This window comes from Vigna unguiculata, chromosome 9 (assembly GCF_037176805.1).
Source record: "Vigna unguiculata cultivar grain cowpea cultivar isolate G323 ecotype 2 chromosome 9, ASM3717680v1, whole genome shotgun sequence".
Taxonomy (NCBI): domain Eukaryota; kingdom Viridiplantae; phylum Streptophyta; class Magnoliopsida; order Fabales; family Fabaceae; genus Vigna; species Vigna unguiculata.
Genome location: NC_140800.1, coordinates 40743483 through 40855289, shown reverse-complemented (window position 1 = coordinate 40855289; position 111807 = coordinate 40743483). Strand labels below are relative to the sequence as shown.

The 111807-nt window shown below is 32.6% G+C and overlaps 10 protein-coding genes and 1 long non-coding RNA gene across 27 annotated transcripts; 5 read left to right on the top strand and 6 right to left on the bottom strand.

Moving 5' to 3' along the window:
* The first annotated feature begins 3131 nt into the window (after positions 1-3131).
* LOC114163749 (uncharacterized) lies at positions 3132-8163 on the top strand. 5 transcript variants are annotated; one of them, XM_028048045.2, is made up of 9 exons: positions 3132-3292; positions 3444-3715; positions 4236-4896; positions 5233-5432; positions 5532-5776; positions 6081-7231; positions 7337-7415; positions 7513-7709; positions 7831-8163. In XM_028048045.2, exons 2-6 carry the CDS (start codon positions 3444-3446, stop codon positions 6773-6775), a joined length of 2073 nt encoding a protein of 690 aa, XP_027903846.1. In that variant the 5' UTR covers positions 3132-3292; the 3' UTR covers positions 6776-7231; positions 7337-7415; positions 7513-7709; positions 7831-8163. The 5 variants fall into 5 exon arrangements, with proteins under 5 accessions (XP_027903846.1, XP_027903845.1, XP_027903847.1 ...); XM_028048044.2 differs by having other exon boundaries at positions 7325-7415; XM_028048046.2 differs by lacking the exon at positions 7337-7415.
* A 3381-nt stretch (positions 8164-11544) lies between these two features.
* Positions 11545-18417, top strand: LOC114196012 (CHY-type/CTCHY-type/RING-type Zinc finger protein). 5 transcript variants are annotated; one of them, XM_028086494.2, is made up of 13 exons: positions 11558-11925; positions 12697-12742; positions 13580-14312; positions 14397-14484; positions 14902-14961; positions 15074-15106; positions 16125-16202; positions 16465-16508; positions 16825-16865; positions 16974-17056; positions 17156-17247; positions 17345-17456; positions 17924-18417. In XM_028086494.2, exons 3-13 carry the CDS (start codon positions 14122-14124, stop codon positions 18032-18034), a joined length of 933 nt encoding a protein of 310 aa, XP_027942295.1. In that variant the 5' UTR covers positions 11558-11925; positions 12697-12742; positions 13580-14121; the 3' UTR covers positions 18035-18417. The 5 variants fall into 5 exon arrangements, with proteins under 5 accessions (XP_027942299.1, XP_027942300.1, XP_027942295.1 ...); XM_028086498.2 differs by lacking the exon at positions 12697-12742 and having other exon boundaries at positions 11545-11702; positions 14061-14312; XM_028086499.2 differs by lacking the exon at positions 12697-12742 and having other exon boundaries at positions 11551-11702; positions 14110-14312.
* A 623-nt stretch (positions 18418-19040) lies between these two features.
* LOC146883975 (uncharacterized) lies at positions 19041-23644 on the top strand. Of its 2 annotated transcripts, none has more exons than XR_014984599.1 (2): positions 19041-20350; positions 21144-23644. It is a non-coding gene; the product is annotated as an uncharacterized LOC146883975 (long non-coding RNA). The 2 variants fall into 2 exon arrangements; XR_014984600.1 differs by lacking the exon at positions 19041-20350 and adding an exon at positions 20357-20978.
* Positions 20987-23835, bottom strand: LOC114196011 (FCS-Like Zinc finger 10-like). Of its 2 annotated transcripts, XM_028086490.2 has the most exons (3): positions 23363-23830; positions 21807-22928; positions 20987-21547 (listed from the first exon to the last, which is right to left on the bottom strand). In XM_028086490.2, the coding sequence occupies exons 2-3, from the start codon at positions 22913-22915 to the stop codon at positions 21391-21393; spliced, it is 1266 nt and encodes a 421-aa protein (XP_027942291.1). In that variant the 5' UTR covers positions 22916-22928; positions 23363-23830; the 3' UTR covers positions 20987-21390. The 2 variants fall into 2 exon arrangements, with proteins under 2 accessions (XP_027942291.1, XP_085522681.1); XM_085666555.1 differs by having other exon boundaries at positions 21807-23835.
* A 9804-nt stretch (positions 23836-33639) lies between these two features.
* Positions 33640-36150, top strand: LOC114163020 (polyamine-modulated factor 1-binding protein). Its single transcript, XM_028047065.2, has 4 exons — positions 33640-33769; positions 33972-34023; positions 34179-34336; positions 35438-36150. Exons 1-3 carry the CDS (start codon positions 33703-33705, stop codon positions 34324-34326), a joined length of 267 nt encoding a protein of 88 aa, XP_027902866.1. The 5' UTR covers positions 33640-33702; the 3' UTR covers positions 34327-34336; positions 35438-36150.
* KAT3 (potassium channel protein) lies at positions 34299-40258 on the bottom strand. Its single transcript, XM_085666834.1, has 13 exons — positions 39654-40258; positions 39337-39555; positions 39076-39237; positions 38072-38129; positions 37662-37979; positions 37119-37364; positions 36921-37019; positions 36814-36846; positions 36411-36596; positions 36182-36253; positions 35377-35440; positions 34862-35014; positions 34299-34572 (listed from the first exon to the last, which is right to left on the bottom strand). The coding sequence occupies exons 1-13, from the start codon at positions 39806-39808 to the stop codon at positions 34469-34471; spliced, it is 1869 nt and encodes a 622-aa protein (XP_085522960.1). The 5' UTR covers positions 39809-40258; the 3' UTR covers positions 34299-34468.
* Positions 40259-40393: 135 nt separating this feature from the next.
* Positions 40394-76947, bottom strand: LOC114163864 (zinc finger FYVE domain protein). Of its 5 annotated transcripts, none has more exons than XM_028048228.2 (36): positions 76026-76947; positions 75066-75210; positions 73836-74114; positions 73534-73701; positions 73220-73435; positions 72833-72927; positions 65819-65993; positions 64802-65226; positions 63947-64070; positions 61476-61550; positions 61296-61367; positions 60212-60349; positions 59217-59370; positions 58614-58981; positions 57477-57940; positions 56483-56821; positions 55876-56100; positions 54784-54874; positions 54210-54287; positions 53681-53971; positions 53367-53564; positions 51117-51605; positions 50736-50897; positions 50230-50553; positions 50049-50131; positions 49794-49898; positions 49124-49352; positions 47654-48016; positions 46884-46985; positions 45898-46041; positions 45500-45588; positions 44913-44995; positions 44691-44806; positions 43491-43576; positions 42668-42767; positions 40394-41110 (listed from the first exon to the last, which is right to left on the bottom strand). In XM_028048228.2, the coding sequence occupies exons 1-36, from the start codon at positions 76778-76780 to the stop codon at positions 41045-41047; spliced, it is 7416 nt and encodes a 2471-aa protein (XP_027904029.1). In that variant the 5' UTR covers positions 76781-76947; the 3' UTR covers positions 40394-41044. The 5 variants fall into 5 exon arrangements, with proteins under 5 accessions (XP_027904029.1, XP_027904030.1, XP_027904031.1 ...); XM_028048229.2 differs by having other exon boundaries at positions 63974-64070; XM_028048230.1 differs by having other exon boundaries at positions 75066-75205; positions 76026-76373.
* A 5312-nt stretch (positions 76948-82259) lies between these two features.
* On the top strand, positions 82260-87030 carry LOC114162767 (DDT domain-containing protein DDR4). Of its 2 annotated transcripts, none has more exons than XM_028046742.2 (11): positions 82260-82626; positions 82796-82906; positions 83565-83651; positions 83731-83768; positions 83860-83941; positions 84154-84260; positions 84349-84505; positions 84592-84684; positions 84801-84924; positions 86065-86107; positions 86423-87030. In XM_028046742.2, the coding sequence occupies exons 1-11, from the start codon at positions 82507-82509 to the stop codon at positions 86847-86849; spliced, it is 1389 nt and encodes a 462-aa protein (XP_027902543.1). In that variant the 5' UTR covers positions 82260-82506; the 3' UTR covers positions 86850-87030. The 2 variants fall into 2 exon arrangements, with proteins under 2 accessions (XP_027902543.1, XP_027902542.1); XM_028046741.2 differs by having other exon boundaries at positions 82349-82626; positions 83544-83651.
* Positions 87031-90019: 2989 nt separating this feature from the next.
* On the bottom strand, positions 90020-91624 carry NAGK (N-acetyl-l-glutamate kinase). The gene has a single exon (XM_028049323.2). The coding sequence runs from the start codon at positions 91500-91502 to the stop codon at positions 90459-90461; it is 1044 nt and encodes a 347-aa protein (XP_027905124.1). The 5' UTR covers positions 91503-91624; the 3' UTR covers positions 90020-90458.
* An 884-nt stretch (positions 91625-92508) lies between these two features.
* Positions 92509-102119, bottom strand: DCAF1 (DDB1-CUL4 associated factor 1). Of its 2 annotated transcripts, XM_028047280.2 has the most exons (14): positions 101690-102119; positions 101340-101421; positions 101117-101233; positions 100839-101020; positions 99798-100659; positions 99569-99666; positions 99046-99469; positions 98284-98880; positions 98027-98209; positions 97317-97883; positions 96997-97107; positions 95471-95589; positions 93767-95345; positions 92509-93469 (listed from the first exon to the last, which is right to left on the bottom strand). In XM_028047280.2, exons 1-14 carry the CDS (start codon positions 101869-101871, stop codon positions 92765-92767), a joined length of 5808 nt encoding a protein of 1935 aa, XP_027903081.1. In that variant the 5' UTR covers positions 101872-102119; the 3' UTR covers positions 92509-92764. The 2 variants fall into 2 exon arrangements, with proteins under 2 accessions (XP_027903081.1, XP_085522284.1); XM_085666158.1 differs by lacking the exons at positions 101340-101421; positions 101690-102119 and having other exon boundaries at positions 100839-101001.
* A 2456-nt stretch (positions 102120-104575) lies between these two features.
* On the bottom strand, positions 104576-108270 carry LOC114196159 (glucan endo-1,3-beta-glucosidase 5-like). Its single transcript, XM_028086709.2, has 2 exons — positions 107631-108270; positions 104576-105799 (listed from the first exon to the last, which is right to left on the bottom strand). The coding sequence occupies exons 1-2, from the start codon at positions 107981-107983 to the stop codon at positions 104683-104685; spliced, it is 1470 nt and encodes a 489-aa protein (XP_027942510.1). The 5' UTR covers positions 107984-108270; the 3' UTR covers positions 104576-104682.
* Positions 108271-111807: the final 3537 nt, after the last annotated feature.

Here is a 111807-nt window from a genome sequence, read left to right as displayed (position 1 = left end):
GTATATCAGAGAAAAATACACAGTCGCCCAGCGACTGTGCGACGCATCAGAATACAAGAAATGACGTCAAACATCACAGTTTCATGAATATTTGAACCCCTAACTCAGAAATATACCAAAACTAACGTTTTCCAATCATTTAAGCATGAAACAGAAACCAAAACAAACCACATATTTCAAAAACGCGAAAAAGAACCTAGCTTCCCTTACCTGGAAAAAGAAGGCTAAAGGAAACGATAGCCCTAACAGAAGCTCACCACAGCTCAACAACAGCTTAGGAAACTGAAATAAGAGACATAAAAGTACGAAAATAACTTAGACTTATAGAGATTGATGTGAGACTAGAGCTTAGGAACTGAAAACGAAAGGAACCAAGAGGAGGGATCAACTTACGTGGTAGAAGGAGAGTTCAACTTTTGAAATCGTTCGTTCAAGTCCTAGCAGAGCTTTCAGCACAGGAGACACAGGAGGGAACTGTTTATGTGAAATGAGGTAGAATAGAGAAGTGAGTGACTGAAAGCGGTCTTGAGGTGCCAAAGTGGGCTGAACTTGGGCCCTCGAAAAGGTCAGGCCCAACCCTTTTTACAGAATAGGAGTGTAAAAGAGAAAGGGGTCTCACATTATATTTAATATTTACTTTAGTATATGTATTTCTTTTTATTTAATTAAGTTTTAATATGTTTTAAATAAACCTAATTTGATTCTTTTCAGTAAATTTACGTTAAAATTATAAATTATATGGGATGTAATGATAGAAAAATAAGTCGAGGGATAAAAAAGTTTTAAAATATTTTAAAAATTAATTAAGAAAAAATAAAATATAAATACATATTATATTTTCTTAAAACTTTAAATGAAAATGTTATAATTTACTAATTATTCAATTTGAACAAGTAATTTATTTCACGTTTCATAATTTTCATCCCACATCCATACAATATGGGAATTTCTTGTATCATTTTCTCTATCCCTGCATGCGCTTTCAAACTTTTATTCCAGATACTTTAATTTATTGTAACACCTGATACTTAGACTATTAAGTATATTTCAAAATAAATTTCAAAATTAAATATATATCATATTGTATTTCAAAATAAGTTTATTATGTTTCAAAATTAAATATATATCATATTACAGGACATCTATTATAATTAAAATTAAACATGTTTTGAATTATTTGTATTCTTAAACTCGATATAGTGCATATAAATATGTTTACAGATAAATTATTTATAATATAACAAATGAGCATGCTTATGTATTAGTTAATGCGTAACAAACAAGAAAAGTTAAGAGTCAATAAAACATATCCATATTTAAAAAAAAAAAAAAACTATTTAAAGAATAACACAAAAAAACAACAACTGTGAACTAGTTGATAGTTGGGAATGATATTAAATCTGATATGCATTTGCATAAAAAATTAAAATATATTGTGATAACTTTTACACTTTTTTTTTACATCCATTGTACCACCCTTATTATTATGCAGATGAAAATAACATATTTTAAAAAGTCTCACATCGTTTAAAATAATTGAAGAAGTGAATATTATTAACTATATAATGGATTCTAAGTTCATGATATTTTTTGTCCCAAGTCTAAGACTAAGTCACTTTGAGTTAATATTTGACTTTTCCTATCCTTTCTTGTAAAGTATTGTAAGATGTAATTAAATTTTTCTTGGGAGAGAGTGTACTTAAAGTCAAAGGATTGAGAATGTTTTATCTGTATATAAATTTACACATAATAATTATTTTTTGAGTTAATAATTTTTCTCCAATTTTAGAATTTTCACGTTGTTATATTTTTGTGTTACTTGTTTTTTATCTTATTTTTCTATTTAATAGTAAGAAGCCAACCTGGCGATGGGTCACAGGAGCATTGTTTTTTCTGCCCATAATTTGCCCAACAACGCAAATTTGAAAACCTTATTACTTTATACACACCCACAAATACTAATTGCATTTACCCACAAATAGAAAAAGTTTAAACTACCTTTTACCATTGTACCACACCATCATTGCGTTGTTGCTTCTTCCATCATCGTCGTTGTTATAATTGTGAAATATATAATTCGAAAGTCACTTTTCTGAAAGATAAAATTGTGATTTTGAAATTTTTGGATATATAAATTGTGGTAATGCTCAAGGAAAGTCCAGGAGTGCAAAAGTAGAGGCCATTTCAAAACTTTACATCTTTTCTCTCAAATGACATTGGAGTACATGGTTTCTAGTTTGGAGGTTTTCATAATTGTATATTCTCCTCAATTGAGATCGTTGAATTTTACGATATGAAAGTTGGAAAAAGTCTTTCATATTACACAAATTTGAAAGTAAACTTTTAACACTAAATTGTGTGATTCAGAATATATATATATATATATATATATATATATATATATATATATGGATTTAACTTTTATATTTCATATTTTAGAAAAATGTAGTATTATATTTTTCCTTAGTTCACACTTAAGTACAATTAATTATAATACAATATCAAAGTGTTACATTCATTTGTAATCACGTTTATGACTCTTTAACTGCCGATTATTTTCTACGTAAATAAAATTTAAATTATAGAGTAAAATAGTATGTAAAGTTGATATATCACCTACGGCATTTGAAGCAATAATTTGGTCGAGGAGATTTTATTGAAGTTTTTACAATAAATAAGTGAAATATATTATTATTTGTGAAAAAGTAATAACAAGATATTTTACAACGAGATGTATAAGGCATTCCTCGTCAACACATTTAATAAAAACCTTCAATATTGAATAATTCAATTAAAAAAAGCTAGATTGTACAGTCTAAAAGTTTTATTTTATATGAATATAATTTTCAAATCATAATTTTTAAAATATATATGTTTTTTAAATTACATAATTTATTAACTTTTTTAATGTAAATAAGCACTTTCGGATCCCAAAATTTGGAATACATCTTTCACGGATTCTGCATTTCCAGAGTCACTTCTTATCCTCGAAGTTTTATACGAATTGCATAAACCATAAGTGTTTTTCATACTAAAAACAAAAATGGTTTTTGAACCCTACATTTCAAAATTTCATATTACACAATTTTATCTTTAACGTACACATGGGTGCAAAAAGCAATTATCGCCATGCAAACGGAATTAGAAGGCCCATTTCAACTAGAATCATAGTTTCGTTTGTGCTTGATCTTTGTTGTCTCTATTCGATCGAAGACTTCTCTCACTCGCTGAATTCTACTTCTCGTTGATCCCAAAACATTGCATCCACTTCGTTGACGCGAATGCGACCAAGGTAAACCGAATTTTCCCGTCAAGAATTTTTACTATTAATGTTACAAGAATTCTTTCGGTTTAATTGTGGAGAATGGGGATGATATGATTCATTAATTGGAATTGGAAATGGGTGATATTTTGAGTTGTTGATTTTGTTTGGGGAATGTTAGATGCCGAGAATGGAGGACATTCTGAACCTTCCTGTGCAAGATCCTCTTTGTACAGAGTTTTCTGCTGCTCACATAAATTGGGTTAGATTGGAAGGTGGTCGCCAAGGTGGTGATGATATTGCTCTCATACCTTTTGCCAGAGTTGATGATTTTGTCAAAGGGGAATCTTCCAATCCCGAATGCCCTGCGAGTTTTCGCATAGAATCAAGAAGGAAGCGACCTGAAGGAAGCATTGCCAAACCAAGGGTTGATGGTTACCTTGAATACACTCTGTAAGATTAGTTTTCTTTCAATTCAAACTTACAGTTACGAAAATATACTTAACTATTTTCTAGTTTAATTTCAATGTATGGTTGGTGTAGAGGTAAAATTGGGTTTAATTTTTCAACAGATATGGATTTTAAGATAGATATTATAGAGATCAACAAACTTATCATAGAGGCCACATGAGATTGAATGACAATATGGGTCTGTTCGGAGAAAGTTCTCTATAAACACTTATTGGTTTGTTTATTAAGCTAAAATCCGTAAGGCAATTTGTAGAAGCTATCTCATATAGTTTCTCTTTTTTTAACTTGTGCATTAGCTAATTTTTGCTTATGGAAAAACTTATTTTATTTTTGCTCTTGGAAGTTCTTATAAAAATACTCTCTCTATATAAACTATTTATTCATTTCTCCTTCAAATTGTGGATCTTTTTGTTTTTATGGTTTTGTGATTCAAGCCTCAGTTGACTTAAAATATGAACAGATTTGGCTAATAGGCAATGTGAAACTATGCATTGATATTTAGATACTGGTGTTCTTATGGTCCCGAAGACTACAGAGACACTGACTCAGGCGTAGGGGATGGTATGAGCTCCAAGCCTGCTTCAGGGAAGGGGAGCAGGCCCGGGCGGCGTCACATGATGAGAGGGTGCCTTTGCCATTTCACTATTAAAAGACTGTACACCAGACCTCTCCTTGCACTTATCATATATAACCAAAAAAGGCACGTAGATAAATCAGGGTCACCATGTCATGGATTGCTTGACAGGGATGCGGTGGGGACGAGAGCTATGTATGCTCCACGAATTTCAGATGAGTTACGCCAGAAAGTGATGTCTTTGCTTTATGTTGGAATATCTTTGGATAAGATAGTACAGCACCATTCAGAGGAGATGCAGAAGCTAGGTGGGCCCCAAAACCGTGATGATTTTCTCACTCGAAATGATGTGCGTAATATGGAAAGGACTATTCGTAATTCTTCACATGAGCTACACGAAAATGATGAACGCAGTGTAAAGATATGGGTTCAGAGGCATCAGAAGCATGTTTTCTATTTTCAAGATAAGTCAGTTTCAGAACCATTTGTGTTGGGTATACAGACAGATTGGCAGCTGGAACAAATGCTCCGTTATGGAAATAATAGTTTAATTTCGCTTCATTCAGGTTTTGGCTTGAAAAAGCTCAAGGTATTGCACAATGCTCTTGTGTTTACCTTTTCGACCGAGAACTTACATTTTATTACTTAGTTATGCATGAAGTCAGGACTGGGTAAAGGCTATGATTTTTAGTTTGTTTAGATGGGAAAAGGGCATGTTTAGAAGAAACGTATATAGTACATCCTGAATCTGCCTTGGCCATTAGTAGTTAGTAGTTAGTAATCAATTTCATCAATATAATCATGAATAATACACATGCACACACACCCAGGCCTTCTTTTGTTACGAGGAAAAATTAGTTACGTCAGCAGAATATTGCAGGACTTTAGAATGTCTCATACGTTTTTTCTTTATTGTCATTGACAGTATCCTCTATGTTCTTTACTTGTTTTCAATTCATCCCAAAATGCAATTCCGGTTGCCTGGATCATCACCTCTTCTTTTGTTGGTAAATCTATTCATAAGTGGATTGTATCGCTATCTGAAAGATTACGATCAAAGGATCCCAGATGGAGGCCGAATGCTATTTTGTTGGATGATCCATCTTTGCAATTTTCTATCATAAGGTAAAGAGACTAGTGTGGTTCTTTAGTTTCGTTAAACTTTTTTGTATTTGTAAGAGACCCACCTGAATAGCAAATGGAGTGTGATCTTGCTCGTTGCAGAGAGGCTTTCCAGTGTCGCATCCTGTTATGTGCCTGGCATGTTCGCCGTGCTTTGGTTAAAAAACTCCTCAAAAAATGCTGCAACTTTGAGGTGCAACGCGAGATGTTTATGCATTTGGAATGGATTCTGTACTGTACAAAATGTGGGCCAAATGCTATGGATTCTCTTGAAGAGTTTATGCAAATTTTTGTTGACCAGTGTGCCTTTATGGACTATTTCAAGAACCATTGGCAATCTAGAATAGGTATTGGTCAATTGATGATTAATTTTGTATTCATTGAAGAAATATCTGCTTTTTGCTGCTGTAGCCACACATCATAATTAGTTTTGATCTGAAACACTCTGATTCAGATTTTATATCCAAATTCATTTCATTCTCAGTCTCACCTCCAGATTGCTGCCTTAAGTTTTGTTGGGCAATAGTTGCGTTAGTGTTTCCACAACTGACTGATTATTTTCATTATAATTAGTGGAGTATCCAGTCGTTTGAGTATTTTTAGAATTAATACTGGTTCTTGAATATCGTTGCTCTGTGCTTTCTCATGCAGATATGTGGATTGATGCCATAAAATCATTCCCGGTGACAAACCCTGAGCCCCATGCTGCAATAGAATCCTATCATCTAACATTAAAATCTATGCTTCTGAAGGAGGATTATGGTAATTTCTGGCTAAGAGTTGACTGGTTAATCCATGCTTTAACTACTGAATTTCACTCGTCATACTGGTTGACTCAGTACAGTTTAGAGACAGGATATTTTGAGAATCTAAGGGACAATTCTTTCTCCTCTAATGCTTGGAATCATGCTCTTCGTATTCCTGATGTTGATGTGATGCTGGATGAGCAAAATCTCCATCTTGCCAAAGTTTTATCCCAGACTGACAGAAGTTTGGTATATACAGTTTGGAATCCTGGTTCAGAATTTTCACTTTGTGATTGTTCCTGGTCTAGGTTGGGAAACCTCTGTAAACATGTCATCAAAGTGGCAAATTTCTGTAGACATCGGCAGGTTGCAAAACCATCATTGTCTGCTCATGTTTATAAACAGACTTTGCTCACCCTTCTCCAAAATCCTCCTGATGATCCTTTAGTTCTGGACCATACTGTACTACATGTGGCCCGTTTGCAACAAGACATTAAGGCCTTGAAAGACTTGTCCAACAGTGGATTGCTCCAGCCTATATCTGTTGATTTAAGTTCTCAAATGGCTGAAAATCCTCTGCTTTTTCAACGCATCCAGTGACTGGCCCGTTTTGAAAATAGATTGACTATGTTGGGGTTGAAGCTCATTTTCATGCTTATCCACTTGAGGCTATGTCATGGCTTGTTATCCTTAGGCAATGAATTTGCAAGGATAAAAAAATGATGTAATATTGCTTGTAAGGAGGTGCCCATTCCAGAACTGTTCAGTTTACGAAACCAGAAGAATTTTTGCAAAAAGATTCTTGACCTTCCAAATACAGCGTAGAGTGGAGTTCGTGCCATGGTTGTTGGAAGTTTGAGGAAGCTTCTCCAATGCATATTTAAGGCTGTTATCTGGCAGGCTCAATATTTGTCAGATGTTTTTCCCTATTTTGGGGAGGATGACCTCCAGAGTGCCAAAAGAAATGAAAAGGAACGAACAAAACAGTCAGGGTCTTGTTGAGGTTGTTAACATGCATTCAGACGTCAATGCAGATCAAACCATCATGCCGTCAGTGTAAGCAATCAAATCTAATATAACAAAACTATATTAATGTTTTGTTTTATATTCACTATACATTGTTTGTGTGTGTACAATAATGACAAGAAGGTTTGAATTTAGACCCTCATTCATACTACCTAAACCCCTACTGCCAGACTGAGCATAATGGGTTATGATCTCTATAATCCTATATCACTTGGTAAATATTCCTTTCTGGTGTTCCTTTTAACTAACCGGAATGTTCTTGGTCTTCTGACTGCTGTAATTGGCAATTTGATCCATTGTTTTTGTATCAGCGTGCCCTGAAGGTAGCTACAGACAAGAATTCAAGTTCATGCTACAGAATAGAGAAAGAAGTTATTCATGCTTGATGATGGGGCTTTGTAGATATTCCGTGACTAGATGCATTTCTTTCTGAGCTTTAAGTTGCTTTGAAATCTACTACTGTGCTACAATCGCCACCAATTCTGTGGTGGTTGCCTGGCACCTACATGTATGGAGCCATTCAACTTGTCCACTAGTGGAATAGACATTTTCATTAAATTTCATTTTTTATTCTCACCATACAATGTTTATGGATTTGATATGTCTCAATTGATTCCGATGATTTTCAGGGCGTGATTGTTGAAGTAGATTTTCACGTGGTTCCCAGGCTCCCCGCGACTTCGGTTATGGTCTCTTGGTGGAGGATACACAGGTGACAAATCATTAAACGTCACATAACAAAAGGTGGAAAGAAATGTATAGAAAAAGACATATCCATCCTACTTAAGTTCAACAATAGCATCATTGAAAGAGAAATTGCTATATCAAAAACGAAACTAGAATTCTATGGTTGAGGCATCAACCATTTGTACAGTTTCATCATATCTGTTGAAATTTCTAGTCACTGTTTTTCTCTCTATCCAAGGGGAAACGCTCATTTGGGAGCGTTTTGACTTGTTTAAGCCTTTTCTTAGAATTTATCTAAAAAGTGTAAAAAAAAGGTCGATTATTTCGGTATCTTAAATTTGTATCCTAAATGAATCAATAAAAAAAACAATAATCTGTTCGTTATTAAACTAACATGGAGAATAATCAAGTGTGAATGGAATGAACAAAGAAGTATTTCTATGGATTATTTATTAGTAAGGGTAAAAGTTAATATCCTAACAATAAAATATTATCATTTTCATTTGACCTGTGAATATCTCTAATGCATCTCGTACCTACATGTATAGACAATAAGTATGATTGAATGTACTACCAAAACTATAAAGTTTATTAAATTTCCGTAAGTTACACAATCTTGATACAGAAAAAACTAAAGTTAGACGAAATCGTAATAACTATTACGCAAAACCAAAACTAAGACATATTTCTTGTGTCGCTATAACGTGTGGTAAACAATTTCCATTAACAAACCCTGGTTTGATTTCACGCATCTGCATAAAACTGTGTGTATAAGTTAGTCCAGACTTTTAGAGTTAAAATAATGTTTCTCGTACATTTCGTAAACCTTATCAACAATCAAAAACCCTAATCTGTGTTTACGAAAGTCCTTTTCAGCTTTCACCGATTTTTCAGATAAATATCACAATGATTGACACTCGCAAAAGCTATCTTTGTCACGAAACGCATTATTGAGAATATAATAAACCAAACCTTTCCACTTGGCACCGAGACATAGGTACACACTTCCTCTTTCGGCATCGTCAATCTTGACTTCAGAGGTTAACATATGAAAGCAACAACGTTTATTTGAAGCACTCGAACCAATCAGGTTTTGCTTCGACTCAATTAAAGTAATAGTTTACTTACGGATTAGGTAATTATGCAATAACCTAAACGCATATTTTTCATTGCCACGTACCTCTCTTACGTGCACATGATAAAATTCCGTGCATCTTCTCTTGTTGAGGGTTGTTTCTTAGGAGATTGACATTAGAATATAATGAATGTTCAGAAAGCAAAAGATAATATTCTTTGCTGAGATTTATGTAAACACACTAAGCCGATCTTTAAAAAAATTCTTATTTGGAAATTCCGAGATAGTGAACAGAAAGGATGAAAAGTTTATGGAGTTCGTGTTTAATTTAATGGTATATTAAATATGAAGTAGAAGAAAACATTAATAAAAATATTTTGAGTTGAAGAAAAACATTCTTTTTCTATTTTTACAAGAAAGAAAAGTGTTACTTTAACTACATTTGAAGGAATCAAGTTTTATTTTATTTTATTAGATTTTGTAGGATTGCTCAGCATGAATTTTAGTTTAGTTGTTAAAGATAAAAGAGATGTTGATTTGTATAAGAGTATGTGATGTTGAAGTTTGTAAGAACTTTCGGTAAATGATATAAAGAATAATTAAGTGTTGAGTGAAATTTTTATTTGATATTGATATATATTTATAGACTTTTATATCACTAATAATAAGGCTAAATAACAAAAAGTATATTTAATTATTAAATAAGTACTTGAATTTTGATTTTTAATTCAATTCCATACTGTTTGAGTCAGGAGTATTAAACAATTGTATTCAACTCCGTTTTATATTAAATACAATCATTCTATATATTAATTCAAGTATCTTGAAAGTGAGTACATTTATAAGTCTTCTGAAAACTTGATATCCAAGTAATTATTTAATTAAACAGGTAAATAATGAATTCTTCATTTAAAAAATAATAAAAATGAACGAGTTTAATGTGTCCACTTATTATTACACCTAAAGAAAACAAAACTCTATTAATAAGATCTAATTTTATCATACTAATATGTATATGAGCAATATTTCAAGTGAACTAAAAAGTCTCTCCTTATTTAATAGATGTCAAAAGTTATTTATATACACTTTATCTCTTTACTAATAAATGATTTAATATCAACATAGATTTTAAATTATATTATTTATAAATATTATTAGTATACATAAATTTGGGAGAAAATAATTGAAGATAAAACCAGTCCAGTTTAACTATCTCAAGTACGAAAAAATTACTATTTATAAAATTTCATAATTTATTTAACGAGAATAAATGATGTGTTGGATATGACTAATTTGAAAAGTTAAAAAATATATGAAGAAGATCTATCAAAATAAAAGGTTACGCGAAATATCTTTAATAAAAAAAAAGAGAAAGTTAAATAGATAAAGTTTAATATAAAATTTTGAATTTTTTCCTGAAGACATTTAAATTACTAATTTATTATACAAGTATAGATTAAAATTATGTGTAAATTGTAATTTTTTTTAAATATTTACATTTATTGCGATTAATTTTGAATTCATTTCTAATTTCATAATTAATTATCATAATATTTCACCCATTAATCTATTGTATATACAATAACCAAAGAAGCATTATGATTTCAGTTTTCAATCATATGTTATTATTGAAAGTATATAAGTATTATATACCATACCTTTCGTACAGTTTACTTTTTTACTTCTTCTTCTTTTTATCGAGGGTCGATAAAAACTTATATTATATAAAATAATCTTGGCCTAGAGAACAGCGAAGGTAAAACATTAAAAAATGTAATTAAATCGGTGTCATGTCAACGATCATCTTCATGTGCAATTTTAAAGGCTATTTAAGGATATCGTTGGAAACCATGGGCGAGGATACTCGCAAACCGACCATGTCAGATATTCGCGGTGCGGTTGTCGTGTTGTGTCATCGATAGCGGTGTCACTTGTAATCACACATAACAAGGTGTTCAACACACGTGCCCTCTCTAAATATCTACGTGCCTTCTTTCAAATTTATACGTGTCCTCTCCCCCTTCGCTTCAAAGATATTTCACATATGTTAATTAAAATTAGTTATCATGAAATCTTCAAAAGAATTTATATCTTAATTAACATAATCCAAAAGTAATATAATTTATAATTTCTTTCTAATTACTTCTAATTACTAAACAACTTATATTCAATCCAAAACAAAAGATATGTGATCATTTAAATTATGAGTATATTCATATGTCTCTTAAATTTCCATATTAAGGAGATCATTTGGATAGATTCATAAGGTTTAAGTGTCTTTCAACTTGTTTCTATAACAATGTTAAAATGGGATAAAAGTCATGACACACATTTTACATAAACAGATAAATAATCTATAGAGAGTTTTTAACAATTCAAAATTTTATAATTTTGAAATTAAAATTTAATTATTTCCATTAGAAAAATAGTGTTGAATATAGATTAAGTTAAGCATGGGAAAACCAATCTTATCTTATATGAAGAGTTGAGATGTAAAATGCAGAATGCAAAAGGGTATTCTTGGAAATTTGAGAAGAGTCTGGAAGAACTTACGTATCCCAGACCTATAAATTGAGATGTGATTTTCAATTACTTTCTCCCTGTGTGTTCCTCCTCCACATCCTTTTGTGCTGGGTCAGGGGAGAGATACCAATCGCAACTTTCGATTTGGGACACCACGACACCACCGTCGTATCTATATCTTGAATTGGATCGCCTACCATTCTCTCTGGTTCTAAAGTTCGTAGTACTGTCGCAAAATTTTCACCATTTCTTCTTCTTTCTTTGCTACCTTTGTCTGCTATTGTGCTTATTTTATTATTCTCTTTAAATTTGTGTGTGCCTTGTTTCTAGAAATGCAGCATCATTTCAAGTATCGGCAAAGCTTGGTTGAATTGATGCTGTCAATTGACAAAATGTGTGGGATTGCGTTTCTTTGTGGTGTTTGATGATTTTATGGACGGTTAGTTTTGGACTTGAATTGTGTGTTATTAAATGATTTGAGAAGCATTGATTGCGTTTATGTTATGTTGTTGTTGTGTTTATAGTTCTTCAGGTTGTAAGGCGATGTGTATGTGCACAAATGAAAATTCAGTGTCTGATAGCGTTTTCTGCTTTTGCTATTTCCTCCATTGTTCTCGTTAGTGTATTCTGCATTCAAACGCAGAATCACAAACAGCTATTTACAGTGGTGTATTGAGTGTTATACCTTTAGGAGGTAGATTCTGCTGCTCCGACTACTGTAATCGTATTTTCTGTTTGTGGAGTCGCATTACGGTGACAATTGGACTACCTAGTATTATGTAAGCGTTTTCGTACTAATCTTATGGAGATGCTCTATTGTGGAGAATCTCTATAACTCTTCTTTGCCAGTCGAATAATATAGAGGATCTGTGACTGCAAATGTTTTGAGGTAGAAGGGTGATGCTGGTGATGTCGGTAGCGTGCATTTTGAGTTGAAATATTTTGCAGGGTATTGTAATTTCAGAGGATGCCCTTTATCAAACATTATCCCTTTATTTAAGAAGGGTAGAGTTTCCCAAAAAGCACATCTTTGTTACCGTATCCTTACCTTTTGTCTGCAATTCCTTTTTTTTTAGTTTGTCTTTAATACCTTTTATTAGCGGCGAAAAAAGATATATGATAGTAATTTGGTCTGGTTGAAGCATTTATGGACTTTCCTTTTGCATAATTCATTACGATTATGCATCTGCTTCTTTGCCTATATGAACAGTGAAAGGGTTGGCTTGATGCTTCGGCTGTTCAAAAAACACTTTCTGGTGAGTTCCACTTATTTTCTCTTCGATTCAGAAATTAAACCACTAAAAATTATGATTTCTAATAAATTCTAACCAAGTCTTGGGAAGAGAGTGTCAGAGACTATTAGCATTATATGACTATACCGATCTTGTTCTTTTTTCTTCCGTCCCGCCTTTTATCTACGGCCTAGTGAAGTTTCTATAAGAGACAAACCTATTTGGAATATGGACAAGGAAATCATGATTTTGAATCTTTAATATGAATTTGTCCTTGGAGTAGTGTGAACCTTCCTTTTGCAAAGGGGTCACGACATTGAACGAATACGTTGTCAAATAAACTAACTGAAATAAGAAGGAGAAAAAAAAAATTAACCAAAAGGGATCTATCAAGGTGCAGATTGAATGAAATTTTAATAAAAGGTTAAACTTTTGGTCCTTTAGTTTCATTGAATTTTCAAATAGGCGGCAAAAAGTCCTGCATAGACTTTAAACAAACATCAATGGGGTCTAAATGGCGTTAGCCAATATAGCCTATATGAAAACATATATGTGAGTGTTTGAAGGGGTTTATTTGGTCTTGTGACTTTGGAAGTTTTTTCAGCTGAAAAGGTTTTATGAGCAAATTTTTCAAAATAAGTTTTTTGGCCTAAATTTGCGGTTATGTTTTGTATAACTAAGCTGCCATTTAATAAACATGTTAGAAACTTGATTAAATTGTTCTTCCAAATGTATCCTGATAGTTAGTAAAATATACCATGGTAAATTTCAGTTTTTGGAGGACTCACGCAGAAAAGTTTAGCAAGTTAGGGACCAATTGAAAAAATAACCTTTTAAGTATTTGCTTTTGGTAAGTTTCAGTTCTTGGAGGAGTCGTGCAGAACCGCCAAGTAAGGAAGGCTCGGTCCTCCATGGAGAATAAAATTAAGACATATTACTCCATCTTCATATTTGGAAGGCATTTTTGGTCGAGTGATTTATTGCTCTAAACATAGTTGGGTTGTCTATTGCTTGGCTCCAGTATACTGGGACTTGATTCAAGAAGTTCTTCGACTTGATTCCAGAAGTTCTTCAAGAAATCAAGTGATCATTGTGTTGGTTGCAATCTATTGGTTTATGTAGAATTATTGTGTATGCTCTTGTTTTGGTGTGTTCCCTCTTGGAGTATTACTGATTGAAGCTGGCCAACCTGAATTCAATTTTGTTGTTGCTGCTTTCAATTGATCTTCAGCAGTGTAGAAGAGAGCAACAGTGCATTCAGTGTTTACCTGGTTTGATGGGGGCGACAACATATGACTTGTAGAAGTTTTGGGCTTATTTCTAAATACTTTCTTGCATGCAGATCATCAAGCTTACTTCTGCTTCTTGATAGCTTTTAATCTTATCTGAAGATAGCTAGCATCATGGGAGTGGTGGCAGTATTGCACACTGAGTCTCTGCAGCTTGACTGCAAGGACACGAAGCATGTGACTGAGAAAGACGTGTATAATCATCTACCATCAAACGAAGAGCGCATACTTGGAGAAGAATCAAGTCAATCAACAGATCACCAAAAGATCAATAATTTGCGTGAGAGAGGATATATGGAATATGGGTAAATTCTATGTTCCCACACTATTTCTATCTACATTTTTGCGTTCCCTTTTCTTTTCGTAAAAGACACTGGTTTCTTCTGCAGATGTCAACATTACCGGAGAAGATGCCGTATTAGGGCCCCCTGTTGCAATGAGATTTTTAGCTGCCGCCATTGTCACAATGAAGCAAAAGTGAGTTAATTTCCCATCCTAGTATTATCCTAGTATTTCGCTATGGTTGTTTTCATTCAAATACTTTATCTACGCTTGTTGTCCTTTTGACATAAATTATAGTTTCCATCCTATTTCAGAATTAGGAAACCTTTCTCTCTTTTTCTTTTGTTTTCTTGTAATTAAGGCAATATGCATAGAACCACACGAATACTGATTTCAATTTTTCTAGCCCATTTATTTTGGGGCCATTTTGTGGCCCTGCCTACGAGAAAAGGTTCTGTAAACTTGAACAGCAAATGTCAGTAAATTCAACTTACTTTTTTAATGTGTGATCCTTTCGTATAAACTATTTGCAAGGTGACTCCAGTTCTGTATCAAAACATAACCTTTATGTTTAGCATTCCTTTTAATTTTTGGTGCTGTGTTATTTTCTAGAATAATATCGACATTGATCAGAAGCACAGACACGATATTCCCCGGCATCAAGTTAAACAGGTATCCTTATTTATTTTAACATAACTTATTTGGATATCCGCTATTCCGTGCTCCATTTCCCTTTGTTGTTTCACTCTTGAAGCATTGCTAATTAGTAACTCGACAAATGCAGGTCATATGTTCACTTTGTGAGACCGAACAAGAGGTGAGTTTAGATTTTCTTGTTATCTTTCAGTGTAATCTTCCACAATGTAATGTTAATGGTAATGCAAGATTTAACACTTGATTAGCCGATTAAATAAGTTTTATCAAATAATAGAGTAATGATGACCTATGAAGCACCTCCTGTTGTGACAGGCACCTGGACATAACTAATATCTAAAATATAAGATATAGTGACACCATGGTATATAATCCTTCCAGTCCTTGGTATAAGTCACTTCTATCATAATCACATTGACCAATAAAAATAATTAATTCAGTTATCAACGTACCAAATTTACCTTCACTATTAAAAGAATACACATATTCATTCATAATATTTAATAAGAACAAATAAGGAAAAGAAATTTAATGTTTGTAGAAATTATGAAATCATCTGTACAATAGGAACACCGATTTCTGCTAAAGTATCCTTCATATTAAGGACTATGGGTAGTATATAATTAACACGACAAAAATCATAACATAACATATTTATTAATAGTTAAAATAACTAGTTTAGTCGTACAAATATTAAGCTATTCTTTTAATTTCTTCTTATTTAATTTTAGTGATAGCAGTATCTAGAGAGTATTTAACCAAGAATAGGTGTTTGTTTATTTCTTTATTCCTCTTCTGTATAAGAGGTTTCCGGGGGCCAGGGTATTAGTAAGATGTGTTGGTACTTCCTGGGAGATAATCTCTGCAGGATCTGCATGTGAGTACGCAAGAGCGCTCACATGCCTAGAAAGAAACAGAACGACACATTCTTGAGAGGAATTTTATAGCTTTTTACTTTATGAAATATCTTTTAGATGGTGTAGGCAAAGTGTAAACAGTTACTAGTTTTGTTACAATCTTCTAGATATGACCGGGTAATGTGCCCTTAAAGTTGAAACTACTGAATTATTCATGCATTGTTTGTCAAACCGTCCATAAGATCACTATGAATATTGATATTGCATTATTAAGAATATGCCATGAAAGTATTTTTTCCTTGTGTCGATATATGTTACTTCCAGGTTCAGCAAAACTGTATTAACTGTGGTGTTTGTATGGGCAAGTACTTCTGTGGGACGTGTAAGCTCTTTGATGATGATGTGAGTGCTTAGTCCATGAACTTTTTTTTAATTTGTTTTATGTATAGCTGTCTATTTATTCTATCTGCGAAATAGCCAGATTCTATTCTCTCTACTGAGGTAAGTGGTTTAGTGATGGATTTGAACTGATTATAAGAACTGTTAAGCATCCAGATTTCCATTATGTTGCATGTTCTTCGGTAATGCTGACAGTCTTTTCACATATATGTTAGACAGAATGTGTTACATTATTAAACTGTGTTGTTCATTTTATCTGCTGCAGGTATCTAAGAAGCAATATCATTGCAGTGGCTGTGGAATTTGCAGGTATGAAGTGAGTTAAGGGTCTATTTGGACGAATTCTACCTGTATTTTTAGGAGAGAAAAATATGAACTAAAACGAAAGTTAGTTTTTGCATAAATTTCTTATTTCTTATAGAAGTTTTTGTGAGAATGAAGTTAGAATTATCTAAAATATTGAAACCCCCCACCCCACCCACCCAGCTATATCTTAAGGGTTAAAACTGCATCTTGTGCGTGTTCTTTACATATCGATTGACTCATCAGTGTACTTTGCACTGTGAGATTGATTTTATTTAGTATCAAGACTCAGACTGATTGATTTGGATATGTTTTGATACAGAACTGGAGGATGTGAAAATGTCTTCCACTGCTACAGATGTGGTAAGTAATATGTTCGTTTCCCATGTTGTTTTAATTAACACTAAATGTCAACACTATGGTGTCAAAATGATTTACATACTGATAATGCTTTCATGATTCTATGCACAGGTTGTTGCTATCCAACTCAGATGAAAAACAGTCACCCTTGTGTGGAAGGAGCAATGCATCACGATTGCCCCATTTGTTTCGAGGTAACATTTTAAAAATCTTTTATTTCAGTATTCCGTGACTATTCCCAATTTGTTGAGTTGCTGAAATTGACAAAAGTACAACAAATTTGGTGATTACAGTATTTGTTTGAATCTGTGAATGATGTCCTTGTTTTGCCCTGCGGACATACAATACATAAGAGCTGCCTGAACGAAATGAGGGAACATTTCCAGTGAGTATCACAGCCTTTTCTCCTCTCTTGTGCACTTCTATGTGCTTGAAGTCCTATTGCAGTATATGAGCTGATTTTTTGTTTGATTCTGCATCAGGTATGCATGCCCTCTCTGCTCGAAGTCAGTTTGTGACATGTCAATGATTTGGGAGAAGTTTGACATGGAGATTGCTGCTACACCAATGCCTGAAGCATATCGGAACAAAATGGTCAGTATCTTTATTTTTATTTTTGCTTTCGTGTAATAAGAACAAATTATACGAAAATATATATAGTCCTTGATTTATTGATGCTGAATGATAGAGGGCAGTGGCAGACTTACCTATACACCTGGGTGTGCAGGTGTCTTTGTTGTTTTTAAAATTATTACTAAGTATTTGAAAAAAAAAATTATTTACTCTCCTAGTTTTATATATTTGAATTTATTGGCAACGGTATAGTTGAGAGTGTACAAATACACCTCACCGTTTGACTTGTCCTCGTTAACATTTGACTTGTCCTCAGTTAACTTAGGATCTTAGATCCGGGTCTTAATTTTAATCTGATCAGTAGAGGGTAAAGGTTGTATAATGAATCAGTAGTTAAACTTTTAGAAATTTGTTGTGAATTGAATACTACAGATAAGTTACCTGACCTTTTGATTTGTGAAGAACTAAAGGTGATATTCTCTCTACAGATTTGGATCCTTTGCAATGATTGTACTAAAACTTCTCACGTCCAATACCATCTTGTTGCCCATAAGTGCTTAAACTGCAAATCCTACAACACACGACAAATAAGAGGCTGAGGAAATGTCCTTACATGTGGGACTTTTTATTTCAACTACGGGCAACCCAAACCACATGTAAGAAAAAAAATGGTTTATCATGTGGCTCAGCAGTTATCATGTTCAGGTTGGGGGCAAACTAGTTTTTAGTTTTAGTGTTCCAGTCTTCTTCACTGTGTAACTTGTTTGTTTGGGATGATGCCAACTGTCAAATTAGCTGTTACTTTATATATATGTTCCTATAGGTACTTATGAACATGGTACCAATCTTAAGAGTTGAGCTATGTTCAATTTTATCCTAATTTTCTCAACATCTGTGGTAGTTTATTTGAGTTCTTTGTAGTAAAGAAATGTGTTTTGTGTTCCTTGTATTTGTATTTCAATGATATTGTTTTTTTAAAGAATTTAAGTAGTTTATAATTTTATAGATTCTAATTTAGATTTAGTTAGAGAACATAATAAATTTTTTTATTATTATAATGTCGGAGAAATATCTTGTTATTTTTAAGCTGCAGCTACGTGTAAAAGATTTAAAAAAAGATAAATAAATAGCTTCAAATGTCATAAGAATGTTTTAGCAACTTCCCTTCCACTCTTAAGAAACAGTTTCAAGAAAATTATTATATGGGCAGTAAAAACTACACACACAAAATGAGGGCAGTTTCTTGCACCTTAACAATTTTTTTTCTACACCCATTATTCTGGATTTTACTTTTTGGAATGCACTAAATTAATTTCGAAAATAATTTTCTGGAAGACACTCACCACTCTTAGATGGGTTGCAACAATAAATTTGGTAAGCTGCAGAATGAAATTGCCAAAAATGAGATATTGTTACGTAATTCAAAATGTATTTTTTAATGTGAATACTAAGAAAGAGGGAAGAAAGAAAGGAAACGAAGAAAATGGTGGAAGAGGAAGAAGATGGAGGAAGAAGAAAAAGACATATTGGTCATTTCACAACTCTACGGAATGCATGTTGAAATGTACCGGAGGTGCAAGAAGAAGTTTTATTAACATGGTCAGTATTTACTTTCTTCTTTTCTCATTATCTGTAGTCACTGTGGTGGGTTTGTTAATAGTAATTTTGCATAAAAGTTATTTTGATTCATAATAGTTATAGAGATTTTCAGGCTTTGTTTAGATTAAAAGAAGGTTGGACGTCAGAAAAAACAACTATAAAAAGTGAGTTATTTAAATAGAATGAAAGTGGGTGGATTTTTTTTAATAAATTTTATTAATGTAAAAAAATTTACTTGCATACTTACATGTTTAGAAAATAACTTATAAAATATTTTTTTGAATAATTTAATATAAAGGTCATTTGAATAGAGAGAAAGTGGCTGAATTTTTTTTAATTGATATGATTGAGGAAATAAAAAAAAATTATATGTTTAAATTAAAATTATACTGAATTTTAAATTAAAAAAATTACTATAACTTTTAAATACATCAAAATATATTTTAAAATAATAGTATAATAAAATAAATTATTTTACATAATAATAAAATTTAAATTAATTAATTTTATTTATTCACAAAATATCATTATTAGTAATATTAATGCATATATTTTGATTTCAGATAATAGAGATAACATTAATCATCGCAATACTAATACTTAAGATATTATCTGCTTTGAATTATATATATATATATATATATATATATATATATATATATATATATATATATATATATATATATATATATATATATATATAATTTGTAATATTAATATTGACTTTTTTAAATGATGTATCAAAACAAGTCCTTAATCAAGGACCAAGAAAACGAGGTTAGTCTTTGGATTCCTGGTGAGTGTTTTTCAGTTAAAAAATGTCATTTGCTTTAATTCATTCTTAAGCTACCAAAAAACTTTACTATATTCATGAAACAAGTTCGTATTTTCCCCTCATATCATATTTGGTAAAAAAATGTCCAAGTTTTATGCGGCGGATTGTAATCTGGATAAGAGAATAATCTTTTGCATGATATTGGTGGTGCTGTTAATAAAGGTTTCTATGCAGATTCTTCAACTTTTACATTATACAATTTTTTATTCTATGTTTCTAGTCCAGTGATTCTAGTTCCTCAATTTTATCACGTGTGAAAATTTAGTTCCTTTATTATTATCCTCACATCTAAATACTAATGAAATTTATTTATATGAATACTATAAATTTTATGCAGAAGAGAGGGGTATTGTGGACTTTCAACACCCCTAAAGAATTGGGGGATAAAATCATGGGGTGGCAGAAAGAAGAAGCCGCATTTCCAATGCCACTTTAACACTTTATACTCCTTCAAATCTCGTTTCTCATTTGTTTACTTTGGGTACTATTATTTTCACTACTTTTGACAAACTTATTTTTTATAAAAGATCTCCAAAAGCTAAAGTTTATTTTTTAACACGTACTAAACTTTTTTCTTTTCTTTCAAAGTCATTCTAAATATTTTTTTCATATTTTTTCATTTCACCACAATGTTAAAAAATATTTTTCCTACTTCTACAGAATAATTTTACACACATTTTACTTCTATTATTTACTCTTTTTTTAAATGACCAAAATATCATTGTCAAGTACAAGTTGTGTCGAAAAAATATTTCCTTTTGCCTGGATGCTTCAGTTTTAAAAATATTTGATGTGTAATATTAATTCTAAAAGAAGGTTAGTTTAGAAGATATGCCCATACTCTCACCCTTTTGCTTGAGACCTATAAATGCATTATTATTTTGGTTTTTGACCAGTAAAATGTAATTTTGAACGTGAGATACATCCACTTCTGACATTTGAGGAAAATGAGAATAATGGAAAGAAATTACACATTATGTAAAATGTATTTCTCTAAACTCTGGCAACTTTTTTACCAAAATAGGAGTCACATGAACCATCTAAATGAAGCATAACCAAATACACTCAGGTTCAGCTTTCCGATTTTCAGTTCAAAAGCTCAGGAAAAGGTAAAATGTTGTGTAAACTAGGACAATAGCATATATCATTGAAGTTTATAAAAAAAACTTTTTTTTTTGGGTTGTATACATTGACACAATATAGAGATAATGCAAGAAAAGTTCAAAAGGGTATAAAGCCAGAAAAATAGACCTCAACCCTTTGATTTTCTGCAGGCTATCAATGGTTTGATAACATATAATATCTCTATTTATATGGAAAACAAAACTAACTTATTGAGAGCCACAATTCACCAAAGACCATGCCAAAGCTGAAACACCAATTCCAGCTTAGACACAATGATGTACAAAACGATCATCCATGGCTGCTAACAGATGCACATAAAACAGCTCCTTCTGAACAGATGATCAGGTGCGTGTGTCATTCTCATGAAGCAAATGGTGCATGTGGCAGATAATTCTTCTATGAACCTGTGACAATGCTTGTTTCAAAAAGTAGCTCACCGAGTTTTGGCTTTGCAGAGTTTTCACAAGGAGGGTCGGTGTTGGATTTCTCCAGTTCCTCATCAATCATCATCTCCATGGCACGACAAGTTAAACTGCAGAATGCCTTTTCACCCCTGCAACATATCAAACCATGCCAACCTCAAAATCAGATTAAGGAGCATCAGCATAATTTGGAATGTCTACTGGTTTTTCTATGTTTTTCTATTCTGCTTTCAAAATACACTAATTTTTAAAGTGCCAGTATCAGTACCAAAAAAACTCAGTAGGGTATAACACACACTGATAGCATACTATAAGCTTTTTAAAATTACATCACAATGTGAACATGGTGTGAGTCACAATATAAAGGATGTTGTAAAACAACTAACTCACCCATAAATATAAATGTCCTTTCCCTCTTCTAGTTTCTTGTTGCAATGGTGGCAGAAACTCAAGAAGTCGCTTGAGGGGTATGGGTTTGGACTCCCTGACCAGTTAGCAACAGTGTTCACTAACTTCTCCTTCTCTTCATTCTTAGAATGGATTTTGAATGCATTGGAATGAGTCTCCAGAATGCAATCCCCAAAAATGTGAGTTGTTTTGGGATTAGGGCCGTAGGAAATCACACATGTGTAGTCCTCAGAGAGTTCAATCTCAGTAGCAGACAGAGACTTGATAAATTCATTGGAGGAGCTAACAGAAAGAGGGTTTGTGTTCAACTTTGTAGGTGGGAAGGTATTTGAGTTCTGGCTTCCCCCAATAAAATGAGGGGGAGAGCTCCATTGAATGTTCACATCTTTCACAGCAAAATTATCAGTGTCTGAATCAGAGAAGGAAGTGTTCAAGCCAGAAAGGCCTTTCAGTGGACTGCAAGAGTCCAATGAACAAGACCTGGTTCTGGTTCTGGTTCTCCCAAACAGTTCATGCTCAAGGTCACTTTCTCCAATTTCAAAAAGAACAGTGGACTCAGATTCACCCTTGTGGGTAACAGAGTCATTTTTAGGGGCCTTGCAAAAATCTTTGGGCAAAGACTTGGATCCCTCAAGAAAATCCCTATGGTTTTGGCAATTTGGGGCTTTGATCATCACTTGGGGACTGAGACTAACCCTCTTGCTCTCTGGTGACTGCAGAATTTTCCCAGAAAACCTAGAACAGTCTTCCAAAGACTCCACAATGCCTAGACCTACTTTGCAACAATCCCAACTCCTTGGGTGCCCTTCATGAGGTGAAGATCTTGGCCTCCTAACAGGGTTTCCTAGATTTGAAAGAACTCTAGCATCAAGTGGAGAAGTGGGGCTCCTAACTGAATCAGAATCCAACAACCCTTTCGGACCTAGACCCACAAACAGACAAGGAACATTGAAAATTGGGTGTCCCTTGATGTTGTTGCGCCCCAAACCATGATGAGTCTGCGAATAGTGCTCTGAATTGGCTTCACACTGTGTCAGATTACTCATGTGGTGTTGTTCCTTCTGCACGGACCTGTTCCTCTTCCTCAGCATTATCTCAAAACACCTGCACACGACACCAATACGACCAATTTCAAATCGCAGACAATGCTACAGAAGTAACCAAACCGCACCCCAGAAAATAAAAATCACAACTTTGAAACCATGTCACTAATTGCAAGATTCCCTCAAAACTCAGAAGAGAAACAAACAAAAAAATGGAAGTAAAGAAGCCAAACACAATCTTTAGCCATTTTTCGTGACAATTTCACCCCATGAACTCCAATCACGAAAAAGTGAATTAAAAACCCCGAAAGAACAAAACTTTTTTTATGTGATTGAAAGATCAGTGAGCTTCCCAACTACAAACAAAACCCCAACAGCCAAAGGGTACAATACAATACAATCAGTGAGCGACATGGGGCAAGAAAACCAGAGAATGAAAAAGAAGAACAAAAACAAGAACAAGGCAAAGGAAAAGAAAACCACTAATTTACCCACCCGGTTCTCTCTCTCTGCTATGGAAACTTGACAGAGATGAGGGTGTGTGAAGAAGAGTGTTGAGTCCCGAATGCAGTAAAAAAAGATAGCAGATGTGTGAAACTTGTGCAGTACGAATCCTCTCTCTTCTTGCATGCCTCAAAATCAGCGAAGCAGTGAGCTTCTGAAATACTCCTCTCTCTCTCTCTCCCCCTCTCACAGACACACACTCTCTCTCTCTAAATAAATGTACTATACAATAATACTGTATCTATCTGCCCACAGAATTGTTTTCCGTTTGTACTTTCCCCATTTTTGCTCAATGCTTCATTGCGAAGCGGTGCTTCTTTTTTTGCTAAATTAGCAATGAAATTGAACTCAGCAAACTAATTCATGGAAGCGGTGAAGGGTTATGGTCTTAATTAAATTAACTACCGATTAAATTAATGTTTAAGACAACTGTTTGCACTTTCTGTGGACAACAACAGATTTTTTCCTTTGCCCAATTTACTCTTCAGTGTCTCTGAATCACCCATAAATTTCTATGCAGAAATATGCACACGCATAATTGATGCCTTCCATTTACATATCTTGAAAATTTAATGTTGATGCTGCTGCAGTATTCACAATGAATTTTATTTCCATAATATCTGTTGTAGTACATAAATCAAAATTACATTGTGTGGCCCTTCTGTTTTTTTCAGTTTTACTTTGATTATTTACATTCTACAGTTAGTTTAACGTTAATTTGGGATTCTGTGTTTAATAAAAATGTTGAATTACTTAATTAATATCATAATTGATGTTTTTGTTTTTAATCATATTAAGAAATGGAATGAAAGGGAAAAGCTAGCCGAAACAGAATGACAATTGTTGCTGGTTCGAAAACACTTTAACTGAAACCAACAAAAACGAGAAACACTTTAACTGTGTGATTTCTCTAAACTTAGTAGTTATCAGTGTTTTATAAGCAAAATGTAAATATTAATGGAAGTTTTTCTAAACAATTTTTAATTTTGTATTGGCAGTAAGTAGGAGGAAACATGATCCAATGTATGGGGATAAACTTGTTCTTACTTTTGTTTTGTTTGAAAAATATAATCTTGATTTTAAATAAGTATTTGGCTAACAATTTTTTTAATGTTGTTGTTATTTCTAGTTTAACAGTTCTTAAGAAAATATTTCTTAAAATTATCATTGAAAAAATACAAGAAGTTAAACTACCATGATGAAAGGTAACATAAAATGATAACCATGATTAAGGTTATTTTTTACAAAAAAAAAAAAAAAGTATTGGAAATGATAATCATGATTAAGATTTTTTTTTTCGACAAAAAGTAACTGATAAATTAACAAGTACTTATGAATAGTTTTCATCTAAAGTGTAATGAAATTTTGTTACTTTAATATATAATTTAAGTTTTTCCAGCTGGAATTGCATGAAAAACAATAAATATAAAAATAGCATAATAACTAATAATAAATGAATAGAAATTTATAACAATATATTAACCAATATCATATTTAATAAAGGTGGTAGGTAATGTTCAGTGTTTAATTCTGAAATAAATGCTTAACAGAAATAATATGTTAAACTAGTATTTAATGTTATTCAATGAAATTAATGAAACGAACATCACGAAAAAAGAAAACACCTAATTAAAGAAAAAATGATCCTACAAAGTTGAAGATTGATATATTAAAAGGGTGAGTTTGGTATGATTAATTAGTGTGTGAAAATTGTAGTTGTTGTTTGTGTGAAGAAAAATGATGAAACATTTGGAAGCAGAAAAGGAAAAAAAGAAAAAAAGTTAGTAACAGAGAGAAAGAGATTAGAGAGTGAGTGATGAGAAAACGACAAAAGAGGGTTTGTGATGATTGAATTAGAACTGACAATGCGTCACGGTCTTGGTCAGTTGACTGGGCAAGCTGGGCCCACAAAACCATCACACATTACAAAGAAGAGCAAAAGATGCTAAAACAAAACTGCACCGTTTTTAATTTTCTACCCTACGCAAACCCAATCCCCAAAACTTCAATTTCAATTCAATGTTTCCTTTCTCTCTCTCACAAATTAAATCCTATCTCTATTTTCATCATTCCTATTAAAGGTTACTCTTTCTACGCAATAATAATATACTCGATATTTTTAATATATAGTGAGATTCATTGTTTATAGAACATTTTTTATGTATAAAATTTAATCAAACCTTGAAAAACATTGTTTAATTTTCTCTACAATATTCTTAAGATACAGAGATTCAATTCTCAGATATTTTTCGATACATAAATTTTAATTAACCTTGAGAAATATTTATCCGTTGAGCTTTTCATTTGATGGAAATATTAGCATATTTAGATTTCTCTTAATTATACCACGAGAATATATTATACATTCTTTACAGTGCTTTTTTATTAATTTAAATTGATTAAAATCCATAAAATTGTTAAAGACATTCATGTAGTAAGACCGCTGATTTAAAAACTTAGTAATTTATGTAAATTTTTAAGTAATAAAAATATATACGTAAATTTACCTTAAATATTATATTATCTAATACTTCTAATATATATCAATAAAAGCTTATGGTTTACAAATATAATATGTATCGGATATGATACGTATGATAATACACTAATTTTAAAAATAATATATATATATATGTGAATTTAAATTAAAATTAAATGTAATAACTATTTTTAATATAAAAAATTATAAATTATTGTCCTTATAAAAATATTATTGATTTATATTTTACATATTTAATTGATAAGTATCGATAAAGTATTTGAAAGAATCGAGTACAGAGTACAGGTACAAAATACATGTCAGATACGGATACATGACACAAATTGAAGTATTAGTGGTATAAACACAATGTGTATTTGTGTCGATCATTTTTATTCTAATAGAAATTTATTAAACTATAAAATAACTTTTATTATGTTTACATTTTTTGAAAATTAAAAGGAACAAAATTATTTTTGTTATTTTTATAATTGTAGCTTTTATTTATTTTATAGGCAGATTTTTAATTAAGAAAATGGTTAGGGTTTAAAAATCTGTCAATAGGTCATAATTTGTTGGTCAATTTGATAACTATGAAATTGGGTTGAATTGAGTTAAAATTTCTTACAAATTTTAATATGGATTAATTTTTTATTCGACCACCAAAAATCTAACTGATTCAAATTGAACTTGTAGTCAACTTACAAATCCACCTAGAGATAAACGATCATACAATTTTTAGACATGGAAATTATAGTAAAATTTGTCCATTTAGATGAATGGAGTAGAAGGAAAAATGATGGAAGATAATAAATTGGTTAACAAGCATCTTAGATACTGTACATGCTCAGATTTGCTCTCTTTCTTCAGAATAAAACGAGGTTCTTTAGGACTTTATTTCTTTCTTCTTCTTCCACGCACTATGTTGAAACCTTAAATTATCATGTTAAACATTTATATTGTGGAGACATATATTACTTTCTACTCTTTTCACATGTGTTGCTCTGTTTCCACAACTATATATCCTAACATTGGTAAAAAAAAGTTATTTTTTTTTTTCAAATTATTATAAAATATTATATATATTTTAAATCAAATCATAAAATATTTTATCTATACATTCTTATAAAAATTATAGAAAACATTAGTTTCAACGTAATTATTATTAGGGTAGGAACTTCACACGAATAAATTTAACTAACGCTTTCGTAATTATTTATTAATATAGGCCGAAATATAAACTAGCAACATATTTTTCTAGTGATATATTTCAAAATACTTCATCGTTGATTGAAATTTCTCGCAAAAGAAAAAAAAAAAACTATGTAGGTTTTATAATTTTTATCTAATGAGTTTAACTCATAATTTACAAATCTTAACAAGTTATAGGTAATAATAATAATAAAGTACACATTAGATTAATGGTCATTGGTCTTATTATTAATACCTACCCACGGAAGATAAACAATCACTGAGTTAATATCCTGATAACTTATTTCAACACATGTCTTGAAAAAAAAATTAAAAAAAAATTAATTTATAACTATTAAGATTAAGGGTTAAATGTGATTTTGATCCTCAACTTAATCATTTTATCTTTAAAAATAGTAGATTTAATACTTCTTACCAAATTTTATTAAGTTTATTTGATATTTTAAATGTATTTTATGATAATATTTGAGTTAATATTAAAACGAAAATATGTCAAATAGTGTAAATAATTTGAATATTATCATGAAATGCGGTTAAAACGTCGTATAAATAAAAAATTTAGTTGGAAGGACTAAATTTATGTATTTTTAAAATAAATGAATAAATGAATAAAAAATAAATAAATTTTACTGAAAACTAAACTATTAACCAAGATGATTATTTTTAAAATTAATACAAATTTTTAGTAATGCGAAGGTAAAAAATGGGTGATCGGAGAGGATAATTATTGATTTCACCGTATACGGAGCGGTGATAACTGGGTGTGGTGGTGAGTGGTGAGAGAAAAAAGTGAGGTGAGTGAAGAAATAAAGTGGCATAGTGTATTTTATGGTCCTTGCTTCTTGTCGTTTTCCCTGACTCTACTTTTCATGATTTAGTACTCACTGTGTCTAAGAAAGAGAGTGAACAGTTAGCAGGCACGTGTGTGCCTCTTCGCTTATCTCCATATAATCCAACCGTCCTCATTGCAAGATTCTTCCACAATCATTTTTTTTTATCTTTCATTCTGCTGCTTTCTTCTGCACCACACGCGCACGTGTTCTAATATCACTCGCCTCTTCCTTAACACTTTTTTTTTTCTTTTTTCTTTTTTTTTCTCTTTTTCCTTTTCGCTTCACTTCGTCAATTACTTCTTTTCCATCTTTCTCACTCCCTCGAAATAACAAATACCACTATATTTTATTTTAAATATATAATAAATTATATCTAAAAGAGTGTCTAGAATAATCAAGGGCATATTTTTTCGTGTTATTTATTTTCACTTATAAAAGAATAGCTGAAAGAGGTTTTTCTTCTTCCTTTTTTTTTTCTGTATCAAAACGATAAACCTTTCTCAGCTTCTTTTCAATTTTGTCTTCGTATACATTTTCTTTTATTTCTCTGAACTCTATTTTATTCGAATAAACTATTAGTATTTTCTTTTTATTTTCCTGTTTAGATCACAAATCTTTTTTTTTTCTAGTACTCGTTTGAGTGGGGATGTAAAATAAAAAATAGCTAATAAAAACACAATTTAAAAGGAGTGAATAATTTGAAATGTGTTAAAATATTCATATAATTTTTTGTTTAGAATTGATAACAATGGTAGACCTTTATAGTTCACTGGTTAATGAGTATTGATGATGATAAACAAAAGTAAAACTCAATAAATATTTTTATAGAGATTCGACTCTACTTGAATTAAGTCAGTTGATCCAAAAAATCTGAGTTAACATTTTCATTGAAATGTTCAATTAAAAAAAATATCTATATAAAATAGGATATATACAAACTACTTCTTGAAACACTTAAAAAATATTTATAAACGTTGAGTTATCCTATAACGTAACTTTATTGATAAACATTGAACACTTCTTTTTTCAAAAAAAATTAATATGTAAAAGTATTACTCATAAGGATTAAGAAATCAAGCCTCTTGAAAATTGTGAAGTTATATCTATGAATGTGGAAGAACTTTCTTCTTAAATAATTTTCATGTAATTGAATTGAATTATCATTGTTTTTAAAACTAATTGATTATTGTATTCATTCATCAATTGTAAAAATACTTCCAGATAATTATAATCAATTATTTCTGAAATATTAATTTTTTAAAAATTATTTATTTATATAACATGTGACTACCAAATTTAACAAAAGAAATACTTAAAGATTGATTTATATTTTATAGTTTAATCAAATTAAAACGATACAAAAGAAATCAACACAGAATAATACAAACATCACCAACTCATTACATCATGCTTTGCCGCGTGCGCTTTAGTAACAATAAAGAAAAAAATGGTATAATCTCTCCAGTTTCAGTAAAATTTGAAATCGGTTTTTTTTTAAAAATTTTGATCAATTTTAATTTTTAATTTTTAAAAGTATGTGAAATTAGTTATTTTAAATATTTTTTTTAAAGTTAATTTAACATTTCAAACACGTTTTATAATAATATTTAAGTTAACATTGAAATAAAAATATGTTAAATGATATAAACAATTCAAATACTATCATGAAATGCATTTGAAATATTAAATAAACTTAACAAAATTTCGTTAAATGTACGCATGTCTAAAAATAAAAGACTAAATTAATTAAAAAATTCAAAAAAAAAACTAATTTTAAATTTTACTAAAAGAATAAAAATATATTTAACATAAAAAAGAACTCTGGAAAAATAAAAGACCTTATTCAAAATTTATTTTAAAGCATTTACTTTCGTTTTACTTCAACTAAATAACAAAATACATAATTTATTTTCTTTCTCTTATATATGTTGTTTAGGTCGTTTAAAAGCGAAATAGAAAAAAGAAAAGTACAAAGAACAAACAAAGTAAAAGAGAAAGAAAGTAAAAATGTATTTATTGATTTAAATATAAATGAAAGATAAATATCTGAACTTCATTTATTCCATGATTTTTTAATATCGATAAAAATTTTATTCCTTCTGTATTTTATTTTCTTTTTGTGACTAATATATGGTTATATATATATATATATATATATATATTAAATGGGTGTATTTATGATGACAGCAGCATTTAATGGTGCGGTGTGGGGAACTTGATCCAAGAAGATGCATGGATGATGATGATGCATTGCACATGAACATGCACGCATGCGGTCAATCGATTGACCAATCAAAGTTGCGAAAGAAGTAGCTATAAGCCTAGCCATGCCATTGCTACTAATAATACTGAAAAAGGGTCCTATCTCGCGTCTTCCAAGCTAATGCACAAAATTTATGTACCTCTGTACTCTAATTTTTCAAGCTTAATCCATATTTTTATCACGTATTCCGTATATTCTGTCTCCAACAACACTCTCGTACAACAACCATTGACCACGCACGCCACAAAACAAAACACAAAACAACGAACCCTCACCATGCTCCACTTTGCTCACTTAACCTAACCTACTTCGTATTTCTAGTACAACGTCACACAATGTTTAAAACATATATAATATTAAAACAAAATGTGAATATGTACATTTTCATATTTATATTCATTTTTTCTTTCGATTATACCTTTTCATGTTTCATAGTTGTATATTTGCACACAGGTCTACCGGAGTTAAGAATATTACAGATGAGTTACTTATTGTGTGAAGTCTGAAATGAATAATGAGTTATCGTGAAGCAGATAATCATAAATTAAAGGGCATTTATTTGATGGATCAAATCGTAATGTACAACATTTAATTCGAACGCATCGTTTTAATTAAGAGCCTGACACACAATATTTTCTCTCAATTTTGAAGATAGGGTATCAATTGAAACCCCACTTACCCTATTTCCGCCGGCCTATTTCTGAATGGGTGAAAAACAAGTCATCTTCCAACGCTTCAATTATAGCTCTATAGCTTCAGCTGACACCCTTTACAACCCATCAATTTATTGCATTCATTTGCTTCACAGATATATTTATTCATATACTTACATTTTTAAATATCAAATTTAACTCAATTATTCTAAACATTTCATTCTAATTATTATAAACACACATGCCTTTATTTATACATAACATTAGTAATATTAAATATAACATCTTATTTGTCAAAATACTATGTATGATTATAGTAGCATAGCATTCACAGACTCTTTCAGCTCATATAATGTTACAACCTGTGTATATCTTATTCTCTAAGTTATTCGAGTTTATATAATTCAAGATTTCTTAAACTTTATTATTTATACACGTTTTTTTAAAGAAAAAAAAATGTAATAGATTTCATTGTACATAGACATGCATCACAGACATGTAGATTTAATTAGGGTTGGGTTTAGGTGCTGAAATTTCAAAATATTGTGGTTAAACTTAGTCTATGAAATATATATTTGTAAAATTATATAACATATATCCATTAAACATAAATATATATTTGACGAATTAGATAGACGTGACCAATATATTTTATTCTTTGCACATTGTATATAACCATATTGGTTAAACGACTTGTATTGTATTTCTAATTTTCTCTTGTACATTCTATTGAATACTTGCCAAAAAAATTGTGAGTCAAGTGATAAAGAAGAATGCGAGATTTAGAAAATGAGAATTTCATAAATGAAAAAGTAAAAAATAAAAAATGAGAGAATTTAAAAAACAAGAGAAGTACGAGAAAATAAAAAATATAACAAAATTGATAATTAAGAAAACAGGAAAATACACTTAAGTGAGAATAGATTATATATATATATATATATATATATATATATATATATATATATATATATATATATATATGTGTGTGTATGTATATTTGTTTTTAAAAAAATGGACTTTAAAATATTATAATTTTCTGACAATTAGCAAATTAACAACTATACTTTACATAATAGTAAATATGACAATTCTACTACTATCATATTATTAATGTAAAAAACAAATTTAAAGCTGTCCCGTGTACATGATTAGATTTAACAATTTTTTTTTTGTAACAAGAGACTTGTATTAAAAAAAATGATTTATTAAAAAAAGAATATTAGAAAGATGTTGACTAGGCCAACTTCTGTCTAAAAAGGCTAATTCGAAAAGCCAATTGCGTTGAAAGAGTTCTTTATCATATTCTTACAATGCGTGAGACATTTAAAAAGTATTGAATGATTTTTAGTGTCCAATGTGTTAAATATATACATCAATTAATCATGTCTATTTAATAGAATTACTTTATATTTTAAAACAAAAGCTATCAATTTCTTAAGATAATGATGAACAAAAGCGGAACAAAAGGTCTCCTTCATTATTTCGATAATAAACAAACATAAACATGTTGGAGCTTTATCCGACAGATTCGATAAATGACACGAAATAAACACTAATCTATTAGCCACCATTTGATGAAATTTAAAAAGAAAAACTATTTTTTGCCGTCATCATCATGTATAGTATGAGGTTATAGTTAGTTAATTATTTGGCACCACCATTTTTTTCTAACGTCTAGTGAGGCTTCCTATGTTCCCAAGTACCCAAAAATTCTTGCGGGGAATTATGAAGTACTATTCTAAGCCAATTTGTATTGTTTCGTGGGCACTGCATTTGGTTAAGTTACGAATACACGTGAACATGGAAGGGTACCACTCAAGTAATCTTTCTGCTTAATACTAATTTATTAGATTTGTTCCAGATGCCACAGATTTGTCTGCCACAAATATAATTTTGTTTTTGGCAAAGTCTCCAATTAAACTATTTGGCGGAAAGTAGAGTATTTTTTTTCCGTCTTCGGTTAAGGACAAAAAGTCTGATAGGTGGGAAGGTTGAAATACCTTATTTGTTAAGCAAAAGCAGGAAAAAAAAAACCTTTTTAAATTATGTTCTAAGAACTTTGTATAACCTTCGCAGAAATAATAATTTTATCTCAATAATAATATCTTATTAGAATGGTACATTATCAAACTATATTTAAATTCAATATTATATTATAGTTTTAAAATTAGTTTATTTCAAAACTTTAGATTAATTTAGTTTTTTATTTTTTAAAATACGTGAATTTAGTCATTTTAATCAAATTTGTTAAATTTATTTGACATTTCAAATACGTTTCATAATAGTATTTGACTTAACATTAGAGCGAAAATGTGTCAAACAGTATAAACAACTCAAATACAATCTTGAAATGCGTACGAAATATCAAATAAACCTAACAAAATTTGATTAAAATGATTAAATTCACGTATTTTGGAAGATGAAAGACTAAATTGGTCAAAAGTTTTGAAATAGACTAATTTCAAGATTAGTTAGGGAAGCAAAAATATATTTAACCCTTTAATTTTTGATATTTTAATTAATGAAATAGTTTTTATGATTCATTAAATGATATGATACTCATGATTATGTGTAGAATTCAGTTCAATTAAAATAAAAATTATAAAACACATTAAAAATTAAGGATTAAACTAAAATCTTTATCTTGCAATGAGAAAAACTAAATTCTGTGACGGGCCGAAAGAACACTGTGAAAACAACTTGCTCAACAAGCTGGGCCTGACGAAAATAAAGCCCGCCATGGATAAAAAGGTAAAAGGCTTATGTTAAATAAATTAATTTCCTTTTTTAACCCGTATGTATATATAGACACACACATGTTATAATTTGAAAATAAATTCAAAGCGCGGGTATAGTTTGCCATTTCGCTCGAAGCAAGGTTCACGTCGATGGCGTCCTCAGAGCTAATAACTACAGAAGTAGAATCCGAAAATCCCCTTTCTTCTCTCATCTACGGTGAGTCGTAACTGCTCCTTCCAGCTTTCATTGTAATAATTCATCCACATTCATGAAATTCGAGGGTTAATAATCTCTGCAAATGCAAGTATTAAACCTAATTGTTAATTCAAACCACGCGTGACGCGATGCGATTTTTCGCTTGTTATGAACTATAATCATTTCGTGTGTTTAATCGTTTTCTGTTTGTTCCGCTGTGCAGAGGTATCTAATGAAGCCCAAGAGATCATGGAGAACATATTTAAGACGATCACGTCAGTTACCTAATCATCGTTGCTTCTTCAATATCAATATTATATCCGTTTTTTTTTTTTTCATTACAGTTACTATTTATTCATTACGATTCGGTCAAAACCTGTGATTATTTTATGGTGTTTAATTTAAACGGAGATTTGTTTCTTCTGTGCAGTGAAATCAATCATAGTTCTGCAGTTATAGAAGAGGAGATAGAGAAATGCAAAGGTTCTGCTCTTGAGAGGAAAAGAGCCTTAAACGAAGACAGAGATAACTTTCAAAAAGCTGCTTATGCTGTTCTGGACATGCTCAACAGAGAGTAAAGCGCTCTAGGTATTGTTCTACATTTTTCATTTTTATACATTTTATTCCCATATATCTTGTTTGATTAAGTAGATCGCCACCTGAAACGGAAACGTACCGAAATGAGCAGAGCACATTGTTAATCTCTCTTTAGTTTGATCATTAGAGAATATACAACTCATCATTCTCCCTTATCGCGTTTAATTCTTCTACTTCTGTGCCGTCAGCCATGAGAATTTTGCTTCCTCTTTTTCCGAATTTTCTCTCTGCGTACGCAAGGCTTCAATCAACTTAGTTATCCTATTGAATTTGTGTTACCTCAGTATGTTCAGTTCTATGAATACAAGTGCGAAATCATGATAATTTTTTTGTCCAATATATTTCTGTTGCTGAACGTAAAGGCTTTAAATAATGAGCGCTGTCTGTGTGGAATGCGGGCAAATGAGGGATTTCAGATTATTTTGTGATTAGGTTATTTTCTGTAATTGATGTCATTTAATCATGAAACACTGAGAATCTTTTGTAGGCATGCATGCATGTTAAATGCAATCATACCTGCAGCTCTGAAAATATCTTCTATCGAATTTGGGAGAAGTATGAGCTTTGGCGTTGTTCCATTTCCCATTTTGTTTTCATTGGGATGGTGTCCGTGGATTGTAACTCTAACGGGGACTGGTCTTCTCAGTGGTTTGAAATTTCCTATTTTTCCTGCAATTAGTAAGTAGCATGAGCCTATGCCGTTACTTTAGGTAAGCAGGTAAGTTGATGAATTCCATAGCATGTTCATTTTTTGGACACTGATAAAGCAATGAAAACAAATAAAGCAACCTAGGCTACATTTCGAAATGAAACAAATAAAGGAATGTAAAGATAATGTTACACTGTTTGGGATGTCATCAAATCAGCATCCATATCCACAGACAGAAATGAACATGAAGTTTCTTGGGTTGTCATTTACAGAACCCCCTAGTGTCTGATGATTCTTTTTCTTAATTCTACCGTGTCTAACTACTATAGATTAGACTATTAAAATTTCGTATTGCTGTAACTAGATACTGGATTAAGGCTACCTTCTTTATATGGATCTTGATATCTTGAAACTTCATGGAGTGTGCCCTCATTTTGTTTCAGATGCTGCAAAAACCAGTGCTCATCATATATGAAGCGATTCACATATGTACATTTGGATTACTAGTAGTACATATAGTCTAAAAACCATTGTTCACTCAAAAATAATGTGTTCGGAAAGGCAATTAAAGAGTATGCTGTTGCCATATGTGGCCAAAATTATCATTGATTAATTTGTCATAAATTTTACTTGATGGAGTGTAAATTATATATTTAGGAATTCTTTATTCATTTGCCGGTCTATGATATCTAATGCTTGAGATGTAATATAAAACTATTCTTGTGCTTTTACCCTAAGCTTTCGGGGAGCTGTTGACTTAGTTCCACACGCATGATATAATCAAATCTTCTTTGAGATGTTAACGTGTATCTCAACGGTACATACGGTTCAATTCAAAGAAAGCGATTATCCACGCATCATCAGGTAACTTTAAGGTCCCTTTAGGGAAAAACGACGAAGGGAAGTTTTCTATTTTTATGGGCTTTTCTTCTGTTCTTAATTTATCCAATATATCCTTTCTCAGAAACATGGTTTAAAGAAGGATATTGAAGAGCTTTGGGACTTCCTTGCAGAATTCTGTACTTTGGCAGTCATTGCTCTGTCATATACTAATTGCATATAAGTTTGCCTAAAGTTTTAGCTCTGCCAATGCAACGTTTACCATCCAAGGAGTTTTGTGCATCCTTTTCTTATATTCTATATTTGCGCATTAATTAAATGTATATGCTTCAAAATTAAAGAAATACCTCAAGGTCACCCAGCAATTCCGTTACATAAGATATTTCTTCTAGCACCTTGCCTTTGAGGCCGTTCAAATGCTGAGAATAGAAGAACCAACATCAGCTGGGAAATGTACGAGCATGTTGACGTGTGAATTGAGATACCGATACAAATTTTGGATATAATGAATTGACAATGATATTTGGTTAGTGTTAAAGTGTGCAAATTAATTATTCGGTTGATGAACTTTCAAACCCGAATAAAGTTGTACATGATAGCCTTCCCATCGTCACTAAATGGTTGCACCATCTGCTTGAAGTGATGATGATTGATTCGTATGACCTGGGAGAGCCCTCTACTTCTTACTGTAAAAGGTTGTGGAATATTAAACATCACGCCTATTTCTCCTGCCATGTCTCCAGACTCAAGTTCGAATAAAAACTGAAAAACTTTCACGAGCTCAGTCAAGCAATGCGTGAATTGTTATCTGTGTAGAAACATAGATACTTCTTTTAAATCATTACTATTTATCCTCATTGTAGTAGTTTATGCACTACTCCTTCCATTGACTAGGTATCTAGGAGTTATTACCTCTTTACTTTCTTTTGAATATGTTACATATAGCCTTAAATTAATCACTTGGGAGATCTCATCTTACCTGTTCTGACCCATTATTGTATTTCAACACATCCTGCGGAATAGTTCAGTTAGTTAGCAGTTAAACCTTGTTCAGAGGGTAGGATTTGATATGCAATAGATGTTTACCAGTGACCCAGATACCAAGATGTACAAATATTTTGGCATCTCATTTTGCAAGATAATGTCAACCTTAGATGGGTAGTATTCTGCCTTCGTTTCTGACACCTGTTTAGTGTCATGATTTCGAATTTAGTTACTGTTGAGATGTTCAGAATATCGCTACCTAGAAGAAAAAAAGAAGAGAACTGGAACAAAAAGTTTTACCAGCTGGGTGATAAAATAATCAGAAACTCCTTTGAATAAATATGCTGTTTCAACTATGTTTCTGAAAAGGTGGTGAGCAATACAGGATCTTATAGTTTTAGGCAGGTCTTCTAACAGTTCTTGCTGCAACTCTGCAGTCTTAAACTTCAATTGCATGTGTGCCAATATTTGCTCCTTTAGTCGTCCCGGGAGTCTATTTTTGTTTGCATACTGTAATATTTTGTTGAAGACATCCCTCTGTGAAGCCTGGAGGTGAAATGTATTAGTTTTTGGCCGGAAAATTATCATTTAACACCAACTTTTATATTTGGCTACCACTTTTTGATTATAAAAAAAATATATAAAAATTCAAAAGAAAATAATAATAATAATATATATAGTTGTTATATGATGGTGTAAAAAGAGGGAGATTGTCAAGCTATCATGATGTTTTGGTATATAACCATTCAGATAAGCCTTTTAGAAGCATGATTACTGCGTTAAGGGTTATATGAAAAGTAAAGCTAAGAGTTAAACGATCATGGAAGTCGTCGTAAGACTTACTACGGCAAAGGTTCCGACAGAGCTATGAACCAACAGAGTTGTCATGTTTCCAATAATATATGCACCGAGGCCGATGTTAAAGAGCATGTAAAAAATGCAGAAAAGCATCTCCGTTAAATTTACTGCATAAAAATCTCCATATCCAACGCTGGTAAGGGTTGAAACAGACCAGTACACAGAATAAGTGTAACCCAACCCGACTCCCAATTCATGAAAGTCCTGTGTTTTGTTCCCTAACCACGTGTGTTTCGGTGTCTTGTGCTCGACAGCCAACCAAAAAAACATGCAGCCTGCGAAGTGTGCTGCAAATAGTGTAACCTGTGACAAAAACAAAATGAACCAACTTACATTAATAAAAATATTGCTAAATGAAGATACGCTCAAAACAGAAGATTTAGAAATTTCCTTACACATATAAGTTTGCAAAATCTTGTCGCAGAATAATTGATTCGTATGTCTTTCTCTAGCCTGGGAAACAGTTTGCAGTTTCAGTTACAAATAGGAAATCCTGATCATTCCTTTTTCTGCTTAATGGATGATTGATAGTACTTGTATAATCTGCAAAACATCTATTTCACATTCCTTATTCTTCTTTATATTTCTTTTTGTCACCTTATCACAACCATATGATCTTCCACACTTTATATTGTCAACCTTATTTATTTACCGGGAGACTTGTAATTAAAAGAAAACATAATAGTTAAAAGATTTAGTATTCTTTTTAAATTTTTTTTTTAAGTTTTATAACTTTGGACATTTAATTATAATGTTTTGATATTACATACTTATTTGTTTACTTAAAGACTGAGATCCTTTGACGTACATAAAATTTAGGTTTATTAATTATTTAGACATAGGGTTATAGGCCCATTTGAAGTCTTAGTATAATTCACTTGTAAATAATCTTTAGAAAAATATCATGAAGATATTTTTTAAGGTAGTTATAGGCGTTACTTTCTATTTTAGTTTTATTTGGTTTTGATCTTTGTTTTTTTGACGTGTGAACGGGTTAGAAAATTTTAAGTACTTTTCTATTTATATATTTTTTACTGTTAATAAAAAAACGAAGGGGGTTTTTTTATGTTAAAAAAGTACGAAATAAATGAACTAATAGCTTTTATAAGCAATAACTGAATATTATATCTAAACTTATGAGGCCTTTTTAAATTTCACAATTTCAAAATTAGGTGGCACACTTATAGTGAAGTTGCCTGAATGGGATTGATATTTACCAAGTATATAATCAACTAACACACTCCTATAGTCCAATTATATCTTTGCAATTCACTCCCTGAACAAGGAAGAGGTAAATGTATTTCCCACAAAAAAATGAAGAGGTATAAATTTGACTGTTTTTTTATTGTCGTTAGTTGCTTTTTCTTTCGTTCTAACTTCACTTTGTTTGTGAATGTACCTTGCGAAGAGTTCGCTAACACGCCTCAATCTCCAGAGTCTTAGCATAATTAGGAAACCAAATAACTCGCTTCTGCTTGGCTTGCCCGTCAGAATTTGATATATCTGCTCAATTGGCAGAGTGGAGGCTAGATCCATGGTGAAGTGCAACTTTTTGACGTACCTGTTGAAATCAAAATTAAAAAAATTTCCATAAAGAGGACAAAAAATATGGGCCTTTAAAACTGTAAAATGCTAGAACTTCTCCACATGCATGTGAAACCTGAGAGCAATCTTGTTATGATCATGGACGAGGAGATAAGTTGATGTATCGAAGTAAGCCACAAAGAAAGTAAGGATTATGTCAACTGCAAAGAAGGCATCAACAAGGAGATCGACAACGGTCAACAATGACCCAGCTAACAGTTTTCTGAAAGCTAGCTCGAATGGAGATGCCCATGCAGAGTACACTACCAAAGCCACTACCAACGTTTGCCACAATCTACATGTAAATTGCAATTCCATTCCACAATTAATGCATGTATAATATATAATAAACTGAATAACTAATTGTGTGAAGGAAATTAATTAAACACGTACTGATATCTACGGTCATAGGGAGAAATGACGTATTTTCTTAGGTTGGAATAAGGTTCTACATGAAAGATGGGGGTGCCAAATGCTGGAAAGATGGTACTTGAAACAGAGGCCATTTCGTTGCTTGAGCATCTTCTCTCTCGAGACGACATCGACATTCTTTGAGCCAACGTCTGACAAAATGGTTTTCTGATGACAGAGAGATAGAGAGTGATCAACACTTTTCTTGTTATCGACGTTGTTACAGATATGCACAAGGCAAGACCTTGGCTTCTTGTTGAGACTTCAGACTCTCAAAATTATATGTAGTACAACTTAATGACATAATTTAGCACAAAGAGAGCTTTGTATATGGAGCGAGGAGATGCTGTACGGGTGAACCAAGGATGTGTCAACGTGCAGAACATGACAAGACAAAACCTTTTGCTTTTGTAGAGAACTAGAAGAATTACCCATGATTTAAGAATGTTCGTAAAACCAAACACAATGTCAACGGAGTTTTTTCCTATATAAATCTAAACTCCGTCACATATATTTCATATGATTTAATAATGAAATTATCTTAATAATTACGTGATGAACTATTATATTATATTATATACTTTGATAAAATGGTACATAACGGGCATTTCATGACGTAATATCATGGACGTAGCAGACCTCTTTATTGTTCAATTTTTTTAGAAAAAAATCAGTGAAGAGATGGTACCCCAATTAATGGACGTTATTCTAATAGATACTGATTAAAAAAAATGTAAAAGCTGTTTATATATGCTTAAAAAATTGGGAATAGATGCTACCCCAATCACTGACTGTCGTAGAATCAAATTAATGACATCTTTACAACTAACTTTGATACAATGAGAAAAGCTCAAAATTCATGTACAAATATTCTATTCTAAAAGATCCAAATTGTACTGAAAATTTTAGACTTATCTTTCTTAATGTCGTATTAAAAGAGTAACTTTTCTTGGCTGAACGAGAGTCATATTCATTGAGCGTGTAAAAACTTGATGTATCGTTACTCACATTCAGATGGTCTCAAATTCAGTGATTGTTTGAGATTCAAGGATAAAATAGGACCAATTTCTGCGTAGGGCATGTGATGATTTATTTCCCACCAATCTTTCAAACCTGGCAACGATAGCAATACCAGGCAGATGCTGGACGAACTTGGATGTTGTATGTACCTCAAGATCAATAAACCAACTTCAACTGTGAAATCAATGACACAAAAGGAGATATTTTTTATTTTTTCAATAATCACGGGTAAACAATTGCTTTGGTTAATTCCACTTCTCCCGATAAATGGCTATGATCTAACTCCAGCTTTCTCTGTTGAATAAATAAACCAAAAGATGCGCTTTGGACACTCAGATTCTTCTAGCAATAGGTTACATGTATTGAGCCAACCATTGCTTACACATATCAAGCACGGGAAGTGCATTTGCATGCAGTGCCTGCACGAAGAATGATAGCAAGTTAAGAGAAATAGAACGTTTTATTTTCAGAAATACATGTCTACAGGCCATTAAAATACTATGTCAAGTTCACCCATGATGAAAAGAAAATTCTTGATAAGTAATGTGCAGGTGGTATTGATAACCCAGGGCAAGTACTAGCCTACCAAATAAAAGGAGCTGTAGGATCCATCAAGTCAAAGAAATGTATTTTTCTCAATTTTTCAGTTCATTGGATGCATTATAGGAAGTTGAGAGAAAAAAAAAAGATGACAAGAACAAGTCCCTAGACATTGAATGTAGCATCAGGTTCTTTCCAATGAGATTCGAGGGACTTCCTCCTTTATCACTGAGAATTTTCCTCAAGTGATTGCCGATTAGAAGTCAGATGCATAACAAATTGTTAATTTTTTAAAAGTTAATATATGAAATCTTAGTAGAAAGACACGGCAATGGAAGAGAAGGATATACGGTATACAATGATACACAATAACATGACCATTTTATTGATAAGTTTGGTATAGTATATAACAGAAGAAATAAATAAGGGTGGTGTGCCCAGCAGTTTTTGGGAAGGAAAAGTTTAGAAGAATTGTAGGGAGTGAGGTTCTCGCGAACAACCTCAGTGGGAGAATACTTTGTTAACATTGGTAGGAGCGGAATTGGAGTAAAGCAATAAAACATTACAAGAGAGTCTTGTATTTCCAATTCTTAATACGCAGTTCTATCAACTAGAGCATCGGTCTTGGTACTGTGGTGATTGTGTGGGGGGTTATGGTCAATACCAGGATGGAATCCAGATTGGACGCATTAGAAAGCATGTTCCAAGAAGTTCTTCGACAAAGAGAAAGCGGAAAATGAACAACATGAGTGGTTTCAGAGGTTGGAAAATCTAATCAGTGGTCTTACAGTGGTGGTTGAAAAAATGTCGTGCAGTTTGAAATCCATGGCAGATCATAAAATAATAACAACACGAACGGATGAAGGGAAGAAGAAGAAGCGTTACAACCACAAAGTCATAATAATCCATCCTAATTGTCAGTCAATCATTATTTTCCAGTTCATAATTTAAGAAATGAAAAAGCACAATTTCTATTAACTGGGTGGTACAGTTAGAAAACGCTATGAATAATGCGAATCCAAACTTGGAAGTGGCTTGTAACATGCCGGAGTCAAAGATAGAAAACAGTACCAATGTTAGATAATCCATGTGAAACTAGTAGAATGAATCAACCTTGACGCAACAGATGAGGTTAATCAGAATATCCGACCACTCAATCAGAATACCAGATTTATTATTAATTGAAAGACATGTAATTCCGAAGTTCGAATATGAAAATTTAGAATACACACACATATGTAGGGTATTCAATCCAAGCTAATATGTATTTGAAGGTTAGGATTCAGTGTAGATGTTAGGTTAATCCCCATAACTAACTACAAATGGGGATTATCTAACAGTAAACCTCAATTGGCTAGCTGATTAGTTAAGTTTCCATTTGGAAAGTTACTAAAAAAGAAATCAAAGGATGAGGATAAAATAGATAGATAGTTTACCTGATGCGCAACATATTGAACATCAGCCACACTACCACTCCTTGAAGCAATTTGAAATGCACTTTTTAATCGACCACAAACAACACAAGCAAGAACCTTCCTGCATGACCAATTCAAAAATAAAGCAAAACATGTTACAGCGGTGAATTTGATGGACACTCAGTTCAGGGCAGTTGTGAAAGTTGTGTAGAAAATAAATTAGAAAACAGTTCTGCATTAGAAATTCTAGAATTATGTGTACACAATAACTGGGTACAGTTACTTCTATGTTTTATTATATTAGAAATTGAAGGATGACATAGTTATAGAAAATAACAGCTAGTAGTTATGTAATAGGAATAGCTGATGGAATGCTGTGTAATCGGGGAGTGTGAAGTCTATTGTTTGTAGTTTGTAGACAGAGAACACTCTTTGTAGGAGACTTTGTCTCTGGGACAGCAGGGTATTGCTGCACTGTATGTGACAGGAGACTTTAGTTTCTGAACTATCAGTGTATCGCTGTATTGTGTGATCAGTGTTCTATATTATATATTTTTTTACTTTATCAATTGGTGTTCTATCAGAATAAATACAAAGAAAAGCCTATGGAGAAGGCACCTGGCATCATGTATTGAGAGCATTATAGTTAGAAACTGTTTGTCTAGTTCTCTTTCGAAAAATGGCAGTAGATATAAGACTTTCAAAATTTTGCCATTAAATCTTCTAGGGAATGAAGATAGATTATAAAAATATCAAAGATTTTCTATATAAAAGTCCCCCGCCCCCCCCCCCCCCCCCAAAAAATATAGGAGGTGCATGAAGAAAAATAGATAAAAGCCCTCACCTGTGGCTGCTAGTTAACATGTCTATCAGACGGTCTGGACGCTCTTTATGCTTATTAGCATATACATTTATTGCGGCACCTAACACCTGCATCATTGAAAACGTTCAAAATATTTCTTTAAGATAAGTTCCCTTGTTACAATAGATAGAATTCCCTCTTGTAACAGGACCAAGAATCACTAATAATAAACCATAAGCTCAAGTGATTAGAAAAAGCAAATTTTAGCCTCCTAACCTGTTTTGACAGTATAAAGCTCATGTCTATATAGGACTCTACGAACCTACTTTTCACAGTCAAGTTTCATCATTAACAGAACAATAATCTAAAACAATTTTAATAAAGAGGGTGGTAGACGGATCATTGACAAGAAACAGAAAGATAACCCTATCTGTAGAAAAGGACTGTTGGATATGAGAGGACAAAAAAGAGAACAAGGTCAGAAATAGGATTTTTTTTTTTTAATATTGTTTTAAGAGGTGATATGTAATGTGGAGGCAGTTATTAAACTTTTAGTTCGCGTGCTCTATATATGGAGCAAAAGTGTAATACAATTCAAATATTAACATATCCTAATCTTAAAATCAAACTGAAAAGGTCCTAAAATCTAAATGTTAAGAATATTATTTTGTAAACAATTCCTAAATTTCGAAACAACAAAATTTCCTACAACCAAATTATTTAAATCCAAATTACGTAAATTTAGGCATATACTTTCAACAGGATGAAAGGGACTGAAGGAATGGAGAATTTGGTTGGGTCAGAAAAATGACTAACAGTATGGAAAGTTGGAAAGACAGAATTGGAGAATCATGGGCAGAATAACAAGAGGAATGATATTGGAGAGGAGCTGAAATATGAGGAAATCATCAAAGAATTTGGGAAGGAGGAAGCCTTTGGCCTGGAGGAGTGGCACTATGTCTGGTGTCCAATCTTATTTTCCATGTTCTTTTTTGTTTCCGCTTTCCCCAGTATGCCATGCTGTATGTTTTGGGATTGTTTGTTACAGAACCTTTCTAGTGTAAGGAGCTGAGCTCCATTTTTAGAAGTGGAATTTTGAATATTTAGGTCTATAAATCTGGTAGAATCAAACACATGCTATAAGATTTATAGTCATTGAACTTTTGAGACACATTATTAAATCATTAAACTAAAATAAAAAAAAAAATTTAAGAGTACTAGAAAAAAAAAAATTAGGATTACCTGATCCCAGTCATCGTCATCTATTGTACCCTTGATGTTTCTAAAGAATTCTGTCAATTGGCTGCCTCTTTTTCTCTCAGCAAGAGATGCAGCAACGCCAGCATATATATCAACAGCTGCACGATACAATGAAAAAACCTAGATAAGTATGCTGAAAAACTTTGTGGAGCTAAAAAACAAGAAAACAGAGCCAGATTGTAAAGAAAGAAAAATCAATGTAACCAGGAAGATTGAATTCATAGATCAATTGGAATGCCAAATCAAAATTCTTCTCGACAAGAACCTCTGCAATTTTACATCTTCGTCTGAAATTTCAAAAAGATCACGAGCATTTGTAATAATTGTCATTATGTGAATAGCAATACTACATATCACAACAGAAACATGTAAAAGCATGTAGTATAGACAGTGGAAAGATCCATATAGCATTCTACAGTTAACTTAAGCAGTCTTTAAGAACACTATAATCACAGTTGACCCTATCATTATCAAATGACTTCAAAATACTTGAGAAGAAAGATAAAAACTATATCTTGTCATCTAAACACTTTTGTGTTTTAACCAAACAGTATAGCTTCTAGGATAGATGCTTTATAAAATGGTATCGAATCACGTAGTTATTAGTTTAACCCCCATTCTTCTATATAATAAGTTAATTTCAGCAAATGTTGTCCATGCTAACTATTTCACAAACATTCATGTGCTATCACCCACACTTTTTTACAGTGAACTTTAAAAAAATTGAACTAACCCCATTAAAGAGGAATGGATAGTCGAAGTTGCTAAATAAAACTTAAAATTGAACAAACCTAAAAGTTTCTGGATCATTTGGATTCCCAAAAAGTGAATGCTTCCACTGTGGTCCTTCCGAGTCATTAAAGGATTTAACAACTTCAACCTACAAAATACAACAAATCTGCATAACCATAGGCTTTCACAATCCATTCTTCATCAAAATATATTGAAGAGCAGAAAAATTAAAACTAAAACGAATTATTTGAGAACTCTAATTCAAAGAAGAAAACATACCATGAAATTTCTATTAATAAGAAATAATGCCTTGAATCAAAGCTTACCAAAAAAAATAGTCGACAACTAAGCAGCCACATATATTTACATGTCCATTACCGTATAGCCACATTTACTCTTAGAAGTTGATAGTTAAACCATTTAGAATTCAGTATTGGATTTGGGCATATCTGATTACCTGGATTGATACCCGAGCAGAAAATTTTACAAGACCTTCTTCTGTAAGCTTTTCAGATGCACTTTTTCCTCTAACACCTTTTGTTACAAGCTTAGTAGATTCCCCACCTTTATGCCTTGCAGACAATCCTTCGTCAAAGTGCATCTATATCAATAACCAGAGAAACAAAGAGTTATTAACAAATAATAACATAAGTTAAACAAGATTATTATAATTGCTATAATTAAATGTCTTTTTATGATTTGTTGCATTATTTTCTAGGTAAATTTATAAGAATTTACAAGTAAAAGGATCAGAGGACAGAAGTTGAAGGCTTCTTTTGACTTTGTAAGTCGAATAAGAAGGTTGTCTGCACAAGAAAGAATGCTTGCCCTTTCGTCTATAACTCCCAAACTCCTCTTCTTGTCCGTTGTTCAGTTTATGACATCTCATGTAATCCAGGAGCATCATTAACCATTTAATAACTATCTTTGTGACTAAAAAATGCTTTAACTTAAGTTCTGCATCTACTAACAGGATATACCTCGAAAGATCTCATCCTTCTTTCCAAAAAAAAAAATCTATTTAAGGGTGAATCTATATTGGTACTTCAAAAAAATCAACCTCCATATGTTAGCAACAAATAGTAATATCTAGCTGGATAAGTTAACTGTAACTTCTCCTTGAATTAGTCTTCAATGAACCAAGCACAATTCCAGATTATGTCCCATAATGATGTCCTTTTGCCTTCTTTAAATGTAATGTTCTTCCTTGTAACAAGGTGCTCAAAACAAAGCATGTAGAATGTACTTGAAGAAAAAAAGAAGGTACTTAGAAAAGTAAGCCAATTATTACTTATAAATTTAACAAAATAAGCATTGTTAAAGATTTCACATTGATTAGACATATGACCTAAAATACACTTCCTAAAAACCATAAATGTATTGCGCATGCTGAAAAGTCAGTATGCTATCTTTGCCTTTTATTTTATCAAATTATGGACATACCTTGGCATGTTCCAAATGTCTAATGGCTTCCTCTAGTGAAGAAGAATTCACAAACAACTGAATGCAACACAGTCCAGCAGCAACATGGTCCATTTTGATTACCTGAGTATTGTACATCATTAGAAACTAAAAAGATCCCCATAAAAAAAAATTTAAAAAGTCACAACACGTATGAAAGCCTGTTATTGTGGTGATGAAATATTTTGTTCCATGCAGATAATATAAGTTACACAAACAATGTAGTTTTGCTCCATGCACGAAACTGCGTTCTAGTTGACAACCTCTTTCCTTGCTTGCATAAGATTGTGTATAAAGGAGGTCATGTGTTTATGCATTTTTTTATGAATTGCTGTGGATATTAGGTCTGAGATTTACGGATATATCTCAAGAAGTCTCTTATCTTTGCGGGCATTGGCACTGACTTGCAGTCAAACTGAAAAACATGTATAGGTTCTCATGTTGTCCAAGAAAGTATTTCTAAAGATGTTTTACACTCTTGGGCCAAACATTGGTTAACCATTGCGTTTTGAATTATAGGACAGAATAAGAACTTAATGATCACTGACAAGAACCATACTAAATGGAAACTAAAAAAGTAAAGGAAACTTGTTACAGGACCCAAGAGAATTTTGGAAAAAAGAGCAAAGAATCCGAGCATATAACTCTAAATGATCTTTTGTGTTCCAAATGAAAAATGCAGACACTATGCTCTCCAAAGATAAAGGGCAGACACAGTAAAATTTTATAATGACTCATTACTTGATAATTACCTGAAACCTGTATAAATAATTGAAATGCTTGTGAGTTTCACAATAGAGGCAAATCCGGGCAAGGGCTGTCATTGTATACTGATTCACCGCTGCATCCTGAGATTCAGTTGATGACATTCTAGTTGAAAGGACTTCCTCCAAAATAGGCATAGCACCATAACCAATGCACAATTCACACAGATCATCAATTGTTCCATAATCAGTTGCCAAAGAATCTAGTCGTTGGGGGGATGAAGAAGACACTCCACTTGTTATTGATGGTTGTGGTGGTGGGGGAACTTCATCAGGGGGAAAGAACAAGAAGCAAGCATCATGGTAGTGACCATGCCTAAACATAAAGCCAAGCAAATGCTGGCGTGCATACTGCAAAATTTGAAACAACCATCAGGGAATCCAAAAGTTGCAAGCAAATTATAAAGAACACAAGTCCCATATGGCTTAGAGACTGCCAAAATAGAGAATATAAGTGGGAACAATTTTCATCTTATAAGCTGGTTTTGTATGGTTAAGTTAAATTCACTGTGTAATATGGTATCAAAATCATTCAAGGAGTCACTTAACATGTCATCCTCATATTAAGCTCAATACTGCTAGACATAATGGATGATGCAATAGGATAAATCCAAGTGGAGACAATTCTCGTTTTACAAGTTGATTTTATAAGGTTGAATTAGGCCTAAACTACTTTAGTCCCAATAATATATATATATATATATATATATATATATATATATATATATATATATATATAAGCATGTTTTTATCACCTATAAGATGAACTTATTTTTGGTTTGGTCTGTAAAATATTTTTCTTTGGCTTTTAATCCCTCCAATCTAAAGTAACTATTTGTGGTTTCTAAAGTTCTTTTTAAGGTTGATGGATAACATTTAGTTTAGGCATCCAGAAATTTTTTTAACATATTGCATGTTGGCATGGACCACAGCTCTATCAAGTGTTACTTATGAACAGTTACCTGACCTTCCACTAAACACAAATATTGGATGACATTAGGGACCAAAAGCAAATTTCAAGCTTTATAGGGATGAAAACCGAAAAAAAAAAATTTTACTAGGATGAAATCAAAGCAAATTTTACAGGACCTAAATACATATTTAAGCCATATATATACAAGATTATCAATGGAGGCATAAGGCCAAATTTTGGCATATAAACACAACTGAAAACCCTAAGGCACCACCACAGCGAGCCTTGGGTCACAAATTGTCACACAATACCATTATGGTGGAGTAACACAAATATATTAAAAGCATGGATTAGTCAAACTTTTTAAATTTTAGTTTAACAATAAAAAAAGGTAGAATAAAGACTTCCTACACAAGCCCAAAATCTACATACATTTTTAAAAATAATGTGTAGCTATTATAATTTGACAAAATATTAAGCAAACTGTGACGTTATGAGAGCATTTGTGATCCATTTATTGAGATACAAGGGAGAGTTATTCTCACCTCTTTTAAGTAATTAACACATTCAGCATATCTAGCATTATCCAGGTTACTCCGAGGACCATCTTCAAAGTCTCGACTATACACAGAATTACTATTTGCAGACAGTTGTGAACGCCTTGACCTCTCAGAACGGGGGAATGTTGATGGCATGTATAAGATGTTGAGATATGAATCAGCAGAAAGAGAATCATCCAAGATTGTGGGTGCACTTTTAGCCAGGTGTTCATACCTGAAGCAAAAACGTAGTCAGATTTTACTTATGTGCAGTGTAAAGGATCCAGAGGAGCCATTTTTAACCATTACTCCTTCCTTTTCCCAGCAAGCAATAATCACAATCAATACTTTTAAAAAACTGACCAGCTTTACCAGTCAGAAGTGAAAGCATAAACATGTTTAGGATTTTACTTGAGTACAACAAAACATGTACCAAGACATCAGATAACTTTTTTTGTAAAATTAGCAGCAAAAACCCAGATATCCAAACATCTAGTTATCTAATTATCTGAACAACACCTTTAACCAAAAAGATAAAATAAATTTGAATAGGGAACACAATGCAAATATATGATACAAATATAGAGACATTCTTGACTCTTGACTATGATATACCAATAAAAGCTCGAGCACATTGCAGCAAAAAGAAATATAACATGAATGCATAACATCTTACATAGAACGAACAGCTGAAACATCAACTGGGGGGCCACCTTCAATTGTATTAATAATGTCTAGAATAACTGGTCCAGGGTCACCCTTGTGCAACTGAAGAGCTTGCCTGAAATGAGATAAATATATAATTTGTATATCCCCTTGTCCTAAATACATATGTAATATTTATCTGTGTTTGAGTCCTGACACTAAAATTGATTCAAAGCTTTAACGATGAACTAGCAAAGGCAAAATCACCAGAAAAAGGTTAACATACTTAAATTTCACACGAGCATGTCCATAGCGCTCCATCCGAATTAATGCATGACCCCATGCATTCCACACTGGGAAGACATCAATCTAAAGGGCAATATTCTTTCTTTAAAACCCATAATAACATAAATCAAGCACTTCTAGTACATTAAAGAGTAAGACTGGTAGGCAGGAGATTTGTTTACCTTACACTTTTTGCAAGTATAAACAGCCATGCTGTACCGTTCCTCTGCAACCAATCTGTCACGAAGACGGGCAGATGAGTCTCCATCAGCTATGTCATCAAGAGAAGCTGCAATCCCTGATCCCAAAAGGCTTTGGAGCAGCTCTGCGCGACCCAGCCAGATATCTGCCTGTGACAAGATTTCAGAAAGCTCATCTGTGGATTGACTACCCACACTGGAGCTACCAGCATCAGATGATGTGTCATCGGTATTTCTTTCCCAATTACTTGCCAATTCACTACCACCTGCAAGTTTTCTTAGCAATGATTTGGCATAAAGTAGACCCTGTAAATTTAACATTAGATTAATTACATTTTTATTACAAGAAAATGATAATGATGGACATTCACAGCAATTCCGACAACTTACTGTGCAAGTAAAGCATTTACATATGTTACCTAAGACCCATCGTTATTAACCACAGATAAAACCTAAAATCAATAAATTACTCTATTCCCATTAAATACCTGGACAAATGTTTCTGTGGCATGATATGCTCGCCCAATTGTTTCCATAGATGCATTCTCAGGCAACTGCTGAGAATTCAAGACATTCTTCATTTGATTAATGCACAAGTCAAGGGCAATTTTGGCGGACACTAATTCATCAGAGCAAAGAGCAAGCAGTGCCTATGGAGTGGAAACCCAAGGAGTCAGCAGAAACGAAATGAGACATATTGTATGAAGACACTAAGCAACTACAATCGCTTCAATTATCACTATCAGCAGTCCCAAGTAGGATGGTTTCAATTATATCAGAGCTTAGAAATGCAGAAATATTCTTTGAAGTAAACAACAGCAGTAAATTCTAATATGATATCCTAATGGAAGATCATCTCATTGCTATACCTTGAACAATGTGATGTCAGGGGCACTTTCATATCTGTGAGAAGAACGAATGCTTTCATCTTTTGATGGGTCACCTGTAAGCATCCATTCCTCAGTAATTGAAACGGAAGGAAGCCGCTCTTGCCCATCTGTTGAAAAAGATGAAACACGGTCCTCTTGTATTCCAGTCATTGCTTCCCAAGCAACTCTATCAGAGGGAGACAATCCAGAGCTTTTTCTTTTCCTATAAACATCTTTTGGAGCGTTTTTGTCCACAGTATTTTTTGGAGCCCATGAAAAAGCTCTACGAGCCTCTTTTTGTAAATTACTTAGACTGCTTGTAAAGGATGATCTTTGTGGGGCACCTGATCTTGTCTTCTGTTTTGGTCTGGATCCTGTAACAGATATGCGATGTTCCCTAGGAGGCAAGCTGATACTGACAGCAATAGCCTTAGTAGCATATGTAGTAATCACATGATTGTCTCGTAAAGAAGGAAATTCCTTTAATATCTACAGAAATGGAGGAAAACATTACATTGAATTAGAGATAAGTAATTTAGACGAGTAAACAAAATGTTGCATAAAAATTACAAACATAAACTTGTCATACATAAGGCAGGGGTATCCCAAATGTTTCACTATCGTAGTTCTAAAAATCACACACTTGCCCATAGGATGGCCCAACTCTATGCTTTCATGAGGATGAGTCCCATTTCTACACAAGATTGAGGGCTGGTGGGATATTTAGGGAAGATTGTGACGATGATGGAATAACCAATCTTCACAAGCTGCTGTAACTTTAAAGAGTTGAACAGAAGAACCATGACCTAAGTGGTTTTGATCAAACTATCCTTGTCTCTCTCAATTGCCTATCAGTTTGTCATGGTTCATTGCTCTTCATCTGTCTCCACTCTTAAAGATCCCTCTAGACATTATCAATCTTGCAAACCAGCAACCTAGCACTATGTTCTTTGCTGCTCTCAATAACAGCATGAGTGGTTCTTTGTTCCCAACATAACCACTCACACCCACAATCTATGCTTACGTTCCTTGCCACCCTCTTTTGCAGGGTTAGTGGTTCAGTATGCTAGACATCTGCAAGCTACATCTATTTTCTTCACCAACATCTAGTATAGGACGAAGGGTTCAATTTTAGTAAGTGAAAGTGTCTTTAACGCTAAATTGTTCTCTCAAATACGCATGTCATCTTTTTTAGAGGGTTACAATTTTATTATGCATAAGACCGTCATTATCCAGAAGCCACTTTGGGCCATCATAGAATTTGGATTTATGTCTAGCAATTATGGCATGTCTACACACTACTTATATACACTACTTTGGCGTAATCACTAGCCAACATAGGACTAGAATTTTTTTTTTCAATACACGCCCGTGTCCACTATTGGGCTTGGTTCGTGGATAATATGGTAGCTGACATGTTAATAGATTTAGGTTAGACTCTACTATTTTAAGATTTGAGTTTACGTCAGGCAATTATGGCATGTCTTGTTAAAAATATTACGTTGTTTCTATTAGGATATTAAGCTTTTGAATTGAGTGATAACTTACTGTACGGAGTAATATAAAATCTTTATATATAATTGTTATTTGTGATTTGTTGGTCTCTAAAGGGACAAGAGAAAAAGGTGAGGGTACCAAAATAAGAATGTTACAACATATTGTGACAGCAAAAAAAGGACAAAAATTTAGCTTGAGCGAGTGAAATTTTCAGCATTCCCTAATCAAAAACAAAACCAAAATACCAAATATAATGTAATTGCCCTAATTAGTATACAAAATGATTGTATAGGAGGAGGTATTTGGAGGCATCAATGCAAAAAGTAGATAATAACAAACTGAACCAATAGAATACTACGTAAATAACATCCCTAGGAATTTAGCTGTGAAGATGGGGAAACGGAGAGCACAAAGGACATTATAACAAATTGCTAAGAGGGAATACTACGTAAATAATATCCCTAGGAATTTGGCTATCAATTAAACCAATGGAATAGTACAGTAAGTGTAGCCAACCTCACTTAGTAACTTAAGGATTTTGTTGTCGTTGTTGCTGTGAGTTGTCATTTAAAGTTTCTTTTTGTTATTTTATGTCTATACAAATTTAAACACAACTTTGTATTTTAGGAACGATTTTAAAATCCATGTTTCATGTATTTCAAGATCTTTATTTTGACAACCTTACTATCAATACTCCAAAATAAATTAGTAGATGGAAAAGAATTTTTGCTAATTGAAGTAAATTTGCGTTACCAATGTGGCAGATTGCAATTGTTTTCTCATCAGTAGCACTTCCATAATCAGATGAGGATGCTCATGCAGGGAAGAACACCTTTGTTGCCATGGTAAGGGCAAGACAGCCAGCACACGAAGCCCTAAAGCCCATGAATTAAGCCGGGAAATCTCAACATCTGACAGATTCCCTTCTCTTCGCTTCAGGAAGAAATGAACCTTCAAATATACAGAAATGGTCATTTGAGAGATTGAGTTTCAAAACTTCAAAGAACAGTTTAAAATAATTTACAGATTGAACAAGGTAAAAATATGCTAAATAAATGCTTGATTACAAGAAGTTGCTTTGACCGCAAATTGGGTAAAAGCTGCATTGCACCCATAGCAACTGGCAAAGCATCATCTGTGTCCCTTAATGAAGAAAGAAAGCGTGAGGCTTCAGCTGGTCCTCCTCCATTAAGGGGGTCAGCAGTCAGAAGCTTCACAAGCTGCCGCCCCTGCAATTCTCTCCGTAAATCAATTGATAATCCTGCACTTTCTGCCACTTTAAGTGCAGCAGAAACAGCTCCTTTTCCAGCTAACCTAAGTGCCAGACCCTCTGGATCTTCCTTGCAATCTGCTTCAACCTGAAATACAAAGATATTTTAAGGAGGGAATATGAGCGACCACAGAAAACAGGAAATTGAAAAGGAAAAATATGTTACCTAAAATCTAATATATTATTGGCTTTGGCATTTAATTACACGTAGTTCTAATTCAAGCTATCATGTACAGAGATGATATAGAAACCTCTGGAGAAAAAGAATAAAACTGGCATAGAATTTCTACATCAGACATGTAACAGTTCAAATGAAAGAATAGAACCTCTTGCCAGCTTGTATAATGATCATCTGCACTCAATATGTGGCTGTACCTCTGCAAAGCTTGTTTCATTTGCAAAACCTAAGCATCACAACACGATAAATAATGTGAATTAAGACTAAAAAGAATGGATGAGATATCGGGGAAAAATTAAAACCAGAGTACAGGTATGGGAGAAAGAGTATATTGTATAGTATATAAAAACAAAGAAACAACAAAGTCATTAAATCATAAAATACATGTAGTAATGTGAAATTACAAGAGGGTGCAAGATTTAAAGGAATGATGTCTCTGCTTTTTTCATTTAGAGAAAAAAAAAAGTATCTTTTACATGGCTGGCATGTATTTGAGTGCTGTTAAAGTCATTGTAATGCTTGACCAAGATGTTGGCATTTAATGCAAGAGAAATCAATACCATTTATCTTTCATTTACTAGCAAAAATGTACCTTGCACCCAACAGCCTACATTAGGTATGTACTTTGTTCACACAGTAACCATTTAAGAGTATCCAGGCATCACACCATGGTAGTAATATTGATATAACAATAGAGTATCAAAATAAAAGTATAACTTCACCTCCTTCCTTATGGAAACGTTTTCAGGAAGATGGCAGCTGCACATTGTAAGAACATCCAAAGCAGCATCTAATTCCCATGAGTGCACATACCTGTGACAATTTTGAAATTTAAAATTGACATCACAGGCTGAGAAAAATAATTATAAACATGCTACAAATAAATAGAAACCATTAGAATGCCTTTTATATCTCCAACATGGCCCACTCATGCACAAACCCACTTTACCAAGTGTTGAAATTTAATTACTTATGAAAAATGAGGCAGAATGGACTGAAATCTTGACCATTTGGTCATAGCTACTATGATCCCATGTAAAGAATTAAATCACCTAAAAACTTAAGCTGTCAGGTGAAGGAGGCTTATGAATGGTTTGATACGAATAGAATAAACCCTACTCATGTATTTATATACTAACTGTTTGTGATTTCATGGAAAGTCAAGCAACGGAAAGGGCTATCTACAGGTCAGATTAAGTTGAAAAATAAATATTAATAGGTGAGTGAAACCATGAAAGGGAAAAGTATACCATTGACCCAGTGTCAATGAAGTGGAAGTCATTGTGGACATTGGTTGTTCACAGGAGTGACAATGCTAGGACCCCACAGAGTAGAATAAATTAATAGATTTGGTACTTAAGCCTCAATACTTTCTTACTTAATGGACAAATCTTTGGATCTTTGTGCTCAAGTCCTAACAGGCTTCTTGTCTCTATCGGAAAAAAAAATGCCAATCACAGGAGAAGACCCTTGAAGAATGCAAAATCACACACTCTTTACAACATACCACTATCAGTAAATGTAAAATAAGTCCCAGCAAAAACTTTAAGCCAACTACTCTTTTGGGATCCACATAAAATTCACCCAATAATAGTTTGTCGAAAAGAGTATTTAAAATAGTTGGTTACTAGCATTTCCTATAAATCCTTCATCAGATATATTTAAGGCTACTTTCTTTTTAGTGAGATCCACATGAAATTGACCCAAGAATAATTTGTTGGAAAAAGTTCACCGCTAGCACTTCCTAGAAACCCTCCACCAGATATATAAACTTGCATCCCACAAAACCATGAAAAAGGAAATTATTTACAAACCTTAGGGCTAATCTAGCAGCCAGCTGTTTGTCTTTCAACCTTAGGCAGTATTGCCAACTATTGCTCCAAATATTTCGCCCCCCAAATCCTTGATGTTGTGCAGAATTTGAATGGACTTCTTCTGTTCGTTCAATGACTAACTGAAGAAGCTGATCAGAAGCCCCATTCCGTAGAAAGCGATCAGATAGTGCAAGAGCATCCATTAACTTTCCTTCATCAATCAGTCTAAAAGGAAAGCACAAAGGACAATCAGTAACATGTAAATTGCTAAGAAAGGCAAGTTGCAATTATTAAATGTCTCAAATATATTCAAGAATATTCAGAATATTGGTAAAAACACTGATCGTGGTACAAAACGTATGCTTGTTCTCTGTTCCATCTCATAAAAAGGTTTAATGGCTTTTCACTTTAAAGTCAATGCAAAGTTCTGATCACCATGAATGAAGCAAAATTGCAATTACAATAGCATCACTAATCACTAACATGAAACAACGTTGAGTAAATAGTGGATGTGTATATCCTGTTTGCATTGATTATACTAAACTGGCAACATTCTAGTTTAAGTGTAATGGATCGTGAAAAAATACTACAATTTGAACTATAATACCGTTCTACAGCCCTTTCATATGGTTGCTCATTATCCCAATCAAAGGAAAGGAAAACTGTCGTGTCAAGTTGAGAGCCTTCAGATTTTGAGGAATCCAGCCAGAAATCTGTGGCTTCAATCCCATGGCTACTTAGGTCAGACAGAGCTCCAGGGATTGTACTACTACTCACAATGTCATCAGCATCTGACTCTGTCTCAGTGTCAAGTTCACGAACTCTCTTAACAGAAGTTCTTGCTTCAAGATTGCTGTCATCAGCTGTTTGATTTGCAGTTACAGCAAATTCTGACACACGATGGAGGTTAGTTTGCATCTGTATCCACCTGTTCAGAGTTGGGAACCTGCACACCAGGAGAAAAGGTTGAACTAATTATTCAATAAAATTTCCAAAGAGACAGAGAATCAGCTGCCCCCCACCCCTTAAAAAAAAATAATAATAAAGAGAGCATAAAACCAGACACTAAAATAAGATGTGAACAAAATGTACAAGGAAAAAATATCAAGCATTATGTTTGTCTATAAGCACCAAAACACAAAAGAAAAATTATGAAAGGATGTTAAATATTTTCTTCTACCAAACCCATTGCTCCTTACAAATTCCAATTCCTTTCTACCTTACATCTTAAAATAAAATACTTTTAATCTTATCTTTATAAAATTTATGAAAGGCTTTTCTTCAAGAAAAAGTAAGAACTAGCATGACCTACTAAAATAATTTTAATTGACATACCCTAACTCATACATTCATAGTATAAATGTAAGTTACAAAAGGGTGGATGTGTAATGTTATTTATATCTTGGAAAAGGGGGGGACTATATGTTCATTTGCGAACAAGAATACTTCATAGAAAATCTAATAAAGTCAATAATATTAAAATGAAGAAGACTTTTAATATTTTACATTAATGATTAAGTATCTAAGAACTTTAAGATTAGGTAAATATATTGTATATATAAAACTGTCATGCCAACCAATTCACACAATAAAACAACTACCTTTCAGATTGATCAAGAGCAAACTCGTAAAACAAGCGATCAGCATCAGGAGCCTGAAGTAATCCATCACTCAAAGAGCTTGAAATTGATGAGCTACTGCTGTTGTACAGTATACTACTCCCAAATACACATGCTAAAACAGCCCTCACTGGGGATATTTTTGCCAAATGTTTCACCAAATCCAGCTGGAGAGGGTACAAAGCAACTCCAGGTGTTGCTGAAGAACGGCAATAGCAATTAGGTTTTGCATCTTTAGATGAGGGAGACAGCACTTTGTTTTCAGAGCTACTCTTAGGAAATGTAGGAACAACAGGAATGCATGCCCACCCATTTCCAGATCGTGGAGGATAAACTGGAGGCACACATGCAGAAATCACCTCATGTACAAAATCCGCGTACATAATTTCTGCTACCTTCCCAGCAGCATCAGTACTGCCTCTTTCAAACACAAGACGGGTCAAAAGCTGCAAGACATTAACAGTAAAACATAGGCAATCAAAAGAACGCCACATATGCTTAACGCATAAAATATGAAAATTTCTAAAATGGCAAAATAAAAGGAGATTAAGCACATGAGGTTCCATCATTGCAAGGTTTAGAATCAAATGTCTTCAGCCTTATCTCCGGGAGCAGAAAGGGTATTCTATAGAATACCTGACCACCTAGTCATAAGGCACCAACCTTACCAACATCAAGGCCCAACCTCCACATAAAAAACCCAAACAAGACTTTATAAGTAAAAGCATATTTTATTTCTAATTATATGTGAAAGTGCCACGATGGCTGTAGATGTAAATACAAATATATAGTCAATGTTGAACACGTGCAGTAATAGAACAGTTTTTTTCTAAAATAACAAGTATGTTGTCAACAATAAACATAAGTAATGATAAAACATGTTTTTACTTTAGTAAAAAAGAGATAGGTACTTTTTTCAAAATTTTGCAAATCCCCGTGTGTAGCAACAATTGCAATACAAAGGGGTAAGAGATATAAGAATAACTTCTGGTTATGAAAACAAATCTGCCCTCATGTGCAACAGAAACTTGCTTATGATATTCATAACAACAGTAGTTCTCATCTCTAAACTCTAAAATAAAGCACTGTCAAATTATTTAAATATTTTGAGAACCTTACATCTTTAGGCCATTCATACACGACGGAGAAAAAGTTAAAATCATGTGTAGTATCAGTCCCATCAACTATGTCACCAATTGCAGCAACATGAAGAATGAATTGTGAGAGATATGTCATGGGTTTTCCACTCAAGGGAACAAATATTCTCTTCCCAGCATCTTTAATGTCATAACCAGCAGACTGCAGGCTAGATTCTCCGCCACTTGAACTTAAAGGTATTTGTTTAACAACTCTTAACCCAAGCCCAAGTACAATGTCCTTGTCACTGTTGGAAGTAACACCCTGATCAGCATACAATCCTTCAGCTCTAGTAGTACTTGACTCAGTTTCTTCATCAGCAACAGCTCTTGCAAGGTTATGAAGCTTACCTGATTTAAGTATAAATATATACTATAACCATATAAGAAAGAGAACTAAAATGCCTCCACGCATGCACCCACCCACCCACACATGTGTATATATATATATATATATATATATATATATATATATATATATATATATATATATATATATATATATATACATACCTGTGTGGATACAAATTTTTTTCTAAATAACAACATTGTTAACATCATGCTTAAAGGAAAAAGAAAGACATACCACTCAAAAACTGTCGCTTGCCCATGTGCGCATCTTCAATCATCAGATGTAGTAAAGCAAGAGCACGCTCCCTCTGCTCTTGCCGGTGGAACTCTTTAGATGATGTGAAAACAATTTCCCCAGATAGGATTGCCTGAAGTGCTGGAGGGTTGTCCTGGAGAAGCAGATGATATAAAAGTCATTACCAAGATCACAGCATTTGCATGTGCCAACTTTTTTGGGATGGAGTTTAGATGTGCTCTTAAAAGGATAGAGGCATGAAAGTATAGGTGGAACTTTGGCACAATCTCTGATACAACAGAAGCCCCAACAAGTATATACCAAACCAAACCATAAATAACTGAATTTGACAACTATCAGTAACAAAATCTGAATAGCAAGGACAGGATACAATGGCAGTCACTTTAAAGCCGTACATGCAGCACCAAATTCTGATGTGTACAAATTCACTCGGCATATCCTGACTTACCAAAGTAAATCGTGGGAAAGGACCAAATGACAAGTACTTATGCTAAGTGAAGCTTACGATAAGAAGCGTTGCAGAAGGAGGGAAGTCTTTTAAAAAAAAATATTGAATAATTAATGAACCAAGCTGACCCAACATACCCCCAAAAACTTTAAACTATGACCACTTCCTATCATTCAAAAGCCCATTAGGTTTTACTTTTGCAGAGCATCTTGTGCAAAAAATTGCATTGCTAAGTGAGAGAAGGATATTCAACTCTAAATTAATTACTTGGAAAACCTACGGTACCATGTCAAACAATTGCATACCTTCAAAACTAAAACAGCTAGCCAAGGAAAAAGAAAGTGTTTTGTATCTGTGTATACAATTCAATGGAAATAACAAAAGCTGACATGGGCAATATAGTTGGCTGAGGCCTCTAAAATAAAAAAATTTAAAAAATATTATAGCTTGCGAGTTGCAAGGGACATTCTAGTTTTCTTGAAATTGGTTCCTACTACACCACTAAATAATATATTCAAGTCCTCACCTGCTCCAAGAACTTATGTAAGCGCTTCAGAAGACGCCCTGCCACAGAGATAACTCCTATCTCGAGGATCTGGTCCCAATAAGTGGAGCCATCTTTGGGAGATCCTCCTGGATATATATCGGACAACATATTTTCGGCCTGCACATTGTATAATAAAGCAAACATCCGATCAACAGGACAAAAGCTTGTAAGAGTAAAGAACAAAAAGAGGACTAGATATCAACATTATCCAAAGCATATCATGAAAGTAAAATATGCCAACTGGGTGACAGTCAATGGGAAAATTACCAAATAGAATAATGAATATGTCTAGAATGGTTAGTTCCTCACCAATATAAAAAAGAATTTACAACTTCTTTACTCTAAAAATCTCTCCCTTGTCTAGAACTTCTAAGTTCTTCAATAGAAGAAGGATTAAAACTGATGAAAAGAATTGGTTTTACCCTATTTGTTATTGTACGTTGAGATCACATCTATAGATTTGACAAAAGAAGAGTTTACGAAGGCTTGGACAATCCGCATCTAATAAGTTAGCTTTTGAGGTTATTATGTCTAACCAAAACAAAAGATGGTAATAGAGCTTACCATAGATTCGATATTGACCACCCTCCACTATCCAAAAAATATACCTGGCCCTCTGGTTTTCCCAATGCAATATTAAAAAAAAAAAAAAGTCCTACAGTCTTCTCACTAAAGATCCTCAATCCCATGGATCACAGGCTTTCCCAATGAAACATAAAAAACAAAAAGCAGACCTAAATCAGCGCACTCAAGATATTCAATCTTAGGTATGAGAGGCTTGTTGAAATCTCACATCAACTATAGATATAGCTAAAGTAGAGCTCTTAAAGGCTTGGACAACCCAAAGAGAAAACCCAATCTACAATTAGAAACAAACTTCCCTAAACCAAAAATTTGTAAACTTCATTGTCTGTCTATTCCTTAATTAAGTGTGTCGTGAAAATTTCTTCTGCTGCTGCTTGATTTCATCTTCCCATTCTCCCTTCCATCTAGGTAATTAGTTTTGTATGACAACGGGAAAAGATTAACCTGAGTGAAATCTATTGAAAAAAGATAGAAGCACCTGTTTAAGTAATTGCTGAGACATCTTTGCCGACTTCGCAGAAGTTGCAGCAACATCAATACAAAGAAGAATCTGGCAAGAAGTGTACATTCTCAGAACTGATGATACACCAAGCATTTTTTTCCTTTTCATTTGAAATAATAAATTCTAAATTGCTCTCTTATTATTTTAGGCACTTACTGTAGCCAAGGGACCCAACTGGGAACATAAAGACGAAAAATCTAAATCCTGTACACGAGACACCACGTCATCAACCTGCAAACATGCAACAAAAGTATGTGAAATAGCAATTAGAAACCATTAAGAATGTACTAAAAAGAAAGCCATACAAAAGATTGCAACCCTGACTAGTCAAATGAGTAAGTAATACTGAATAAAAAGTATATTTCATAATTTGAATTGCTGTTGCGAAAAAGAGTGGGGTAAGAGACAAATCATACAGGTCATGATTTGAGAGGGGCTATGCTGCCTATCAACCTTTCAACTTATGACCAGTGTAGTAACCCAAAGAAAAAAGCATGCCTCACACTGCTCTTCCTACACAACATAGTACTTATACCGTGCAGTCATTGCATGATCACTGCACATAAGCATTTTTGGTTGGTTAATTATAAGTGTCTTGGCAGAATTAGAAAAGGAACCAGAATTCTGGCAATGAACAGTGCCTCTATTTTGTGGTGCATTTGACTGGAGCACAACATGCATGGGGTGTCCCCTAAATATGCTTTTGAAATGTGATTCAGGTTTTTAGTTTCTGTTTGATGTCTGCCCATGGATGTTTTCAGTGGAAAGATTCAGCTTAGGGATGTCAATAGGGCGGGTAGGGTACGGGTAGTAGCTTCCCCCTACCCTACCTGGATAAATATTTGTCCCGTACCCGTATTTATATCCGTCCGGTATCCGTTATGCAGGTACCCGCCTATTTTTTTCATATCCGCAGGTATCCACGGTTACTTGAATGTATTTGCAAAATTATTTAAAAAACAAATATTTAAACATAAATTCAAATAAAATACATTTGTCATAAATTTTAAATAGATTTCAAATAAACTCAAGTTGATACAACTCCAAATAATAAATAATTGTAAAAGTAAATATAAAATGATGTTCAACACAATGAAAATTCATTAATTAGTGTTTTGATCAACAAACTCACTTTCTTCGATTGATTCCTGAAAAATAAACAAAATAAACAAATAATAAACCTCAATTGCCACGTGCCAAATATTCTTATTTTGATTCCATCATTTGACAACAAACATACCATAAACGTCATTGTCTATATAAGGTTTGATGTATATGTCTAATTTCAAAGAAAGGAAAGAGAAGAATGTCAAGGGGTGTAAGTTTAGCAGGTACGAGTAGATACTATGATACCCGTACCCGCCCCGTTAACATGCGGATATCAAAAATATTCATACCTGCGGGTAGCGGATATCCATTTTTAATATTCGTTTTCTACCCGTTGCGGATTTTATTCACGGATATCCGCGGGTATGGATTTTTTTGACATCCCTAGTTCAGTCTTGTGTGATATGTGGTATACCACTTCCAAAACCTTTTCCACAATCATATGCCTTCCTGAGACTAAACCAGATATCAAGCATTTAAAACAGTGTCAATTCTCTCCCGAATACCAAACTTTACTTTTGTTGAAAAGTAGCACTTTGAAGCATGTAAACTCCGGAACAACTTCCCATGCATATTTCAATTGTCCAAATGCTACTTTCTAATGGACTAATATGATTGGAGCACTTGGAAAATACCCAATTCCATTGGCCAAGTAAGAGTTTCTCATAAGGCATTCACAGGTTTCAACAAGAATGGGAAGGCAAAAACTCTATACTAGTGTGCAATTTACATGGTTATTTATGCATTACTAGGTTGGAAGAAACTCACATTTATAAGGTTGTCTTTTTGAACTTACAAGTGATAAGGATACCTAATTGCTCCTCTACCATGGTATTTATTTTAAGAAGTTTCTTTTTTGTTAGAAGTCTCTCATTGACTAGAAATAAGGTCAATTTACAGTATAGAAGTGGGTGTAAATCTCACCTTATAAGTTGATTTTGTGGATTGAGTTAGATTTAAAATTCACTTCTTGACATGATATCAAAGCCATGGGTTAGAATTTATTCTAGCAAGTTTGTTGTTTGTTGGTGTCTATTGTTTCATTACTAGACCACTCATTAATATCTAGTTCGACAATCGAGATGTATATATCTCGGCATGAAGAGTTGTGTTAGAAGTCTAAAATTAACCAAAGATAAAGCTAATGTACAATTTATAAGTGGGTGTAAACCTCACCTTACAAACCGGTTTTATGGGGTTGAAATAGGCTTAAAGTCCACTAATTAACACTTTCATTATTTTTCTTACCTGCTAAAAATAATTTCCGCACCTACCCCGCTTTATTCTCTTTTCTCTCATGGAGTTTCAGCTTTTGCCATAAAAAGAATTGCAATTTACAAGAAAATCACTTCCAGAAATGTAAATGGCATCTGGTAAAGGAAAATACAAGATAAATATTTTCAAAATCAATAACTAGATCCTGCTTAAATGTTCCAATAACACATTGGTAAGGCAAAACAAGTTGACCAAACCCACAAGTTCAACCGTTATAGGAAATCTAAAGGCAATAAAGAACATACAGATTTTGTTCTAAAGGCACTATCTACCCATTCAGCTAACTCGAGAGTAGCTTTATCTTCAGCAGATAATGAAAACCGATGAACTGCTTCTTCTCCAATATCAAACTTTGCCTTCTGCATGCAACTGCAAAAGAAAAAATGATATAAAATTCTTAGAGACAGAGAAGATCAATTAAAACAAAAACTACATTGAAGGACAACAGATTTCCCAAATAGATAAATAAACAAAAGAAAGAAAACCGGTAAAAGCAAATTGACAGAATCCCTTGATTTATGCTATAGTTAATATTTTTTTGTACAGTTTTAATTACATAATTAGGAGATTTAATTACATTTCATAATTAAGAGGATTAATAGGCTGATAGTATAAATTTTTTTAAAGAAAAGTCTCATGTTAGGCATCACTATGATCCTAAATTTAGTCACTAGCCTTAAAATTTCCTATATTTACATATTTGGTTCCATAACTGTCCTTAATATCAATGAGATATACTATTATTGATTTTTTTTTAAAAAAAAACATTGACTCTAATTTTTTAATCTCTCTCCTCATTCATATATTTATTGCTTTAATTTTTATTGGATGTGAATGTGAAGGGACAAAGTAAGGTTTTCAAAGAAATGATTTGAACTCAGAAATGATTCATAAGGATATTTTGGAAAAAAATAATTAATGGAGATTGGTTCTTACAAAAAGGACCAGAGACAGTATTGAATATTCTTATTAACAACAAAAAAAAAGGATAATCAGTGTTATTGTGACTATACCCCTTCCATGTGTAACTCGATATACAAAAACAAAAATGAAGTTGCACATTTGTTGAATTTCATGCATTAGAAATAGGTAAAACTCACAGGTTGAGTAGCTTGGAAGGAGCTGCACGTAACACTGTCAGTGCCTCTTTCCATCTCCATTGGCGTTCAGATAATGGTAGGAGATGCTGCAAAATTGACAAACGCCATTCCCACTCTTCAATGAAACTCTTTGAGATTAAGATTCTCCACTCGAGAGCCTGTCTGCTGGTTGTGCTTATACTATCATCTAGTGAGTTCTCTAATTCAATCATAGAGGATGGAATATTATGGCGCAATATATCAAGTAGCACACTAGTAAAGGATATAACCATTTTATTGCCCCCTTCACTTCTAGTTGAATAACTATCTTCTGAAGACCAAGCAGTTGATAGTTTGAAACTGCTTCCCGGTAATCCACAATGCATCAAGTTAACAGAGGTATTATCCATATGCAGTAGTGAAATGATGACATTCACCATCAAAATCTACATCATCAAAAGATTATTCGTACACTATAATAATAACCAGAAAAGGAAGTCACCACAGCTCTGGACAATTGATATCAACACTTCAAATATTAAATGTAATAAATGTCAAAGATCATGAAAAATGCAAAAGAATGTCAGATAGGCCCTTTTTCTTAGATGTATCATACCACATAGATACAACTTGATAATTTTTACAACTGGTCTCAGATACATAGTAAGTTACATCCGACAGAAACTTTTCCCCCATGTCTTTTTTAGTGAAAAAAAATCAATTAAGGATACAAAATAGAACATATTTTTATATTTTAAGTCAACTGAAGTAATATCATAAAGAGTAAAAAAAATTAACAACATGTCCTAATACAGCACCGAACACTTGCCACCATGAGATACTTCATCTAAGTCAGAAGGGACAAAAATGATTGAAAAGAAAAATAAAAATAAAAATACATGTGTGGACTGAGGAGAATAAGATTATTCGAAAATCTTGCATATAAAACTACATAAAGAAAGTTGCTAATATATTACAATATTATCATTTGGAGAACAGAGTATTTAGTCCAAAAAAAAAAAATGAAAAGTGACTTACCTTGCGTGGAAGATTACTAATTGCATCCAAATGGTTCTGCAAGTCCTTTAAATGAAATAATGGCACATCTTGGTGGATTTCTATTTCGCCAGACATACTCCTTTCCATTGCTCCTAAAGCAAGAACAGTTGATTCTAAAGCATAACGCATATGCATGAGTTCTATATCTTGTTTCCTATGCCAAAAGAAGGAAATTCAGAAGAGCAAATAAAGCACAAAGAACAAAATAAATCGTAATCATAAGAGATTACTTATAAGAAAGCATAATGTCAAGGAAGTCAAACCACCCAAGTACAGATTTCCCCCAGTACAGGGCCATCAGGTTACATGGGAATGAAAAAAGAGATAATACAACTGAGTCAAATCTAAAGCCAAACCAAGCGGCATAGAAAAGAAAGGTCTAGGCCTGGCATTACTCTTTAAGTTTAATGTATGAACAGAACCCACTGCAAGTTGGTTAATAAAATGCTCATCATACACAAACAGTAGTCAAAATTATCATTAATCCCATCTTAAACAAATAAAAAATAATCAATTATCACATTTTAACTGCAGACAAGAATAACAAGATAATTAAACTGATGAAAGGACACTAATAGATTGCAGAAATAAAATAGTCGATGTAGGAAAACTATAATTTTATTCTATAATAAACACATGTGAGAAGTTGTTGGCAGTCTTGTGGCATTCATGAAGCATTCATCTTCTGTTTGCTTTTTATAATGCTTTTGGTACATACCCATTGGTTAGTTATACTACAAATCTTATGGCATTTTTCAATTGCTCTTTTAATTACCGCCAATGTACTCCTTATAATGCTCACATAATAATAAGTCAGTTTTGTAAGACTGAATATAACATGTTAACATACTACTGTAGAATTCTCAGAGCCTGCTCTCATTCTCTTCGCTCATCTCTTTCTATATACTCAATTAAAGTCTGACTCATAAACACGAAATTGAGTTAGTTACCCTTGGCCTTGCACTTTTCCTGGTTATCCTTGCCTTCGGAACTGCAGCCACCTGTCCTTTCTCTTTTTCCCCCAATTTACATTCCAATTTGGCATTGCCTTGATTGTACTTGTGTCATTATCCTCCCCTTTAAAATCAACTTTCTCCTCAAGGTTGAAATTAGGATAGTCATGTTCAAAGGAGTGAACATCTTCCAAATAGCATTAGATATGTCCAAATCTTCCCATTTAATTAAACAAATGAGACACCAATCAGTTGCCTTTAACGAGGGCACATGCTTAGTTTCTAAAATAAAAACCTATTCATTGGAAGGCAAAGGTAATGGAGTATTTGATGCTCCACTATGCTCAACACCAATTTCACAAACATTTGCCAATATCGTGTTGGAAATCGACTTCTAAAGTGATATTCGCACTCACTTATATCCTATAATTTTATCATACTTTTAGTCTATGGGATCTCTAAGACGCCCACTCATGCGGAGGACTAAAATCTTGGGGCTAGATGCTTGTGGGTGGTTCAATAGCACATGGTATAATAAGCCAAATAAACCTCACTAGGATATACTTTGATATCATCTTAAAAAGTAAACTTTAATTCTTACTCAACATTTCAAAATTAGCTTATAAAGTGATATTTGCATCCACTTATATAATATAATTTGATCATATCTCTAGTCAACAAGGATCTTCAATAACTCAAATCAAGGACTGGACATCTCAAATATGGAACTAGATATTTGTGGGTAGTTCAATAACAAACCGATAGCAAGTAATATGATAGATCCAACAAACTAACATAGGCTCTAATACTACCTTAAAAGGTGGACTTTAAATTTAACTCAACCTCCCAAATTATATACTATCATTTGATCATATCTCTAGTCAACAAGGATCTTCAATAACTCAAATCAAGGACTGGACATCTCAAATATGGAAGTAGATATTTGTGGGTAGTTTAATAACAAACTGATAGCAAGTGATGTGATAAACCCAACAAACTAAAATAGGCTCGGATACTACCTTCAAAGATAGACTTTAAGTTTAACTCAACCTCATAAGACTAGTTTGTAAGGTAATGTTTGCACTCACTTATATACTATAATTTGGTTGTCTTTCTACTCGATGTGTGATCTCAAACATATTCATTAAAAACACAAACATGAAGATTTAATGAAAAAGAAGCACTGAAGCATCATCATGCTCTAAAAAAGTGCATAAGAATTCTAAACAGAGAGTTATACATTTGTACCAATGTCACCAAAAAGTAATTGAATTTGTAGTCTAAAATTCAAGTCTCACTAAATCAATTAAGAAATTATCTATCCAACGTTTTCAAAAGGTGGAACTTAATCCAATAACGTTTGGCTAATATGTGAACGAATTGAAACACAAAACACCAATCTTGCAAAATTATGATAAAAGATTAAGCCTTCAGTTCTCATTAATTGCCCGCTCTTCTTTAATCACAGTCACCAAAAAGTGATTAATTATAGTCAACGTAGTGTTATCAATATCGGATAACGGAAAATAGCGGTGACCCCCAAAAACCTTTATAAAGTTATAACGGAACCATAACGGGTTATGGCGGAAATATTGTAGTAAACAAAATATAATACCACCACATATAATTTTAATGAAAAAGTAATGATATTATGTCTCTTTTCAATTTTTTGGAATCTTGAATTGATACTAAAATCTTTTGAATGACATTGGTCACTTGTGAGCCGATATAACTAAAACAACTCTTCAAAGAATTTCAATTTGAAGAAAGTTCCCAAATGCATGTGAATTGTAATTTCATAGCAAAACTGGAATCTAGATATATCAGTGCTAGATTTGTCAAATTGGATGACAATGTTTCCAATCCGGTCACTTCTATGAGATGTTTTTGAAGTATCATGATCATTGCCCATTATTATTGCTGGAAAATAAGTATATTTTCTTCAAAATAATTATAGTCATAGAGAAGTAGAAAAAAAAAATAAAAAAGACTTAGGAGACGGCCGACGGTGGCTTACGGCGACAATTAAGGCCGGAGGTGGCGGCCGGAGGTGGCAGCAACTAGCGGCAGTAGTGAGTAGCAGTGCAGTTGTCGTAGTACCATGGTGAAGGAAGGAGTGATGTTTTATTTCTAAAGAGAAGGAAAGAAAACTTTATGGGGGTTGCAATAACAGAAGTAAATTAAGTAAAAGAAAAAAAGAAGGTAAAAGAATGATAATGGTTAGAAATATTCGTAGGCTTGTTTAAATAAAAAATTTAGTGGGCCAGGTCCAATTTGCTGAAGACTAAAAGGCAAAGATCAAATTAGGGTTTTTGGTCATCTTCTATTTCTCACCATGCCACCGCTGCAAACCACCATCATTTTGGGCGTTTATTCTCTTCTTCTCTTCTGTTCAAGATTTGGGATTTTGATTTTTGGTCCGCTTTTTTCGCTAAAACCGCTACGTCACCATCATCCGTCATGCCAAAGCGGCCACCATGAAAACCCGATTCGCCTCCGCCTTGTTATGGCGGCAGGCCGAAAAACCGATACCGATTTCCGCCATGGCCAAAATTCGTCATGCTCTAAGCATTTTATGCTAGTTGAAATAAATCTATTATTTACATCTCTAATATAGAGCATGTGAATTTCATAGAGCTTGTTGATCATGTCTTCATGAATGTTCCCTCCACTAGGCACACAAATTGAAATACAATCTTGCATTTGTAGATTTTTTAACTCTCGTTGACACGGCTATGAGTGTCAGGAAATAGCATCGATCAAGAAGATAGTATTGATCCTCATCACATAAATACTTGAAATATTGTGCAAAATTGTGTCTAGTTTTCATGGTGGCCGCTTTTGGCATGACGGATGATGGTGACGTAGCAGTTTTAGCGAAAAAAGCGGACCACAAATCCAAATCCCAAATCTTGAAGAGAAGAGAAGAGAAGAAACGCCCAAAATGATGGTGGTTTGCAGCAACGGCATGGTGAGAAAAAGAAGATGACCAAAAACCCTAATTTGATCTTTGCCTTTTAGTCTTCAGCAAATTGGACCTGGCCCACTAAATTTTTTATTTAAACAAGCCTACGCATATTTCTAACCATTATCATTCTTTTACCCTCTTTTTTTCTTTTACTTAATTTACTTCCGTTACTGCAGTAAAGTTTTCTTTACCCCTATAAAGTTTTCTTTCCTTCTCTTTAGAAATAAAACATCACTCCTTCCTTCACCATGGTACTACAGCAACTGCACTGCTACTCACTACTGCCGCCAGTTGCTGCCACCGCCAGTTGCTGCCACAGCCAGTCCCCACCGCTGGCTGCCACCTCCGGCCTTCACCATCCCCGGTCACTTTTATTTCTTTTTTCTACTTCTCTATGACTATAATTATTTTGAAGAAAATATGCTTATTTTCCAGCAATAATAATGGTCAATGATCATGATACTTTAAGAACATCTCATAGAAGTGACCGGGTTGGAAACATTGTCATCCAATTTGACAAATCTAGCACTGATATATCTAGATTCCAGTTTTGCTATGAAATTACAATTCACATGCATTTGGGAACTTTCTTCAAATTGAAATTCTTTGAAGAGTTGTTTTAGCTATATCGACTCACAAGTGACCAATGTCATTCAAAAGATTTTAGGATCAATTCAAGATTCCAAAAATTGAAAAGAGACATAATATCATTACTTTTTCATTAAAACTATATGTGGTGGTATTATATTTTGTATACTACAATATTTCCGTCATAACCCGTTATGGTTCCGTTATAACTTTATAAAGGTTTTTGGGGGTCACCGCTATTTTCCGTTATCCGATATTGATAACACTGGTTAATATTCTAAGGGACTCGATAGTTTGATCACCACATAGTATATAAAGACCAACGTGCTCATTTCAAAACCACACTAGAATCTTACTCACAAGGTTTTTAAGTTTGGACTTTGCCTTCTACTCATGATGAACAAAATCACAGCTTTGTTGATAAATAAGAGACCCAAGCATGCATTGCTTGAGCTTGATCTAGACCAAATCGGATGTACACTTTAGTGTTTGTAACATTGGAAAAAAGCCTTTGTAGCATAAATCCGATTGGACATGCAGGAGAGTTATCCGATGTTGGGTTTCTCAACAGTATGAAATAATACAATCTAGAATTACCAAGCAATGGGCAAAATCTAGGTTAGAAAGTAGATAAGCACGTAAAAAAGCGTATGTCGCCTGTACTAGGAGTCTAAATGTTTGAGTTTCCACCAACAACAGTGGTAAAGCAGCAGTTGTGGCGGATTCAGATTGCTTGTTGAAGAGCATAACATGAAGAAAACATGGGTGCAAAGTTGTTTATTTTGGACAGGACTAGACATGAACGTCATATTCATACATCTTAGAAAATGGGTTTTTAGCATAATCCAACCTTACAAACTCACTCTTGTAAAGTAAGGTTTGCACCTACTTATATGATAATTTAATCATATCCCTAGTTGATATAGAATCTTCAATACACCCTATCACTTGAATACTTCATTTTGAATATGGAACTAAACATTTGTGATGGTCAAGCAAATAGATGACACTATAAACCCAACAAACCTCATTAGGATAAGCATCTCAGAAAATGAACTTTAGGTCCAATTTAAACTTACAAAACTGGATTGTAAAGTGAGGTTTACACCTACTTACATACTATATTTTAATCATATCTCTCTCTATAAGATATGAAATCTTCAACAATTTCACTTTTAAAGTGCACATATCTACAAGGCCACACTTTGGCAGAATTGCTACCATGCAAAATATTAATAGACTCCGATTAAATAATAAGGAATGACAAATGGAATGATGTGACGCTAGTATTATTAAATCAGTATTAAAATACTAAGACTCTTCTATAAGGAAAAGCAGAATCCATGATTACAGAAATATTCCACGAGAGAGAAGATAACAGAATTCTCAGTTCCTGCCCCATTCCCTTGCCTCATCCTTTCCTGCATACTTATTTCAAGTCTCACTCATAATCACAAAATTAAGAGTTAGTTTCCACTTTTCCTGACTTCTCTTGCCTTCAAATCGGCAACAACCTGTTCTTTCTTTTTCCTCCAATTTATCTTCTAAGTTTTCCCTTGCCTTGACTTTACTTGTGACATTGAGTTAGGTCCAACGTTCATATTTTAAGATGGAATTAAAAATCCAACCTTACATCCCTTAGTGGGTCGCTCATATTTGTCTATGCTCTATATGTCTAACCCTAGGTATGAAGTGGTACCGTAATTGTCACCCATATTTGTTCGGATTCCAAATGTTCAGACTTGAATGCAAAAGAATGGCTTAAGATCTCACATAAACTAGAAATATGACAAGGTCCTTATAAAACTTGGGAAGTTTCTACCTTATAAGTTGGTTTTGTAGAGTTGGCTTAGGCCCTAGACCCAAAAATCTAAGAGTTGCATGAAGAAATAAGGCATGTTCCCTATAACTAGGAATGGAGGTGTTGATAGATCTATTGTCTAAATTTGAGAGAATTGTGGCCTTTGAACATCGGGAGGTGCAAAACCTCTAAGTCCTCCAGTAAGTTATATTTTGTAAATTCGACAATTCTTCCCAGACTTACTGTTGTTCGACAAATAAAATTTTATCTTCATCACTGTAAAGATACCAGTTCTATCCACTGAACTTTGTAAGATATTTTATCCTACTTCATTTCACTTTTCTCTTAAGCTCTTTATAGAATTCCTTTTACTTTTAGAAAAAAATAAACGAATATAACTTCTAGGATGAAAAGTATATGCCTTTCTTTATTTTCCAATCAAGATGTATGTTTATTAAGTGTGTGGACACATGCACAAAAGACAACAAATTTCACGTCTCAACATCATTCTTTTTTAAAAGTATTCCATTACTTGTATTTATTTCTACGAAAATATACTCTAATAATGATGTCTTATCTATTAACAAAGAAACTCAGTGCAACCAAACATTTGGGAAATATCTGTCTTAATATCAAGATGAATCTAAAAGCAGACACTGAAAGAGAAAACATCAGAAGCACACCTCTTGTTGGCTTCTATAGTAGAAGAAATTGGCTGCATACTAATCAATTCAATGGCTTCCTGGAATTTTATGCCTGGAACAACATCAAATAGTACCTACAGAGAAAATGATGCAAACATATTCAACACTAAGATTTCTTAGTACAACAAATCCTGAAATATTTCTTTAAAAGTGTTACTACAATCAACATTTGATATATTTCATTTAACATAAAGGCTGCACTTTTATATTAATTAAGTGCTATTTAAGGCTGAGTAATTGACCTTTATGATTTTACATATCATCACAATCTTTCTTAATCAATTCTCTTCATTCTTCAACAATAAAGATAAGCAAGAATATTATCTATACCAATTAAAAAGCCATGTCTTCCACATAAAGTATTACCCGAAGAGGACTCTGGACCGAAAGTCGCTCCAACACAAAGTTCTCAACAAAAGGATCAGAATAAGCATCTTCGTCTCTAAATTCCACTTGTTCTTTTCCGGAAAGCATTAATGAGAATTCTGAATTCCAAGACTGGCCAGAATTTACACAAGCAACAAAAGAGGCAAGATCAAGCTGATAGCATAAGGTATCACATAGATGCTCCACACAGGACATCTGCAACAAAATTAAATCAGTTTTTTCACTATAGTTTCACCAACTCGCTCATTTAGTACCAACAAACCACATTCCAAAACATAAAAGTTGAAAAATACCTCATCTGATTTATTACCATAAAGAGAAGATTCTTCAAGCCGAATTACTTGTGACTTACTTGTCCAGAGAAGTTGGATTAATTTCCTTCGTGCTGCTATTTTACCAGCCAATAAATCCCAACCCATGGCCGCTACCAAAGGCTGAAGTAGTGGGAACAACTGGAGGACCTGTCACAAAAATTAGTACTTAAGCATTAGAGCTACACGAGTAGACTTATGTCGGAAGTTCACATAACAATTAACATAATATCAACTTTTATACAAAGGAACTTATCATAGAGTTAACAAAGATGGGTACATACACTGCTAGCTTCATCCAGCTGCTCCCTCTTCACAGCAGACAGAGAAGTATCCATAATACACTCAAGAACGTGTAGTCCAGAAACACGGGCATAATGATACATAGATGTCTTGCAGTGTCTAATTACGTCATGCAGGGGTAATGCTTTATCATCTGAATTCTTACCAGATTTTACTTCTTCTAGATATTTTTGAAGACGTACAAGAGGATGTGGAATGAAGTTCTCAGTTTGAACTCTATCAATTTCAATCTCTTCAGACAATAGCTCATCGTGAATGCTCTAAAGAAAAGCATTGCCATTGAATATAGTTAGACAAAATAAAGTTTCTTTCATATTAAATGGATAGGGGAGGGGGACTATATGTTGTAAACTCATTTCATCAACAGTAAGACACATAAACCCCATAATAATCTGACAGACTGAAGGAAGAGTGTTCAGGAATCAATTCCTCCAAGTTGGTTTCATGGAGAAAGAGGAAGAAAGCCGAAAAATGTATGCATGGTTCTCTGTAAAGGGGCCTTATTTAAAAGAAGTTGGAACAATTTAATAAATCATTAAAATGACTCTTTAAGGAGAAAAAGCATTCCCAGAATTTTCTGTTAGCCTGAAAAATGGTTTAGCCTGCTTTCTTTAACAAGAGGTGTTTCCAAATTATATGATTCTTATTACTTTTTGCTTTCTCTTTTATTAATGTTAGATATTGTTTAGATATTGTTTGATATTATTAAGATATTGTTAGATATTGTTAATCACAATATCAAACAATATCTTCTATTTACTCTATTTATTTTCAGTTACTCGTTTTAATTGTACCTCTCTCTATTATAAATAGATTACCCTATGTGTCGTTTATACCCAGGGAGATTAATCCCAATCCCTATTTTCTTTATTTTCAACATTGTTAGATATTATTAATCACAATATCAAACAATATCTTCTATTTACTCTATTTATTTTCAGTTACTCTTTTTAATTGTACCTCTTTCTATTATAAATAGATTATCCTATGTGTGGTTTATACACAAGGGAGATTAATCTCAATTCCTATTTTATTTATTTTCAACAATTAACAAGCGCTTGTGTGTCACTTTGACACTTCCTGAGAATACAATATGACAAAGAAATCTTATTCCACGCAAAGTATTCTACAAACTGAAGGCTTTGTTAAGATAATATCATCAAGAAAAAAAAAACAAAACAAAATCCTGTGGAGAAAGACGAGAGACTGACCTGCAACATTTGAACAATATCACTGCAATTTGACGAAATGGCTTCACTATAGATCTGTAGCAATTGATTACGCATGATAAGCCATGAGTCCCCAAACTTCTCACTTTTTGACAAGACAACCTTGAGGAGATCTTTCAAAACTATGCTACAAAAGAATTAGAAAACATGCAGGTATGAACATCTAGGGGAAAAAAATGTTGAAAGGGAACTTAAAAAACAAATACAATATAATTAATTAAGACAGAGGAAGATCCTTAACTACTTCAAGAACAAGTTATTACCTATTCTTATTTTACCTAAATAAAAATAAATATGAGAGAGCGTCCACCATAACTGAACATACAAGTAAGAATGAATTTAAAAAATGAGTGTATTATTTGCTTACTAATCTAGAAACAAAAAATACAAAATCTATACAGGCTTCCTGAACTTGATGAAACGTTCTATTTTAAAAGGTCAAATATGTTTTTAATCCCTAAACTTAGACACGAAATTGAAATTTTTGCCTGTCTCAAACTTTGATACATTTTAGTCTTCAAACTTTAAAAATGAATGGATATAGTTTTTTTAATCCAATGACATTAAATTTCTTTTACATAATAAATTGTGTTCCTCGAATGTATAAATGAGTTATATCTATTTATTTTTAAAATTTAAGGATCAAATTGAACAAGGACCAATTTTAATTTCATATAGAAGTTTAGAAACTAACGCTTGTTTTAAATACTATTCTATATCATAAGGGATTCACCTGGTGCTATGATACTTCTTTCACTACTGTTATTACAATAATATCAAAGGGGAAACTAATTTTTTCATTGAAGAATGGTCCAAATTCCCTAGGCAAAATGCATGCATCTACTTCAAACAGAAAAAACAGGGTCAACACTCTACACAAGAAAGACAACAAACCACACAGCTTGTTTGTGTTTGCAAAGGAAAAGATAGAGAGAGACATACCGGTACTCAGATTGCTCCTCGACTCCATAATCAAAATGCAGATAACGTATATGAGAAACGGCCCCTTCTGCATCACCCGATTCAAGACTGTCCCTCATAGCATTCAAATGAACAACCTGCACCGTTCTCTGTATCCCACGAATCACCCTAACATCCTCCTCTTCCAACTCTCCACTTCCCTCCCCCGAATCCTCACATTCCCAGTGCCTAATTTGCCTATGTATATTCCCACAGAGAGAGTCAAAAACACGCGCGTGATCCAAAATCAATTTCCTCATACTCACCAACTCTCCTTCTTCGATCACAGTAACACTCACAGTCCCATCAATTTCACCATCTCCGTCCACTCTCAACCACTTCGCTCCCAATTCCAAAAGTTTATCCAATACTCCTCTACAATTCCCCAACTCTCCATCACCCTCCGGCAGTACGTCTATCAAATCCTGAACTAACAACAGAAACTCGGCGCGCAAACGCAGCGTTTCAGAGTCAAAGTTCCACGCCGAGGATGCGTTGTCCAATTGCAGCAATTCCTGCGTGGATAAGAAGGTGAGGAGCGCGGGGGACGAACAGGAACTGGACCACGCAACATTAGGGACCCGACCCGATCGGGCAACGATGGTCTGAAGAATATCGCGGGCGAGGTCACGGTTTCGCGCCCGTAGGGCTAGGATAACACCGCGCAAGGGCTCGAATTGAGCGAGGTGGAGGTGGTTCGCGGCGAGGCGAGAGAGGATTTCTGTTTCTCTCCCCATTGCAATGCGATGATGCTTCCGATTTCACTGCATCAGGAACCGGTTGAATTTAAGGTGTGTGGGTTTATCGGTATGATTTCTTTTCTTGTTTGGTTTTGCTGGCCCAGAGATGAAGATGAATTGAATTGAAGGAGTTAGTGAAAGAGAGAGGGTTGTATTGGAACATGAAAGTGTGAGATATTCAAGAAATGGTGTTTTATTATGCAATTATTGGTGCTGTGATTTTTATATTTAGACAGTAAAATCATTTTAAATGGTTACATTTTTCAAACCAACATTATAATGTAGGAAATTAAAATTAACTATTATTATTATTATTAAATTTTAAAAATATATTTATAAAACTATTATTATTGTTTTTAAAATTGAAAAGTATATGTATAAAAATAAAAGTAACTATTTTTTATTAGAGGTACTGTAGAGTAATCATTAAATTAAAAAAAAAAAAACAGTTTTAAAATTTAAATATATAATAATAAGAAAGATAAAATTAATAATAAAATATTTACACTAAAAAAATTAAAAATGTTATAAAAAATAACTCTTTATTATAATAATAATAATAAATAAGTTAATTAAGTTTTCTTATAAAATAGAAGATATAATTTATATCATTAGATTAGAGGAATTTTGTACATAATCTTTTAATTAAAAAATTGTTAAGTTTAAAATATTGGTTAATTCGAAAAAAATATTAAATTTAAATAAAAGATTATTTAAAATATAAAATTAATAAAATTATTATTTTAATTTAAAAAATATATTTAAGTTGTTAAATTTAAAAACAAATATAGATTGAAAAAATCCTCTTTATATATAATTTTATATATAATCATAGATACATAAATTAAATGCTTTAATAATCAAATAGTGAAAATAAAGTCATGTGCACGTGAATTTGTTTTTTTAACCGATGATACGAGTTATTTATAATTAAAAAAAAAGTATTATTACAATTAGGTCAGTTTATATTTTAAAGTTTATATTTTAAGTTTATGAAAATTTTGATAATTTTTATTTGACTCCTTTATAAATTTTGTATAGTCAATTAAGTATTTAATAAATTTAAATTATTCTATCAAAACATCGCTGTTAACTTCTTTTTTAATGTTAATTTAGTGAAATTTAGTGATGTAGCTTTTAAGTGAATAACATTATTATTATTTTGACATGGTTTTTGTTGTCGTCATATATAATTTTATTATTTTTAAAATTTTATAACATAATTTTATAACTTATTTATAATTTTAAAATTTTATATCTTTATAATTTTATTGTTATATTATCATATTGTCAGATCGTTATATCGTTGTATCTTTGTATTATCATATTATTTTGATAGTCATATTATCATAGTTATATTATCATGGTCATATCATCTTGTATATATTTATATTGTTTATTGTTATATTGTTATATTTTTATATCATATATCGTTATATTGTTATATCACTATATGATCATATTGTGATATTGTCATACCGTTACATCGACATATATTGTTGTATCGTCATATTATTTTATTGGTAGTGTGTCATTATTATATCATCATATTGTTATATTGTCATATATTCATATTCTCATATTATTATATCGTCATATCTTCGTATCGTTATATACAAGGACAGTGACAAATCTTAGTATAGACAAATTGGGATCATGTGCCCCATCATTTTTTTATATATTTATATAATTTCTATACATTCATTGCTGAGGAAAAGTTTTTCTTTTTTTCTCATTCATTCTTTAATTTTACCTTTCAAGTTTTTTTAAATAAAAATAATTATTTTATTAATATTATATTTTAATTGATTATTTTTTTAATTTAACTATATTTCATTTGATTATTTTTTAAACTTAATCATTGTAAATGAAATTAATTATAGTAAGAAAATATTTATATTTAATTTTATAATTATAATAATAAGAATAATTATAATTTTATTAATTTTTATTATCATAAAAAAGTAAATATAATAGTTTACTAGTTTATATAAAAATGTTGGAATTACTCTTTTTGCTTGTATTTTATATTTTTTTTCAAAAATATCAATTTGGTCCTCTAACTTTTTTTAGTCTTAATTTTAATTTTTTGAAAAAATGATGCAGTTTTGTTATTTTTTCGTTAAATATCTTAAATCGGATAAAGGTTTTTTCATCAAAAACTGAGTTGTGAATAATGATAGTTTGATTTGTTGGTGTAATTGACATAATCTTATTGTTGATTTTGATAACAAATTATTGTTTCACTTAAAAAAAATTAACAAAAATATATCAAATTACATCAACAGGGATGACATATAAACTTTTGTTTGTGGGTATTGTTCGAACTCATCCCCATTTTGACGGAAAATTCTCACATTTATTGGGTTTGAATATCGATATGAAGAATTTCTGACTATTTCAACTGGGTATAGGGATGTACATATCCGCCTCATCCCTGCCAAAATACTCGTTCCTGTCATATCTCATCTTGTTTAAATTATTAAAATATTTATAGTCAATTAAGTAAACTTATATATATATATATATATATATATATATATATATATATATATATATATATATATACACACACATTTTATATATTTTTTCTAATTATTTGGTTTGCCATAAAATTCATTCGCATCTCCAATATATTTTACATCTTGTCTCTCCAATATATTTTTTATCTTATCAAAACATTTATGCAATTATATTTAAATGATGTATGTCAATTAAATACTGACTTATCTTTTATCTCCCACATTTTAATATATATGTTTTTTAATATTTTTATTTTACATGAAAACGTTTGACACTCTCAATTTAAGTGTTCAATAGTATAAATCTTTAATTTAGTAATTAATATAAAAAATTTATCTTTTTTACTCTATCATTATTAATTTTTCTTCTTTCTTTTGAATAAATAATTTGTTTTGCTAATTTTTTTTGTTATTTATCAACAATTGTCTATGTTAATATTTGAAAAGTCTTCTTATATATGTAAAGTATTTTTTATTTTATCAGATACTTAATTATATATATATATATATATATATATATGTTCATTTGTCTCATTTCATTTAACGGTCGTTCAAAATGTTTTCGAGACACACATTTTATCATTTTTTTAATATTTTTATTTGTTTTTTATTTGAATAGTGTAAGATACTATTTTGATATATTTTATATACTTATTTTTTATTTTTTAAATCATTATCATATTATGATTTTGTCACAATAATTGTATAAATAAACTTTATTTACTATAATATAAAATTTTAATGCAATTGTCCTATATTTTTTTATTATCATCCAACATATATTGAAATTCAAAAGATTAAATTCAAAAGATACAATATCCATGTTAATTTACTATTATTATTATTAATTTAATATTTGTTTTTTGTGTTATTTGAATCAAGTGATTTATTATAACTTGTATTAGTGTATTAAAAAAAATATTCATTAAAATTTTAAAAAATCAAGTAAACAAACATTTAACATGTATTTTAACCTTAATATTTGTTTTCCTTATATATATATATATATATATATATATATATATTTAAGAAAAAAAAATTATCAACTAGAATTCATTAACGTTTGCAAATTTAATAGATATTTTGGTTCTCATAAAATTTTATTTGATATTTTAATTTAAAATGTATAAAATTATAATATAATTATAATATAATTTTTTTTAATATTTGATATCAAAAAAATAACCTTCACCTTAATATTATAATATTATACTTCCTTTGTAGTAATTTTTATTATTTTATAAAATTTAATTATTTAATATTGAAACAGTAACAAAATGGATATGAGTATATATTCCTTATTTGATAGGAATGATGATGAGACAAAAATTTAATACACATTGAATTTAAGTATTTGAATGAGGATGAATTTTGTTTTTTTGTTAATAAAGATGAGTATAAGATAGCCAATCTCGTCCCATTCCATCCCGTTACTATCTCTATTTTGTAAGAAAAGGCGAGGACACATAAAGTATCTTAACCTAATCTACCTATATAGTCCACAGTTTGTGTTGGCCAACATCGAAGTGGGAAGGGTTGACATGCATAATTTGTATTATATGATTTTTTAAAAAAATGTTTTCATAATTCAGTATCCTCTTATACAAATATTGTGTATATTTATCTCTAAATAAGTTTGTTTTTTTTGATGATCTTGAATTAGTTGTAAATTCCATTTGAAATTTAGTTTCTGATGTTAGTTTTATTCATATACATATTTTATAAAATTTATAACAATTTGTAAAATTATTATTTATTTTATTGAATAAATTTATAAAGTTTATTATTTGTACTAATTTAATTAAATGAAAATAAAGTTATTAAAATATTGTATCCTAATATTCTAAAATAAGAAGTTAGTTTATACTTTACATGTTATAATTATGTTATAATTGAGAGAATAAATTACAAAAAAAAAATTATGTATATGTTGATCAAATATTATGTAAGACAGGTAAGAAAAATAAATTGGTATTTCTTTTGTAGGGTGAGATGACCCCAGATGTAGATAAGTGGGTTGTGACAACATGTATTGTCATTCCTACTTTTTTTTTTTTTTTTTCTTTCTACACATATCTTTTGTGTGTTAATATAAATTGATATCATTGTTTATATAAAATAACTTTTAAATAAATAACTAGGTCGTTATGTTTTTTACACATAATCAGTTACGATCATTAAGGGATTATTCCACGTCAACATTAACAATATAAAAGTAATAAAACGCACATATTTTACATTAATCACAATATTATATCATATTAATTATAAAAATTCATATTATTAGCAAATTAATAAGAGAGAATAATAATCATATAACTTTATTGGCAAAAATATTAAAATGACACATACTAAGCAAAATATTAAATATTAATTAAATATTTATTAGATTAAATTTATTTTAATAGAACTTAATTAAAAATATGAAAATTCGTGATCAAGTTAAACTTATAAAAAATAAGTTGACATATGAGGATAAAAATGAATAGATTTTGATTAATGTAAAATGTAGATGTAACATGGAATTCAATACCTCAATTAAATAAATTCTTCACCTTTTTTCAATTTTATATAGCACCAAACTTTCAAATTATATCTAAATTTCTAATATAAATTTTTAACTGAATCAAAAATAAGATATTATTGTTGCTATTATAGTAGATTTTCAAATATTATTGCGAAGAAAAATACTTTATAATAATGATAATATAAAATACTTTATAATATAAAATAACAAACCAGATAACACTGTCACAAAATATTAGCACAAAAAATAGTAAAATATGATTTTATATGTTCCCCTACCTATAGTAATAATTGTTACAAACTTTAATTAATTTACAAATTGAAATAAATTTATGTCAAGATTAGTACAAAAATGTGCAATAGTAGTAGTTACTATTACTTTGGCAATCAATACTGTGAACATATTGCTGGGATTAAACTGTGCGTTTAATGAACCGCGAGGGAATCCAATTTTGAAGGCGCCATTCTGAAAAAATTAACCCTAGAAACTACAAAATACAGAAGAGTGTGTTATGTTATGTTAAACTTTCCAGTGGTAAAAAGTGAAACTATATTTGAGCGGGAAACTACAATGTGTTCTTTGATATCTTACACATCACAATATTAGTGTTTTAATTTTTCATATTGATCATTTGTTGGTGGTTCTAATTGAGACGGCAAAGTTACCGAGAAACCATGCAGGCAGCAGAAGAAGGTGGTGACAATAAGCAAGGTTTTGAGGAGAGCGATTTGGAGATAGAAATATCGAAGCTGCGCGGGAGATGGGAACTCGCGTCCGTTCTGAATTTTTTGGAGGTAAGAGATCTGTAATTTATTTTCCTTTTGAATGGCGTTTTGAGACAGGTGTGAAATTGTTTCAGTAGGTCGCAAATTGCGTAAAGGATTGTATATTCTTTATTTTTTCAGTAGAGTGACTAATGTTTATGCCTATTCTTATGTACTTGCTATCTTGTTATCTGTTTAGGTGTTTAATCCCGTACTTGGAAAAAATTTGAAGCTTTCTGCTGAGGATATTGAGATTGGGCTTGTTAAGCCTGACGCTTCGCTTGCTCACCTTCATATTGAGCTTTTGAAGGTACTTTATTGTCCGTGGGTTGTTGAAAGTTCTATTTTTGTGTGTGGAAAAGAAAAACATTTTTTTTCCAGAATATTATTAATTGATGTGTGGATGCATGAGATTGATAGTGGTAGTAATAGAGAGGTTTTGTACAAATGTAGAAATGTTGCAATTTTGGTAATTTTTGTGTTTCTAGATTGAGTTCTTGCATGTAGAATGGCTGGAGGATTGTTTGTGTTTTTCCATGTCCTTGTGTGTGGTTTCTGGTATGGGTAAGAAGTGTTAGACGGTGATAATTACTTGGTTGATGTGATTGTATGGCAATAATACGAGTTGAACTTGTTCAATGCTCCAATTTATTAGTTTTTACTTCAAATGAAGTGTTTCATTGGATTTTAATATTAATTTTAGATCCACTGGTCAAATACTCCAAGTCCAATAGAGACACAGGAGAGTGGACAATTTTTGGTTGCCTGAATATTGTAAAGATAGCCCCAAATATGCAATGGGGTGCATTTTGTCATGAAAGTTGAATATACTAATTCTGTAAATTGGTTTACTCCCTCAAATCAATCATATTATTATATTCTTCACATGGATTTTATTTTTCTGTCGATGCCTTCCTATCCTATCATTATTTTTGTTGTGGATTTAGCATAGATTGTGTTCCTGCCAGGGAATGCCACCTGTGAGTAAAACAATGGAGGATTCTGACAAATGGGTGACTGCACTCTGTAAGAAACTTACTATGTGGTGGCCATGGGTAAATCACTAACACTGTGTTTGACTTTGCTTTATCTATTTTCTTAATTTCTGACTGAATATACTTGCATGTGTTACAGGTTGCTGAGGGTGAGATTCCACTTGTACCATCAAAAGGGTACTGAGATACACCGATCATGTTTGATTGTTACTGATTGCAATGATTTTTTTTTTTTTTAATAAAACTATTGTCATCAATGCCTGTGCAGGCAGGAGATATCCAAGTACAAGGAAATTGATCCATCAGATCGCTTACTACTGCTAAAAGCGCTTTGCGAAGTTAGAGCTGATGTATTATCATCTCCTGATTGGTTTCTTTATATTTTTGTTTATTTAATATATAAACATATGAATACTTTTGCATTCTCATGACTTCATAATCCTCGTAGACTATTTTGCTGATATCATCTTTGATTATTCCACCCTTTTCTTATTTAATCCCTTTTGCTGTTTTAATTTTGTCTGATATAAATTATTTTGCTTGGTTGTTTGTTTATATTCAGCAACATGATGCAGTGTTATACATAAATAAAGCTTTAAAAGAAGGAACTCAAATCTCATCTTTTCGCAAAGAAGCCTTAGGAAGAGATAGAACTGGCACATCTTACTGGTACTTTTTCCTTATCAAGTATGATCCAATCTTTAAGATTCCCAAAACCTTAAAATTGTCATTGCTAATGTGTCTATTTTTGTCATAGGTACGATGCAACTTCAAAAGGTCAGAGTCACAGATTGTACAGGGAAGTTATTAAATCAGACTCAATTCCAAAAGATGAGGGTAATAGGCGTTTATCACTCCCCACCATTCAGTGGGAAACCCTTGCTTCCAATCTTGAAGAATTTTCAGAAGCAGCTGTGAGATGAATTTATCCACCTTTTGCCATGCTTTTCCCCATGGATTCGAAACCTTTATTAACTTAATCTTTAAATGTTAATTGCAGGAAAAACTCTCGCTCAGCAAGTCTGCCGTGGAAGTTTCTGTCAGTACAAAGCTTCAGAGCGATGCTATTCCTGCTCTTGAAAAGCTTCGGGAGGTATGGACATCCTTTTTGTTTAGTGTTTGATAGGTGGACATTCACTCTACAGAACATCACATCACATCTTCGGTTGTGATATTGATGTATGAGAATATTTCCTTTAATTTGTGCAGAAGAAAGCAAAAGCAATAAAGAGAAAGCAGAGACAGGATATGCTGTTAAAGGATGTTCAGAACTCCTACTGTTCTGGAAATACACGTGCCTGTCGCACTCGAAGACCTATTTGTTATACATTTGGTAAGTATGTGTTAAATGTTCAATTACACCGCATCAGCATCTTGCAATCTGACACCTACTAATTCTGATGCACTTGACAATTGTTATCCTGCATGTTAATGAATTTGCCTGTCTTGTGCATTGCTTTGTAGTTTGTTTATGTATTGCATGCTTGGTTAGTGAGGATGGGTCTTGTTCACTGAGCAGGAGAGGATGTTTGTACACTTGTGAATGTCCTAACATTTCATAATATTATGCATAGAACTTGAATTCTTACTTTTCACTGTTTGGAATTCCTATAAATTATTTATCTAAACTTTCTCTGATCGAATGAACCCAATCTTAGTTTCACCAGTTTTGTGTACTTTATTTTAGTTTCTCTTCGGGAGTGATGATGGTGTTCACATGAAACAGTTAAGGCTCGTTCAGGGTGATTGCAGGTTTTTTATTTTCGAATGCAATTTTCAATATAAACTCATTTGGTAAACGTGGAGTTGTAATGGTTTTTAGCTAAATTCCAACACACTTCTACGTTCATTTTCAAAACTGAGAAAAACATATTTGAGATTTTGGTTCAGATTTTAAGATTCTCTTGCTACATTTGACAATTTTTTTTGTTACTATTGGAAATTATCTTTCTCACCTTTATTCTCAATTATAAGATTGCTGTATGTATTGTATCGTCACCATTGATATAACAACTGTTTTTAATGTGACAGAATTTTGAAATTAATATATTTTTGAAACTAAAAGTTAGAAAAAGCTATTTGTTAAAACATGCCTTAAACTAGACTAGTTTTTAAAAACTAAAACATGCTTAGATTTAAAAATCTTTGAAACTTAAACTATCTAGAATAAGATTTTAAATTATTTAAAAATCAATCCTCATCTCTGATATTTCAATCTTATAATTGAGTTTCTAATTTTATCTTGACCCCTACTTTTTCCCCATTGCTGTCAATTCAAACGTGTTTGTGAATTAGATTGAGTGAATCGTTAATGGCAAAATTCATAATATGACAAGTATTCACGAGTTTTTTTTTAATGCTTCTAACATTATCAAGCGACTATAAGTTCGTTTTGATTCTTTCCTTTGCCAGCTTCTCTATGGTATCAATTTAAAGTTCAGATATTGATTAGTTCTGTTTGGGTATATCGCAGAAGCTTATGATCGAACAATGAGGGAGGCAATACAGCTGACAAAGTATGTTTTACATCATATTCTCTACCTTGTCATCAATGTTCTATTTGCTTTTAGGATTATCCCTGCTGAATAGGAATAACTTTTTCAACTATTAAATGAAACGAAAAAAAGGAGCGAAGTAAAACTTTTCTTTCAACTTATACTCTTTTACATCATTGCTTTGTCACACATGCTCACTCGATGAACTGGAAGTGATGGAGAACAACTTGTTTTGACTTCGGTTAAAGCAAAACATGCTAATATGTAATTGTTGTTTCAATTTTCTAGATGTGTTTGTCTCCATCTGACTCTGGTTGTATAATTTTTAATATTCAGTAAAAGGAAAACATCTCATGTTGCTGACCAAGACAAAACCAGACAATCAGAAGATCAATCCAACACAAAAGATGTTTCAACAGGCAGTGATTCTGAGCAGGATATCGTGCAAGTATCTGATGATGATGATGATGATGGTTATGATGTTGAGAATCATGGTAGCAGCGAGGAGGAGAATTGTGTTGATGGAGAGTTAGTGAACTCAGAAGCTCCCTCAAGCCATGCAGTTTCTTATCCCAAGGGGGTTCGCTGCAGCAAGAGGCTAGCTGGAGTTCCTAGCCATGCTATTTTAGAAAGCAGAGGCTTAACTACAAAGCAAACATTGAGACAGAGACCCACTCGCAATTCTGCATTAGAATCTATAATGGTATTGGATTCAGAGAACGAGTCACATGAAGGGAAGACAGATTTGTCCGAGTCTATTTAGGGCTGGCATGAACCTGCATTTTGACTAAAGCATATGTCACCAAATTTTGGGGGATTTGAAGAGCCATAATTTTTTGAAGGATTAAATTTTTTGCTTCTCCGATATTTGGTCTCTTTGATAAGATCCTAGAAATTTCTTGAGTATTTGAGTATATAATATTTAGTTATGGCTAGAGAATCTATATGCAGTTTAGTTTGATGTATGCGCACTGTAGGTCATCATGAATCTAAGAAAACAAGGGCAGCCACCTCTGCATGATTCACAGGATTTAAATGCCACAATAAAAACATTTCCCTTTTATTTTAGAAAGAAATATAAATTAAATAAAATTTGGGGAATAAATTAAATATACTCTTACATCAAAATTAAATAAATTACATTTTGAAAACAATTTTTTAAATAATTTTGAAAAATTATTTTCAAAATGTATTTGATGTAAAATGTATTTGATGTAAGAGTATTCTTGAAAATTTATTCCAGAAAGCATTATAGGCATTCTGAAATTTTGATTATGAAAATCTGATTTAAAGGATTTTGTTCTGAAAGTTTTATTTCAAAAATCTTATTTTGAAAATCCCATAAACCGGTTCAGGATTTTTTTTTAATATATTTTCTAGAAGCCACTTTTTCAGATAATAAAATGGTTATTTTGAAAATTTGTGAGGAAGAGCTGGAATTGAGGGAAGTAAAAGTCTGATGAATAAGAGTTGTTGCCAGCAATTACAAGTTAAAAAAATTACTTTTGAAGAAGTTGCCATACGTGGTACCTCGACATCATGATCATTTTCATATGGATTTGGAATGTGGAGTTAACTACAACGTTGATTTTATAGAATTTAACAGGTTAGTAAAATGAAATTGGTAGTAAAACAAAACGAATAAATAAGAACATTTCCACAGGAAACATCAACGGAGATTAATATTTAGTTGTACTCATTTTTTCTTTCATAAATATTGCTTAAGCTCTTTAAAACTATGTTAAATTTGTTTTCGATATAAACTTGAATATAAAATTGAAATTAGTTTCAATTTCAAATTTTGATACAATTTCTAAGTGAATGGTGTAAAATATTCTTGATATGTTTTTATATAATGTTTGATATATTTTAATTTAAATATAAGTATGAAATATTATTTAATACGTGAAAAAATTAAACTTAAAATTATTTAATTGTTATGATAAAAAGAAATATATTTATTCATTTTTAAATTTGACAACTAAAATTAATTAGAAAAATATACGGTCGTCCTGATTTTGTATCAAATTTGGATATTAAAAGTATATTTAACCGATTAACAAAATGTTGGCTTGGACCCAGCTTTTGTTATACCTTACCTTAATATGTCTAAAACATAAATGAGATTTGAAATTATTGTAATGCAATCAAAATTTCAATTTATGATCATCGTGGGTTGTAATTAAATTTAACGTTTTTAATTATATTTAATAAAAATATACTGCTGAAATTACTATTATTTATATGAAATTTTGATAACTAGTGTTACATTAAGTAGTAATTATTCATTTATACTTTTGTTATTTTATAAGTTTTCAATTATAAAGTGGTTCACCCTTTTGTTTAAAATTATTTCTTGTTATATATTGCTCACTTGATTATTTAAAGTTTTGGTATTATGTCTTATTTCTTTTATGTTGTACTAACGTAAACACACAACATTAACACAATACTAACGCAAACACAGGGACACTACCACGCCTACGCCTATTTTTATGTAATTTTTAGATATGAGTGATATTATATTAATAGGTGATAATATTATAATATTATTAAGTAAATATATAAACTAAAATTATATTTATTAAAAATAAAGTAAAATATATCATAACATACAAATAATAACCATTAATAAATAAAGAAGAAAAGAAAAAACAAATATAACTAATTTTATAAAAAGCTTGTAAAAATACCCATCAATTTTTAAAAATTTAATAAATTATTATATTTAAAGGATAAAATTAATATTTTTAAATGTGAACACAAAAAGAAAAATCCCTTTTATATATTATTATAGATTACGTAAAATATTTTAATGATGATTCCTTTATAGTTTAATTTAATATACTTATATAAAGAAAAAAAGATAAAAAAAAAATGCAAGTAATTTTAATTTACTCTATACATAAAAAGAAATCACTTACACAAGCTCTGTTATTATAATTATATTTTTTAATTATTCTTTAATGTTCTTTGGGATTATGTATATAAAAATTGATTATGTAAATCACATGAATTTTAGTAGCCATGAAGTCTTATTATCCTTTCAATCACATGTCACACAATATGTAGTTGAACATATGCTTTAAGGTGAATATTTATGTGAGTAATAACAATATGTAGCTGAACATATGCTTTCAAGGTGAATATTTATGTGGGTAATTCTCCAGGATATACTTTTTGACACTTTTTTTTTTTTTTACAATTTGACAAAGTTTTCTTTTCAAACCACACCAAAATTTTCTCTTCTCTTTTCAAACTACATCAGACCTCTCTTGTATCAAATGATTTTATCAAATGAGGTAAGTCACATCAAACCTCTCTTTTATCAAATGAGGTGATGTTAAGACGACATTGTCAAAACTGTCAAAAAATAATTTTCCTATTCTAAAAGAAAATGTCCTTAGTAAGAACAGGGTTGCAAAATACTCCAAAGCCACAAATTAGTTCAATCCTGAGATGATAAAGCATGTTAACCTAGACTTCCACAAAATCTAACATAGCTTATTTCAATCCCATAGTCCCAACACATGCAAAAGTTAAAATCTGTAAAAAGTACTAGTAATTGTAATCTCTAGTGCCAGATGTGAATTATAGATTGAGTGAATCATTGACTTCCAGAACATTGCATTTGATAAGTAATCACACATTGCTTAATATCTCTAACAAACTCTCAGTTGAGTATAAGTTATGTTGATTTTTTTTCCTTGCCTCTTCATGATATCAATTGCAAATTTAGGCATTAAACGAATCTGTGCTAACAAAATAAACCTTCCGTTTGCTTTCATCACATTACAAAGGCTAGTTCTCCAAACAAAAAGGGACCAATTCAAAAAAAAAAATCTGCAGGCATTTTATTATGATGATTATGCATCACAGCATTGTAAAAAATGATCATCATGAGATGAAAGTGGATGTGAGTGACAATAACAATGGACACAAACCAAGCAAGCCAAGCGGTAGTGATATAAAATGTTCATAATCAAATTGCAGAATCCATTAATCAAACTTTGGTACCCTAGCCAAAGGCTTCTTGTAATGCAGAACTAAAGAAAAAATCATTATCCATAACCCTATCCTTGGGGTGATACTAGCTCCCAAGTTTATTGGAATTAATAACCCAATTTGTGTGCCTCATGGAAATGATCCATGAAATCTCTTAAATAATTGACCATTCAGAGATGGCTAATGACTCTGCATGCTATGATTGATCAACTACCTTATATTCAATTCAATTCTACATTAGACGCACTTAAAAAATCAAGAATCTAACAAAACAAATGCTGCAATGCACCTCAACTGAAGGTAGTTCATAGGGGATTGAGAAAAAGAGAGGATTGAAACAAAATAAGAAGAAAATGCATAAATAGAGTTAGCCAGTTATCATAGTTCCAGCACCTTCATCAGTTAAAATCTCGAGCAACAAAGAGTGAGGAACCCTACCATCAATGATACTCGCAGTGGTGACCCCTTGTGCCAGTGATCTCACGCAACAATTAACCTTAGGTATCATTCCACCTCCAACTTTTCCCTCTTCAACCATTTTCTTCACTCCTTTTATGTCAATCTTCTTCACCAAGCTGTTGGGATCGTTGCGATCCTCCAGGATCCCCGCCACGTCGGTCAGCAGAATCAGCTTCTCCGCGCCGAGTGCTGCAGCCAGTTCTCCAGCGACGGTGTCGGCATTAATGTTGTAGGGCTGTCCGGACTCATCGGCGGCAACGGAGGTGACGACTGGGATGTGGTTGGTGTCGATGAGGGAGCGGAGGACGGCGGGGTCGACTCTGGCGACCTCGCCGACGAATCCTAGATCGGCGGCCCTGGGGCTGGGGCGGGCGGTGAGGAGGCGGCCATCGAGGCCCGAGAGACCCACGGCGGTGGCCCCGGCCTTGTTGATGAGGGAGACGAGGGTTTTGTTGACCTTGCCGACGAGGACCATGGAGACGATCTCCATGGTATCGGCGTCGGTGACGCGGAGGCCGTCGCGGAAGACAGCGGGGATGTTAAGGCGTCCAAGCCAGGTGTTGATCTCGGGGCCGCCGCCGTGCACCATGACGGGACGGAGGCCCACGCAGGATAAGAGGACCAGGTCGTTGATTACGGAAGCCTGAAGCTCCGGGGACTTCATGGCAGCGCCACCGTACTTGACGACTATGGTCTTGCCGCGAAATTTCTGAATGAAGGGGAGCGATTCAGAGAGCACGTCGACTCGGTACTGACCCGGAGTGGTTGAGTCGGTGGCTAATTGTGGAGGTTGAACCGGGTTGGCAACCGCGTAGATGGCACGGTGGCGGAGGCGAGAGGAAGGGAAAGATGGGTTATTGGTGTTTGTGGTGAGTGGGTTTTGGGGTTTCGTTGTGATTGGGAAAGAGGGGAAAATATTTGTTAGGGTTTTGGATGTCCCTGCCATCATCATTGTCTCACAAGCAGACTACGAGTGAAGTGATAGTTAGTGAAGCGAGAGTTGCAGAGTGAAGGGTTTTGGACTTCGACGGCTATTGTTGTTTCAGGATACAGTGAATACACGCGCACTTCTTGAAAACGTGTTGTGTTATGACACTAAAATACTATAATTTTTTTTGAGTTATTAATTAAAAATACGATAATAATATAATTTAAAACTATGTATAGTTTTCGTAAGATAGTATTAAAAAAGTATGTGACAGTTATTTTAAAATAAAAATTATTTAATAATCATTTTAAAATAAAACAATTATTTAATTACTTATTTTATTAATAATTTGTTTATTTATTAAAAACACATCAAAAGAAGTTAACTAATGAAATTTAAATAATGTAGATTATAATACCATATATATATATATATATATATGCTATCGTATCACCATTTTGGCTGTATCGATTAGAGGTACGCTTTCACAGAAAGTAACTTTACACATGACATTTAAAAATAAAATAAAATAAGAGTTAAAATTCAAGTTTTAACCAAAGGTATGTGTTTTTTTTCACGTTCGTGAATAGTCTGCAACAGCATCATCCTTTCTTAGCAAATGAAACTAGATGGGAAAACAAGGGAAGTATATATAATGAAACTTCACCTATACTATGTGACTATTTACCAAAAAAAAAAAAACTCCATTTGGATTATATTTTTGTTATATATATTTTTTATTTAACTTCATGTGCACTGATATTTTAAGCCATACTTCACTACACATACACCTAACCTCTTATTTTAGACTAGTAAATTGTAATTAAAGTAAAAATTTAGTTAACCACAGTTTTTTTAATTTATTTAAATATGAAGTTATATGGAAACAATAAAAATCAGAAAAAAAAAAAAAAAACCTAGTCTGATTTTGTCGCTGTTAAGATTCAGATGTGATGCAAACTCCCGTTGTTAAGTATAGTCTTTCTTTTTGGTGGGAAAAAGTAGAACACAAATGAAGATGATTGATAAATACAGTTAAGGGGTAGACTCTTCCTTCTTCCTCTATTAGATCATAGGAGGGAGGACCACAAAGTGGCTCTCGGTAGAACTGCGGTTTGTAACAATTATTATATACAACTGCACTTCTAAACCTTCCGGCATAATAAATTCGCTTGACATAAAGGTTAAAGATACCAGCAAAATTTTGAGCAAAAATAATTGACATTTCGCTCAAAAATGAATATAATGAAGAAAGAAAATAATTACAGCTTATCCTCGATTAAAAATTAATACCCAAAGCCATTACCCACAAAATCCTCATCATCACTACTTAAGGATTCAAGTACCTGACTATCATCATCATCTTCGTCACCTTCTGTCACAATCTCCAATATGCCAGGTCCACCATCAAAGTCTACATCATCCAAAATAAAATCCCCATCCTCATCTTCATCAAGATCACTCACACTATCATCCTCCTCGTCATCATTGCTCATATCATCAGCATCACTGCCACTATCCCCACCAAGACCAGGGCCTAAAAGAGGATCAACATCCCCATCATCATCGTCGTCATCCTCATCTTCCTCCTCACTTTCAGCATCATCAGGATCAGAATCATCATCCGTTGGCCTCCGACGACCAATTTCATATATTCTGGCAGAAGCATACATCTCATCCTGATCATCCATGGTAATCAGCCCAACAAATGAGTCTGTAGGCTCAGTTGCAAAATCAAGAACACAGCGATCCACAGGGATAGTTGCAATGTCAGAATAATTAACTGCATCCACTGTGCGGAAAGCTGAAAAAAGAGGATGCTTGACGCGTCGAGTGTGGACTGCTGACATTACATCCTCAAGATTTCTCCTTAAGATAGCATACATTACATCACCACGCGCATTGAATGTTATTGATGTTTGATCCAATGAAGGCACACTGCGTAGCAATCTGAACTTGCGCAGATCCCAGACTTCAGAGTTTATAATAACCTGGTCCAAGAACATTTATTTACAAACATTAAAAAAGAATCACAACCTTTCTTCAAAAAAGTTGAAAATATTCAAAGCTTTACACATCCCTTCATCGACTTCCATACAGACTTATGAGAAAGTAGTATACCCACATTTTGCATATGCCTTTTTTATTTTACTTTTCACTAGTAGTCAATTTAAGATAATTTTCTTCCAAAGTTACAATTCCCATTATTTATAATAGAATAATATGGTGCTTTGTCTGATCCATGTTTCAAAATTCTATTGTTTAAACGGATGTAAGATTATGCATACCTCGTTGCCAGCAGGATGAAAGCCTCCACCACCATAATCTGTAAACTGATCAAAGCGATGAACAGGACCAGAGACACGTCGATCCCACAAGACACCATTCCAAAGCAGCATTGAGTCAGAAGGGTTAAAATGGATTAAAGAATAAACGTGACCTCGCCCTGTAGAGGCTGCAAATGTATCTGTCAACTTCGACTCTAAGTGACATGTTTGGATATCATACAAGAGGATCTCCCGCCGAGAAGATTCTGATGACAGGGCTGCAAAAACATTCCCAGAATTGCTAAACCTGGCTGCCCTGCATCCTTCAAATGAATGGCTAGGACCACCTAAAATTGAAGTTGCGTCCCACAATCTAACATCTTGGGAGCTTGAAGAAAGTAATAGCTGGGTCTCGCCTGAAACAAAAGACTGAACAAGAGTCAAAGGAGCCTGATGACCTGTGTAGCTCTCTACTACATTACTGTTGTTGGATTCAAAAAATTTCAGCTCCCCGTTATGGCTTCCAACAGCAATATGAGACGAATCGCCAACAAATGTAATGCATGTTAACAAGGCACCAGCATCATCCCGACATGTGCGCCAAGGCCTAAACCGACTGTAAACAAATTGACGATCCCTGCGATTCCCATGTACTCCACCATACATATATTTAAACTCGCGCGTACCAAGCCTAGCGGTCACATTAGAAGGCGCGTCAAGGCTTCGCTTTGGTTCAGGACAGACATGCGGGTGCAGAAGTGACAATGGAGGAAGTGTTGTAATAGGAGCTGGACATTGCCGATGTTGATGCTTCAAATACTGAACCACTAGAGAATCTAATGTTACACGCTCAGGGTTGCTGGGCTGAAGGTCGTTTAAAACTTGGGAGGATGGTGTCATCTGACCTAGATTTGATATACTGCACTGATTCTCGTCCAAGTCACCCATACAACGGCTATGTTGATTTTTCAGGTTACAAGTTGGGGTGAAAAGTCCAACTGCATCAGGCTGCAGGCCGCTTTTACGAATTGCACTTGAACAAATAGGAGAGCGGACTCCTTGATCCCCAACATTTAATCTTTTTCCAGATGAAGAAAACATTGAAATGTCCTTCAAATCAGACAACTTCCGTTTTGCTGGCAAAGCTATTGGAGTCTTAAACTGAGAACCAGTATCAATGTTATGTTTCACTGAATATTCCGATCCAGTCTCTACTCCACTAGTTTCTGAAGATTCTTTAGCAGTATTTGATAATTTCCTTACAGATGATTGCTGAGAGTCAAGAAGTTGGAGTCTTGAATGAAAAGATGACGAGAAAGTTAGTGATTTCTTCTTTGCAGAGACAGAATCACTTTTCAAGACGGCATCCTCATCCTTTGCATTAAACTTTAATTTGTTAGAGAGAAATCCAGACGGAGTACGACCAGAGGGCCACTGAATATGTGTTGAAGAAGCTTCCTGTGTTGTGGGCTGCTGTGCAAGAGAAGAGGGAGGAACCAATGATGGCAAAGGAGTAACCTGTGCCTCTTTAAGCAACATAGAAGCAGTTTGTGCCAACCCAGATGCCTGTAGGTGTTCATGAATTAAAAGCAAAAGTTCCCTGCACAAGAAAACATAACACGGAAGTCATTAGCAATCAGAGAAGAGTTCTCCCAAAAGGGAGGGGAGGAGGTAGCACCGGAATAGGAAAATCCAGAATGATAAAATTTGAGAGAGGACAAAAACCTTGAATGGTAAGTAATAGGAGTAGCAGCAGCAATAGCTGCTCTTTCTATGCGCCTTAATGTAGGAGTAGCTGCATCAGTAGCAGCTAATGTACTTGCACGGCCTGAATTGGTCACAATCTAAAAAACAATTACAACAGCAGTATCAAAAGCAGCCCTTCATACAGCTCATATTTTATTTGTTTATATTCTAGTAACATCATGGCAAAAGAGCATATTAAACAGCAAAGTAGATCTAATTCACTTTGTTCTCAGAAAGCAACTTTATTAGATAATAAACCACCCGTTCAGATAGCGTGCAAGTGTGACAGTCAGCTAATACTTAAAGTCCTAATGTAAATATTTCCAATACATTTCACTACTCAATGAGAAAATGACCTCTGCAATTGATATGAAGCATGAAATAGGATCAGCTTTCCCTAAGAAACTTATGAGCTCAATTGCTTTCAAGAGAAAATTTGAAAATTTAAGATAAGAAATAACAATAATAAATTCTTTAATTATTCTCACCCAACCAGGCATTGAACTGATGTTCATTAAGCTTTGATTATCAATAAAGAAACGTTAAAGTTGTCTTGAATCACAAGCAAATTACCAAAACAAAATGTCCAATGTGACAAAACATAAACTAACACCAACTTCATCTCTACCAAGCTTGTAAATAAAAAATTTTATATTATGAATCAAAAAGTGAAAAAAAAAATTACATACTTTATTTTTTCTTCTAAAGAGTATAAAATAGTTCAAATTGATACTCAATGGCAAACAAAAACATAAATCTCGTTTAAGTCATCCAATGGGCTTTATACACTAATATAGTAATTCTCCAGCATATACCCAGAAGCCTTAATTTTATGGCACTAAACATTTTAGTGTATATCAGATTTGTGGCTTAAGTTTTCAATTTTCAAAACTGAAATCCCAATTCGTATCATGATTCAAAAATTTTTGAGGTCCAATAGTGAAAAATAGATATTCACTTCGCAACACTTTTGTGGCCAACAGTCAAAACCCAGAATTACAAAACACAAACAAATCAAAACCAAAAATTAAAAAATACAAACACAACCCAAAAGTCGAATACTTGAAACATTTAGGTCCAGTACTATGAAACTATATTTGCTACCCTATGATTTCCAGAGAAACAATCAACCAAATAAAGAAAACGCTCGCATTTGTGCATGACCTCCCACACTCACAAAATATTGGTCGCAAACAAACAAGCAGATACACAATTTTGTAACTACATCCTACATAGATGCCAAAGATTCTTTGAATTAATTCTAATACCAAAATTTTGCCAAACAAGCACACATGGATGAGTTAGATTGAATAAATTCAGATCTTAAACATGTCTGAAAATATCTCTTGTCATGCTCTCCCCAGATGCACTTTTTGTCTGGACAATCTTAAAGCTGAAATTTCTTATTTAGATAGACCGATAAAGAAATCAAGTAAATTAAAGAGATGCCAATGAGAAACAGTTAACAAACTAATGCATTCGCAAAGACTGGAAATGCGTCTCACCCCAATAAGCTCAATGGCAGCCTGGGAAAGTTCAGCTTGCCACCTACCCTGCTCCGTTCCAGGAGTTTGGCTACCAGAATCCCGAATCAGTTCTGACAGCTTTTTCCCAACCTAGAACACCCAAACAAATAAAACACGATATTTGATTAGAACATTTGACAATATGTACTTTCTTTTTCTGAAGTCATCAGTCGTCAGAAGATAATTTAAACTGGTGCAAAAGAATAAAGTTGAAGCAGATTTATCTCAACTTCCAAATGATACTGACAAGTACAGTTTTTGATGACTCAGTTTAATAAAAATCAGTTATAGGTGTCCACCTGAAGCTTTGTCAATATGTGTGCAATTGTATCATCTCTGGCTAATCCAAGCAGGACTCGACATGCTAGAGCACGAAGACAGTCCAGCGCAGCAGGAGGTGAATATATCCGTGGTTGGAGGAGATGGAGAAGAACCTTTATACCATTATTAGATCGGACAGTCTCTCTCGCCTGACGATATCCTTGTTCCAATTGTGCAGCAAGGCCTGCACAACCTGCTCCCACACCCAAAGATATTCTTCGGTCACCAACCAATCCAGAAGTTGCAGAAGCAACTGGAGTCTGTGGAGTACTACCAACAGCCTGTGTACTTAAGCTTGCAGCACTGCCTCGATCTATGGCATTGGACTCCCCATTCCTCTCCCTAGGATCAATCTGGCTAGTAGAGTGAACACCTCGATCTGAAACACTTCGTTCAGCATTTCTATCTCTAGCCTCTGAGGGAGGACCATTAGACGTCTGGGAGGATGGCAACTGCTGACCTTGTGCAACCATAGCCGGTTTATTGCTTATTGAAGGAGGAGGGCAAACAAGATTGACTAAAACATTTAGTGCTGGTTGAATTATCTGAAATGGAGAAGATTTTGCAAACAAAAGTTAAGAGACCATATATTGGGATATCCAGTATGTCTATCAAAATCCTAAAAAACTCTCACCACCGGCTGAAATTAGGGCAATGAGCACTAGAATTGCAACCAGAAAAAACTTACCTCTGGGTCCACATGATTACTAGCTATATTTGCAGCATCCAAAATTACCGCAATACCAACACGATTGTTGCTTAAAGTTACATTTACAATCATCTTACGACTGCTAGGTACCAATGTAACAATGTGCAGAACACCCAAAGCATACTGAAGCAGATCATGCAGATATCGCTCCACAGGTGGGGCCTACAAACAACCAAGAAAATGATAAATAAATAAATTGCAAGATACAGGACAAGTGTACAATAACTATATCATACCTGACATAATTCCAACATGGTAACATGTCCATTAGATGCCAAGAACTTCTCAACTGCTAGCCAACGTGTTCTAACAAATGCAGGACCTAGCTTCCGGTCTTTTTGTAATTGTAGGAATACTCCATCCATTGCCTCATTACTAATATCAAGGGGCTTGTACACTGCCCTTGCACTTGGATTATTTCTAGCAGCACTACGATTGCTCTTGTTAGGACGAATGGAGTCCACTAACACAAGGAGATGGGCCCTGAAATATTGCCTCAAAGCAACACAAGTGTGATAGGCTATCTGCTTTTCAGATGATGTCAGCACTTCTGCAGGCGATCGCTCATTTCGAAGTGATCCTGAGTTAGATAAACTCAAGGCTCCAGAATTTATTCCTGATCTTACAGATGCAGCATCATTTAGAAGGCCAAGTAATTTCTGTAATCCATCTAGGGAATCAAAGGCATCGAGAACAGCTCTGAAGACAAACGAAGCAGCAAAAAACAATGCTGCATTCTTACGAGCTTGATCTTGATTGCATTCAAGAAGTTGGAGAGCTAACTCAACAACGTGATAAACCACTTTTGAAGCACAGACCCTTTCCATTATAACCTGAAATAAACATCTAGGGTCAGGAAATGACGCAGTGTTCTGTGTCTCTGTGTGTGTGTGAGAGAGAGAGGGAGAGAGAGAGAGAGACAAGAGAGAGGGAGAGGGCATAAAAACATTACTGGGAGTCTCAATTCACAACTATGACTACTAAAAAAACAAGAATACCTGAAGAGAGCCAATAGTGAATAGACAAGAAGAAAGACCAAAGAAAGTCTGTGCCATTCTAGGGACAGCAAGAAGCTTTTCCATGCCGTCTCGGTCCACAAAAAGTGCAGCAAATTTCCTATGTGCAGCCAAAGCACAGATTAGCTTCATGACATCGGGCAACAGTAAAGCAACCTTCGATGGCTCCCGATGTTTAGAATTCTGCTGTAGAAGTGCAAGACACACATCAACTCCCTTCTCGTGCAACACAGGGCCAAGCACTTCTACATATTCTCCAAGTAACTCAAGACACTGAATGCAATATTTTTCCCTCAACTGTGCGAGTGATTGAGTATCTGGAATGAAGTATTCTTCCACATCCTCATTAGTTTCTGTTTCTTTGCCACTCTCAGTCTCTGTTACAGTATTGTTGCCAATAGAACTCCTGCACCAAACAAAAATATAGTATTAAAAAAACTACTCTTCATATGCGTTCGTGTATGTAATCAGATCTTAAGGTACTGGTAAATACATTCTAACATACCTCGAAACTTCAACTGCACTTGCAGCATCAATAACAGTTGATGCAGCTTTAGAAGCAGCCAAAAAAGCTGCTTCTTCATCGTTTGAGGATTTATATTCCTGAATATAAATGCAAAGTAAACTATTTTAGCATTGAGATTAAACTATGAAGTATTCATAAACAAACATATAAATAAGCACAAAGTACAATTTTTGGTTTTCAAAGGAAAAATGGATGACCCAGAGCATACCTCTGAAGCTGCACTTTTAACCAGGTCAGCAGCAGCATCACCAGCTGCTTTGACAGCTTCTTCAGGTGCATTGGCTGATCTAGCTTCAGCTTCAGCAGCTTGAACTGCTTTCCGGACAAGATCAGTTATATCTTTATTTCCAATTCGGCATTCATGGAAACAATCATCGTGGTCATCTCTTTCAAAACCAGAAGACTCCAAAGAGGTCCTGCCAAGGATCTTCTTAGACTCAGCCACCCTCCTAACATCAGCATTCCTCATTAGACTTCTATCTCTCCGACCCTGTACTAATCTACTACCGGAACCAGGAGATGATAAAATGGAATCACTCTCTACAGTCCCTTCAGTGACCCTTCCTTTCCCTTTAGATCTTCCCCATCCACGGTTTGAACGCCGCCTTGAAGAGTCATCTCTAACATTGTCATCATGATCACTGTATTTTATCCTTCCATCACGTATATCTCTGTAACGCCATCTATCCTCCCCATCAGAATCTACCTCCTGGACATCAACACCTTCACCAAGCCCATCAGGTGGTTCACCTTCTATCCAAGATCCTTCTTGAAGTGTTTGTCCACTAATGCTTCTGTCTGGAGCCCTTTCAAGACTTACATCATCTAAAGAGCTCTCATCAATCATCCTAGTATCATCCAAATGATTTGGTTCAAGGAGCTGGCGAAATCTGCCACGACCATCATCTCTAGCTCTGCCTGAAGTATTTGCAGATGCATGCCTACTCTCTGTGATATGAGAAACATCTTTCTGGTTGCTACTTGTCTCTCCCAGAACACGTAAACGAAGATATCGCATAAGCTTAGCTGACAAGCCTGATGTCAATACATCTTCGACAATTTGACCTCCACTACAATCAATCCAATGTCATTCACAAAATCAGAAAAAATGATAGTTAAAATAGAGACAAGCAAGATTGAACAGTTAAAGCATCAACTGGAGGCAACAGTTAAAGACCATAATTAAGTCAAACATCAAAGCAAAATAACTTAAAAAAGCCTACAGAATGAGCAGAGCATAGTAGCATACCCAACCAAACAAACAGCAAGGAGTCCAGTAGAATAGGTTTTCAACATTTCAGAGTCTGATGCCTCCCTTCTCCCTCCTGAGCTATGCTTCAGATTCTGCTCTTCAGAAGACAGCCCAGTGTTATCATCCATCACCCAATTTTTTATGTTTTCCATGACCGGTTCTTCAAAAACATGAGGATACTGTTCATTTACAGTCCATCAGATCAATTCAATAACACATGGACATCGTTAAAAGAATTAACAAAGACAAACATAAATAAACGAAGACAATCTTACAATCCATGTCAGGGAACAGCATAGGAGAAGTCTTCCAGCAGCAGCTTGAACAGAAGTTGAGTATCTTGTTTCTGACAGAAACTTTGAAGATATCAACTCAAAAAACTCATCATTTTCCTGCAAAGGACGGAAGAGCAAAAATACAATCACAATAATTAATACAATACATTAGCTTAAGAAGCTATATACCCGAATTAACAGCCACAACTGAATGAGAATTTACCCGAATTAAACCGCCAAGACGACCAATGACATGCGCGGCACGGGCAGTACTGGAGGAAGAATGGCCATTCTCATCCATGTATCTACATTGTAAAAATAAATAAATTACCCATACACACTAGAAGGAAATAGAAAAATAAAAACTAACCAAGAAGAAGTGATAGTTACATAATTCGAAACCTAAACCTACACTAAGCATGTAAATGATATAAAATTGACAATCATACAAACACAAATCAACACCTAAGAAATTATTCCAAGAGGAATCAAATACTAGCGCGTTCGTGAAGTTTGAACATGTGAAGAAAATAAATTCATTGAATAAAAAAATAACAAGAATAACAAATATACCTCGACTCTTGCGTTTCGAGAATAGATGCAAGGGCGTGGAGAACGGTGGCGTTAGGGTTATCAGGCGCAGAAGTGATCTTCTCCATGAGTTTGTTAACCTTCGTAACCAATTCATCTTCTTCCTTCTTAGAATCCTCCTCTTCATCGTGCGGCGGTGGCGCTTGATTCCCTTGATCCTCCATCAGCGACACTGAGAGAGGATAATCTTATTATATATGATGATGATGATGATATATGTGATATGGTTCCTTTTTTGTTTTGTATTATGAATTTAATATGAATAGTGTGTATATTACAAGGTAGGGTTATGAGCGTATGCGGTTTGTTTCAGTTGCAGAGGTGAGAGCGAGCGAGAGAGAAGAATAAATGAAGAAGAAAGAAAAAAAAGAGAAAGAAAGAGAGACAGTGGGAAAGGGCACCGCACAAACCAACGCCAACACCTACGCGATGATGGATCAGAAGCTTCCGGAGATATCCGACCCGCTACTTTAAACCTACCCTTACCCACTCTACTAAGCCCATTTCCTTCGAGGCCCATATCCAACATGAAAACCAGCCCAAATTATATGCATTTTTTCTTCTAAATTTAGATTTTAGACCAATTTCCATTGAATTTAATTTAATATCAGGTACATTTGTCCAGTTTTTTTTTTTTTTTTAACTTAAAGTACCTTCTAATTCTAAGTTAAAGTTGAATATTAAAACTTAAAGGACACAGGTATAAATTATTTGTGAAATTTTAGTATTTTTAAGATAAATTCTTTTAAGTCAAGAGGTTTTTGGTATATTTTTACACAACTTAAATGTAGTTTATTTATTTATTTATTTAAGATCAGTTTTTTCGTCTACAGAAAATAAAAATAAAAATATATTGCAAAATTAATGTCTCACAGGAAACTGCATTTTTGTTTAAAAAGAAAACTAAAATAGAAAAGTGGGCAAGATTCATGCAGGAATAATTGGTAAGTCTAACAAGAAGATTTTTTAAGGAGAAAAAAATTATCAGTGGATTAAGTCAAACGGACATACTTAAGTTAAAAAGAAAAAATAATTATTTAATTAAAAAAACATATTTTTAAAATAAGTTGATTGAATAAACCACTTCGTTTATAAAAATAAATATTTCCATATAAAAAAGAAATAAACTCACTTGATATACTGCTGTAATTATTATTACTGGAACACGCGAATATCTCTTAACGTTTTTATCATAATAAAAAAAAAGTGTTATAATTATTATTAAAAATAATAAATATTATTCAAATTTACATTAAATTTATGAAAAATTGTGTATATAAATTGTAAAAATATTTTTATTATTTTTTTATAATATTATAATTATACAATGAAACACTTGTAATTTTTCCTAAAGATAATTACAAAATATTGTGAGAAATTTTTTAATATCATAAAATTACTAAAATTGATTGTGCTTATGAATAAAAAAAACAATAAAATAATACAAACAAAAAATAGTTACAGAATACTTTTATGACATTAGGCCCACATTCTTTTATAGTAAAAAACAATATATACAAATAAAAATTTTGATATAATTGTTATTAGTACAATGGAAAATAGTTACAGAACATAAGAGAAAAAGTATAATAAAACAAGTATAAAAAAGAGTTATAAACATATTTTAATGTTTAGTAATTGTTATAGTTATATAATAAAAAAAATTACATGTTTGATCGTGACTACTAATATGGTAGTTTTTATGATGGTGGGACAAAAACTTGTTTAGTAAGGATATAAAGTTAGATCATGCTCTAACGTTAAGTTTAAAACAAAATATGAAACTACCTAAATAGTAATAAAAAAAAAGACCTAAAATTTAATTTATCCTTTTCACCAATTTCTTATAAATGTTGACAGAGGATTGTCTATTTTTTTTTCAGAACCAGCGACAGAAAGTAATTTAATTGAATAAATTAAAACTATATTATTGTTCTTATGAATGAGTAATAAATCAATATGCAAAAGTAAAGTACGATTCCAATAAAGAGTTCATTGTCAAGTAATTAAGCAACATTCTTTATTTAAAATATAACAAAATTATACACAACAAATTAAACTAAATAAGAATACATTTTTTTAAAATTATTATCATTTCATACTAATTAAATTCATAACAGAAAGAATGCTTATCCCATCTATCATTTTAAAAGTGAATAATTATATTGTTCATCGAGATTAAAAGTTAAATAGGTGATTATTACCAAACCCTTTAAAAAATTAAATTTTTGTTGTCATTACTAAATGCACCCCACATTAACGAAAAATACGAAAATACCCTCACTTTGTATTACATTACATCATTGTTGCTGTCACAGCTATTACTGTCGTTGAAAAAAAAAAGAATCGTTGCAGAGGAAAGAGAGAGAGAGAGAAAGAGAGAAAACAAAAAACGTTGTGGAAAAAAGCTTATTTTTGGAATTTCATGCATTTTGGAAATATTGTTCCAAAATACTCATTTAGGAACATATACATTTTGGAAAGTTTGTTCTTAAAGTTCTGATAAAAAAGTTTGTTTTATAATGCACTTCATGCGCTATGTAAACCTTGTTCCAACATTTTTATTGTACAAATTTTGTTTTGGATATTCTATTTCATAAATCATATTTTGAAAATTCTGAAAAGTTTGTGTTAGAGAATATTTAAAAGAGTAATTCTATCCGAGAATCACTTATAAAAAGTGCAAAATAATTCCTAAAATCAATTCAGGATAATAAACTGTTTGGAGTCACCCAAGATCAATTGTAGATAAAAAATTAACATAAAAAAAGAAACAATTCTTTCTAACTTCTTTCGATCAACTAAAATTGATTTTACTACATCAAATAGAATCAATTTTCTCGGAAATGTTTCCAAACACACCCTAAGTAAGATAACATTAGTGCATTAATAAACAATTGAAGTCATTTTTTTTTTCTTACAGTTGCTACACAGTTACCTGCACGCATTGAAATACAAGTCACAAGGCAAGCAAATCAAAACAAAAGATTACAACATAGGAAAACTACAAAAGAAAACAGCAGTGTGGTTAGAGATCCAACTTTTCCATGCAGCACTGCAGAATCTGTCTGGATCATGATTCTGAACTTGCAATCTCCAACAGAAGGATCCTTGTCAGTGACCATAGAAAGGCCAGGGAATTTGCAGGCACTGTCCATCTGGTCATTGACCTGATAGTAACTGTTAAACGCATAAGAAATGTTACCATGCACATCCAAATTCCCACAAGAAGTTCCATACCCAAGACTAGTGCAATCAGCATTCTGACAGGCATAGGCCACACTAGGTGCAACTTGGTCATCGTTAAGGTTTGCAGAAGGTTTCAAAACGCACCATTTTTTAGCCAAGTGATCAACCCCATCAGCACCCACTAACCCATTATTACCTCTTGCAGACCCAAGATTAAGCTGGTATTTTGGTTGTCCATCCAAGTAAAACATGCCCCAGTGACGCTCAAAGTTCCCTGGCTGAATGCTCTTCGCATCTTCATCTATCAGACTGAACAAATAAGCATCTATAGGATTAGGCCTCATTGGGGTCCCTTTTCCAGACATGTAACGCGACATGAAACCTTGGTTGAAACGTTGTGCGTATTGAAGGTTTGCGTTTCTGTCTCCATCTGTGGGCCACCCAATTTCCCCTACAATTATAGGCAAGTTTCCGAAGCCGTTCTTCTGCAGTGCCCACACCAAAGTATCGTGGTTAGCATCAAACACATTGTCGTAGGTTCTTCCGTTGTCGTTTATAGCAGGCTGGTAGCCGTTAAAGAAGGCATAGTCAACAGGGAAATTGGGGTCGGCGTAGAGGCTGATGAAAGGGTAGATGTTCACTGTGAAAGGTGCGCCATTGTCGTTCAAGAACTTCACAATCTGCACCATCAGACTGTTGATGTCTGGTCTGAAACCGCCGTCTGACGGCTTCTCTGACGAGCTTTGGTACACGTCGGCGTTTAAGGGGACTGTCACCTTCACACGGTTGCTCAAACCGGACTTTGTTAGAGCTGCCTGAATGTTTTGAAGTGCTGGAAGAGTTGTGGTTTCGTAAGTGCCATTGTATGTTGACAAGAATGGTTCATTCCCCACTGCAACATACCTGACACATAAGGTATTGACATAAAGTTACAACACTCTCGACTGATATAACACCAATAAGATATAAGTCTAACTCACACATAAGTAATTGACACCATTTTCGACCAAAATTTTAAAACAGTAAGTTTATGGATCTTCTTTCTTGTATGGTGTTTAACTTTCTAATTTTTACTCAATGAAACTTAGTCTCGCATTTGAATTCCCAAGAATTTGAGATTCTTGTTATAGTAAGGGTTGGGAGAAGTTATAATACAAAGGAACAAGAATTTCACATCAAACTTGAACCACACCCTTGGGTGGCTATACGTGACTGAAATCATTATCAACAACAATGATTGAGTCTTCTGCTACTATGTGTGGGGTTGGAAATACGGATCAATAACCATTCAACTCTACGAGTTATTACTAAAGTGATAAGCTTAATCTTTAGAAGAATGAAAGGCTTTTTGTTTCCTAATTGGGAAATCATGCTTGTTTGCCTAATTGGAAAAGGGCCATGAATGAACAGAAATGGAAATCATAAGTTTATCGACTTACAAATTCCAATATAAAGGAATATTACTGCAACAGAGATCTTATGTTACCAAATAACTAATTGAACGACCCATAGTGAAATGTTTGGGAAATTATGGGGGAGCAAGTTTAATCTCCACACATACAGAGATTAACAATCGAATGCCTTTGACAATGCAGAGAACACAAAAAGAATGACTATATTTATAACTTAGGTCGACCAAAAACAAATTTTCCTTCAATTAACATTGCAACAATAATCTCTTTCAAGAAAAATAATCACAAGTGAGTTCGTCATGGAGGATGAAATACAAGGTAAAAAATTCAGCTAATAAGCATAACCTTCTAAATCTAAAGCATAGCATGAAAGAAGAGCATAACTTTTGATGCTGGGCAACATTAATTTCATACAAGAACAACAAGGATATGATTAATGATTGGCATTTCAACTTATGGTAGGGATATCGACCAATTCATACATGAATGTAAAACTAAGGAGATTAGGCTATTAAAAAAAACCTCAAATAAGAGGCATTTTTCATTCCAAGTACATTAACAATGAGTGGAGCTTTCACATATCGGCATATATGAGAACTAAGAGGAATATATTAGGCAGTAAAATAGGTGGAAGATTAAACATTGAACAATTTTCCAAACAAAATAAGTAAAAGGAAAACAGGTTCACAAGCTGAACCCCTGAAACAAATGCTTTTCATTGCATATTCCACAACAAATTCACCTATGAACTATACTTATTTCCCATTCACTAAAACTCTCTTTGGTCTGGTTGCAATGTTTTACACACCACCACTCTCAAAAGCATTGTATCAGATATGAGATGTGATAACACAGTCCTTTAATTGGCAGCAGAAATATCCAAAACATAAGAACTTTGCATCAAACAGTTAAAATCTGTCAAACACATTGCTCAGTAAAGAAAAGCATGGATTTTCACAGCATCCGAATCACGGTAGTGCTAAGTATTGTAGCCATAGGTAGAGTATACAATATGCTGAATTACACATGCAAAATCAAAAAGACAGACACAAATTTACATTTTCTTCGAAACTATCAATGCCTGCATTCTCAAACTGCGCCTTAATTCCAATTTGTCACAACAATCAATGATGTTTTCCACTCATATCATACTTCTAAATAAACTGGTTGTTTATGCATAACCATTTCATCACCAAAAAAACAAGCCAAGCGACAAGAACAGCGAGAATTGAAACCACAGCATGAACTCAAAGCCAATGATTGGTAACAAGTTATGAAGCACAGACACACAACAAAGGGGTTTGTAATGTAATGTAATGTACCTGATGTCTACTCCTCCAGAAGAGACATGTTTGGAAACATTCTTGGAAACCCATTTTTCAGCTGCTTCAACACTGTTGGCGAGCGTATAAAGCATGTCATTGGGAATCCCCACCATGACCTGTATCCCAGACTTCTTGAGAGCATCCAAGATACCAGGATCAGCATCAAAAAGCTTCACCTTCTGAATGCCATTGTCCTTCAGCATCTTCACCACCTTCGAAGGAGACAAAGGGTGTGTCGATTGTGTCCCCCAGTTCACACCAATCCCACCCACTGACCCCACCAACACCACCAACACAACAACATCGACAACAACAAAAAAATCACACCTTCCAAACTTTCCACCCCCCATCAATGCAAAATCACCAACAAACCAAAATCTGAAGCACCCAAAGTTTAATTCGTTGATCTAAAAGGCACAGTGAAGAATGAGTCAAGCTCTGGAGTTAGTTCAAAAACAAAAAAAACATAGACCGAGACAACAACAACTACAGTGAGTGCAGAAGGGATCCTAGGGACATTTGTTGCGTCTGCTCTTGAGTTAAGCCGATTTATGCATTAAGTACAGAGAAGCGGAGTGAATGAGGAACAAGTTATGTGGTGGAGAATCTTTTTTCTTTTGTTTTGTTTTTGTTTTTTCTTTTTAAATTTGAACTCAAATAAACAGGCAAAGCAAAGCAACACTGCAGAGTGGTGTCTGTGTCAGACTTTTTTCAAAAAATCTCGATAAAACCACATGCTTCAGTTGCAATTATGACGAAAATGTTTTCTGAGTCATTTACACATTTTAACTTTCGAACAATTACTGTTCATTTATCCAAAGAAAAAAAAAAGTTTTTGACAGTTGAAACGTGTATTTTAATATATATTATGGTCCATGAAACTTTCAATTTTGAAAATAAAGTATTTTTCTAACGATGAGTTTATTATTTTAGGGCGGTGCAAAAGAAAATAATAATGTAACGCCTTTACCAACCGTTGCATTAAAAGGATATATTAAAATGCCATGGGTTATATAAACGATGTTTTCGATAACATTTTTATATGTTATAATATCAGTTTATTTTTTCTATAAACATTTTTTTTTAATAACTGTCATTTTAAAACAAAATAATTATATTTTGGGTTAAATATATATTTTTTAATTTGAAATTAGTCTATTTTTGTCATTTTAACCAAATTTTATTAAGTTTATTTGACGTTTCAAACATGTTTTATGATAATATTTAAGTTAACATTAAAGAAAAAAATGTGTCAAACGGGATAAACAATTCAAATATTATCCTAAAATGCGCTTGAAACTTAAGATAAACTTATAACAATCGGGTTAAAATGACTAAATCCACTCATTTATAAAGATAAATGACTAAACTGGTAAAAAAAGTTTCAAAAAATGACTAATTCCAAAATTCACTCCAACTTAAAAGATTAAAAACATATTTAACTCTTATATTTTTATTTTTATCCTTTAAATACTGTTAATTTAAATTTAATTATTTTTTAAATTAAAATAATTATATTATTATTTTATATTTTAAATCATAATCTATTTAAATCCATTCATTTTTTAAAATTAAATTAACTTTTTGTAAAAGAAAAGAGAGAGGATATATGCATGTGTTTTCATTTGTATATTATAATATCAATTAGTTTTTGTTGTTATTGTATAGTAACCACTTAATTTAGTTTCTGAAAATATTATATTCAATTTAATCTCTGAAAATAATAATTTATTGGTCCTTTTGCTGTTTTTTGAGCGTTTGTACAATTTTTTTTGAATCTTTACTTGATTTTCTAGTCTGAAAAGAGTTCCTGCTATGAAATAAAGTTTGTTTGTATTTATAATTAGTTATAAACGAATATTATAAATCAAAATTTCTTTATTTTCAAAATTTTGTCATGTCTTTGACTTATTATTTTCAATATTTCTAGTTATAACTTAAATATTAATATTTTGGAAAAATATAAATTTCAAATATAATTTATATGTCCAAAAAAATTATTCATTACCCATTTTAATCATGCAGTGATTGTTTTATTTAGAAGATTTATTTATTATAAAATTTAGTTATAAAAAATATTTATTGTGTGTGATTAACACCCTAGAATGCTTATAAAATTAATTATTACAAATATTAATATATACCAAGCTACCTCTTAAAGATTCTGAAAGGCTTAAATTAATTATGATAAATATTTACTAAATCGAATAATCAAATAAAATCACCTCATATTTGTAAATTATAAACTATTGAATTTAATATTTTGTTAAATACTATATTGCAATGAGTAACTTTTTATAGCATTTAGGTATTTATTTTATTTAACTATTTGTTCTATTTTTTTATTTTTATTGTTGTGAAAGAAAAGTTGGCAAAGTGTTTAATCAACGAAACTGGTTATCTTGTTCCAGACGTGTACCTTCCTTCATTCGGGAGTCTTGTGATGCCCAATGCACATAACATTGGCTCCAACCTGGGAGAAGTTCTAACTCGCAAGTTTCTTGCTTTAAACTTTTTTTTTTCTTTCATTTTCCTTTATATTCCATTTTTTATATAAAAATAAATATTCTTTTGCAAAATAATTTAGGTTAAAAGTCCACTCTGGAACGTTAAGTTAAAAGGAAAAATAAAAAAAGGTTGAAGTTTGAATTATGTGTTTTCAAATATATGTTTTGCTTAGAAAGTATAGTAGAGATGAGCAAATAAATAAATATATATATATATATATATTAGTTTTTATGTTTTAACGTGAAATTAAAATTCAATTTATTTATGTTTTAAACTTTGATATTGGTCTTTAAATTTTTGAAATAAATATATACAATTTTTTTAGTTTAACCGAGTTCAATTTTTTTAACATATTAAATAACGTTTGAAGTTGGAGTTTAACATGTGATGAAATAAATGTTAATTTGAACGTTGTTCGAGACTTAAAATAATAAATAAAAATAAATTTAATAAATGTCAATTTGAACGTTGTTCAAGAAAACAAAAATAAATAGTAAAGAAATTATATATGATATGAAGTGTTTGACTTAATAAAAAAAACATTATTTTACGTGAAATTTACTAATATATAATAAAATCATTCACTTAAACGGAAATGTACCAGTAAATATATTTTACAAAAATATAAAACATGTTCTAAATTATTCTAAATCAATTCAGAATAAATTACCACATTTTGAACAATAAACAGATGTCTTAACATATTTGTTTTTATAGTTCAAAACAATAAATAAATAAATAAAACTAAATTATTTGAAATTAATTCGAAATAATTTACCACATTTTCAAAAAGAAACAAACATCTTGATTCACTTATTTTAAAAAGTTTAAAACAACTATACTTGATTTTCAACTATAAAGAATTATCGCAAATTTTATTTATTTACTCGTTTTTCTTCTGAGTTCAAACCAAACAACAAAAAATATTCGTTCGAGATATCTAGTTTCCAAACTGAAATATCAAAGTTAGAAACAATATAACCCCTTAAACTAAAATACTTTAATAAAATTATTTTAATAAAACTTATGAAAACACATTATATATGTGCATGTGTTATTTTTTTATGATAATAAAAATAATAAAACTATTATTATTATTATAAAATTAAATATAAATACATTTTTATTTTTATTTAAAGTTAAATTTATTTAATTCTATAGATTTTTTTGTAGATAGTTATTTTAGAGTAAAAAATAGTTAAATTAAAAAAATGTTAAATCGAGAAAAACAAAAAGTTTAAAAGGTATTAGTTAAAAGGTAAAATAGTTAATTTAATTTTAAAAAAAATGTTATATAAAAGATCAAATAAGAAATAAAATGTAGACAAAAAAAATCCTTTATCTATAACTATATATAAAGGGGATTCCCTCTTTTGTGTCCACATTTCATAATTCCAACTTTACCCTTTATAATTTAATTATTTATTAAATTTTTAAAAATTAACGGTTACTTTTACAAGTTTTTATAAAATTATTTACTTATCTCTTTTTTCTTTTTTTCTCTTACTATTCATCAACAATTATTTTTCTCTTATTTTTTCCGTACATTTTATTTTATTTTTTATAAATATACTTTTATTTTGTTTATTAAATTAATAACATTACAATATCATCAATTATTAATATAATTTAAAAAATGCGTACACACAGGCGCGATAGCGCCTGT

Excerpts from the sequence above, each read along its gene's own strand:
- LOC114163749 (XM_028048046.2), top strand. The coding sequence starts at position 3,444 with ATGCCGAGAATGGAGGACATTCTGAACCTTCCTGTGCAAGATCCTCTT. Across the intron at positions 4,897-5,232 it reads TTGGCTTGAAAAAGCTCAAG|TATCCTCTATGTTCTTTACT; the intron begins GTATTGCACAAT and ends TGTCATTGACAG. Across the intron at positions 5,777-6,080 it reads CCATTGGCAATCTAGAATAG|ATATGTGGATTGATGCCATA; the intron begins GTATTGGTCAAT and ends TTTCTCATGCAG.
- LOC114196012 (XM_028086498.2), top strand. The coding sequence starts at position 14,122 with ATGGGAGTGGTGGCAGTATTGCACACTGAGTCTCTGCAGCTTGACTGC. Across the intron at positions 14,313-14,396 it reads AGAGGATATATGGAATATGG|ATGTCAACATTACCGGAGAA; the intron begins GTAAATTCTATG and ends TTTCTTCTGCAG. Across the intron at positions 16,866-16,973 it reads CTTCCACTGCTACAGATGTG|GTTGTTGCTATCCAACTCAG; the intron begins GTAAGTAATATG and ends TTCTATGCACAG.
- LOC114196011 (XM_085666555.1), bottom strand. The coding sequence starts at position 22,915 with ATGCTGAGGAAGAGGAACAGGTCCGTGCAGAAGGAACAACACCACATG. Across the intron at positions 21,548-21,806 it reads AAGGACATTTATATTTATGG|GGGTGAAAAGGCATTCTGCA; the intron begins GTGAGTTAGTTG and ends GATATGTTGCAG.
- LOC114163020 (XM_028047065.2), top strand. The coding sequence starts at position 33,703 with ATGGCGTCCTCAGAGCTAATAACTACAGAAGTAGAATCCGAAAATCCC. Across the intron at positions 33,770-33,971 it reads CCTTTCTTCTCTCATCTACG|AGGTATCTAATGAAGCCCAA; the intron begins GTGAGTCGTAAC and ends TCCGCTGTGCAG. Across the intron at positions 34,024-34,178 it reads AACATATTTAAGACGATCAC|TGAAATCAATCATAGTTCTG; the intron begins GTCAGTTACCTA and ends TCTTCTGTGCAG.
- KAT3 (XM_085666834.1), bottom strand. The coding sequence starts at position 39,808 with ATGTCGATGTCGTCTCGAGAGAGAAGATGCTCAAGCAACGAAATGGCC. Across the intron at positions 36,847-36,920 it reads TCTTGGTATCTGGGTCACTG|GATGTGTTGAAATACAATAA; the intron begins GTAAACATCTAT and ends ACTATTCCGCAG. Across the intron at positions 36,597-36,813 it reads ACAATAATGGGTCAGAACAG|TTTTTATTCGAACTTGAGTC; the intron begins GTAAGATGAGAT and ends AAAGTTTTTCAG.
- LOC114163864 (XM_028048228.2), bottom strand. The coding sequence starts at position 76,780 with ATGGGGAGAGAAACAGAAATCCTCTCTCGCCTCGCCGCGAACCACCTC. Across the intron at positions 73,436-73,533 it reads ATGGTAATAAATCAGATGAG|ATGTCCTGTGTGGAGCATCT; the intron begins GTATTTTTCAAC and ends ATTTTGTTGCAG. Across the intron at positions 44,996-45,499 it reads AATGATCCAGAAACTTTTAG|ACGAAGATGTAAAATTGCAG; the intron begins GTTTGTTCAATT and ends TTGAAATTTCAG.
- LOC114162767 (XM_028046741.2), top strand. The coding sequence starts at position 82,507 with ATGCAGGCAGCAGAAGAAGGTGGTGACAATAAGCAAGGTTTTGAGGAG. Across the intron at positions 82,627-82,795 it reads CCGTTCTGAATTTTTTGGAG|GTGTTTAATCCCGTACTTGG; the intron begins GTAAGAGATCTG and ends TTATCTGTTTAG. Across the intron at positions 83,942-84,153 it reads TTTGCGAAGTTAGAGCTGAT|CAACATGATGCAGTGTTATA; the intron begins GTATTATCATCT and ends GTTTATATTCAG.
- NAGK (XM_028049323.2), bottom strand. The coding sequence starts at position 91,502 with ATGATGATGGCAGGGACATCCAAAACCCTAACAAATATTTTCCCCTCT.
- DCAF1 (XM_028047280.2), bottom strand. The coding sequence starts at position 101,871 with ATGGAGGATCAAGGGAATCAAGCGCCACCGCCGCACGATGAAGAGGAG. Across the intron at positions 101,234-101,339 it reads GTCTTGGCGGTTTAATTCGG|GAAAATGATGAGTTTTTTGA; the intron begins GTAAATTCTCAT and ends CGTCCTTTGCAG. Across the intron at positions 97,108-97,316 it reads ACATATTGACAAAGCTTCAG|GTTGGGAAAAAGCTGTCAGA; the intron begins GTGGACACCTAT and ends TGGGTGTTCTAG.
- LOC114196159 (XM_028086709.2), bottom strand. The coding sequence starts at position 107,983 with ATGGGGGGTGGAAAGTTTGGAAGGTGTGATTTTTTTGTTGTTGTCGAT. Across the intron at positions 105,800-107,630 it reads TCTGGAGGAGTAGACATCAG|GTATGTTGCAGTGGGGAATG; the intron begins GTACATTACATT and ends CTTATGTGTCAG.